The 144,179-nt window shown below is 39.1% G+C and overlaps 11 protein-coding genes across 19 annotated transcripts in view; 7 read left to right on the top strand and 4 right to left on the bottom strand.

Annotated features, from left to right (window-relative positions):
• The first annotated feature begins 2,330 nt into the window (after window positions 1-2,330).
• Window positions 2,331-16,500, top strand: LOC131937522 (uncharacterized). The gene is made up of 6 exons (XM_059295020.1): window positions 2,331-2,449; window positions 8,142-8,231; window positions 9,737-9,780; window positions 12,948-13,137; window positions 14,029-14,191; window positions 15,398-16,500. Exons 2-6 carry the CDS (start codon window positions 8,200-8,202, stop codon window positions 15,971-15,973), a joined length of 1,005 nt encoding a protein of 334 aa, XP_059151003.1. The 5' UTR covers window positions 2,331-2,449; window positions 8,142-8,199; the 3' UTR covers window positions 15,974-16,500.
• Window positions 16,501-21,778: 5,278 nt separating this feature from the next.
• Window positions 21,779-29,273, top strand: LOC131937557 (transmembrane protein 33). Its single transcript, XM_059295092.1, has 8 exons — window positions 21,779-21,893; window positions 24,811-24,923; window positions 25,091-25,185; window positions 25,293-25,477; window positions 25,709-25,776; window positions 26,148-26,281; window positions 26,554-26,637; window positions 26,842-29,273. The coding sequence occupies exons 2-8, from the start codon at window positions 24,822-24,824 to the stop codon at window positions 26,975-26,977; spliced, it is 804 nt and encodes a 267-aa protein (XP_059151075.1). The 5' UTR covers window positions 21,779-21,893; window positions 24,811-24,821; the 3' UTR covers window positions 26,978-29,273.
• A 1,225-nt stretch (window positions 29,274-30,498) lies between these two features.
• Window positions 30,499-51,578, bottom strand: LOC131937212 (cytoplasmic FMR1-interacting protein). Of its 2 annotated transcripts, none has more exons than XM_059294468.1 (30): window positions 51,452-51,578; window positions 49,316-49,566; window positions 49,007-49,084; window positions 48,686-48,787; window positions 47,041-47,222; window positions 45,364-45,490; window positions 45,167-45,265; window positions 44,951-45,058; window positions 42,313-42,516; window positions 42,055-42,171; window positions 41,527-41,604; window positions 41,016-41,230; window positions 40,310-40,457; window positions 39,655-39,808; window positions 39,203-39,285; window positions 38,429-38,502; window positions 38,066-38,162; window positions 37,778-37,854; window positions 37,120-37,228; window positions 36,619-36,738; window positions 35,421-35,620; window positions 35,167-35,254; window positions 34,850-34,993; window positions 34,416-34,506; window positions 34,122-34,252; window positions 33,946-34,024; window positions 33,693-33,799; window positions 33,297-33,535; window positions 31,860-32,007; window positions 30,499-31,722 (listed from the first exon to the last, which is right to left on the bottom strand). In XM_059294468.1, exons 2-30 carry the CDS (start codon window positions 49,526-49,528, stop codon window positions 31,555-31,557), a joined length of 3,780 nt encoding a protein of 1,259 aa, XP_059150451.1. In that variant the 5' UTR covers window positions 49,529-49,566; window positions 51,452-51,578; the 3' UTR covers window positions 30,499-31,554. The 2 variants fall into 2 exon arrangements, with proteins under 2 accessions (XP_059150451.1, XP_059150444.1); XM_059294461.1 differs by lacking the exon at window positions 47,041-47,222 and adding an exon at window positions 47,479-47,660.
• A 3,807-nt stretch (window positions 51,579-55,385) lies between these two features.
• LOC131937505 (uncharacterized) lies at window positions 55,386-60,575 on the bottom strand. 3 transcript variants are annotated; one of them, XM_059295001.1, is made up of 4 exons: window positions 60,189-60,575; window positions 58,752-58,904; window positions 58,085-58,121; window positions 55,386-56,612 (listed from the first exon to the last, which is right to left on the bottom strand). In XM_059295001.1, the coding sequence occupies exons 2-4, from the start codon at window positions 58,863-58,865 to the stop codon at window positions 55,750-55,752; spliced, it is 1,014 nt and encodes a 337-aa protein (XP_059150984.1). In that variant the 5' UTR covers window positions 58,866-58,904; window positions 60,189-60,575; the 3' UTR covers window positions 55,386-55,749. The 3 variants fall into 3 exon arrangements, with proteins under 3 accessions (XP_059150984.1, XP_059150975.1, XP_059150991.1); XM_059294992.1 differs by having other exon boundaries at window positions 60,185-60,575; XM_059295008.1 differs by having other exon boundaries at window positions 60,153-60,575.
• A 270-nt stretch (window positions 60,576-60,845) lies between these two features.
• On the top strand, window positions 60,846-68,209 carry LOC131937639 (cysteine-rich hydrophobic domain-containing protein 2). The gene is made up of 6 exons (XM_059295230.1): window positions 60,846-60,965; window positions 64,666-64,720; window positions 64,931-65,086; window positions 65,190-65,246; window positions 65,420-65,479; window positions 65,922-68,209. Exons 1-6 carry the CDS (start codon window positions 60,850-60,852, stop codon window positions 65,970-65,972), a joined length of 495 nt encoding a protein of 164 aa, XP_059151213.1. The 5' UTR covers window positions 60,846-60,849; the 3' UTR covers window positions 65,973-68,209.
• Window positions 68,210-70,385: 2,176 nt separating this feature from the next.
• On the top strand, window positions 70,386-91,365 carry LOC131937778 (sodium- and chloride-dependent GABA transporter 2). The gene is made up of 15 exons (XM_059295417.1): window positions 70,386-70,606; window positions 71,466-71,850; window positions 74,226-74,357; window positions 76,417-76,639; window positions 78,056-78,188; window positions 79,291-79,425; window positions 79,875-79,978; window positions 80,390-80,514; window positions 81,446-81,558; window positions 82,592-82,732; window positions 83,715-83,814; window positions 85,022-85,134; window positions 85,980-86,159; window positions 87,294-87,491; window positions 90,892-91,365. The coding sequence occupies exons 2-14, from the start codon at window positions 71,508-71,510 to the stop codon at window positions 87,480-87,482; spliced, it is 2,031 nt and encodes a 676-aa protein (XP_059151400.1). The 5' UTR covers window positions 70,386-70,606; window positions 71,466-71,507; the 3' UTR covers window positions 87,483-87,491; window positions 90,892-91,365.
• Window positions 91,366-93,949: 2,584 nt separating this feature from the next.
• LOC131938748 (uncharacterized) lies at window positions 93,950-97,818 on the top strand. The gene is made up of 2 exons (XM_059296894.1): window positions 93,950-94,172; window positions 96,854-97,818. The coding sequence occupies exons 1-2, from the start codon at window positions 93,950-93,952 to the stop codon at window positions 97,816-97,818; spliced, it is 1,188 nt and encodes a 395-aa protein (XP_059152877.1).
• Window positions 97,819-100,678: 2,860 nt separating this feature from the next.
• On the top strand, window positions 100,679-115,775 carry LOC131937418 (sodium- and chloride-dependent taurine transporter). 6 transcript variants are annotated; one of them, XM_059294833.1, is made up of 14 exons: window positions 100,679-100,790; window positions 104,678-104,839; window positions 104,998-105,129; window positions 105,625-105,853; window positions 107,581-107,713; window positions 108,722-108,856; window positions 109,369-109,472; window positions 109,999-110,123; window positions 110,901-111,013; window positions 111,253-111,390; window positions 112,716-112,815; window positions 113,126-113,238; window positions 114,267-114,446; window positions 115,487-115,775. In XM_059294833.1, the coding sequence occupies exons 2-14, from the start codon at window positions 104,686-104,688 to the stop codon at window positions 115,673-115,675; spliced, it is 1,845 nt and encodes a 614-aa protein (XP_059150816.1). In that variant the 5' UTR covers window positions 100,679-100,790; window positions 104,678-104,685; the 3' UTR covers window positions 115,676-115,775. The 6 variants fall into 6 exon arrangements, with proteins under 6 accessions (XP_059150816.1, XP_059150834.1, XP_059150845.1 ...); XM_059294851.1 differs by having other exon boundaries at window positions 100,743-100,774; XM_059294862.1 differs by lacking the exon at window positions 100,679-100,790 and adding an exon at window positions 101,795-101,814.
• A 339-nt stretch (window positions 115,776-116,114) lies between these two features.
• LOC131938755 (uncharacterized) lies at window positions 116,115-117,275 on the bottom strand. Its single transcript, XM_059296906.1, has one exon. It carries the CDS (start codon window positions 117,273-117,275, stop codon window positions 116,115-116,117), a length of 1,161 nt encoding a protein of 386 aa, XP_059152889.1.
• A 9,491-nt stretch (window positions 117,276-126,766) lies between these two features.
• On the top strand, window positions 126,767-140,665 carry LOC131938762 (uncharacterized). Its single transcript, XM_059296920.1, has 13 exons — window positions 126,767-128,713; window positions 128,885-128,958; window positions 129,388-129,523; window positions 129,788-129,954; window positions 131,135-131,208; window positions 132,291-132,367; window positions 133,954-134,183; window positions 135,817-135,941; window positions 136,649-136,858; window positions 137,076-137,158; window positions 137,797-138,063; window positions 139,875-140,018; window positions 140,513-140,665. The coding sequence occupies exons 1-13, from the start codon at window positions 126,767-126,769 to the stop codon at window positions 140,657-140,659; spliced, it is 3,681 nt and encodes a 1,226-aa protein (XP_059152903.1). The 3' UTR covers window positions 140,660-140,665.
• A 3,394-nt stretch (window positions 140,666-144,059) lies between these two features.
• LOC131938770 (transmembrane protein 272-like) overlaps window positions 144,060-144,179 on the bottom strand; it is a 1,058-nt gene continuing 938 nt past the window's right edge. The window contains exon 3 of the mRNA XM_059296933.1: window positions 144,060-144,179. This exon is cut by the window's right edge and continues 139 nt beyond it. Coding sequence (XP_059152916.1) covers window positions 144,060-144,179 — 120 coding nt within the window.

The raw sequence follows: 144,179 nt of genomic DNA on the forward strand, positions 1-144,179 counted from the left end.
AGACACATGCCGGTTTTATGTTAAGTAAAGACACATACACACACACCATCTCTAATGTAATAGACACATGCCGGTTTTATGTTAAGTAAAGACACATACACACACACCATCTCTAATGTAATAGACACATGCCGGTTTTATGTTAAGTAAAGACACATACACACACACCATCTCTAATGTAATAGACACATGCCGGTTTTATGTTAAGTAAAGACACATACACACACACCATCTCTAATGTAATAGACACATGTCGGTTTTATGTTAAGTAAAGACACATACACACACACCATCTCTAATGTAATAGACACCTGCCGGTTTTATGTTAAGTAAAGACACATACACACACACCATCTCTAATGTAATAGACACATGTCGGTTTTATGTTAAGTAAAGACACATACACACACACCATCTCTAATGTAATAGACACCTGCCGGTTTTATGTTAAGTAAAGACACATACACACACACCATCTCTAATGTAATAGACACATGTCGGTTTTATGTTAAGTAAAGACACATACACACACACCATCTCTAATGTAATAGACACATGTCGGTTTTATGTTAAGTAAAGACACATACACACACACCATCTCTAATGTAATAGACACATGTCGGTTTTATGTTAAGTAAAGACACATACACACACACCACCACACTAAAACGTCCCTGAATCCACCCAACTCTGATGAGTACCTAACTCACGTTAGAGAAAGTAAAGGCGGCTGGGCATAGTGCTGATCACACTATCCCTTCATATGTTGAGGTCACAGAAACAGGTGAACTCTACTTCACTTGCCCCATGGACCACCAGGTTTGATGAGGAAACTTTAACTACCACCCACTTAACCTAGAAGCACACTGCATGATACATAATGACACACCGTAACACACATAATACCGTTGGACACACAGACACATAATACAATATAGGCCTACACACTCTATACAACACATCACACACTGCGACATACACACATTCTACAGCACACAAACACACACTACAACACACTACAACACACACTACAACGCACATTACGACATACTGATACAACGATATACACATTCTACGACACACAAACATATTACGACACACCGACACAGCGATATGCACACTCTCTACAATACACAAACACACACAACAACACACTACCACACATTACGACTCACCTATACCCACGACATTGTTTTACGAGTGTCAAGCTCTTGACTACTTCACGGAGTACTCGATGCCAGTAGTTAATCGTTTAATCGATACTCGGGCGGATCGATCTACAGCGAGGAAACATTGCCGAGTACGACAGAAGTATCGAATAAACTCGTCTTGTAAAGCTTTCTGTCTACCATCACTCAAGTCAGTCAGCCAAGTCAGTATGTATTTATTTATTTCATCACTTATTTATTTATGCGTGTATGTGTGTTTTTAAAGCACCATTGTGTATGTGCGCGTATGTGTGATTTCTAAAGCATGCTCGGAAATCGACGAACAACAAACACGAACAGCGAAACAAACAAACAAGCGTCACATTATCTCCCCCTGATTGCACACGTAAAGCAGAAGTTCTAATTTCCCGCGCGTTGACCAGGGGAAGCAACACCTCAACTGTCCTCCCCCCTGCCAGGGGAAGCAACACCTCAACTGTCCTTCCCCCCCCCCCCACCAGGGGAAGCAACACCTCAACTGTCCTCCCCCCCCCCCTCCTGCCAGGGGAAGTAACACCTCAGCTGTCCTTCCCCCCCCCCCCCCCCCCCTCTGCTCAATGTGACCTTTGAGTCTGGAAGTTGTCGATCTGCAGACGACGAAAGTTGGAAGACAACCAAAGAAAAATACAGTATGGTAATCAGCCGTCTTTAAAGACGAATCAGTTGGCTATATCGCCCTCAGACACTCTCTCCTCTCTAGCCCTCTCCTCTCTAGCCCTCTCCTCTCTAGCCCTCTCCTCTAGCACTCTCCTCTCTAGCCCTCTCCTCTAGCACTCTCCTCTGGCACTCTCCTCTAGCACTCTCCTCTCTGCCCCCCCCCCCCCCCCCCCCGGTTCCTCTTCCTTTGAGTGAGTTTTGAAACAAACGCCTTTAAACTAAGCGGCTGTATTTGGACTTACGTCATTACAATTTGGTAATAGTGAGGTGGTTACCTCATGGTGATAGTGAGGTGGTTACCTCATGGTTATAGTGAGGTGGTCACATGGTACAGGTGGTTAGAGTGACCACCACATGCAACCAGTGAGGTACTTGAGCACGCCAGTACCTCCGTGTGCTGTGCATTGATTCCCGCGGCCGTTGAGACAAGCTGCGATCATAAGCTAAGTAAGCGGCGCGCTTTGTGCCGGGATCAATACCCCGAGCTTTCCTCACGTTGTCAACCCCTCGTCAAGCCTCGGCGTCGTACGTCGTGAAAACTTCTCGTCAAAACACAAGTAGGCTATGTGCTGTTTCCTCTCACGGTAAATACTTACATTTTTTTTTCTGCCTCAGTTGAAATTTGATGTAGGCATTTACATATTTAAGACTTCACTTGTTTACGTATAATTTGATTTACGTACAAATACGAAAAGACGATATGTTACAATCGATATATTAAAAAAAAATAGGTAGATTCTATGCCTAGTTATAATTACTGTTATATTATAGCATGTTGTGAACACTTGTATCAATGAAAGCTGTCGATTTCTATAAATAGAAGTAAGGACTGTTACTCTTGTATGTTGTTGTTTTTATAGTTGTTAGAATAAAGGGTTACATTGTTCAACGTATAGAGAGGGAGCGTTTCGTGATTTTTGTGAGGAGGGGGAGGGGGAGGGGGGAACTCAGGTGAGTTGTGTTACCTGTTTGCTGGAGCAAAGGTATGCTCACCTTAACGTGTAGGGCGGCCTGCTTTTAGAGAGATTAGGGGTGGCTGGTATGTGGTGGGAGGACATGTTGATAGGGTGGGATATTTTGTGGGGGGGGGGGGGGAATAGTATGTTGAGGGTGGGGACGTTTGCTGGTAGGTTGGGACACTATGTGGTGAGTTATGATGGTCTATAAAGAGTGTCTCATGTTGTGTGTCGCATAAAGATTGTCTCATGCTGTGTGTCGCATAAAGATTGTCTCATGCTGTGTGTCGCATAAAGATTGTCTCATGCTGTGTGTCGCATAAAGATTGTCTCATGCTGTGTGTCGCATAAAGATTGTCTCATGCTGTGTGTCGCATAAAGATTGTCTCATGCTGTGTGTCGCATAAAGATTGTCTCACGCTGTATGTCGCATGCCAACATCACGTGACAACTAAGCCCCAGTCTGCTCCTGCTATGTTGAAGATCCACTGGCCTAATGTTGCTGTTACAGCACGGAGCTTGGTTGATTTTTCTTGCTACACCAGGCTCCCACAGACACACACAAATAAATAAATAAATATATATATATATATATATATATATATATATATATATATATATATATATATATATATATATATATATATATATATATATATGTATATGTATATATATATATATATATATATATATATATATATATATATATATATATATATATATATATATATATATATATATACATATATATACATATATATATATATATATATATATATATATATATATATATATATATATACATATATATATATATATATATATATATGTATATATATATATATATATATATATATATATATATATATATATATATATATATATATATATATATATATATATATACATACAATCATCTACACACAAATGGCTTCTTTCAGTGCTGCCGTACAATACAATCTCCAGGCTCTTACTTCGCCACAACGCTGTTAAAAACAGAATTGAATGCTTCATTTCTTCGTGGAGATTCCATTCAATGTCTCAGTTTTATACACACATGACGCGACATAAAAATGATAAAAATCGACGCTTCTTAAGGCCTTTTGTTGTGAAGAGTTCAGAGGCTTGAATATATAGGACGTGTTGCTTGATAATGTAACTCAGAATGTTTCAATAGACAAGGTACTCACTGTCTTCATACATGGAGCAAGCCACAGTCCTTCGAGATAGAATTAGTAGGGACTATAGCTCACAAAAACAAACATCAACAAATACGTCACTGCCCACATTAACAAACATAAACTAACAAGTCACTTTCCTGTAAACGGGTGGCGTTGAATAATAAACGATGGACAAACTAATTTAAACGGCCTGATTGTGTAGAAAGAAAAAAATTCGATTAGAAAGACGACGAAATGCTGTGCGGCTGACGTCAGTGGAATTTTAAGACGTTGTTTCTGCGATTAGCTTCTCCTTAATAATTTGTTGTTACTGTGATTAGCCTCTCGTTAATAATTTGTTGTTACTGTGATTAGCCACTGCTCATTTAGTTGTTTCTGTGATTAGCATCTGCTTATTTAGTTGTTGTTTTATGATGGATCATTGTTTACATAAAGTTATCTAGTTCCCACGTGTGTCTACCCCTCGACCAGATTGTTCTGTTAGCCAACACTTCGTGTCCCTATCGTGACAATGTCACTTATAAAAAGTGGCTTGTAGCCCTTGGTCTAAAACAGTTATATTCGACTTGACAAAAACCCAGGCTGATAATCGAAGGAAAACATTGTTTGACTGACCGGAGATTAGAACAATTGTTTGACTGGCCGGAGATTAGAACAATTGTTTGACTGGCCGGACATTGGAACAATTGTTTGACTGCCCGCCGACTGAATTTGTGTCATCGGCTGGTCACTACAGTATTGACCATCTGGCCGTCTATTGGTAACCCACCCAGCACACTAGACATGCTGGCCGTCTATTGGTGACCCCCACCCAGCACATTAGACCTGCTGGCCGTCTATTGGTGACCCCCCCACCCCCAGCACACCAGAACTGCTGGCCGTCTATTGGTAACCCACCCAGCACACTAGACCTGCTGGCCGTCTATTGGTAACCCACCCAGCAGACTAGACCATCTGCCGTCTATTAGTAACCCACCCAGCAGACTAGACCATCTGCCGTCTATTAGTAACCCACCCAGCAAACTAGACCTGCTGGCCGTCTATTGGTAACCCACCCAGCACACTAGACCTGCTGGCCGTCTATTGGTGACCCCCCCTCAGCACACTAGACCATCTGGCCGTCTATTGGTAACCCACCCAGCACACTAGACCGTCTGGCCGTCTACTGCTGACCGTCTATGTCCTTCCCAACAGACTTGACCCACGGGCCGTCTTGTGACGTATGGTAATGGACACCGCTCACATCTGCTAGAGCAGGGGTCTCCAAACTACGGCCCGCGGGCCGTATGCGGCTCGCGAGGTCCTCTTATCCGGCCCGCGGAGATATTTTTGTCCACGGAAAAAAACGTTTGTTGGCGATGGCTGAGGAACTTTGACCAGAAAAATTAAAGACATGCCAGGAAGAAACTGGCCCCCGAACTGAAATTTGCTAGTTAATGCGGCCCTCGGACTGAAAAGTTTGGAGACCCCTGAGCTAGAGTTACAGTGGTCAGATTTAGCGGAGGTTTGGTGTGTAGTTGTGGGTCGATGTGTGGTCTGAGTTGGTGGTCAGTGTGTGGTCAGTGTGTGGTTTTAGCTGGTCAATTTGTGGTTGTAGTCTGTGTGTGGTATAAAGAAAAAAAGTGTATTGTATCTCGTAGTAACCAAAAAAAAAAGGTTCAATTTCAATCAATCTATTTTATTTCTTGGTAATGCTTTTACCAACTCTCTGTCAACATTGTCGCCCTTTTGTTGTGCTTCGAATTTAACGCAAGCAACTTCTACAATTTTTTTTTTTATAAAATGCCACGTAAAATAGGTGAATAAAAGTGCTAATTATACCACTACAATTAGGGTAATCATTATTACACATAAGCACCGTCTCCCCGCCCCACCCACCCCCACCAGCAGTAAAAGTATGTTCCAGACTATTTCGTTAAACGAAAATTTGAACAGAAGTTAAAGAAGAAATGTTACCATTCGCCGTGCTTATGACAAGTCAAATGTCAGAATGCCACTCTAATGCCACTCGTCAAATACCATCCCAATCTAATGCCACTTGTCATATGTCAGACCAGCCTAATGCCATTTGAGATGCAAACAAAAAAATCAATGACGTAAAAGGTGCTAATTGATTCTTTTGTCAACACTTAATTAGCGAACACATCGCCCACTGTTGGGGGTCAACATAAAGGTGGAGATAAAATAAATCAAAACACTGTCACGTGATTCACTGACGTCGTGTGCGTGAGTGGTTTTTAAATGTGTACTCACCCCAACTCTGATGGAATCTTCTGTAGTGAAACAAAGATCAAAGCGTGATGCATTAATTCATTGGTAACGTTGGCGGCGACGGAAATAATGAAGGGAGATTTTCCTCTGAGTGCTGACATTTAGACAATATTTTGAAGCCAGAGTTGAACCCACTTTCTCATTACTCCGGCCTCAGCTCTCTACTCAATGGTGGCACTTCTGTCCGTGGGGGGGGGGGGGGGGGGGGGAATTTGTTTTGTCATGAGTTAGGGTCACTGGCCAGTTGTGTTGTAATAACCACTGTAGGTAAAATTGTCGGCCCAACACCCCCCCCCCCCCCACTTACCCACCCACCCCACCATAAACACACTATCGCAGTGGTTAAGCTTGGTAAGTTTAAGTCTACCTTCAAACAGTTTCTGATTTGATGGACGTTTTTATTCAGCATCTTCCCAACCGTGATGATTGCAATTAATTTACCACATCGGCATTTACCGCCTAATTAAAACAAATGAACTTTCTACTAATTAAAACGTGCAGCTAAATAAACGTGAACCGGTTTTTAATTTTAGCGAGTTAAACATGAACTAATCAAACTTAGACTAATTAAATTTGCACTAATTAACCTGTTTTATACCTGCTTACCTGGGCTGTTTACAAGCGCGGTGAATCGTATAATCAAAACATAGTTTCTGGTTGCCATGGAAACCTTGCATCTAATTAGGAATTATTTGTCTTGTGGTGAGATAGCCCGTACAGTCTGACCAGGTAGGTGTGTGATGGCTAATTACTAACTGAGGTAGAGGAGTTGAAGTGTATTGGGATTTTCCTAGAAAGATTCAAACATTATAATATTATCGAATATGTGCAGGTAGTTAGGTAGAGAGGTAAAGAGGTAGAGAGAGAGGTAGAGATGTAGAGAGGTAGAGAGGTAGAGAGGTAAAGAGGTAGAGAGAGAGTTAAAGAGGTAGAGAGAGAGGTAGAGAGGTAAAGAGGTAGAGAGAGAGGTAGAGAGGTAGAGAGGTAGAGAGATAGAGAGGTAGAGAGGTAGAGAGAGAGGTAAAGAGGTAGAGAGGTAGAGAGAGAGGTAGAGAGAGAGGTAGAGAGGTAGAGAGGTAGAGAGAGAGGTAGAGAGAGAGGTAAAGAGGTAGAGAGAGAGGTAAAGAGGTAGAGAGGTAGAGAGGTAGAGAGGTAGAGAGAGAGAGGTAAAGAGGTAGAGAGGTAGAGAGAGAGGTAGAGAGGTAGAGAGAGAGGTAGAGAGAGAGGTAAAGAGGTAGAGAGGTAGAGAGAGAGGTAGAGAGGTAGAGAGAGAGGTGGAGAGGTAGAGAGGTAGAGAGAGAGAGGTAGAGAGGTAGAGAGGTACAGTTGATGTCAGCTTGATATCCCGTTACCTGATCACACCCCCCCCCCCACCCCAAAAAAAAATGAACCAGGTGAATTGAGCCTGGAAACGACACCGCTTTAGTAAGTCCCGCGCATATGTTAGCTGCAAGAATTAATCCTATTGTATTGTCTGTTGTATTGTCTGATGTATTGTCTGATGTATTGTCTGTTGTATCGTGTGTTGTATCGCAGAGGCGTAGCGAGGGGGGGGGGGGGCGGGGGTGCGGACCGGGTGACGCCATTTAGAAGGGTGACACCAAGGCAAAAAATAGCAAAATATATAGAGAAATATGATAATTCAACTAAATTAAGTGAATAATTCGAGTAATCGAAAATTGAAAGTTTGTCCCCGGGAAGGGTCGCTATGCCTCTATGGGATGACACCATTAAGTGCCGCACCGGGTGGCACCCGACCTCGCTACGCCACTGTTGTATCGTGTGTTGTATCGTGTGTTGTATCGTGTGTTGTATTGTCTGTTGTATGTTGTTTGGCTAGTGATGATGTTATATATGTTTTATTTCAGTGGTTTGTAATCAACGAGTTGACCAATTACATTTTTTACCGACACCATCTTGTCATTGATGGCTCAGTATCAGCAGATTGATGGGGAATGGTGAGTGGCATTTTGTTTTCATGGGGAATGGTGAGTGACATTTTGTTTTCATGGGGAATGGTGAGTGGCATTTTGTTTTCATGGGGAATGGTGAGTGACATTTTGTTTTCGTAGGGAATGGTGACAGACATTTTGTTTTCATGGGGAATGGTGACAGACATTTTGTTTTCATGGGGAATGGTGAGTGACATTTTGATTTTATGGGGAATGGTGAGTGGCATTTTGTTTTACTGGGGAATGGTGAGTGACATTTTGTTTTCATGGGGAATGGTGAGTGACATTTTGTTTTACTGGGGAATGGTGAGTGACATTTTGTTTTCGTAGGGAATGGTGAGTGACATTTTGTTTTCATAGGGAATTGTGAGTGACATTTTGTTTGACTGGGGAATGGTGAGTGACATTTTGTTTGACTGGGGAATGGTGAATGACATTTTGATTTTATGGGGAATGGTGAGTGACATTTTGTTTTCTCAGGGAATGGTGAGTGACATTTTGTTTTCTCAGGGAATGGTGAGTGACATTTTGTTTGACTGGGGAATGTTGAGTGACATTTTGTTTGACTGGGGAATGTTGAGTGACATTTTGTTTGACTGGGGAATGGTGAGTGACATTTTGTTTTACTGGGGAATGGTGAGTGACATTTTGTTGTTTATTTATAATTTCATTTTCTAATTTTAGAACTGCTTATTTATTAAAATATTTTTTAAAATGAAGATAATTCTTTACTATATATCAAATAAGTTTGGTTGAAAGAAAACGATGAATATCTATTATCTGAGATGTTTGCAAATTAGATAATAACTGAAACATCTTCCCAACATGTTTCTCCCCACATCTATACCAACTAAATACTTACATTTTTGTTGTTGTAAATGTTGTCTTTGAATTTGAATTTCAAATGTGATTTAAACTTTAAAAAAAGAAATCGATCTAAGTTTAAAGTGTCGAACGTGAATAGATCGGTCCTTGTGTTCTGATCAGTTCGCTAAACACGGATCTCCTTGAAAGAAACGAAACATTTAAACATGATTAGTCGTGATTTTTTATAGGTTTATAAACAGCTTGCAGTAGTTTTTCTGTGTCAGTCTATTTTGTATGTGTTTTCTTTTATTTCTGATATATTGGGTGTAAAATTATTTCAACATTTTGAGCATAACGTCCGCGAAACGAAATAAATGCGGGGCTTAAGCGCGAATCATGAAGAGCACTCTAACTGCCCCTCTTCAACCTGTGTGACCTTTGACCTTTCATAAATCGATCTGTATTTCGTCATCAGCCTCCGCCCCTCGCTCTGTATTGCGTCATGTGCAATTCTCAAGCTACCCCCCCCCATATTTCTTTAGCTCCCCCCTCCCCATTTCTCAAGCTACCCCACCCATATTTCTTTAGCTCCCCCCACCCCGTTTCTCCAACTCCCCCCCCCACCCCAGTTCTCCAGCTCCCCCCCCCCCCCCCCCCCCCATCAATGGAGTTTTATGACTCACTAGCATTGATTTTATTTTCAGGTCGAATCACGTGACGTCTCCTAGACAAGCACCTTATTATAAAGGTAAACAAATAGTTTACATAACAAAGGTAAACTAATAGTTTATATAACAAAGGTAAACAAATAGTTTACATAACATAGGTAAACAAATTGTGTACAAAAACTAAACAAATGGTGTACACAACACAGGTAATGGTTTCATGTAGCGGTACTAGAAAATAGAAGAAAAGTATCTCACCAAACTTGATGTGGCAGGTGAAGTAGAGCTCATCTGTTTCTTTGACCTCTACATATAAAATGATAGTGTTGTCGGCAATATATCCAGCTGCCTTTTCTTTCCCTAACTATCATAGACGAAGGTCTACTGACACGAACCCGGAATTCGACTTGAGAGTTAGGGGTTCTGACTCATGAATGTAATGATTGTATTTTTCTACAGCATTAGTAAAGTAACGCCATTAATGTAATGATTGTGTAAGTCTACAGCAAACTAAACCTCACGAATGTAATGATTGTGTAAGTCTACAGCAAACTAAACCTCACGAATGTAATGATTGTGTAAGTCTACAGCAAACTAAACCTCACGAATGTAATGATTGTGTAAGTCTACAGCAAACTAAACCTCACGAATGTAATGATTGTGTAAGTCTACAGCAAACTAAACCTCACGAATGTAATGATTGTGTAAGTCTACAGCAAACTAAACCTCACGAATGTAATGATTGTGTAAGTCTACAGCAAACTAAACCTCACGAATGTAATGATTGTGTAAGTCTACAGCAAACTAAACCTCACGAATGTAATGATTGTGTAAGTCTACAGCAAACTAAACCTCACGAATGTAATGATTGTGTAAGTCTACAGCAAACTAAACCTCACGAATGCAATGATTGTGTAAGTCTACAGCAAACTAAACCTCACGAATGTAATGATTGTTAGATCTACATCAAACTAAACCTCAAGAGTGTAATGATTGTGTAATTCCACAGCAAACTAAACCTCACGAATGTAATGATTGTGTAAGTCTACATCAAACTAAACCTCAAGAGTGTAATGATTGTGTAATTCCACAGCAAACTAAACCTCACGAATGTAATGATTGTGTAGGTCTACAGCAAACTAAACCTCAAGAATGTAATGATTGTGTAATTCTACAGCAAACTAAACCTCAAGAATGTAATGATTGTGTAAGTCTACAGCAAACTAAACCTCACGAATGTAATGATTGTGTAAGTCTACAGCAAACTAAACCTCACGAATGTAATGATTGTGTCTCTAGTCCCACATTCTTGGCTCTGACCTTGACATTTACGCCTCAGTCAATCAATCCTGTCTAAATCGGTATCCTGCTGTCGAGCGCTATAGGGTACAGCATGACCCTATAGCGCAATGTATCGAAATCTGCTTTTTAACCTGTCCATGTTTACCACCTGCCCATATTTACCACCTGCCCATATTTACCACCTGCCCATATTTACCACCTGCCCATATTTACCACCTGCCCATGTTTACCACCTGCCCATGTTTACCACCTGCCCATATTTACCACCTGCCCATGTTTACCACCTGCCAACTACCTGCCCATGTTTACCACCTGCCCATGTTTACCACCTGCCCATGTTTACCACCTGCCAACTACCTGCCCATGTTTACCACCTGCCAACCACCTGCCCATGTTTACCACCTGCCCATGTTTACCACCTGCCAACTACCTGCCCATGTTTACCACCTGCCAACCACCTGCCCATGTTTACCACCTGCCCATGTTTACCACCTGCCAACCACCTGCCCATGTTTACCACCTGCCCATATTTACCACCTGCCCATGTTTACCACCTGCCAACCACCTGCCCATGTTTACCACCTGCCCATGTTTACCACCTGCCAACCACCTGCCCATGTTTACCACCTGCCCATGTTTACCACCTGCCCATGTTTACCACCTGCCCATATTTACCACCTGCCCATGTTTACCACCTGCCCATGTTTACCACCTGCCCATGTTTACCACCTGCCCATGTTTACCACCTGCCCATGTTTACCACCTGCCCATGTTTACCACCTGCCCATGTTTACCACCTGCCAACTACCTGCCCATGTTTACCACCTGTCCATATTTACCACCTGCCCATGTTTACCACCAGCCAACTACCTGCCCATGTTTACCACCTGTCCATATTTACCACCTGCCCATGTTTACCACCTGCCAACTACCTGCCCATGTTTACCACCTGTCCATATTTACCACCTGCCCATGTTTACCACCTGCCAACTACCTGCCCATGTTTACCACCTGTCCATATTTACCACCTGCCCATGTTTACCACCTGCCAACTACCTGCCCATGTTTACCACCTGCCCATGTTTACCACCTGCCAACCACCTGCCCATGTTTACCACCTGCCCATGTTTACCACCTGCCCATGTTTACCACCTGCCCATATTTACCACCTGCCCATGTTTACCACCTGCCCATGTTTACCACCTGCCCATGTTTACCACCTGCCCATGTTTACCACCTGCCCATGTTTACCACCTGCCCATGTTTACCACCTGCCCATGTTTACCACCTGCCAACTACCTGCCCATGTTTACCACCTGTCCATATTTACCACCTGCCCATGTTTACCACCAGCCAACTACCTGCCCATGTTTACCACCTGTCCATATTTACCACCTGCCCATGTTTACCACCTGCCAACTACCTGCCCATGTTTACCACCTGTCCATATTTACCACCTGCCCATGTTTACCACCTGCCAACTACCTGCCCATGTTTACCACCTGTCCATATTTACCACCTGCCCATGTTTACCACCTGCCAACTACCTGCCCATGTTTACCACCTGCCCATGTTTACCACCTGCCCATGTTTACCACCTGCCAACTACCTGCCCATGTTTACCACCTGCCCATGTTTTTCACCGGCCCATGTTTACCTAAGTTTACCACCTGCCCATGTTTACCACCTGCCCATGTTTACCACCTGCCCATGTTTACCACCTGCCCATGTTTACCACCTGCCCATGTTTACCACCTGCCCATGTTTACCACCTGCCCATGTTTACCACCTGCCCATGTTTACCACCTGCCAACTACCTGCCCATGTTTACCACCTGTCCATATTTACCACCTGCCCATGTTTACCAAAGTTTACCACCTGCCCATGTTTACCACCTGCCCATGTTTACCACTTGCCCACGTTTACCACTTGCCCACGTTTACCACAGAAGAACACCTTGAGGTGGACCTTTACCAGAGGGACTCAGACCTACGTCACCGGTACCTGACCTGCATGAAGAACCCCGGCCACGAGAAGTTCCTGTCCGTCAAAGAACTGACCATAGACGACCTCCCCCCACCCCTGAAGCACCAGTCAGTGTTTGATTACGTCACAGCTTTCAGCAAGCTAGTGGTCAGGTCAGTGTTTGGTCAGCAGATGGAATCGATGTCTGTGTACAGAGAGTATTGTCACCTTAATTCCAATCATTGCTCTAGCGATAGGCTTGACACTACGTCACCTAAACCACAATCATTGCAACAGACCTGACGCTACGTTACCGCAACCCCAATCATTGCTCTAGCAATAGACCTGACGCTAATCCTTACCATGTCGCAGACCTAAGTCTTGAACATAAAACTAACATAAATCTAAGCCTTGTCCAGCCCCATTGTTATGCTGATAGAAAAAACAACATATACAATGATTAATATACGACGTTGTTCTCTCTCAACGGCTTTGTTAAAAGAAAATTGGACTGTCTAGACACATTTGGTCAACCATCTGTCTTTAGGCCATTGTAAGACGCTTGACCCGACCAGATGTTTTCCAACTATTTACCGAGCATCGCTAAAACCCTGGTGTTTTATTGAAGTTTCCTAATCTAAATTTATCTTCATCACGTGGTTCGGTAAAAATCATTTGCCGCACGCACGCCATCATTACCATAGTAACGCAACTTTACGGAGGATGCCGCGCAACGAACTAACATCACTAGTCTGGAAGTTCAAAGAGCTAATCACAATTAGCCTAGTCAAGTCTACTTTTATTTTGTCGTCGGTTCCATTCTTCTCCAACCCTTTGTGTCATAGAGTTAAGAAAATTTCGTTGAATTTCGTCGTCAAATTTTACTTTCCATCAAAGTATAGGCATTGTCTAGTCCCTATTTAACGGTCTTGTAATAGTGTGTTGTTAAATTAGACTTGTGAATTCCAGATTTGCTGTGACAATGTTTAATGGCATTGTTTTGTTGTTAGGGTACGAACTATTTTCACAATAACGAGAGTAGCTTTCAGTGATTTCGTCTACAGGTTAAAGGTCAAACATACCAGCTCAGCTAGGCACAAAGAGGATCCTTTCAGGAACTTTGTGGGGAAGTGTGTGTGGAGGGGGGCCACGGGGTGTGTGGCGAGAGATGTGGACGTCACTCACGTGAGGGAGGTCACGTGTAGAGATGACAGCTGCATTCTCGCTGTGAGTCAGTGTGTTGTGTGTGTGTTGGTGGGTGTGTGTGTTGGTGTGTTGGCGTGTGTATTGTGTGTGTGTGTTTGTGGGTGTGTTGGTGTGTGTGTTGGTGGGTGTGTTGGTGGGTGTGATGGTGGGTGTGTTGGTCTGTGTTGGTGTGTGTGTTGGTGTGTGTGTGTTGGTGTGTGTGTTGGTGGGTGTGATGGTGGGTGTGATGGTGTGTGTGTTGGTGTGTGTGTTGGTGTGTGTGTGTTGGCGTGTGTGTTGGTGGGTGTGTTGGTGTGTGTGTTGGTGTGTGTGTTGGTGTGTGTGTTGGTGTGTGTGTTGGCGTGTGTGTTGGTGGGTGTGATGGTGGGTGTGATGGTGTGTGTGTTGGTGTGTGTGTTGGTGGGTGTGATGGTGGGTGTGATGGTGTGTGTGTTGGTGTGTGTGTGTGTTGGCGTGTGTGTTGGTGGGTGTGTTGGTGTGTGTGTTGGTGTGTGTGATGGTGGGTGTGTTGGCGTGTATGATGGTGTGTGTGTTGGTGGGTGTGATGGTGGGTGTGTTGGTGTGTGTGTGTGTTGGCGTGTGTGTTGGTGAGTGTGTTGGTGGGTGTGTTGGCGTGTGTGATGGTGGGTGTTTTGGCGTGTGTGTTGGTGTGTGTGTTGGTGGGTGTGTTGGTGAGTGTGTTGGTGTGTGTGATGGTGGGAACAATGGTGGGTGTGATGGTGTGTATGTTGGTGGGTGTGTTGATGGTGGTCTGCGTGTCGGTATGACAGTGGTGCATTTGTTGGTTTGTATGTTGACGTGTGTGTGCGTGAATTGCTGTATCAGGGATGTGTGATACGTTTTTGGATTTGTATCTTGATGCGTGTGTTGGTGTGTGTAGTTGTGCTCATTGGCGTGTGTTGGTGTCTTGGTCAGTAGAGAAGAATTCTCGCCAGGAGTCGAAGTGTATGGTTTAGCGTTTTGGTCTTTGTATGTGTATGTATATACCAGTGTATGAATCTGTTAGTTTGTGTATGATTAAGTTTTTCCACTTTACTACTCTTTGAGAGAGTGTATGTGCGATTTTGTGTGTGTGTGTGTGTGCTTTTATGTCTCTGTAAAACAACATAAAAATAATTTTTATTCTTTTTTAACAAACACAAAAGTGAACTGTGACATGTGAATTTTAAAAAAAAATGCTTACATTGTCTATCCATTGCCCTTTACTCACCCCCCCCCCCCACCCAGGGCTCTAGTCACTCAGTGTACGGCTTCATCAACGTGAGAACCAACCGGCACGTGATCTGTGACGTCACTGAGGCACGGAACACAGAAGTCGAGTTTTTCTTCGACACGCCCGATCGCCTCGGCATCGTCACGCTGACGGGGCATGACGTCATCTCTGACGCCGACAGCGAGCAGTGCGTCACGCTCCAGTGCGTCACCCACGATACAGACTTCATCAGGAAGATCCACCGTCTGGTGGAGGAGGCGAAAATCCTTTGCGCGGCCATTCCCAAATCCGTCAAATACGCCATGACGGACTTTGCCATCGTGGTCTCCCACCCCCACGGTACCGCCAAAGCCCTCTCCGTCGGGGGCTTGCTGGAGTACCAGAAAGTCTCGAACAAATCCAGCGGCTTCAAGTGGCTGACGAAGAAACGTTTCAAGCTGCGCGTGACGACCTACATCACCGCCACGTGCCCCGGATGTACTGGCGCGCCCATCGTCACCGGATATGACGACAGCATTGAGTGGTGGTCCATGGCCCACAGTACCGCAGATTTGGCCTCAGGTATTCAGATGGCCTTCACTGTAAGCTAAATATACAACTGCCTTTGGTGTACATTTGAACACCCTGTGATTGTTGTTCACACACATGGAGTTCAGCCCCTTTGTGAGTGTTGATGGATAGAAGGGAGGTAACCTGTAGGGACTAAGATTTTATTTTGTCGTAAAATTGAACTAAAGAGCAGGATCTATCACACAAATGTCTCAAGCTCTGTTGCTTGGTGTCACACAAATATCTCAAATTTGGTTCTTTGCTCATGTGTTTAAGCCCCCCCCCCCATCCTCCATACAGCTCTAGATTAGACTGTAGAAAAATAGTTCATCCTTAGCAAGAATTGGTAAAAAAAAATACTTCACAAAATGTTTTCGATTCACCAGCTTTAGCTTCGTTTTGGTAGCTGACAACAGCAGAAATCTGTGTTACTTCCAGAAACTCGGGCAGAAATAAACGCCACAGCATGGCAGAGGCGTAGCGACCCTTCCCTGCGCCCGGGGACAAACTTTCAATTTGGCGCCCCCTCGGGAGCAAATTTTCGATTTGCACTCCCCTCAAATTTCTATTTGCACCCCCCCCCCCCTTAAACTTTTTATAATTTGTTTTTCCAACCCATTTTGGCGCCCCCTAAGGTCGGCGCCCGGGGACATATGTCCCCCCCCCCCCGCCCCCTCGCTACGCCTCGGCAGCATGGTTAGTGCTTCAAATGCACTCTACTTGTGTTAGTGCATTTAGAAGTTTCGAATTGTTAGTGGTGTGGGTAGGATTTTGTTATACGGGGTTAGTATTCTTTATCATATATATATATATATATATATATATATATATATATATATATATATATATATATATATATATATATATATATTCCAAAATGTAATTAAGACCGTACAAAGGTGGTTTTGTGACATTTTTGAGACATTAAAAATTTTCAAACTAAAAGCAATTGCTAATAGATGTAGCTTACCTTGTGACTGTTTTTAGACTACGCCACTATTTAGGGGAATTCTAACACTGACAATGCTACTGTTAGGGGAACTCAAGCCCCTCTCTCTACACTGACTACGACACTGAGTACTGTAGACATACACCATTCTTAAAGTCCTAAGTCTCACATTGATACTGTTAAAATTAGCACAACTTGACTAAAACAACACATCACCGTCCTCTAGAAAACTACCCTTGAGCTGTTGTCTTGATAAAGTTGTACCAGCTATTTCAATTGTACCCTTGTCGCTTACATGGTAAAGTTTAGGTTCAAAGGTCCCAAAGTGTTCTTAAAAAATCAAACGGTGAATATTTATCGTTACATTCCAGTGTGTAACACTGTAAAGCTACTTGAAAGCTCTTTAACTAAAACATTAAATACTAAGGCAAATTGTGTTTTGTATATGAATAATATGCATAAATGTATTGTTTATAGGTAACGTTGGTTACTTATAAAAATAGCTTATTATGTACGTTGTTTACCAGATAATGTAATTTATATATGTAAATTAATTGTTCTATTTTTACACTTTGTTATGACAGTACGCATAATTAAACATACAATCTTTATAAAGGTTTTGGGTTGCCGTTCAGAAAGTAAAAAAAATGAATAATCTCCCTTGATCTGAGTGACGCTTTTAAAAAGACAAGGGAAATAACCTCCATTATTTTTCTATATGGTTTGTGCTAATCCCTGGAAGAAGTCAACTGTAAGGTGAGTTTTCTTCTACACAATCTTAATATGCTTTGCTCTGAGTCTAGTACAGGAACAAGTTCTGAGTAGATTTTCTAGAGGTGAACAGACCAATGCGTGAAGTACGTCTATAATTTATATATTTAAATCTATACACTGGTTTATCATATTGCATAAAAAATCATAATATATAACCCACGCATTGTTTTAATACAAATACAACATAAAATATGTGCTTTATAATATTATCACTTGTTTATATTTGTGTATACCTGCTAAAGCACCTCGTTCCCCCCACAAAAACCTGCTCTAGCACCCTTCCAACAGCAACCGGTCAACACCCCCCCCCCCCCCACCCTATCAACGCACCTCCCATCCACCCCACGCACCTCCCATCAGCTCACTACCACCCCAGCCGCCAATTATTCACCCTCCTACCAACCTGCTCACCCCCCTCCCCCCAACACACACACACACGCCGACCTGCTCACCCCCCCTCCCCCCCTCCAACCTGTTCAACCTTGAAACAACATGTGCCAATTTTGTACACACGTGCCTTGACCTACTCACAGCCTTGCTGTCCACCCAGTCCACCCAGAGAATGTTTACATGATATTCTACCATTTTCCACACTGTGTTTTTGTTTTAGTCCACCCAAATAATTTGTACCTCCATGATATTCCACCAGATTTCCTTCTAAGTGGTGTTGTTGTAGTTGATTTAACTGTTCTAAGTCGAACAATCATTTCAAATAAACTCGTGATGGTAATAAAAACTCACTACGCTTGTTATTTTGTTTATATTTATTATATATATATATATATATATATATATATATATATATATATATATATATATATATATATATATATATATATATATATATATAAAGTTTGTGTATACTTTAAACATATTGCACGTTTTATATAGTTTAAATATGCAACTAATGACCAGTTTTTAAAACTGTAATATAACTGTTAATGAAGTAAAATGTGAATAATTTCAATTCAAAAGACTTGAGTGTTGATATTTTAAATGTGTTCAAATTTTTGATAACTTGTCCTTGTTTGTTTAAAGTACTGTCGCTGATAAAAATCAGGATTCTAAATTCATATGTCAAGGGTTTTTTTAATATATGGAGCAGAAACATGGAGATTCTCAAAGACCTGCACACACAAAAGTCTCAGACAAATTCTGAGGAGGCGCTACAAAGTGCCTAACATAGAGCTATGGAGAAGGACAAGGCATGAGCCCATGGCAATACAAATTAGGAGGAAGTGGCGCTGGGTGGCTCAGTTAAAGGCAAACTAAAATGTACACTGAAACGTGACACGCCAGGCGCCTAAGTGGAACCCCCAAGGTAGGCGAAAGAGAAGGCGCCCAAGACAGACCTGGAGGCTGAGTCTTCTTGAAGAACTGGAGACATCAGGGATGTCTAGTGAGACTGCAAAATCAACAGCCGGGGACCGGACAAGATGGAAGGTTGTAGTTGAGGCTCTATGTTTCACATGGAGTAAAGGTGAAAGGTTGTAGTTGAGGCTCTATGTTCCACATGTAGTAAAGATGGAAGGTTGTAGTTGAGGCTCTATGTTCCACATGGAGTAAAGATGGAAGGTTGTAGTTGAGGCTCTATGTTCCACATGTAGTAAAGATGGAAGGTTGTAGTTGAGGCTCTATGTTCCACATGTAGTAAAGATGGAAGGTTGTAGTTGAGGCTCTATGTTCCACATGTAGTAAAGATGGAAGGTTGTAGTTGAGGCTCTATGTTCCACATGTAGTAAAGATGGAAGGTTGTAGTTGAGGCTCTATGTTCCACATGTAGTAAAGATGGAAGGTTGTAGTTGAGGCTCTATGTTCCACATGTAGTAAAGATGGAAGGTTGTAGTTGAGGCTCTATGTTCCACATGTAGTAAAGATGGAAGGTTGTAGTTGAGGCTCTATGTTCCACATGTAGTAAAGATGGAAGGTTGTAGTTGAGGCTCTATGTTCCACATGGAGTAAAGATGGAAGGTTGTAGTTGAGGGTCTATGTTCCACATGGAGTAAAGATGTTTAAGAGGCAACTACACACTGTAAACCTAACTAGCCCACAGCAGAGATAAGCAAGTAACAATATAATATTCCATGGCAACGGCAGCCATCTTAAAAAACACACTTTTCTACCTAATTAAAAATATCAATAATATAAACAAATAATCATATTATTATTACTGTTTATTTTACTAGAACCATTGTAAAGGGGACAAATGTAGTTTTTTTAAATTACAATGTAAAAGGAACATTTTTTTTCTATTTAAAAAAAAATTGTATCATATCAAACAAGGCATATTATAAAATTTCTGAAAAATAAAAACATACACAATGTACATCACTCTCACATAGATAAGTACCACAGAAAATGAATAATGAAAATTTACACCAAGTTCCAAGACATTATATCTGCAAACAGCTAAAATCTTGGATTTACAATAAACTAAAATCTTGTAAAAAAAAAAAAAAAGAGAAAATTAACTTTCAAACGTTAAAAGTTCAATTTAAAAAATCTATCAGCAGTTACGAGAAGAAACTTTTAGTATCAAAAGTACAACATAGGCAGTTGAAAAATAAACCATAGTTTGCACATTCTTCTGAAGTTTTACCACTCATAATTTTATAGTGGTTAAGTGTGCACAATTCCGCAGTTTACTTGCACTAAAAGTTAAACCTTTCTGATCAACTATTGACAAGTGTAGTTACTATTGTCTTTTCCCAGACTTACACAAGCTTGATAGTTTGTTCTTGGATGGACAAAGGCTATGGAAGCAAATCCAAAAAGAAAAGCAGGCTGAAATCGGAGTCAATGGCCTCAATGGCGCATAACCAGTTGACACGTATCCTTAATTGTGAATTGTGATGGAGGCGTGGTCGAGTCAGCAAAAGCTCATGCTTAATATTTTTGAAAAAAGTCTCGAGTTCAAACCCTCTGACAGATAAGGTTCGATCCCTTCTAACAATAAAAATTAAGAACGAAGAAGAAGAAGTACCCCCTCCCCCCCCCCCCGAGAAAAAAGTCTGGAAGAAACACTGGTTGGATGGAAGACATGTCATTTATGTATTAGCTTCTGTACATAATTTCTTTCGATTTTTGAATTTTTAGCGTTTTTACCCGATTCCTTGAAACAAAATAACACTAAATTCAGAATTTGATTTTAATTTTATATCAAAATCATATTCTCTCAAATCCAGTGGCGTAGCGAGGGGGGGGGGGGGCGGTGAGTGCGGACCGCACCGGGCGACACCATTTAGGGAGGTGACACCAAGGCAAAAAATAGCAAAATATATAGAGAAAAATGATAATTCCACTTAATTAAGTAATTAATTAAAAAGTCTTTTAAGAGCAAATTTGAAAAATCCCGACAAGTTTGGAGGGGAGTGTGGGGGGGGGGGGGGGTAAAAATCGATAGTTAGAGGGGGGTGGTGCAAATCGAAAGTTTGAGGGGGGTGCGAATCGAAAGTTTGAGGTGGGGGTGCAAATCGAAAATTGAAAGTTTGTCCCCGGGCGCCGGGAAGGGTCGCTACGCCTCTGGGGGGGTGACACCATTAAGTGCCACACCGGGTGACACCCGACCTCGCTGCGCCACTGCTCAAATCAAAGTATGTATCACCTCTGTGTTATCACGAAAGGCAAGCAGTTAAAGAAAAAAACGAATAATTAATTTCCATGGCCGCTTGCACTAGAAGTGCCCTCCCAACCCTTACTGTTATCTAATAACATGGGAGATAATTTAAAGCAGCTCACTCCTGCTTTTATTTTTGTCGATTTAGATTTATTTTATCAGCCAATGCTGTGCGCCCGCAGCGTCACTAGGTCGTATGACATCGTATTTGTGTATAAAGAAGGGTAGGCCTAGTAGGCATGTTGCCGTTGGCTTGATCTAGGCCTATAGGCTATATCTTATAGATCTATATCTTTGTATAACCTTTCTAAAAAAAAAGCTCCATCTGCCCGTTTTTGTGGTAAACGATAGCTAATAATTATGTTTTTTTTTCTGTGTTTAAAAATTTAAAAATGCAAATAACTTTCTTAGAAACAAAATTTCATCTTATCGTTTATTGAATATTGTTTCTTTTAAGCACCATGTTTTATATGGCCTACCGACAGCTTTTTAATTTCATACAGCTCTAGCTCTTCCGTAAAAAGAATAATGATTGTGCTGCGCAATCTCTTCATTTATGGAAATGACGAGAACAAATATCGTTTAACAGTTAACTTATGCATCACCACTAACTAATCTAAATGTGATTACTGTTTGATCTATTTAGCTTAGTTAATAATTATTAGATTTACGGCCAGTTTTACATTTTTAAAATTAATATTTGCTGTTTAAAATCTTTAGCTAGTCTAGATCTAGTCTATTAATCTAATTTCTGTCATTCAGGTTAGTTCGGTTAGGTTGTAGATTAGGCTTGTCGGTATCGGCCGAGATCGCGGTAAAAACATGACCCGAAATCTCCCATTACTTTCTGATACCGGGCGCACGAGATTTAGTTTTGCATACTAATAAGTTTTTAATTTATGGTAATTAATTAAGTTTAAAAGGTCATTTCCTAATGTTAAATGAAAAGTAGAATGGTTTTCCAGTTGTTTTGATGGCTTAGCGATCTGATTGCATGCTGTCTCTGCTTTGGTCTTACCGCGGTATAAAGGTTAACTTCAAATGCTTTAAAAACGCGATTTTTGAAAAGTTTCCATTTAGATAATGAAAGTTTCCAAAGCAGATACATCCCATTTTTATAGAAATGATATTTATTTTTGGATATTTTGACTTTGACATTAGTAAATACTCATTTGAAAGTAGTCACCGTAAGTAGGTCACGTTGCCCCCATTGACTCCAATGTTATATTTCTTCATCCCGATCTGCCGGCTTTTAGTTTTGATACACTAACAACAGTATTCTTATGTAATGTACAAACAAATCTCCTACTTGTTGTTTTAAACATATTTTAATATAGATCTACCTGTCTTTCATTTTTTCAACTCTGGTTCTAGTTTTGCTTGAAGTAAAATTTTGCTGAGTCAGACATAGGTTACCTGTCTGTTGCTAGAATACACTACACTAGCTATGTGCTAACTGTAATTTTAAGTATTCAAGTTCTACTTACCCTTACTTAGTTATATTTATATGCTGAAAATCAGAATTCATACAAAATACACACATAAAAACATTGATCAGATAACTTCAGTTCACTTTTAACAAAATGGCTTAAAGATAGACTCTACTTCACCTGCCCAAAATAATAAGGCAATTATATGCACATTACAGTGTTCAAGTCATTTACTTTAGATTGCTAACTATGTAGTTCTTTCATTCACTGTATTTATATAAAGCATTGCTTTAGAAACTTTTTCATATTTGCGCAGCACAGTTTTATAACAAAATGTCTTAAAGATGGACTCTACTTCACCTGCCCAAAATAATGGGGCAGTTATATGCAGTTATATGCACATTTCAGTGTTCAAGTCATTTACTTTAGATTGCTAACTTTGTAGTTCTTTCATTCACTGTAAAACATTGCTTTAGAAACATTTTCATATTTGCGCAGCACAGTTTTTTTGGGGTTATGGAAGGAAGCCAACACAAAAATATACTTCTGTATTATTTTTATTTATTTCAACAGCATATACAAGTTCTATATATCATTCTAGCTCAACTCTGCAAATATGAACAAAATACAACTGCAAGTAAAATAACTATGCTCAATTTATTCAGGTATACCATGACTTGTCACAATTGGCCAATGCAAAAGCAAGGGCATTACACCCCTCACAAAAAAATTCGCTAAAAAAAAACTATTTGAGCTAGACAGAAAATCTTTTTTGTTTTGTTTTCATATAGTTGAGCTCTACAAGAATATGTAATTTTTATTTTTATATGATGATTAGTGTTTTTTTACCAAAATCCCTATTGTAGATCTAGCTGTTTTTATTTTTAATGCCAGGCCATTGCGGCCTAGCCTGCTTGAGCAATCTATCACTCTAATAGTCTACTACAAAATCCAGAACTATTAGCCTAATAAAAAAGGCTCTAATTAGTTTTAAAATATTTCTAGTCTAGACTTAGTTGGTTTCATATTTCTATTATATTTCTAGGTTTAGGCCTAGTAAATCTAGAATGTAGATTTTTTTTTATAGAATGCTTAGACTTTACAGTATCTACTTACTAAGATTTCCAGGTCAAAATCTATATCTAGTTACTTTTTTTTATAGGCCTACCTACCAGTGTACGATTATAGAATCTTCGTTAAAAAAAAAAGAGCCGATGCTAGCTGGAAAAAGATACGCATGAACCCTAACACCAACCCTAGCCCTAATTCTAACCCTAGCCATAGGTCACTGCGCATGCGTAGAGCTATCTTTGCCGACTAAGTGGAGACGTTGGGGAGAAAAATCTTCTTCCGAGTAGTCACTTCGGAAAAAAAGAGGTCATCTTGGGTTACTGGTAAACTAAAATACACACTGGGCTGGGCTTGCTAATGTCAATGATAACCCTATTCCTGACCCCAAGCCTAGTCCTACCATACTTTTACATATGCAGCATTTACGTGGATTGTAGGCATTCTTGTTAATATGTTCAATAAGGTTGTTCGCAATTTAAAGAAAGGTACAAGGACTGCCCGATTATTTTTTCTTGTGGTCTTAGCAATTTATTATTGACATAGAGTATCATTTCAGTGCTAAATGTAGGCGCAGTTAAAAAAAAATTGAATCTAGTTTTTTTCTATCTTCTAAATGTTCTTCAAATGTAAATTAAGTTTCTTTACCGCTAATCTCACTAGCTTATTACCAGGCCTATAAATTATTACATTGTTTGCGAGAATAGTTTCATAAACACATCCCTTGGTCATTACTATAACTAAGCTCAGCCCAATAGTTGTATCTAATATAAATCAGGCTTTTTTCAGTTTGGGAAATTAGTATGTAACTTATTATTTTGTGTGCGACCATTATAATCTTTTGGAAGAAACTAATTTGCATCATGCAGATGCAGCCTGATTTTTTATGTTTTAGTTTTACTGTTTTTATCACTTTCTCAATGAATTACTGTCACTCTACCTGCAGCAATTGTTGTATAAGTAGTCTGTAACTATGTTAATTTAGTGGGATAGAAAAGGAGTAAGCCTTAGGTCTAAATGTTAAATTCTGTTTTCTTTTAGTGAAATTGAACATGGCAGACACTCAAGAAAACAGAGATAGTGGTGCCAATGGGCCTTCAAATGATGGCTCAGGTGATGGACCACCAGCCTCAAGTAGGAGAAACCCCGTGCTGGTAAACATTAGTGTATAATCCACTGTAGTTTTGTTGGCATGTTTGTAAAGCGTTTGATTGTATGACACTGGTAAACATTAGTAAATAATCCACTGTACTTTTGTTGACCTGTTTGATTGAGTGACACTGTTCTGTCAGCTTTTGCGACTATATTATTTCCTTTCCAGGCACATATGATGCAAAACAAAATAGAAACCACGCTTTGGTTCACAAGGATATTCACTGTTGTCTGTTCAGTTGTCTTCTTACTTCCAATATTTGGGTATGTAGTACACTTTTTCCTTTTCTAAAAGCTAAATTTAGACCATTTTGATTTTTGTATTCTTGTCCCCACTTTATATTTTATACAGTTTTTATTTAATATTTCAGAGGTAACCCCCACAGTTTTTATCAACGAGCTCTTATAGCAGCAGCTGCAACCAGCGCCCTGCGCTTGCACCAGCGCGTGCCAGTGGTGCAGCTGAACATGGCCTTTCTGAGGGACCTGTTTGCTGAAGATGCCAGTCACTACCTCATGTACTGCATCATCTTCTTGAACACCTACCCATTGACCAGTATCCTTTACATTTTGATATCAACAAAATTAACTACTCAAATTAATATTTGTATTTAATCAAACTATTTCATTATCCCATGCTTATCTATTTATTGGCATAAATTGAAGTATTTGTTAATTACTAACTCAAATTCCATAACAGCTGGTTTTAAACTTATTAGATAATTATTAAACCCATTTGCTGTTAAGGCCATGTTGATTCATTAAAAAAACCTTAACTCTAACCTAGTTTCTCTGATTCCTGTATTCATGTTTGCCTTGTTGCATGCATGCTCATTCACAAAAACTATCCTAAATGTAAGTACAGATCATATTTTATTTATTGGTTAAAAGTCATGGAATTATGCCTTGTATAGATAATAATAGATATTTTGATTAGGTTATTATAGAATAATGTTTTTAAAATGAGAAATTGCAGTTCATGGCAAACTTGTTGAGCAACTCTATTTGTAACATTCAGTGGTAAAAAATAGTAAATCCTGGAGGAAAACATTTGAGAATTGCACCAGATAATATATCCTACCTTTTTCTATCACTGAGTGAAAGTATCATGACACAGGCTCATCAGTGGACAGACTTAGCTCAATTTCAAACAAGATTGGTCTGTTACAATATTGTTAGGTTCCAACTGGCTGAAGATTGTGTTGAATGTGATTGTATAATTCCAGCTGATGGGTCCAGCATCGTTGATGTTTGTACGCAACATGATCACAAAACTGGAAGCTCAACAGGTCAACATTCTGAGGTTCATAGCCAGTACAGAGATATTGCTCATGCCAGTCATTGTCATCCTCATATTCAGGTGAGATACTAAAGTAGCCTGCACAGGTATTGAGTGGAGGGGTGGGTCAGGCATTTACATTTTTTGTCTTTTTTTGGGCATGTCATCCACATTTTCTTATTGCATTCTAGTTTAAATTGTTTTATTCTAAATGGTGTTTGGTTGGTTATTGCTTAGAGTTTTAGGTCCTTTTATCTTTTGATGACAATTTGTTTACAGATACATTTAAGCTACATAGTTTAAAAAAATTTGAACTGTTTATGAAATGGAAGTTTTTACTAAACATTTTTCAGTGGGAAGTGTAGCTTGTTTCTGCCTTTTATATACTACCGCTTTTTAAGCCTGAGATACACCTCACGGAGAAACCCTTACAACAGGTTGGTCTGGTTTTTTTCTTGTAATATTCCTAAGTTTAGCCAGATATTTCTCTCAGTATTGTAAAGAAAGATAAGTATGTCTCATATGAAGCTTTCCTCATAACTGGATTGCTTTCAAACTTATTAATTTCTGCTTTCAATCTTTTCACTTTTCATATATTGCGGTAGATAATTGATGTCATTAAATTTTGTTTTCAATTTCAGGCAGTTGTTCAGTGAGTTTAACCAAACTGCATTGTACTTATGTAACAAGCCTCAGTGCCCTCAGTTCATTCGTACCATCTGCTACAAGGCAATAGGTTTTATTACTAGACTCGCCCCAGTCGTACCAACTTCGTAAAGAGGTTTTTGAATCTACTACATGTGTTTTATTTCTGAAAATTCTAGATATAATTTTGTTTGTGAACTGTACGTGGCCTATGTTAATGAATTTTTTTTTAATTATTTATTTTCAAACGAGGCATCTTGAGAGTTGCTTTTTATCATATAATTGATATATTTTAAGTATGATACACCCTCAAATAGTCCTATGTAAAATTATTATTGAATAACTTAAGCAGTCTTAATATTTTCTGTTTGAAAACTATTATGACATTCAGAAAAACAACAATTTATTCATGAGTGTTCCCAAACTTGTGGGCTAGCATCAGCCTTCTAGGCTGACTGTGCCAAGAAGGATGTGTTTATTTATCTCCCCTAATTTGGTAAATAACTTCTTATTTGAATTCATTATTTCAGTGTTAACATCCATTATGTTTTTTTATTGATGTCTGTGGTAGTAAGCTGTAGCAAAATGTTTTGTTTTCAGGGTCGGTTTTTAGTTTTATTCTAGCATGCTGCTGTGAGGTTTTTGTTGATCCAACAAATAGATTCTTAGGGGATTTTATTTGAGTCAGTTTACTGCCTGCAGTTGTGGGTGGTCATACATTTAGGTTTGATTAGGGTTTACGTCCAGCCAATTTACTGCCTAATTTTTTTTTCCGTTGTTACTATTGTTTGTTTTATTTAGATATTTTAAAATAATATTCCTGTAATCTGTAATAGTTACAGTTTGGGACTTGAAATGGTTGAAAGTCTACTGAGGATAAAAGTTTAGGGATGTCGTGGTTAGTAACAACTAATAAAGTATGTCTTTTACATAGGGGAAATCATTCCATAACATTTTCCAATGTGATTTCATTATCTTCCCAATAAAATTTAAAGAACATAGTTAACTATCTGTGATACCTGGTCGTAAACTTAGCTGAACAAACCTAGGATTTTTAAACCTACCACAGTTTGTAAATGATGTGTGAGGTAATCTTTATATTCAGTAAACCAGCTGAGCTGTTGGCGGTTTTGTTTACAACCACTACAAATATAAGTATCACAGTTGAGTTACTCGTCATTATGATTTGCATTTATGTAGTGTTGTACTATATCTTAAAGCAGATACTAATTGGAATTTCATTTATGTAAATCGGATTAGCTAATTTAATCAGAACAGTTTAGTTTCAAAGTCTGTAAATAAATTTAAAAAATCTGTACAGTAACAAGTACAGTTAATTTGAGCAATAGTTGAGAATTTTCCTAACCACTTGTGTGGTTCATATTAGAAACCTTGTACGAAACTGTAAGGGTGATTCATGAACTCAGCACCCACAAGAGACTGCTCAGTGGTTACATACCTGAAGAATTAGCACTGTTTGAATATTGTGTGCTACCTTTTTTAGATCACTGGATTGTTTTTGCTGATAGTGTGAAGATTATATTAAAATACTAAGTACTAGTACCTTCAAGTCCTAAAGTTTCATGACAAGAATTCCAGCTTTGGTAATCAGCAGCTTTTAAGTTATATTACAGAATTATTTGTACCCTCTTTATTTTTTAATTTAAAAAAAATCACTTTTTGCCTCAATAGTTTTAAATATTATCACTATTAAAACAATCTTGAAAGTTTTAAATGTTTTAATGTACATCTGTAATTTTTCCCACTACGCTATCACATTAAGATTTCATGTTTGTAGTTTTAAATGGTTGATTGACTGTCGTGATAGAGAACAAGAAATCCTGTCTGGTACACGTTTAGCATGGCACGTCTTACCTAGAAATTCTGCTAAGATAAAATTAGTGGCTAGTATGTCTGTCCTTTGCACCAAGATGTGAATGCTAAGTTTTAAAAGACTTGGTGCATTATGCCAGTATTTCAAAACCTTGCTATAATTACACACAAATACTGTGCTGTTTGATACAACTTACACCACATAAAGATTTTCCTTAAGGATATATGACAGAGTACATCAGATTATCAAAATTTTTTTTCCAAATAATGCATGTTTTTAAGATTTTGATTTCCCTCTTTACTCATATTTACAGATTTTCTTTCTAACCTCCATCTGGTAGTTTCTTTTATGTCTTTTAAGCACTGCATTTTGCCCTTCTGTTAATATTAGTTTATACATTAAGTGAATGGAAATTCTAAGCTTCAACTCTCCTGTTGATCTTACTATTTCTAATAGTATAGAATTTTTTATTTAAGCTCACAAATATGATTTGTATTGATGAATCTATTTTGATTTTAATTACTTGAAATAAAAACTGAATAGAAATTGTGAATGTTTTAATTTTCAATATGAAATAAATATTTTTACTTTTGACCTTGTTTAATTGAAGCACACTTTGTTGAATGTAGTACCTCCGTTATGGAATATACTGCTATCTAAAAACGAGTATCTGATTACTACTAACAAATATATTTAAAAGGCTGGCGTTGATATAGATGCCACAAAAAGATACATGGCTGAAAAATTGAATTATTGAAAAATAAAAGCTGCTGGGACAATTTTTCTGTAGGCCTTATTATTCAAATAACCCTCTACAAATTTGATTTTTAAGAAGTTGTAGTCAGCAGTTGATATGCTTCTAAATAGACATTTGAGATGTGTTGTACTTGTCTAAATTAATCCTTAAAATACCCTTTTAATTATCTTAATCTTTATTTTTTTTTTAAATGAAATCACATTTATACACATTAAATTTCAGCATGCATTGTAGAAAAAGAAATGGATAGTTTACATACTGTAGAAAAACATTGGTGTCCTTTTAAAAAAAAACTGACAATAAAAACAGCATTTTCTTACAATAAAAAACTGCTTAAAAACACAGCAGATAACACAATGTTTGGGGTCTGGGGGGAAAAGGAGTACAGGCTTTAGGAACAGCTGAAAAATATCAGCACCTTAACCTCCCTTTGTGGAATATTAGTTGGTTGATTTTTTTCTTTGGGCGTATTTAACAAGCAACAGGCTGCTATCTTTAAACAAACATGTATCTGATGACGACTTACAAGTTACCAAGAAACTACCGGCCCAGTAAAAAGTGGTACGTCTTTGGATAGTTGACTCATTGATTTTTACAATTTAAGACTCACATTGCTGCATGTATGATTGTGAATGGATTACAAACATGTCACCGAGAATGCAAAGAAGTAGCAAGGTAATCAAACAGTTTATAAAACTGCTATGTGAATTACAATCAAATGGATACAGACAGCTAATGAAGTGAATTAAATAAAACTCACATGAACAATTCATACAATTTTTAAAAATCCATCTACTCCTCTAAAAATTCTTTCTAGAGTTGCAGTAATATAAATCTTGCAACTATTTTCTTGCTATTGACAGAAGGTAATTTATATTTTCCTTTTATAGACAAATGTTTTGTGTAAACAAAGATTCAGAAATAGCTCTAGTGAATCTTAAAAACATAGAAGCCAGGACATTCTTCCCTCACAAACCAGCCATTCACACAGCCTCTTCACACATCACTCACCTCACACAAACTACACATTCTTTATAGTGAATGGAACAATAATTTTGTGCTGTGAAATGTAACCAATAATTTTCTTTAAAAGACTATAGACAAGGATATAAATATATTGTACATTACAAAGTAAATGAATTGTAAAATAAACTAGAAAAATGCTGTGTCTAAAATATTTAAGTACAGTAATTCAATGGTGATGAAAGATTTTAAAATAATAAGAAACTGTTATATGTAATGTATACTCCTGTTACACAAATGGCTTCACAATGTTAAGGTTCAAATAGAATAGAGATGAGAGTGGTCAAGTTATGTAACAATTTGGTGCTCTGGCAAAGTCTTCATTGGACTGGCAGTGTCTATGTTGCACTGACCAAAGGAAGGAAACTCAAGCTTATAAAAACCTAAGGAAGACAGGATGCATTGTAAGAAACAGTTTTTTTTAAAATCCAACATACCACACTTCTGACTATAATCAACACACAAGGTGTTTCTAGCTGAGCAAGTAGAAAAGAAGTGTCTGTACTACTTTAGTTATATTTAAACTAATTGTTTCAATCATTTCACCAGACCATGGCTACTGATACATTTGTATGATCATACTAAAGTTACTTAAAATAGTTTTCAAAAATGCAGATTGGCTGAGAGCAACAAAACAATCCATGTGAGAAACATGGCATATGTACATATCTGTTGAAATGACTACAATGACCAAACACAATTTGACACAAAATTCCTGTACAGATTTAAAACTGAGTTTAAAATTTTAGGAATAGACTTTCATTGGGTCTTGTGTGTTCACAAACATTAGGAGTTCCTCAGGTGTATGTTCAGTCTAGTCTGGTTGTTCTGTTGGCTGCATGTGTCCTCTTGGCTATGTGTGTCCTGTTGGCTTTGGTTGTGTGCGTCCTGTTGGCTGTGTCCTTTTTGGCTGTGTGTGTCCTGTTGGCTGTGTGTCCTGTTGGCTGCATGTGTCCTGTTCAGTGTGTCCTGTTGGCTGCGTGTGTCCGTCAGAGTCTGATGGATGTACATGTTAGTCACACCCATGGTATGACATAACCAGCCATACCCATGGTTTCCTTACCCATGGTTTCCTGTGTCTGGACCTGAGCCCCCTCATATGGCAGTGGCCAAAGAAGTGTGGATAGGGGGAGGGAAGCAGCGTACATGTTCTGTTGGCATGCTGTCATTGTCTCCTGTGCGCAGGTATTTGTTGAGTACAGAGAAAATCTGGTTGTTGAGAATCTGGAATTTCCTGATTCTGTCTACCATTTTTTTAAGTTGCTGAAATTTGAAAAAACAATAAGGGTTTCAGTCTTGGCCACATTTTCTAACTTTAAAATTTTAATAAAAACATCAACACAATCAATAGTTTTTAAAATAGTATAAGCATGCGGACAAGTCAATTATGTGTGACTCACGATTCCCTTGATGTTCTCATCCTTCATGTCAACTCTGTTGACTTTCAGCAGGTGGTAACAAAAGTCTAGAGCTTCAAATCTGCGCTGTTGTCCCAACAAAGTGATCAGCACACAACCAGCCCAGTTCAGGCCTTCACCAAACAGTTCTCTGAAAGTTTCAAACACAAATTTTAAAGTTTCTGCTAACAAACAAACTTTTATAACTATAGTTTCAAACACAAATTTTAAAGTTTCCTCTAACACATTGTTATATAGCTATAGTATCAAACACAAATTTTAAAGTTTCCTCTAACACATTGTTATATAGCTATAGTATCAAACACAAATTTTAAAGTTTCCTCTAACACATTGTTATATAGCTATAGTTTCAAACACAAATTTTTAAGTTTCCTCTAACAAAAAAACTTTTATGACAATAGTTTAGAAATTTTGAAGCTTCCTCAAGCATAGTCAACATTAAAAACATATAATTAATTATTTTTTAAACAGTTAATTTAAAATATGTTGTAAACTAAACTTTTACAGTAAACTTCACCCACAAAGTGGTATGTGGTGATCAGAATTAATACGTCTGTGTCATAAAGATGTTTTGTTCATTTTTACTTTCTCGTATATACGAAGTATAGAGAAAGTCTTGTAATCGTGCAAAAAAAAAAAAAATCAAAAATCTCGACGTTTTACACCTCACTGATACGGAAAAACATAATTTTGCAATCTTGTCCGTATGTCTGTGTGTCTGTCTGTCTGTCTGTCCGTGTGTAAACACGATAACTTGAGTACCGTTACAGCTAGGTTGATGAAATTTCATATATAAGTATTTTATCAAAATCGTAGATCCGTTTCAACTTTTGAGCGATTTCCGATAACCGGAAGTGGTACTTTTCCTACTTTGAATTTTTCAAAAGCCTATAACTTGAATACTATTTCAGATAGACAAATGAAATTTCACATGTAAGTATAAGATCTAATTCTCTACCCTCTGTTAAATTTTGTGTAATTTCCGTTGACTGGAAGTAGTACTTTACGCTACTTCAGATTTCTCAAAAAACTAATGTAAATTTTAAAAGTATTAATAATATTGCACACTATTTTGCGCTTTTTTATTTGGCATTCACTTGGTGTGCAATTAATTTGTCTACGAGATTTTATTCTATTTTAAAAACTTTAAGTATTTAAAATGGATTAAAAATCATGTCTATAGCCCGAGTTCCCATCCCCTGTTATTTTATATAAGAATATTCGAGAAAGTTTAGGGGAGATCACTCCCGGTTTATTTATTTTAGCTTCAACAAAAAATAAGTTAAAACAATATGTTAAAATAAAAATTCACATAACTAATTGGGTAGCTAAACCTTTTGATGGAGTATATTTTCTTACATATCAGATACTTGTGTAAGACATGCAATGTACAAAGAAAAGTCAACATTCAAGACTTACTCAACAGTAAATTCATTTTCTCCAATAGGAATGCAGTAGACAAACTGTATGGCCGACCAGAGGCGGTGAAACTCGTTACATTTGTCAACATTCATTACTCCATTAGAGGGGGCCTCTCCATGCCATAGAGGGTTGATAAGAAATGATTCGATTCTCTTGAGCACAACCTCAAAGATGGAGAGGCCACAGCAGAGGCGTTCTCTGGTCAATAGGTCACCATCACTAGCAATCATTGCTTGCTGCAATAGTCAGTATTTTTATTTTATAAAATGGCTGCTAGAATAATTACAATGATGGTAATAAGCCTTAAGCTATGTTGCTATGGATGTGTGTTTTATTTAGTCTACATACATTGTGGATTAAACTAAGAAAAGATACCACAAGATGGTCACTAACTGTTTTGTTGCCCAGTTTTTCTATAACATGGACCACTTTGAGAGCTGCATATTTCTTCTCCAGCTGTTTCATCACAGCTTTGGCCTCAGCCTCTCTGTCTTTTCCTTCTGGATAACAGATGCATTGGTGTAACGGTCAAGGACATGAAATAACTGATTACTTGACTATGGCTACAGAAAATAGATGCTAAGTAAAGCGTGGCCATAACAGAATTAGGGCCACAGGAGAGCTAGAATGTAGGCTGTAAGCTTACCTTTGGGGGGGATGTAGGGCTTAGGTATCATGTTCTGGAAAGGTGCTGCATGCTTCAGGTCGTACACCTCCTCCTGGGTCTAGAGGGCAGGAGAGAAATATTTGTACAACATACAATTTGAATTGATGAAATGTAGTCATTATTGCAGGGAGAAAAATGTCTCCAACATAACGTACCAGGGCCTGCTCAACTAGCAAACAAAACAACACCGCATTCCCAATTTCTCTGAAGCTTTGGAAGACTTCAGTTCTGAGGTCAGGGTATTGAATCAGATCACCAAGCTGAGCTTGATAGTATCCCATCACCCCTGGCGATTACACAAACATTAAGGTTAGTCACAACTATGGGGGTAAAAGTGACAATATTGGCTTTGCTAAAATGGTCTTAAGCTATACACCTCAAAAAAAGAAAGGAAAATATTTTTGCTGTATCAAGCAAGACCTATGTGAGACGCAAGAAAACTTCCCCACCTGGTGAGCCATAATCAAAGCGCAGCAGCTTGCAGTGTTCTGGCATGACCTTCATTAAAGTTGCCACATATTCTATTGTTGTGCCAGTCAACTGAAGCAGAGATTATAGAACAAACAAAAAATTTATTAAACAAGTCAACATTTTATGCAGAAATCAGTCTCAGTCAACGTTTATGTATCAGAACCTGACATTTTAAAATAAAATTATAAATTCTTCTTTGAACATATAAAATTGTGTTTTTAAATCTAAATTAACTACTCGTTTTACTTAAGCTAGCATTAACAGTAATATTTTAAATAATTTTTGTTAAGTTTGTTTCTTATTTTTCTTAAAATTCATTGAATGTCTAGACAACTTGATACATGCTTTATTTGTCCTAACTTATTAGTCGACTGAATGAGTTAGAAAGCAACAGTTGGTAACAGCTACTTACAAAATTCTCCACAGTTTTCAACAACTCTTCAATAACAACAGCTATTCCTTGATAGCCGAGAAGACGACAAATAGCTCTAAAGTGTGGTGCTCCTATAAACCCGGAATAAAGACTGTAGATGGTGCTAAAAGAATGGTTCAGCCGCTGGGAACAAGCAAACACAATATTCTTACACATCATTTAGGGAACATTATTTTTTATTTAAAAGTTATAAAAGTGAGTGCTAAAATTATGCAACAATTTAACATAAATATTTTACAAAAATTGGACTGTGCAAACTAAAAACAAGTAAAACCACTTGAAATAGCCAAACCCACCTTTGTACCCCAGACATAATGGACAGAGGGGTTGGGGGGTTTCTCTCTTTTTGTCTCTTTTTCAAAGGGTAGTCTGGTCTTGACAAACCTAGAATGTTCAAGTCAAATTAGCAACATTTTTCAAAGGGTAGCCTGGTCTTGACAAACCTAGAATGTTCAAGTCAAATTAGCATAGAATAGTAACCAAAAAGGTGTACAGAAACCTCAAGTTATAAGTAATTCATTCAACGACTCAAATATTTGTTGCGACTCACCTATTAGTTGCAGCATTGTAGCAGTAGTTTGGCAGCAGATCAATATTCAGTTCCCAGAAGACATGTAGAGTTATGCGCCCATAGGGGGCACTGACGTTGTGGTTGGCCTCCTTCAGCATGGCATCAAAGTCATTGAGCAGCAGGTACTCCCCCATCAACTTGTGAGCCAGCCTGTTCACCTCTATCAAACCTTCCAGCTCCTGGGGGGTGGGGAGATATAGAGGGGGGAGGATTAGTTCAAAACTTGATGCGTCATTTAACACATGGTGAAAATATCAAGTCAGGGTTTCTTTCAGTTATTAACACGTTTTTATTAACTCAGCTTCGCGTGGATGTGTTTGTTGTTAAAATTGACATCGAAAATTAGCCCACTTCTGATTGCTCTATAGATCTGAAATTTGGCATGCAGGTTACTTTCGCCTAACAATTTCAGATGCAATCATAAAAACTAGCAATTAGAGACCGTAATTAGCTTAATTTAATTACGCCCAAAGGACCATAAAATTGAGGACATGATTTCTAAAGATACCGACAAGACTGGAGGCTTGTTGACACAGTTACTTCGGCCCCAATCGATGTGAGCGCGCTGGCCGTGATCGTATAGTGGTTAGTACTTCGCGTGGTGGCCGCGACAACCCAGGTTCGAATCCTGGTCGCTCAAGATTTTTTTAGTCCGTGTATTTATAAACACTTAGTCAATTCATACTTAATCAAGTCATTAGATAAAGTAGAAAATAAACTATATAAAAAGCTTTTTTAAAAACCACGTTTTTCATGTGTAGCAACGGACTAAAAAGGAGAAAATAAAATACTTAAAAAAAACTTTTTAAAAAACCACGTTTTTCTTGTGGACTAAAAAGTAGAAAATAACTATTTACATACATTTGATGACAAAAAACGTGGGTCGGGCAGATGGGTCGGGAAATTTGATGGTGAACGTACCCACGTTTTTTGTCATCAAATGTATGTAAATAGTTATTTTCTACTTTTTAGTCCACAAGAAAAACGTGGTTTTTTAAAAAGTTTTTTTTAAGTATTTTATTTTTCTCCTGTTAAGGGGGGACGGACAGACACTGGTTAAAGTTATTATTTTTATTTTAATAATAATATTTTCATTCCCTCTGGTGTCACCCTCGAGATATGCCTGAAAGAAACACTTGATATATGTGGGAACAATTTTAAGTATATCATAACTTACTATAATTCCTGTGATATCCCCTCCTTCAAAGCGAGAAATGGCAACATCTAAGGCTTTCTGTAGTGCTGCATTGACTAGTTGGCTAATAAGTTTGTTCAGATCAATGGATCGTCCTAGTAACTACACAGAATACAAAAACTTTTATTGAATGTGACTAACAAACTCAGCAAAGTAGAGGCAACGATTGTACTTCTTTAAACATGGCAACTTTTTCATTACTTTTTAAACAAACATTCAAGTGGGAAAACATTTTAAAACAAGGCTATTCATTTAAAATCATGAAACTGCTAAACATGAAGATATTTCTGATACATAAAAGAGTCTCAACATAAGGACATTTATTACTTAATCTCTATCATGAGACCATTTTTTTCTAGATAAATCTATCAATAACCAAGTAGTAACACACTTGTTACTTTAAGATTAAACTATTCCCAACTGTGAACCCATGATACACTGTCTGATCCAAGATGTAGTGTGTATCAGTGAAAGTTAACTCACTTGTACATGTCTCTGCTTGAGTAGTGTCTGGTATCTGTTGGCTATGGGGTAGTTGATCTTCTCACCATTGTTCATACATTCAGCTCTGAACCTCTTGTCTAACATCACACTGAGAGACATCAAAATATTGAGGTAATGGAAGAATGCCATCATATAGTTTGGTGAAAGTCTAGTTTATATGGTACACTGAGACACCAAGACATTGGGGTAATGGAAGAATACCTTCATATAGTTTGGTGAGAGTGTAGTTTATATGGTAATCACACTTAAAGACACCAAAACATTGAGGTAATGGAAGAATACCTTCATATAGTTTGGTGAGAGTGTAGTTTATATGTTAATCACACCAAGAGACACCCAAGACATTGAGGTAATGGAAGAATGTTATCATACAGTTTGGTGAGAGTCTAGTTTACATGGTAATCACACTGAGAGACATCAAAACATTGAGGTAATGGAAGAATACCTTTGTATATTTTGGTGAGAGTCTAGTTTATATGGTAATCACACTTAAAGACACCAAGACATTAAGGCAATGGAAGAATACCTTCATATAGTTTGGTGAGAGTCTAGTTTATAAAGTCATTTTTTGTGATGCTAATTAAAATTTGTTATGTTAAAAGTTATGTGCAGTATTTAGTGTGAAATAACGACTTACCTCCCTGCTAAATGCTTATAGTAAGCAAAAATTTGATCACTAAGCTTGTAAACAAATTGGTCAAAGCAAAGATTAACCTGAAGAAAGTAAAGTTGTGAATCTTAGCCAAAACACGAGGTAAAAAAATGTATGCCTGCTAGGTCATCTAAGATTCTCAGAATAAAATTTCATCTTAAAACAAAATTATAGTGAAATACTTTAACACAAAACAAAAACAATTTCTCTCTTAAAACAAAATTACATAGAAATGCTTTAACACAAAACAAAAAAGTACAACAGGTTACATACCTCTGCCTCCACTTCATCATAGAGAAACTGTTTTCTAAATCTCATCAGGGCATATTGTGCACTGTCATTGTACAGATCCAATGGATATAAGATATACCTGGACACACAATTTTATTTTACAGAGTTAAAATAGTTAAATACCAATGGATATAAGATATACCTGGACACACAATTTTATTTTAGAGAGTTAAACAGACATATCAATACTCTATAATGTTTACTGTCGCTCAATAAATTGACAAGTTTAGTTACAATATTTTTCTTCTGGTAAAACAAAAGGGAAGGAATTATTAGTTAAACTCACTCCATCATTGATGGCTCCTTGATAAAATAAAAGGGAAGGAATTAATAGTTTAAACTCACTCCATCATTGATGGCTCCTTGGTCTCCAGGATGTGATCTGTTAGGATCCAAGGCATGGACATCTCAATGGGGAACTGGGAAGTAAGGGAAAGTCTTAGTAGGGAAGTGGGGAAGTAAAGTAAAGTCTTAGCAGGGAAGTGGGGAATAAAGGAAAGTCTTAGCAGGGAAGTGGGGAATAAAGGAAAGTCTTAGTAGGGAAGTGGGGAATAAAGGAAAGTCTTAGTAGGGAAGTGGGGAATAAATGAAAGTCTTAGTAGGGAAGTGGGGAATAAAGGAATGTCTTAGTAGGGAAGTGGGGAATAAAGGACAATAAATAAGTCTTAGTAGGGAAGTGGGGAATAAAGGAAAGTCTTAGTAGGGAATTGGGGAATAAAGGACAATAAATAAGTCTTAGCAGGGAAGTGGGGAATAAACTAAAGTCATAGTAGGGAAGTGGGGAATAAAGGAAAGTCTTAGTAGGGAAGTGGGGAATAAAGGAATGTCTTAGTAGGGAAGTGGGGAATAAATGAAAGTCTTAGCAGGGAAGTGGGGAATAAAGGAAAGTCTTAGCAGGGAAGTGGGGAATAAAGGAAAGTCTTAGTAGGGAAGTGGGGAATAAAGGACAATAAACAAGTCTTAGTGGGGAACTAAAAAAAAATGAAAGTCTTAGCAGGGAAGTGGGGAATGAAGGGCAATACATAATAGTCTTTGTGGGGAACTGGGAAATAGAGGGTCAACGTCTCTGTTTACCCCAGTAAAGTTTTACTTAAGAGACAGACAAGCTACTTATTTTACCTGGATACGTTTTCCCATAGTTAACTCGAGGAAAAATTCTCTGTACCAAAGCTGGGACAGGTCACAGCAGTTGAACAAAGATGCTGGAAAATTAATTAAGCTCAATTATCACAATGGCTAATTATAAACAATGACATTATTTTACAAATTCTGAACATATTGTATTAAACTTTGGGAAACAAGAAAAATTTTAAACATAATAAGAAAGTAGGTGTGGTACCATTAAAATTGAGCAGATAGTTCCAAATTTTAAACAAAATATGAAAGTAAGTGTTGTACCATTAAAATTGAGCAGATAGTTCCAAATTTTAAACAAAATATGAAAGTAGGTGTTGTACCATTAAAATTGAGCAGATAGTTCCAAATTTTAAACAAAATATGAAAGTAGGTGTGATATTATCAAATTGAGCAAATAGTTCCAAATTTTCAACATATGAAAGTAGGTGTTGTACCATTAAAATTGAGCAGATAGTTCCAGAAGAAAGACTTCCTGTGGAACTCTTCAATGAATGCCACATGCTGCTCATCCATTTCCTTTCGCATACTTTTTTTACCACCACTCCTCTCATCCACTAGAGACTCCAGCATAGTACGCACCATGTACAGCTGTAAACAAGTTCAAGGGTTAGTGCTTGAATGGGACATGATGTCAAAGGTTAAATGTCATTAATACACATGAATCATCCACTGAGGGGATTTCACGATAGCATTCCAATATCACTGAATATAACAACAGGACAGTATGACCTGCAGAGGTTTTGTGGGGAGATTGGGGACACATAACAGGGTGAAATTGGTCTAAGGGATCTAGTATTTTAAGCCTCACAGGCGTAGTTCATTATATCAGTACTAGAATTTCTGATACAAGCTTAACCAGCCTACCGCCTAATTCTAAAAGACAAATTAAAAATAATAATTAACATAAGTCACTATTTTGTTAATACAAAAAAAATGTATACCAAACAAAACCAATGACGTTGAGGGGCAGACACAAGGGACACGGATCTAAGTCTCTAGCACAAAAACCCACACTAATTAAACAAAAATGTAAATGACAGCACTTGAGACTGATGCGGAGATTTGATATTTTGTTTCAACAATGTCTACCTGAGTAGATGATGGTCCAACATTCCTTCGAGGAACTTTGATAGGAAAGCCATCTGGAGGATCTTTTTTCCCACTGAGGGCTGGGTCATCAGGGGGTTCTGAGCCTCTGTACCAGTCAACACAGGTGTCTCGCACCGACATGATGATACTGATGGAGTAAAGATACATGATGATACTGATGGAGTAAAGATACATGATGATACTGATGGAGTAAAGATACATGATGATACTGAGGGAGTAAAAATACATGATGATACTGATGGAGTAAAAATACATGATGATACTGATGGAGTAAACATACATGATGATACTGATGGATGATGAGTAAAAATACATGATTTTAGCTTAAAATTTTCCTAGTAGAATAAATCTTCAAAAATTAAATTAATACAATGTAAACAAGCAATAAGTAACCATCAAGAAAATGAAAAATTGGTGTTTATAAAAATGTATACAGATATTATCTAACTTTAAAAAAGCGCCAAATTACAAAAAAATATTTTCAATAAGAAATGTTTTAAATTTTTCAGAATTATTTCTCTTTAATAGTGGATTTTAATTATTTGAAGGTGTTCTTGACATGTACCAGTGGTTTAATCCTAACATGTAGAGCTAAATTTAATTCATGAACAGATACACTAATATTTATGATAGGTAGTGTTAAAAAGTGGACATGGATGGGGTTTTTTATTTACAAAAAACCTACACTCGAATGATTTCACTTTTTTTCTTGGTTGCTTTGCGGAGTGGTTCCCTCAAGAAATGCTGCACAAATTCTTGCAGCTCAGCATAAATATGTCTCCTGATAGCATCCATGAAAATAGTTTCCATCCTGGCCATCAAGAGTTGTAGACCTTTGATCATGGCAATGACCTCAATGAGAGCAAACTTTTCATCTCTGCTGTAGTTGTACCGTGTGGCCTACATACAAAAAGTTACCACTATTAACACTAAGTTATTGCACTACTTATATTCTGTAAGAAAATCATTAAAAATATGAACATTGTAACCATCAGCACTGTTCTCAATATAGCTTGTTAAGTCCTTATATCAATAAAGCAAACAGAGTCTTTCTAACACAAGAAAATATTATGAATACCAACCCTTTCATTAAAGCAAACAGAGTCTTTCTAACACAAGAAAATATTATGAATACCAACCCTTTCATTAAAGCAAACAGAGTCTTTCTAACACAAGAAAATATTATGAATACCAACCCTCTCATACTCCTCAGCTGACTCAGGGCAGTCCTTATTAGCATGAGGATCTGTTGGGTTCATCAGCTTCCAAGAGTACTGATGGTACAAAATTGATAATTTTATACTTAGTGACTGAGCTATTGAAAAATGTAGTACTTAAATCTTGGCAAGTAAATTTGTATTATTTTGATGGACGGTTTAATTTTAATGGGCAGTTTTGTTTGTTTGATTAAGTAGTATAAAGCACAGCTAGAGCTTTAGAAAAAAAAAACAATAGGACAATGCTTTAAAATCATTTATTTCTTTGTTCAATAAAACTTGTACCTTCTTCTGAGTGTAATTACCATAATGCTCTTTGAGCGATATATCATTAGCAAATAATTCCAAACATTTTTTAAGATGTAATAAATTTTTAAAATTATGAAAACTCTTACAAACTTTGTGGTTGATCTGCAAAAGTTTAAAATGTTAACAGTACAGCCCCAAGTAACAGCGGTTAGTGCCAGTGTTGCAGGTCTATAACTCACAGATAAACTTCATCCTTACCAGTTCCATAACTTGCTGGGTCCACCTTGACAACAGCGTCAAGCCCCTGAGAGCCAGGTCTGTCAACTCTCTGTTCTCACCGTCACTTCTTGGTGTTTCTCTCATTGTTGTGGTCGCCTTAAAGCACATACATCAAACTGATCAGACATGCCTCAAAACTATTTAGATATAATTTTTAAAGGCAAACATCAATTTCTACATTAGATGTTTTCGATGAAGAAATATAAATAGTGAGCATGAAACTGAGGAAGATGCTACCTCGTTGTTATGTCGAGCAAGCTGACTGATGTAGTGCATGTGTCTGTCTCTGATCATCTCCAGGCTACCCAGCAGGTTGGACTGTGGACTCAGGTGACTGGACTCACAGGCTGGCCACTTGGATGGGTCAAAGTTTGGTCCATTTTTGATATAGTTGTAAGGTGCGATCATCATGTCTCCATACAACGGCACCATCTCCAGTTGCTGGTGGAAACAAGGTTAGATATTTATGTAAACCAGTTGTAGATTTTGGTGCATGTTAAATATGTATGTAAACCAGTTGTAGATTTTGGTGCATGATAGACATTAAGAAACCAGATGTAATGTCGGTTTACATTTGCAGGGGTGCCACTCATTTTTTAAGTGAATCCTGAAAATGAATCCCAAAATTTTACCAATCCTGAAACTAAAATTTGAAATTTTTGAAACCCTGATAGGGGGTCGGCGTGGTCGAGTCGGTAAAAGCTTATGGTTGCTAAACCGAAAAGTCTCGAGTTCGAACCCTCGGGCAGATGAGGCTCGTTAGCTGGGGACAGCCACTCTTCTAGGAGAGACAACTCCAAAATTAAACAACTGCTGCCTTGTAGTTTGTTCTTGGTTGGACAAAGGCTATGGAAGCAAATCCAAATAGAAAAGCAGGCTGAAATCGGAGTCAATGGCCTCATGGGCGCATAACCAGTTGACACGTAACGCTTAATTGTGTTGGAGGCGTGGTCGAGTCGGCAAAAAGCTCATGGTTGATAAATTCGAACAAAGTCTCGAGTTCAAACCCACTGGCAGATAAATCTCGATTTCTTCAACACTAATAATTAAGAACGAAGAAGAAGAAGAAACCCTGAAACTTAATTCCGCGCGGAATTTCAAAATAAAATGCACTGTTATTTCATTATTTTTTGAGACATTCGATTCATATATTATTATGTTCAATTTACATGTCTTTAAAATGGATTTATTTTCTTTGTAACAAGCTTCAAATAAAAATTAATCTTTAAAGGATTGTGCTTACAACAAAATTAGTTTACAATGTTACTCCCATCTCTAGGCCTACCCCATAATGTGCTATTGTAGAACCCCCCCCCCCCCCCCCCCCCCCCAGCTTTTATAACATAACTATTTAATTTTTTAGAACTTCCTAGCTTGAGTTAAAGTGTGTAGTCAGCCAACTGTTAAGTAACAAATATTTTGCTAACCTCTATGTCTTGTTATTGAATAATAAGCCCACTATATGCAGACCCCTAATAAGATTGCCACTGTATTAAAATACAGGGTTGACTTACTGTAGCTATTCAAGGCTTTAATTATTAACAGCCACAACAAAAACCTTAAACCCTGTTTTCCCAATCAACACCAAAAGGGTCATCCATAAATGATGTCACGCTTTTTTGACGATTTTTACCTCCCACCTCACCTCGGTCACATATCGTCACAAAAAGCCAGACCCCGCCCTCTAAAATGACGTCACACCTCAACCTACACCCCCCCCCCCCCTAAAAATTGCAGTCGAATTTTTCTTAAAATACGATATTTTTCCAAAAATCTTGTCTGACCTCTGTCAACATAGAGTATTTTAATCAATTCCTATTACACTTTATTGAAACAATATTCTAAAACGCGAAATAACGGCTAAAATTAGTTTTCTAACATAGCTTTTCGATAATGCAAAAGTGTGATGTCACACCATCTGAACCCCTCCCCCTCATGACAAAATTACGGACCCCCCTCCTCCTACGAGTGTGACGTCATTTATGAACGACCCCAATGCCCCCACCTTTGATATACATGATGACGTGAAGAAATATTGTGGAAGTTTTAAGTTAGTTCATATCGCGGAATAACAAAATTAAGTTAATTTTAAAAATAATTTTAGAAGTAACTACGCTAGTAATACTCATGTCAGAGATGTAGCCGCCCTACTAAGTGAAAAGCTGATTTTTTTTTTACAAGCGGTTGGGAGGGGGCAGTGATAGCGGCTATTTTCAAGGTTGTTTAAACATTTCAATGACGTTTTACCAAAGTAAAAAAAAAAAAAATTAGATGTAGACCCTGCTAGATCGTGTAACTAAATTATAGCAGGCCTACATATTTTTTTTACTGATATAAAACTATGCAGATCTAATTTTTTTTCTTGAATTAAAAATAACCACGTTAAAATTAAACAGCGCTTGTACTTGTAGAACTGCCTTGACCGAGAGACACGACTCAGACTGTGTTTGCGTGGTCTCGTGACGTAGGTCTTACGGTCAGCGCGACCTTGAAGAAGCGGGTAAGACATGGTAAAAAGTGACGGTAAAGTTGAGTGAAAACAGCAGTTCTATTTCATACATAAAATAGTTCTTCAAATAGTTTTTTTCTTTTCTTTTGGTAATACTATTCTATAGTAATTACTATTCATTTTTTTCGGAAAAGGCTATTAGCGGGAGTGTTGATGATAAAAACAATTTTTACAATGCCAAAATTTTCAAGCTTAAAACGATCTAAATTTTTTTTTAAACTGCAAACCCGGAAATTTTCAAACCCAAATCTTGCGAATCCGGAAAGGGAAAAAAATATGATTCTCGAATCCGGAAATCCGGGATATCCCGGAAAAGTGGCACCCCTGCATTTGTTTATGCTGATATTACCAAGACAACTCAGGTACCTTAAGGATTTTGTCAATCTTGGCCAAGTTAATTCTCTTCTTGTCGTTCATACGGTAGATGTTGGGGCCCTTTTCCATGTCCATCATAAAAAGCCCAAATGCCATTACCTGCAGAATTTTCAATAATAAACCGGGTGAACTTTCAGTGTATTAGCAACATGTACAGCAGTAGTGAAGATCTATCAACCATGGCTCTAACACAATATGAGAACTGACCTTAACAAGCATGTGTTTTTCTGTTGGTTCCAGGTACATGTCTTTTTCATACATGGTTAAACAAATGTTGACGACATCAGCCAGAAGCTCATCATAACCCTGGACAAGATATTGGTCAAAAGTAAGCAAACTTCACATCTGAGAACAATTAGAATATAATACTTAACACACAAGCTAGTGAGGAACTTGTATCCAACCTGAATCTCTGCTAAACGTGACTTGAGTGTGTCCCTAATTTTGTTCTGTGTTGCCAGATTCATGGAGAGGTTCTGTGAGTCTTGCATGGCTTGCTGGTCTGCCATCACTTTCAGGAACTGGGCAGCCCTGGGATCAGCAACAAACAAGTCAACCACAGCATTACAGCAAACTACAGAGCTGGTTAAGTTACTGGTTTCAAGTTAAACTAATACATATTAAGGCTGTTACTTTTTAAGGCAATGCTTTGGCAGAATTAAACAATGAAAGCAATAGTACTGGCTGTATCCTGTACAACCAAGTCAGTTTCCATTTTAAATGTTTTAAACAAATTAGAAATAAAACATTATAGAGAGTTTAAAGCCATCTATCTAGCAACAGTGAATATCCATGAGAAAGTTAATAAACACCAAAAGATTAATAGTTAATAATGGAATGGGCTAGTATGCTACAAGTTAGATAAATGCCTTAGTTACATTGTAAATGTCCTTATCATTTTTCAATATTTAAACAAGATACTTTTAATTTAGTTACTTTCTTATAAAAGATATTTTAAATTGATGGAATATATTTTAGATCATTTAATTTAACAAAATGTTTGAATAAAATCACTTAAACAGCCTAATACAACAGACTAAACTGTGTGTACTATCAGAAAAGATTTTTTGATTATTTGAGCAATTCTAACAGGTACACAAAGTTTAAGTGCTGTTTGACTTGATAATATGTTTAATCTTGATAGTAGATTCTATTATAAAATTAACTGTTAGTTCATTAAACAAAATTTACTTTGCAAAAAATAAAAATAGTTTTGATTTTATATTTCCTTTGATTTGAATTTCTACAATAAAACCATAAATGTTCAATACATGCACTAGTAATGTATATACTCCTAGCTGTATACACAGTAGGAAGTAATTTTACATTACAAACTAACATATTAGTTTTTGATACATTTAATATATAAAAAGTCACCTGTAATGTTACCATGGGGTGTTGCATATTAAACAGAAATACTCCAACCATCACTTTAAAATAACATGTCATTCTAACTAAACGACCAGATCAGTAGTATGTGTATGTGAGCTGACTGGTCCAATTAAAATACTCAAATTTTTTCAGGAAATCTGATTATTATTTACTGAACATTTTTGTACATCTCAGCTCTCCACATACTGTAGAATGACTTAAATACTCTGACTCAACATGCACAATTAATGCCCATCACTTCAGAAGACTGGAACTAAACAGAAGAGATTTCCTGAATACATTGTGGCATAAACATTCTGTATGAAAGCCTTGATATGTTAGTGAGGGTAGCTATTGAGGGTATTGCTATGAGATCACTTGATACTTCGAGAGAAAACTTTTAGAAGCTCTACTGCTTTTCATGGGACAGGAAGTATTGTATGCGGACATAATAAAGAAAGAAGTCTAGTAAAAAATATTTTTTTAACAAATTATTAAAAGGCCAACAAAATGAATGCTAATGAACACCACATACTAAGTTACATTCATTAAAGAACATATTGTGTGCATTAAAGCATTGGAATAAGTGAAAGACCAGTTTTCCTATAGCACAATAATATCATAGCAATAATGGTTGAAAGAGGAAGCGTGTATTTGATGGAATGAAAAACAAGAAGCGCCATTGGTCTCCCTTTTAGTATCGCTGTTACCGTTTGTAAACAGAAAAATCATTGTTCACGCTTGGTTTCATGTTGATTAATTCATTTAAGACGGCAAACATGTTGAGCAGTTTGCCTAAAGTTAGAAGGTACGCTTCAGATACAAAGTCATTTCTGGCACCCTTATGACATAGGCGCCTCACTTCCTTGCAGAAACGTTCTATTGCTCTCCCCTGAAAGGAAACCAGGTCAAGAGCAGGCAGGGTTAGGTACAACACAACAAGATGCAAACCGTTAACAAAGATATTACAAAGCTGATCTGGACAGTAAGACAAAAGCTTTTATGCTTAAAAGTTTTTTTTAGTTCATTTTTGTTTTTAAAATACGACATACTTGTAAAAAATACTAAGTAGATAAGATGAAAACTTTTGAAAAACCTAGTCCAGAATAGCTTTGCAATAGTCACAAGCATTGTCAAAAGAAATTTACCGCCTATAAGCTGAGTAGTCATTGCGAACACTGGCTTTCATATTCTTGAGTTCGTCCAGTTCAGCAAACATGTTGATTAACTTCCCCAGGGTTAAGAGGTAAGCCTCGGACACAAAATCCTGGCGTTTCTCCTTGTGACACAGCCTCTTCACCTCGTCACAAAAGAGGTCTATTGCTCTTTTCTGCATTTCAATTTATGACAAAACCATGTGGAAGGTAGAGCATCTTAACTTGGTGCACACACAAGAGGCTTTCACATCATTCATAGAATAACTAGTTACATCCCTAACATACAATGGCATGCAGTTTCAACCTGACCTTCCTCCTTTTGTCTATTTGAGGTGATTATCTACAGCATTATTCAACCTTTGCTATTTTAGAGCAACTTTAATGCCATTGATACAAACACATCACAAATGTGCATCTAGAAAACAATTTTAATTTGATTTTGCTTAAATAATTGTTAATGTTAGTTTTAGATTTATTTAAATTTGAGCTAAATTTTAATTTATTCTAACTGGTAACACTTCTCATAGCATGTCATTTTATAAATTAAATTGCTTGTGTCTTATATAAACAATTGTCTTAAAATGGAAAAGTTTTTGAGTCTAAATCTGATAGTTGTTGAGTCAGTAAAGGGATTATATGACAGTAATAAAGTCCCTAATGTAATCACTATGACAGTATCAAGTCCCCCAATGTAACTAATATGACAATATCAAATCCCCCACTGTAACTACTATGACAGTATCAAGTCCTCCAATGTAACTACTATGACAGTATCAAGTCCCCCAATGTAACTAATATGACAGTATCAAGCCCCCAATGTAACTACTATGACAGTATCAAGCCCCCAATGTAACTACTATGACAGTATAAGTCCCCCAATGTAACTACTATGACAGTATAAGTCCCCCAATGTAACTACTATGACAGTATCAAGTCCCTAATGTAATCACTATGACAGTATCAAGTCCTTAATGTAACCACTATTATAGTATCAAGTCTCCCAATGTAACTAATATGACAGTATCAAGTCCTCCACTGTAACTACTATGACAGTATCAAGTCCTCCACTGTAACTACTATGACAGTATCAAGTCCCCCAATGTAACTACTATGACATTATCAAGTCCTTAATGTAACTACTATGACAGTATCAAGTCCCCCACTGTAACTACTATGACAGTAGAAAAGAAGTACACACCTGAAAGAACATGAACTGCATGAGTTTGTTGACATGAGGCTCTAGGACCTCCACAGTTTTTTGGTAGATCTCAGTTCTGTTCTCTTGTTCATTGCTCTTTACCTGCAATACCCCAGCATTCTGTGTCTTATTTATCCTCAACATTGATTATAAAAACATTTAAATGACATTATAATACAATATCTAGCAAAATACTTAACGGCCTTGAACTTTCTATACGCCCTGAATATAATCAGCATATTAATAGGTGTGACACATTCATTATGAACAATGCCTCCCAGCCCTCACCCCCATCCCAATATAAGAAGTCTTAACACTGACCTGTGGAATTGCCCTGGAACAACACCTCCATGTGTACAGCATCACAGCATATTCTTCTCCTTCTTCAAGTAGAAGGTTCTGAAGTTAAGAAAAATATATATACTTCATTAAAAGGATTTTTTTTTTAAATGATGATTAAAATATTTAAAGTATAACTAGAAATAAAATTACAGCAGTGTAATATTAATCCAAAGGTGCAATTCTTTTATAAACAAGAATGTAAAAATAAACAGCAATTTAATTGGATAATCTGCACTGCAACAGAGATAAAATGCAATTAAGGAACTTATTAAAAGTGAAATAGCATACCAAATCAGCCTGAACAGTTGCTTGTTCTTTATATTTTGCCACACTCTTGACAAAGGCATTTTTATCTTCAAAGTTTGTATCAAAGTTAGCTCTGTAGTGAACAGAGAGGGACAGAGCTTCTATACAGGGCTGCTGGTCAGGCAGGGGCAGATCATCCAGCAGGTCCACATTTTCCAGGGCATTGGTCAGCGTGACTTTACTATCCCCAGACATAATGAATGCGGATTATCTTTCACTGGTGATTTTTAAATCTAAAATATGCAATGGAAAAAATTAGATTGGGAAGATTAGGCTCTAGATAACTTAATGACTAGAATTAGGCCCATAGACTAAAGAGATAAAGTATAGAGTGGATCACAACTAACAACAACTAGATATATCAGTACACTAGTTTTAAAACTATGCTCCTAGTGCAATGCTAAGCTAAGCTAGCTAAACTTTTGTTTAGGCTTCCTTAAGTATGTTTATGTTATTTTTAATGTAGCTTTACATCTATACATTCTAGATCTTCGGTTTCTTTAACAATACTTTGTTTTATATGGACGAGTAGTTAGCCCATTGCACAACCCCCAACCTGGAGGACCAGGGCACAACATTTGGTCTGGCCTCTACCCGCGCAGGTCTGACAGCATGGTTAAACCTGCCCAAAGCACTAGGCTCTCGCTGGCATAGCCCAAGGCACAGCTGGGGCGCAAAAGCCATCTCACCACCACAAGGCGCCACCTGGAGGTGGAGTCTTCTTTAAGAACTGAAGACAAGAGGGATGTCTTGAGAGAGACTGCAAAATTAACAAACAGCCAGGAACCAGGAAATATGGAGGGTATAGTTGAGGTCCTTTTTTTCACATTAAGCCTGCTAGCTTCAGGCGATTTAATGGATTATGGATAACTATTAAGGTTAGGCATTTGGTAGGACTAAGGTAGGCCGATAGGGGTTAGTATTGACATTAGCAAGACGTGTATTTAGTTAACCAATAACATAACAACATCCTTTTTTAAAGAAGATTCTATTACTATTAGATAGACTACTACTATTATTATAATTATTACATAATCACTGAGTCAGTCAATAAGTTAAAGTTAGTATTATTCTCAAATCTGATTATCAATTTCATTGTGTAATACTAATACACAATGTGTATTGATTGAGTGTATTTATTAATGATAATATGATGATTAGATATAGGAAATCACCATTTTTTAAAATGTTTTTTTTTTAAACCAAGCACATTTAGTATGCTAACAATAATAATCGAACCCAATTGGGTAAAATCACGATATAGCGTCGGTTATTATTCCGGAACTGTACAGCAGTAAAAAACAGTAAAACCATGGCGTAGTCTGTCGAGCCGTTCCGGAAACCACCGGAAATACTGTAAACCATCATTTATTTGCCGCCATATTATTTTTAATACATAATGTTTAAAAATGTGCAAGGATTGATTTTAGTTGCATTTTAAATACTGTTTTGCTAATTATTTTATATTTCTAATTATTTTAAGTGTATGGGCTAATTATTGCTTCTACTAAACATTATTCTAGTTATTCTTACTACTTTTAACTTTAGTTAATCTAATCGTCTTATTTACTAACAGAACAAGAGCTAGTTGTCGCAAATCTTCTGCAGGTTTTTTCTGTTTCTTAAAAAAAAAATTAATTACTACACTCGAGTTTATTAATAATATTTAGATTTTCTATCTGTTATTAATTTTCTGTCAATTAAACTGTAAATTAAGTTAAAACATTAATTTAATGCACTTGACATCATTTTTATTTCACCGGTCAAATAAACTATGGTTTACAGTAACGAATGTTACCGAAACTCAACGAACATTACCCAATAATTTCCGACGCTATATCGTGATTTTACCCCCAATTGAACTCGTCAAACTCGGCCGTCTTCATTGTAAGGCAATGTAAGGTGTGTATATTAGTGTATAAGACTATAAGACATAAGAATAACACAACACTGAGTATACAACACTACTGTAGAATTTATAACAAAACTAAAAAAAAAACGAAACAGTTAACAACCATCGATAACAGGTAACATCAACATAAGTTGGGGAAAATAAAGATTAGAATGACTCTAAATACCATGCATTTGTAAAATTCTTTTAATTTAAAACAAATTTACCATAACTATTTCCTATTTTGTTTAAAGCTCGGCAGCGTTTTAAAATACCATTTTTTAAACGTTCAAATAACTAGATTTTCTAGATCTAGATTCTAGTTTACAGTTTACATTATTTATAGAACATTTGCTTCCGCATCGTTTCATTGAGTATCGCGACGTAGCTTATCGAAGCAAATATAGTCTACTAATATTGATCTTTAAAAATAAACACTAAAAAACGAGGCAACCTTTTATATACTTTATTTGATGTTTATTAAAAATATAGAATTGTATACATTTATAATATATAAAAGTAAAAACAAACTGGTTACGGTGCTTTTAAAAAAAATTCGATACTACTAATTCAGAATCGTTGTGGTTTTTTTTTTTTATTTATTACACAAAGCACAAATGAAAACTGCTAGGCCAAACGCCTTCAAATTTTGGAAAATGTAGAAGCCAGTTGAATAGAATCTAAATCAATTTCCAACACTCAGAATTAAATAGCATAATTTTTACAGTATTTTTGCGTTAAAATTATTATTATACTAATTCAGACTTTTTATTTCAGTTTGTCTTGAACGAGCTATAGTACAGTCAATGCAACATGATTATCCATCCAGGGCGTTTCCCTGCAGTTTAAAGTGCTTCATCACTTTGAGTGTCTCATTAATAGTTCTGCTCATCCGTGAGCATTCGGATAAAAATAAACCATCTGTTTACTTTTTCTTGTTACTGGATATGCACGTCAGAAAAGTAAGCGCATTAGGCTCATGGTTTTATAGAGAAGCCCTTATAGTCTGAAAAAAAGTGTTGAAATCAGGTCCCAACCCCTGCTTACTTAGGTGCATCGAAGACTGATTGCGTTTTGTTTTTTTTGGTGACTTTTAAAAATATTTCAGCCGTGGTTTATACAGTCACTAACCCACGCTGGTGTTTCAAACAATTATAAAAATAACCAACACTACAAACAGAGGCGTAGCTAGGGGAGGGCGGGTGGGGCGGCCGCCCCGGGCGCCGACCTTAAGGGGCGCCAAATTGAGTAGAAAAATAAAATAGCATGCTTATTCCGAGCTGCATTACAGTCGAATTTAAGAAAATAGAAAGCTACTTGGTCCTAGTCTACGGACGGCTTTCTACGTTGCTTGTGTGATACGGGAAAAAACTATTAACGGTGATTGATGTGTTTGTGTGATGGGGGGGGGGGGGTGTCCCTTTTCGCTAACGTGAATAAATATATAAATATTTAATATAAATATTGGAGTGGGTGGGGGCGCAAAATTGATAGTTCGCCCCGGGCGCAGGAATGGGTTACTACGCCCCTGACTACAAATACCTCATTATAAAAGTTTGGTAAGCCTTCAGACCAATCCAATGGCTGATTGGGGTCTTCTGTGACAGAATGGAGGTGGGGGGTTGTTAGACGGGAAGACGACAACTTTCATACTTTAGCGAAAATACAGTAGGTCTACCCGTGTTTCCTCATGCATCTTATTAAATACAGTATTTGTCGGATGGGGGGGGGGGGGGTCAGACCTGTATCGAGGGAAGGGGGCACAACTAAACTTTTCCCTATATCATGTTTACAAAATTTTATTTTCATATATCTAAGTTTCATTGTTTCCCTATTCACTAACCCATGCTATTGCTAGTTATTGTCTGTGGACGCAAATACAAAAACTTATCTCGGACCAGCTATCTTCTAATATAAATTTTTTTTTATCTTTGCTTTTTAAAACAAAACAAACTAGCCTCTAGAAAAATTCGAATAAATTACATAAAGTAACAAGCAATTATAATAATAGTCTAATAGTACGCCTAACCAGTAGCGTCACAAAGCCTCGGCTTAAGGGCAGAGGCGTAGCTAGGGGAGGGCGGATGTGGCTCCCGTCCACGGCGTCGATCCTCAGGGGGCACCAACAGAAACAAATTTAAAAAGCACATTTAAACTCAATTATTTAATTATACACAGTTAAAGTTAAGAAAATAAACAGCAGTCTACACTTGGTGACACCATTTATGGGGTGACACCAAATCGAAAAAATCGTAAAATGTAATGTCTAAATAATAAGAGAGTGGGGCAGTGGCGTAGCGAGGTCGGGTGTCACCCGGTGCGGCACTTAATGGTGTCACCCCCAGAGGCGTAGCGACCCTTCCCGTTGACAAACTTTCAAGTTTTCGATTTGCACCCCCCCCCCCCTCAAACTTTTGATTTGCACTCCCCCCCCCCCCCCCCTCAAATTTTCGATTTGCACCCCGCTGCTCAAACTTTCGATTTGCACCGCCTCTCAAGTTTTTCTCTATATATTTTGCTATTTTTTGCCTTGGTGTCACCCCCCTAAACGGTGTCACCCGGTGCGGTCCGCACCCCCCGCCCCCCCCCTGGAGTGGGGGAAGGGGTGACGCAAAACCGAAAATGCAAAATAGCTGAAATTGGGTAGGTTGACACCATCTTTTACCGCAGCGGGCGACAACCGATCTAGAGACGCCATTTGGCCTAATTCATACTTATTTGAATCATTCTGTAACGCTACTAATAGACTACTAATAGAGCAATTTCAACACCACTGATGTCCATCTTACATCGGCGCTTGACAATACGTTGTACGGTCCCTTGTCAAACAGTATCGACATAGCGGATCTTATACAGATAAGCCCCGCCAGAAAGTTAACAACCGCCACCCAGAATGAAATAGAAAGAAATATTTAAATAGAAAATGTGTAGGCTACTTTCACCATTTCTACCCCCCCCCCCCATAACACAATGGCTACAAGAAACCGTGCCGAAGACGTAGTATCGTCATATCGTCACAAGGAGGGAGAGGGTGCGAACTGCACCAGGTAACACCCGACCTAGTGACGCCACTGAGAAGAGAGACGACACCTTGCAGTGTTTTTGTCATCATGAGTTCGAGACTAATAACATACGAAGGCGCTGCCTACAATTTAAGAAATTGTTTCAATGGTAACATTAGGCTTAATTTCAAATTTGGTTGTCAGGCATATATTTATTCTTATATGCGATATTCCCGTACACAAAGGTGTGTCTAACATTCATGATGAAAGTTATAATTTTAAAATTGATCACTGCCAGTAAAGGGCTGTATGCAGCATGGTAGCAGGATATTATCCCACACCAGTCCATTACCCCCCCCCCCCCCCCCCACATGTAGTATGACTTTGCACTCCCTCTCTCGTTGTTTAGAGATAGATAGGGATTAGATATGAATAAGTTACGGATAGAGTTATGATAAGTAATTAGGGTAGGACTAGGGTAGGCATAGCGACAGAAAACATACCTGCACAGAGATCGGTTCGTGGATGCTGCAAATTAATTTAGCAAAAATATTTTAATATTTAAAATCAATTTTTTGTTTACCCCCTTTCAATACTCTTCCTCGCTTTTTCTGAGTTCGGTATTTCATTGGTTGTTCCCCTTTACACGCAAACTCTGCCTCAGGAGTGTTAGATTCAAACGTATAAACAAGTTAGGTTGAAGAGTCATACAATGATATCAGTGTTATGAAACAAGCAATCAAATGATAAACATTTTATGTGTTGTGTGATTGCATCATTTCTTTTGGATGCACACCAAAGCAGTCACATGAGTCATGTTTAATTCAATAGTACAAGGTACTCATTCTATTATAAGGCCTACTCAAAACTACTTTCATCATCTTTTCCCTTTGTGCCTAAAACACATGGGGCAAATGATTTAGAGTTCATCTGTTTCACTGAGCTCGGCATACAGGGGGGATAGCGTGGTCAACATTATGCCCAGCCGTATTTGTTTCCTAGGGTGGACTCAGGGACATCATACAGACTCGATGCCTGGTATCCTAACCATCAGAGACTTTTGGGTTAGCAGTCATGAGCTAAACCATCCCACAAACTAGCTAATTAGTTAATTAAACAAAGTGTGGCATGAATTTAACATTCATCAACCAACAAACCATTTTTGAAATAGTTGTATCAATTTTATTTTCCTGAAATATTAACTGTTTAGTGACAATCAAAGGTTTCAATGTCTTTAGAACACAACAAAAGACAGTTCAGCATCAACAAGATCTCAACATAATTTTAAAATGGCAAGCTGGTACTCCAGTGCAAAAATTGAAAACTATTATATAAAGAATTAATGGTTGTATTTGTAGATAATACATTATTATTTCTTAACATATTTTCAATAATTTATCTATTTTTATCACAAATTATAAATGGCTAGACCAAAAAAAGTTTTTTTTTTAATTGCTATATATATTGCTATATATTTTAAAACAAATTTCAATGAGGTTTAAAGCAGAGCAGGAAATAGCTAATCACCATTTGAGCCATCTTTTCTTGGGCCTTGAGGATAGTAGTGTCAGGTATACAAACACGTAAGAAGCAACAAAGAAGACAACAAATAGAAGGGAAGGCTTGTTTTTGACCAACGGCAGTTCTCGCAACCAGTCAAGTAGCGGGATATTTAATTTTGGGCATTGGAGGTAATGGTACGGCACACTGTAAGTGGCTTCAAACAGAGTGTCCAGGCTAGAGCTAAAACTGGCTAACGGCTTAGGTTGTTCAGTTTCTTGAGCATTAAAAAACTCCCTGCTCAATTCCTGGCCATCTGCTCCCCCCTCGCTGTGGCTTAATGAATTACTGTTCAGGCTGTGAAAGTCTGTTTTTATAGAATGGAGTTCCTTCTCCATATGTTTTATGGAATCTTTCAGGGCCGTGACACTTTTGTTCAATAAAATAAAGTTATCCTCCAATGATCCTGCCAGCTCTCTTAGTTTCTTTTGTAGGTAAGCATTATCCTTTTGAAATATGTTATGTTGACTATTCCTTGCTTCATTTAGCTCATCATCTAACTTTTTTAAAGAATCAAGAATTATTTGCTGTGAGTGTTTTAGAGCATCTATTATCAAATATTTAGAATCATTTTGTGAATCCAACTTTGAGTCTTTCAAAACCTCGATATCATTTTTAATTTCTTCAATACATTTCTGAGAGTTGAGGCTCTGCTCCAGGAACATTTGATCCAGTTCAAGCTTCTGTGATCGTAATATCAACTGGACTGCCTGCTGGTGGTACACATTACTCTGCTCAAGAGCATCCCTGTTTCTCTGTAGCTCACCACTATATTCCTTCACTTGGCTTAGGATCTCATGGAACATATTGATGACGTCAAAAGATGCTGGAAACAAAAAAAGCAATGCTATGTAAACTGATAAGTATTAAAAACTACTTTTCAGTGCATATCAATAAAAAATAATCTGACATACAGTTTTTTTTAAAGGAAAAAGGATTTTGTTATATTCACAAATTACAAAAAGTCACAAATGAAAAAAAAAAAATGTAAATTTAGTTTGCCTACATAACAAATTTTATTTGCAAAAAAATTTACTCATTTTGATAAATTTTCTCCAGATTTGTAACAATTTTTCTTTCTTTCTGCATGTTCTTCATGGTTTAATCTTAGAAAACTATATGATACTATATAACATATGCTGGTGGGACTAAAAATAAAAGCCCGGCAGTCACTTATGGAGAATATATTCCCTTTCAAGGGGAGGTCACTGATAGGTGTATCTATATATATAATTCTCTTCTTGGAGACGATAGAAAACACCAAGCTGTCAGCGCTCCCTACCACCCCCACCCCTACATGGTCTGGTGAGCTGTGGTTCACGCTAAATGTTTACAATTGTAGAGCCGGGTTTAGTGACGGCTATTAGGGGCAGATAATGTAGTTTAAAACATTTTTAAACTTAGGGGAGGTAACTGAAAGGAGTTTGCTTTCAAGGGGGGTGGGTGGGGTAGGGGGAAAGGAGGGGGTTATTGTCCTTAACGACCATCTGATAGTGTTTTTAAAGCAAATATTTTCAGTGGCAGCATTGGTACTGTCGAATTCACAAATTATGAATTACTGAAAAGTAGAAAATAAAACAACTAAATAGCGGCGTATGATATGCCGTGGATCGGCTCGTGTTCTGTAACATAATACCTATGTTCAATTTTCATCATTTTAAAAAAATTTATCGTATCTCTCCTTTTAAACGCTTATTATGGAATTTAGTAACTTTTAGATTAAATTGTCTATCTAATTAGATTAAAAATGAGGTTTTCTTGCATTGTGCCAAATTTCAGCCCAATCAAACAATGGGATTTTGGTTACTTTGGTTCAACAGAATGAAAGCCTTTAATAAAGAGCTACTCTTTTAAACCTGACTATCCGTCAGTAAGATAAATTATGAAAGTTCCTCTGTTTTTTTAACTTAACACATTAAGGAAGAGTTAAGGGTTAGTACTATGGTCAGGCCCCTTCATTTTCCAGGTACCCAATAAAGTGGGGTGGCTCAAGGAAGCCATACAGATTATTCAACCATTTTAATTTATGTAGTATTTATAAAAACACAAGCCAACACTAATATTAGAGAAAATAAGAAAATCTATTTTAGTTGTACACTAGGGCCTCTAATTTATCACATAGGTCACTTTAAGTTATTCATTAAACACTTTTATTACTTTTAATCATTGAAGAATAGTCACGAAAATAACCTTAATGAGCATGCAGCGCAAAAAAGCCACATATTTTCTTTTATTGTTAATCTCCTGACTATTATATGTCTATGTTAATGAAAGCTTTAAAAAAATCACAGCACTCACTGGTTACTGAGTTGTGAGATCCATCTTCAGAAAAGTTCTGAAAAAAAAAAAGAAGAAAAAAGGTGAAGGCTTATGTTCTTTTTCCCTTGACTTTGAAAAAAATAAACTAACAAAAATTATAAAAATAATATAAGTAAACTAAGAATTTTCCTAATTTTAAAATAGAAAAATGATCACTATATGTCTATATCCTTTTAGATGAGCAGAAGAAATAGCTAGTTGTTTTTGTGACTTCAAATCTAGGAATTGTGCTCTCTATAGGCCTACTATCAATGAATCAAGTAATTTACTTGATAGAGCTGAGAGAATCATGGACTCAAGCATGAAAGCAACTTCAAGATCTAAGGACTTAGCTCAGTTACCTTTGGTCTTTGCAGTGTGCTCCCTAAGCAAATAAGAACAACATTTAAAAACAAAATATGAAAAACAAAACAAATTATACTTACTCAATTAGATATTTACAGTAAGGGTCATCCATTTATGACGTCTACAATTTTTTTGGATTTTGGACCCCCCGTCCATGAAAATCCACTTATTTCCACAAAAGTCAATTTTTTTGGACGTCATAAATGGATAAATGGATGACCTCTAATGGCTACTGAGCAGTTTTATAAAAATTTGAAGCATACCTGTTAAACCTATATTTAAAAAGTAAGTCTACATTTACCTGGGCCGTTGCTATTTTCCCGGCCCATTTCAACTCCAGTTCAACCAGGTTGAAGAACTCTTTTTTACTCAAGCCTTTAGCCAAAGCCTCATCCATTTTTTGAAGAAGTTCCATTTTTATTATATTAACTTGTTTGTCTTGACTTAAAATAATCTATTTGAATGAAAAAGAATTACTCTAGGTAAAACAGAATCTGGCCTACCCTATGTAAAAAAACTCATTCCCTTTCTAACTTGATGGTCCATGGATCAAGTGAAGTAGATTTCACCTACTTCTGTGTCTTTAGTATATTAAGAAGTAGTGTGGTCAGCACTCTGCCCAGCCACCTTTACTTTCCCTAACATGTGTTAGATACCCATCAGAGCTGGGTGGACTCAGGGGACATTTTACTGACCTGGACCCGGATTCAAACTCAAGACTTTCATGTTAGCAGCGTAGAGCTTTACCACTTAGGCCACACCGTCCCATAGAAACTAATAGGCCTATAATATAATTATTAATTTTGTATTAATCTAGTATATTCTACTTCTAGATATCTAGCTGCTTGCTAGAATTTATTCGACGATATTGCGGATGTTGTTTAGAATGTAACTAAATGAGTATATTACTAAGTTAGTAACTAACAACTACTTTAAATAATTAAAGTACTATTTTATTTAAATAAATAACACTAACCAAAAATCATAAGACAAATGGTAAAACTCGATTTTAACGTATTTTATTCGCCGCTTCACGTTCACCTCCGGTTGAGCGTATTTTATTATAAACACAACCAAAACACACAAAAATGTTAGGATAACACTACAATTAGAATCAATAGATGATAGATATAGATCTACTTATTTTTTATGAAATCGCTTTAATTAGAAAAGGTAAAAAATACTATAAATCAGCATTACAGTTCCAATTAAATAGCGTGTGATCGTCGGCGTGAGAAAAATCCCTACATGGTCAAGGGTTCACCATGAGTTCACATTGACTTTAATTATCAGTATACGTCATAGCTTAGGGTCATTGTGAGTTCATGTAAGGTAATAATTTATAGAATCATGCCTTGCAATTATGTGTTCATACTTTATACTTTACCCATTGCCATGAAAATCTTAACTGACACGAACATATTTTCAAGAAAGAAAAAAAGTTAAATCTACATCTAAAAAAATAGTACTAGATCTAGATCTAGTACACATTCAATATTCAAATTGAGAATATTCCAAATTTTTGATTTTTCTCAAGTTTTGACAAAATTAATTAAAAAAAAAACTAAACCAAAAATTCATAAAGAAATAGGCCGAGTGATTTCCTAACGATTTTGTGTGTTTTGGTTGTGTTTATAATAAGATACGCTCAACTGGAGGTGAACGTGAAGCGGGGATAAAATACGCTAAAATGGAGTTTTACCCAGACAAATGAAATTAAACTGAAAACTGTACCAACAAGTAGATCTACATCTAGTCCTAGCTTGCTTTGCTGCTTCCTCTACTAGCCACAAACTCAAACCACTGACCAAAGCCACTTGACTTGTCTAAAAATATTGTATACTGAAGAATGTGAGAGTCAGGAAAGTTGAGGAAAGGAACCGTCTAAAAACTTCTCTTGCAATAAACTTTCAAAAGAATATTTGAAGCGGGTACAGCTAATCTAGTCGACTGTATGCTATTTTTAAAATAAAGGACTGTTATTTGACAAAGAATGTTGTTTGCTGTGCCTATTCATCTAGAATATGTAGAAAAATACACCATTTGTTACAAATTAAGTAGTGGTGTTATAATCCTACTATTCAAAAGAAGGCACAGGTTATTTTGGATTTGGAGCTCTCTAGCTCCCGGGGAAAACTTATCCAAAAATTCCAGTCACAAGGCCATAGAAAAAATCGAAGTTCAAGCCAAACATGTTCTTTTAAATTATTTTCTTTGATATAAATATATAAGCACTATTTGAAATGATTAGTGCTTGAATATTATAACATAAATATAGTAATATTTTTTACAAACAATAAATGATTAGAAAAGGCTTATATTCAGTTTTAATTTCTTATATATAAACATACTATAAAGTTGAACCAACGGGCATAAAATTCAGGAAGTTATTGTAAACAATGGCTGACTTTGACACAATTTACGAAGAAAGAGAAGACGAAGAAGAAAATATAGACAACTATACGATATATGTGCCTGATCCTATTATAATAAGGGGTGCAGGAAACGTTACAATGTTAGTATTCAGATAAGCAGCAGTTATAAATATTAAAATACTTCGGTATCGTATTTATTACAAGTTATATTGGAAGGTATTGGGATGTTTTGAAATCACTGAAGAAAATCAAATGTTTTGAGTTTTGGTTTTTCTTTTAGACTTTTTTTTTTGTTAAAAGTTTAATTTTGAACTAGATCTAGACTAGATCTAGAAATAAAACCTAGATTCTTCTTCATCTACTTAGTAATAGTACTAGATCTAGATCTATCTAATTTAAAATTCTAAAACAAAATTTTTCTAGGAAGTTTAATTATTAATTAAATAGAAAAAATTTAGAGAAAACCCTTGATATTTCATAGTATCCGCCGCCAACCAATCAAACGCGTGCTTTCAACGCGTTTTGGTTGGCAGCTGACGTCACGATGACGTCACGCGACCCGTAAACACGGCGTTTTTGGAGCTAAAAAGGGTAGAGAAAGCCATTTTTTCTATGTGTAGGGAGGGGAATTTAACACCAAATAGATTTTTTTTTAGTAGTTAGGTCATCAGTAGTTCACGCATCCTAACAGGGTTGAAAGTGTAACTTTATATTCAACTAGGCAAAAGGTGGAGGGGTGGGGTCATTTAAACGACGGAGCTATATTTCTAGTCGAAGAATACAGGGAAGCCGTCATTTGAAGCTGGCACTTCATTATTGTCATTGCTATTGAGTAACACCCTTTATTCTTGTTTAATGCACTACTAGGCTACTCATTACAAAATCTAAAAAAAATGTCGTTGTGCTACCATGCAAAAGTATCCTAATATTTCTACTGAATGGGGTAGGTATTTGACTTTGTTTATTTAAATGCAGATCCCATTAGCCTAAACATGTTTGGATGCACATTTTAGTTATATCGTAATGATTAATTTTATAATACAATGCATATATTCTGGCAGTCCTTCAAGTATTAGTAGTTATTGCCTATTGGACTATCCATAACTTGTATTTCAAAGATTTATAATGAGCGGGATGCACTCGATGTTTTAAGTGCTACATTCGGTACTGTTACTTTGTGCAAGACAACATCCCAATAGTTCACTGTTAATAATGTAAACTGAGCTTGACGAGATTCCCATCGCCAAGCAATCGTATGATGATAGATCAGCAAGCATCACTCGTTAAATTCGACATCATGGATATACCAGTCCTTGATTTTCATTACTGCCTTGAAACGCCTAGTTCTTGGTTTAAAAAAAAAAACGTCTCCCCCCCCCCCTTTCCCGCTTGCGCAGACAACGTCATCATAGGCAAATACCACGGTGCATTTTTTTTTTCCACGAGTATAACACACACCCCTCTCCCCCTCACAGCAAGTGCCAACAACGGTCACCCAAGGCCCAAGGCCAATAACACGAACCACGGAGGATTTTTTTTTCCAATGAGTATATACCCTACCCACCCGCCGCCTTACAGCATACCGCTAGTCTTTACAAACGGGGTTAAAAGTTTAACTTTGAGCTCAAGAAGGGGAGAGGGTGGTATTGAAACAACGATGTTCTTTAATATAATTAATAGTACAAATACAAAGTAAAAAATTATACTTACCTACTTCTATAGCATCATACATAATTTTATAATTAGCAAATTAATTAATTAATTAATTAAATATATCTAATGATAATGAAGGGAGATAGTTTATTTTGGTTAAGGCACGACACACAACACTGTGCGTGCCTGGTATGTGGCCTGACCGACCTAAAAGGAGATTGTTTATATTATTGTTTTGAGTTTATATTTAACTCAATGCAACGAGCCCGCCGGTTGGTTGAGGCCATGCCGGGGGGACGATCTGTCCGAGAACCAAAGGGTCGATTCTAAATATCATCCATTAATTAAAAATTAGGCCACATTTGCGCGGATAGCTCTACGGTCCGTCAAATCTTCTCTCTAGGTAGCACACAATCTAAAAAATAGATATCAGGACTGCCGACTTTTTTTTGTCTTCTTAGCAATGCAATGTTGACATAAAGTTTAAGTGTTTTATAAAATTTATTCAATACCCAAGGTAGGCGCAGGTTAAAAAAAGAATTTAGATCTAGTTGGTCAGATCATACTCCTAGAGCTATCTAGATCTAGCATGAGTGGTAGTATATCTAAGTCTATAAGCCTATGTGAACTTAAACAAAAATGACCAGAAGTAGGTCTGTTTTTGCTTGAATGGGATTGGGGGGGGGGGGGGGGGGCAGCCAAGAGAAATGAAGACACTGACAATCTCAAAGAGAACTTGTGTTCATTCTATGATGTATCCTATAGGCCTGCTAACTCACAATGACCCCGCTGACCGTGGTGGAATTTTTCGCCAGTGGGATAGAAAATATAGAATCTAGGCCTAAGCAAGCAATCAAACAAGTGACTAAGTTTGGAAATTTTATAAAAATAAAAAAAATTCTAAGAAAAAACATTTACACTTGTCGTTTTCAATTTCAATATGAAAAAATAAATTGTCAAAAGGCGCTGTACGCCAGTCCTGCTAACTCTGGGATCGAACTAGTAGCTCCAGGGCTATGTACTTAACTACCGCGCTATTGACTCTACCACACCAGATGTGCTAACAAATGAAATATTAAGCTTTTTTTATCAGAAGATGACAAATCCCAAAATTTTAGAATGCTCCTACGGAATTAAAAAAATACTTGGAAAGCTCGGCAATCTGTGTAGTCACTTATTAAAAATTAATGAAAAAAAACAGATATCAATATTAATAAAAAGGCTGATTCTAGCCATTATCTAAATGTTAGTTTTTTTCACTCAAGTGAAGTGTTTGGGTGTGTGGGGGGGGGGGGGGGGGGGAGGAGTGGAGGTATTACTCTACGATGCAGCATTAAAACATAATTGAACAGATATACTCATAATCTGGTTAAGTATTCTTTTCACTGTCTGTATTTTAGTATTATGGATAGGCCTAAACAAGAAAGAAATAATGTTTTAAATATTTAAAAATATATAAACTTTTTAAAGATATTCATATTCACGCTTTATTCACTTTTGATTAACCAGTTTAGTTATTTTAGCAATGAAATTTGATAATTTATAAGTGAGTGAAATGTCATTTCAAATAAATCTAACCTTCCTCCCATACCAGGTTTAGGACTGGTGCAATATTCTCAAAGCTTTGTTCATGCAGAGGTTAAAATAGTTTATTAAAATTTATATCTATTTTATTATCTTTTAAAAACTGTCATCACATTAAATTTCAGCGACAGACGACTCGTTCACAGTGTTTTGTCAACCGAATGAGCATGTGCTAGTCGAAATGTTTTTGTTTATGATTGTTCTGCCATCTAGCGTCAGGAGACATTCTAATTAATAATTACATGAAATTATAAACATAAAATAACACCTATTCCTATAACTGTAACTTAAAGTGAGATGACTTTCAGTTTGTGGTTTTAACCCACCTTATGCCAGAGATTTGAACCACTTAAAAGATAACTTAAGTGAGCCTTAAGAACCATTTAATTAAACAAAATCTATTATCTGAGTTATGCTGAATAATGTCAAATTACAATTTTAACTGTAAACTAATAAAACCATTTTTTTTCATTAGATTTGGTTTAAGTAACAAGTTTTTAAACTAATAAAACCATTTTTTTTTCATTAGATTTGGTTTAAGTAACAAGTTTGAAACAGATGACATGTTTAACTGTAAACTAATAAAACCATTTTTTTCATTAGATTTGGTTTAAGTAACAAGTTTGAAACAGATTTCCCTCCAGGTCTTTCAGCAAAGGTATGAAAAATATTTATTGACAGAAACACTGAAAAAAACATGTTCTAAAAGAACTTACAGGAATAACAGTAGTTAGAGAAATGTTTCAATTCAAATGTTTATTATAATGTTAAGGCACCAGTTTTAGTCTTAGATTAAAGGAGAATAATGGCTTTTAGGAAATGTTTTAAAACCACAGCAGAGTTAATAGTTTTAATTTGGCTTTTAAAGGTAGCACCAGAGGAGTTTAAAGCAACCATCACAAGAATCAACAATGTTCTGCGCAAGGCTCTCCCTGTCAATGTCAAGTGGCTGTTCTGTGGGTGCATTTGTTGCTGTTGTACACTGGGCTGTTCCTTATGGCCAGTGGTCTGTTTAAGTAAAAGGGTAGGTTTCAGTTCTAGCTTTTAATAATAATGTGAAAACTTGCAATATTTGACGTCACAATAGTCCTTAAAATCTGTTTAATCTAATATTTTATTACTTACAGACACGCCATTCTCTGGAGAAAGTTTTAGATTGGGAAAACAGTCACTTATATCAAAAAGTAGGTTCTAATTGGATACAACATTTTTGCAGCTTACAAGATAATACATTTACGCAGTTTCCTAGTTATTGAGATACTACATTAAATTAAAGTCGCGTTGTTCCTAGATCCTTAGATAAAAAAATATTCTGCTAAAATAGTTTATGTCAAGTTAAAAATATTAATTTTAACAGTTGGGCCTACATTGGAGATTGAATAAGCAGCGCTGTGATTCCAGTAGTATGATGGAATATGTAAGTATTAGAAGAGTCATCTAGATTTTGGTTGGTAGTAGAATTAGAATATTCAAAAGTTTTGTTGGTGATTGAATATTTAAGTTTTTGAGTTAAAATAAAAAAAAAAATTATCAACATTTTTGAGAGGACGACATGGTAGGGTTAGAGAACGTCTGATTGCTAAGTCCCAAGTTCATATCCTGGGTAGATGAGCTCATAGCTGGGGACTACAACCCATCCAGAAAACTCCAAAAAAAAACATTGCTGCCTTGCGGATTTTTTTTGCGTGGACAAAAGCCATAGAAGTAAACTCAGAAAGAAAAGCAAGCTGTAGTCAGAATCAACAAGCTATATGGCACACAAGATGGTAACATATTGTATTAAATTGTGTTGGAGAAAATCCCCTGTAAAACTACAAAGAAGAAGAATATACATTTTTGTCATATTTTTAAAATTTCAGGTATTGGTTTTGGAATTTATCCCCAAAGTGCCAATTTTTCGACCCGATTAGAGCAAGAGATTGAGTCAAGTCAGCCGGATTACTTGTCCAGATTAAGTGTACATACAATCAAGGCTAGATGATTTACTTTGCATTCCAGTTTCTGTAACATCAAATCACCCATTTCCTTGATCTCCTTTCATCTGAAGACGGTCACAACTTTTCTTTACTCATTCACATAAGACACATTTTTGGAAAACAAATTAATGAATCATCAAGATATATGTTTGTAACATTTCATCAATAACTCATGTATCACTTTAATTATTGTTTCATTATTATTATTGTTATCACCTGTTCAATTTTTCTGGGTTTGAAAAGAGCTGAGCAGAATGTGTTTTACAAAATGTAACCCTATGTTCTTGTTAGTTTATTCTTCTGGTTGTCTTGCTGTGTTGAGGTGTGGTACTGGCTAGATGTAGGACCTATGTTCTTGTTAGTTTATTCTTCTGGTTGTCTTGCTGTGTTGAGGGTGTGGTACTGGCTAGGTGTAGGAGCTGTCTGTTAAAGTGATTAGTTTATTCACAACTTTTCTCTTTACTAGTGCTGTTTCTTCTGTACGCTAGCAATAGAGCTCAAAGATTTAAGTTTTTGTTAAAAGGGGAGTTAAAATATGGGCTCTCTATTGAGACCAATTCAAAATAATATAATTTTTATTCTTCTGTCATTTTTACTCATATTACAAATTCTTCTTCTTTAAAAAATATGCATATTTATTTAAATTTATTATATATTCTTTAACTAGTCATGAAATCTTGAATATTTTTATGTACAATATGTGACTCAGTGAAAAGCAAGCAGAATTCATATTGATCAATATTCTCTGGACTTTCCTCAAAGCTATTGACTGTATATTTTGGTCTGTGAGGTGGGATTGACACAAGCAATGCAAAATATTTGAACCATTGTAACTTATATTTTCAACTGTACAATTCATGTATACATCAGCCATTTATTTTAAAAGGCACAAATCAAACTGAAATCCTTTAAAAATTATATTTGTGTTTATGCCTTTCATGTGCCAAACAACAAAATTTTATTGTATTTAGCAAAAACTCAGATAGTTAAATAGTCAAAATACAGCATTTTGACACCTAGCAATCTCTTCTTGTAAACTGGGGGGTTGTTTTTTTATACCAGGTGTTGTTAATATAGGGTAAGTGTATCTAAAGCTACTTCTTAACTTCTAAAGTTTAGGGGGGTGTTATTTTATATGTCTAGTCCTCTGAAAAAAAATACATGAGATATAAAAACAATGTATTTTTATAGTAAATTTAAATGAAATTTTGTAATTGTTCAAGCAATGAGCATTATTTTGTTTGTACAATTGGAAGCAAAAATGTAATTTGTTTTTTATGAACTCGGTTCACATTTCCTGAATGATGAGCTCTCACATGTAGCTTTTTTAGTTTGTAATTCTTTATGTGATTTTTTTATTCCTGCTAAATCTTGAATTTTTTCTCTGCTGTCAACTAATCAATTCTTGTGCTTTCTTAGAGTCCCTGGATTTAGGCAGCTAATTGTAGTTCTCTTTCAAGGGTTTGTTCAAAGAAATATATGGAAGATGAAGTTGTACATTGAAATAATTTGTTGAATAATTGTGTTATTAATATACACAGAAATTGTCAAAGTGAAATATTTACATTTATATATTTAATGTAAGCTACTCATATCAATATGTCAGAGATAAACACATAAACATTATAAATTTTGCCCCTTCTCCCCTTCCCCCCACAATAATCATTTATGCAACAATGCTTATATCATTTTAATTTCGCCTGCATATAAGCATGTATCATATTAGTTGCAGATATTTTCTTCAGTTTTAATATGCTGAGGTGTGGGTTTCTTTTATATTTTTGTTTGCTTGAAATTAAAAATGCAGAATGCCATGTATTTCACCAATAATTTCTTACTATTGTATAATTAGTTTTTACATATTCTCATGCACATCATAGTGAGGCAACAGAAATCTTGGTTTAAAATGTTCTTGTGATGAATAAATGTTAGAAGGAAACCAACATAAACTTCGTATACTACATTTAAGATAATATTTTTGTTACAACATCTGCTTCATTCAAATCTGAACTTAATTTTTAAATTAATAATCTGATTTGTTTCATGCCTAAACTTGTTTACATTTTTTTATAAATTCTGTTTTTTTTTCTTTCTGTATGTTCATTTTCCAAAGGTGTTCATGTTTCTTTTATTTCTTAAGATTTTTTTCTGGCATTCTTCCTTTAATCTATCTATATATATAATTCTCTTCTTCGAGCCGTAGGGGGGGGGGGGGGGGGGGGAGGGGGGAGGGAAGGAAGGGGGGGGGTTATGGTCCTTAACGAGCTACTTATAGTGTTTTAAAGAAATATTTTCAGTGTCAGCGTTGGTACTGTCGAATTCACAAATTATGAATTATTGAAAATTAGAAACAACTAAATAGCGGCGTATGTTATGCCGCGGGCCGGCTCGTTTGTTTGTATTTCTTTAAGTTTTCAAGGTGAATTTTTGTGTGCAAAAGTTGTTTTTAAAACATGCGTGTATTACACTTTTGTTCTGTGGATTTTTTCTGAGTCCATTTTGTGAGCTTTATTTATTCTCAAATTTTTAAGTCTTTTTTTCTGAGCTGTGTTTTCTGATTTTTTTTTATTTTAGTGGCAATTAAAAAGACACATCACAATAGACCAGCAGATTTTCAGGTAGAAATATAGAAATATTGGAAGAACTGTGTGCATGAGACAACATGATTGGTGTATCTGTGTTCTCTGACAGTATTTTACTCAACAGTTTTGGTTGGTATGGCCACCCTTTACATGTCACTAGACCCTAACTCTATCAATAGACAGAAACCAAAAGCTAGTGAACTTAGTAGAACCTTTTTAGGACACATACCATCACATATTTGCATACATATAAACACACAACATATATATATATATTTAAACAGTTGTAAATACTGTAACCATTCTACAGTTTTGTAGTCTACTATTAGCCTACTATACATATGTGATTGTGGTGATATTGAGTGATATGGTCTATGTATAATAAACCGGACTAGCCAGTGTTCTAAAGGCTAAGATGAAGTAAATTTTTTAAGATATATATCATTGGGTTGGTATGAGGTAGACACTATCTCAGTATTTGGGTATGAGGTAGACACTATCTCAGTGTTTGGGTATGAGATAGACACTTCTAGACAAACCTCAGATATTTTGGCAGTCTTGCGGCTCTATAGGAACTTTTATCATAGAGTGCAACGTGTTTTAAACTTTTTGTTTTTGCACATTTTCAATTTTATTTAGCCTCCACCTCTTCTGTCATAGAAGTATATTTAAATTATGTTAATTAAAGCATTGATTGTACTTTGACTTAATTACTTTTATGTGTTTATATTATGTTGATTCTTTTAATGTTTGATTTGATATTAAGAGTGATGGCATTATATAGGACACTCCCTTTGATGGTATTCTAAAGGGTGTCACTCCCATGTGATTGCACTATAAAAGGGTGTCACCCCTGTGATTGCACTATAAAAGGGTGTCACCCCTGTGATTGCACTATAAAAGGGTGTCACCCCTGTGATTGCACTATAAAAGGGTGTCACCCCTGTGATTACACTATAAAAGGTTGTCACCCTTGTGATTGCACTATAAAAAGGTGTCACCCCTGTGATTGCACTATAAAAGGGTGTCACCCCTGTGATTGCACTATAAAAGGGTGTCACCCCTGTGATTGCACTATAAAAGGGTGTCACCCCTGTGATTGCACTATAAAAGGGTGTCACCCCTGTGATTGCACTATAAAAGGGTGTCACCCCTGTGATTGTACTATAAAAGGGTGTCACCCCTGCGATTACACTATAAAAGGGTGTCACCCCTGTGATTGCACTATAAAAGGGTGTCACCCCTGCGATTACACTATAAAAGGTTGTCACCCCTGTGATTACACTATAAAAGGGTGTCACCCCTGCGATTACACTATAAAAGGTTGTCACCCCTGTGATTGCACTATAAAAGGTTGTCACCCCTGTGATTTCACTATAAAAGGGTGTCACCCCTGTGATTGCACTATAAAAGGGTGTCGCCCCTGTGATTGCACTATAAAAGGGTGTCACCCCATATGATGGCCTTATAAAGGGTAACACCCCCTTGCCCCTCACAATTCACGTGACTCACTGCCACTCATTTTCACCCTCCCCCTACCCTTTCCTAAAATGATCTTTTGAAAACCTGTCTCGTTGTTTTTGTCGTTAAAAAATAAAATATAATATAAGCTACGTTCTTCCACTCTCCTGACACAACACAGACCCACCCTTTCCCCTATAGTCTGACTTAATGCACCAACACTATCTCGCGATGCACATCAAAGCTGTGCAAGTTATCTAGAGGCGCACTGTTCAGCCCTAGTACGAGATGTGGAGTTGCGCAAATTCGTGATTTTAAAATTATAAACAAAGGCATTAGTTTTTATTTCTGGATCTCTAGACCACGAACAACTAGATCTAGTTAATCCTATTAAAAAGTAACAGCCAAAATACATTTTAAGTTGTTTATCGACGATCTAAATGTTTATATAGATCCATGCTACGTTATTTTAAACAACATAATAGCTTGTTGAACCATCAATTTGTACTTGACTTCTATCTTTAGGTGATTGCGTGACTTAGGTTGGTAGCTTTAATACTGGATCTAGAATCTAGACTCTACTTTGTATCATTGATATTTCATTTGCATTAGTTTTTAAATCACGCAAAACACATTTCAGGCACTGTTGTCTAACTATCAAAGACAGCGGTACGTGCATGTCTGGTTATCAAAGACAGCGGTACTTGCATGTCTGGTTATCAAAGACAGCGGTACCTACATGTCGAAATATCTAAGACAGCGGTACCTACATGTCGAAATATCTAAGACAGCGGTACCTACATGTCGAACTATCAATGACAGCGGTACCTGCATGTCTAGTTATTAAAGACAGCGGTACCTAAATGTCTGGTTATCAAAGACAGCGGTACCTACATGTCGAAATATCTAAGACAGCGGTACCTACATGTCGAAATATCTAAGACAGCGGTACCTACATGTCGAACTATCAATGACAGCGGTACCTGCATGTCTGGTTATCAAAGACAGCGGTACCTAAATGTCGAACTGTCAAAGACAGCGGTACCTACATGTCTGGTTATCAAAGACAGCGGTACCTGCATGTCTAAGGATTGAAACATTCCGATGGCATATTTTTAGGAGTGTGGAAAGTGGGGTTGGGTGGGCAGCGGCAGGAATATGTTTTGAGGGGTTGGGTGCAAACGTTCTTCCCACACGCATATTTTTATTTATACCGAGACCGTGAGACAAAGAAAGCGATTCCATAAATAGACCACAGATTTGCGTTTTGTGACATTCATTGTGTCCGTTTATCTTTAGAAGTGTTAAGCCAGTTGGTACATCAGATCATGTTAACATTGTAATATGGAACAAAGTTTTAAGTCAATGAAGAATTTTCTTTCAGCTTGTGTGAGTGTTGGATCAGCATTTCTCAGACGGCCGTAAGATGGCAGACCTAGCAGCACCACGATCATCCCCAGTCTCCATCACTGAGAACGACGCAGTTTCGGGCAGCGAGAATGACGTAGCCGCTGAACATGACGTGGTGGCAGTCACTGAAAATGACGTGGTCAAAGTGACCGAGGGTGACGTCGAGTTGTCCGACTCGGTTGACCCGCCTCCGCCCGATCACGTCAGGCAGTCGGTGCAGGAGGCTGACGTGGAGAAACATTACGCGAAGCGAGAGACTTGGAGCCGCGGCATCGACTTCCTGTTTGCCTGCATCGGGTTCGCTGTCGGCCTGGGCAACGTCTGGAGGTTCCCGTACCTGTGCTACAAGAATGGCGGGGGTAAGACGGAAACTTAGACAAGAATGGCGGGGGTAAGACGGAAACTTAGACAAGAATGGCGGGGGTAAGACGGAAACTTAGACAAGAATGGCGGGGGTAAGACGGAAACTTAGACAAGAATGGCGGGGGTAAGACGGAAACTTAGACAAGAATGGCGGGGGTAAGAGGGAAACTTAGACAAGAATGGCGGGGGTAAGACGGAAACTTAGACAAGAATGGCGGGGGTAAGACGGAAACTTAGACAAGAATGGCGGGGGTAAGACGGAAACTTAGACAAGAATGGCGGGGGTAAGACGGAAACTTAGACAAGAATGGCGGGGGTAAGACGGAAACTTAGACAAGAATGGCGGGGGTAAGACGGAAACTTAGACAAGAATGGCGGGGGTAAGACGGAAACTTAGACAAGAATGGCGGGGGTAAGAGGGAAAGTTAGACAAGAATGGCGGGGGTAAGACGGAAACTTAGACAAGAATGGCGGGGGTAAGAGGGAAACTTAGACAAGAATGGCGGGGGTAAGACGGAAACTTAGACAAGAATGGCGGGGGTAAGACGGAAACTTAGACAAGAATGGCGGGGGTAAGACGGAAACTTAGACAAGAATGGCGGGGGTAAGACGGAAACTTAGACAAGAATGGCGGGGGTAAGACGGAAACTTAGACAAGAATGGCGGGGGTAAGACGGAAACTTAGACAAGAATGGCGGGGGTAAGACGGAAACTTAGACAAGAATGGCGGGGGTAAGAGGGAAAGTTAGACAAGAATGGCGGGGGTAAGACGGAAACTTAGACAAGAATGGCGGGGGTAAGAGGGAAAGTTAGACAAGAATGGCGGGGGTAAGAGGGAAACTTAGACAAGAATGGCGGGGGTAAGACGGAAACTTAGACAAGAATGGCGGGGGTAAGACGGAAACTTAGACAAGAATGGCGGGGGTAAGAGGGAAACTTAGACAAGAATGGCGGGGGTAAGAGGGAAAGTTAGACAAGAATGGCGGGGGTAAGACGGAAACTTAGACAAGAATGGCGGGGGTAAGAGGGAAACTTAGACAAGAATGGCGGGGGTAAGAGGGAAACTTAGACAAGAATGGCGGGGGTAAGACGGAAAGTTAGACAAGAATGGCGGGGGTAAGACGGAAACTTAGACAAGAATGGCGGGGGTAAGAGGGAAACTTAGACAAGAATGGCGGGGGTAAGACGGAAACTTAGACAAGAATGGCGGGGGTAAGACGGAAAGTTAAACAAGAATGGCGGGGGTAAGACGGAAACTTAGACAAGAATGGCGGGGGTAAGACGGAAACTTAGACAAGAATGGCGGGGGTAAGACGGAAAGTTAGACAAGAATGGCGGGGGTAAGACGGAAACTTAGACAAGAATGGCGGGGGTAAGACGGAAACTTAGACAAGAATGGCGGGGGTAAGACGGAAACTTAGACAAGAATGGCGGGGGTAAGACGGAAACTTAGACAAGAATGGCGGGGGTAAGACGGAAACTTAGACAAGAATGGCGGGGGTAAGACGGAAACTTAGACAAGAATGGCGGGGGTAAGACGGAAACTTAGACAAGAATGGCGGGGGTAAGACGGAAACTTAGACAAGAATGGCGGGGGTAAGACGGAAACTTAGACAAGAATGGCGGGGGTAAGACGGAAAGTTAGACAAGAATGGCGGGGGTAAGACGGAAAGTTAGACAAGAATGGCGGGGGTAAGACGGAAACTTAGACAAGAATGGCGGGGGTAAGACGGAAAGTTAGACAAGAATGGCGGGGGTAAGACGGAAACTTAGACAAGAATGGCGGGGGTAAGACGGAAACTTAGACAAGAATGGCGGGGGTAAGACGGAAACTTAGACAAGAATGGCGGGGGTAAGACGGAAACTTAGACAAGAATGGCGGGGGTAAGACGGAAACTTAGACAAAAAAATGGATGAACTAAAATTGAGAATTTAGAATGGGGTGAAATGAAGGAAGATGGCGGGGGTATAACTGGTGGGAACTTGAGACTACTTCACTTATAACACCAGTCGTCTACAACAGCGGTTCCTAATCCGATTTTTCAGGTTTTTGCTCGACCCCCAAACTTCCAATTCCATGAAAAAGAAGTCGATCAAGACAGTATCCGTTTGGTTGTGGACAATATAGTGTCCTTAGTTGAATTCAAACTTTGTCGCTGTTACTAAGTGTTACAAATAATTTGCTAAAATGTTGTGTCACAGATTTTGAAACTGCTGATTTACTTACTTTATACCTGATGACCAGTCTGCAAGTCATATACTGGGAACTGCTGGAATAAAATATCCAAGCTCCTACTCCACGCCCCTATTTATGTAAAGCAAAGTGAAATCTACTTAGTTGTTAATTAATCCGTTCGTCTTCAATCTACAGGGGCGTTTCTCATTCCGTATTTTATTGCTGTATTTTTTGCCGGGTTCCCCATGTTCTATCTGGAGGTGGCGATTGGCCAGTACATGACGAAAGGTGGTCTACAGGCCTGGAACTTGGTGCCCCTGTTTCAAGGTAGGTTGGTGCCAAGGTAGGTTGGTGCCACTGTTTCAAGGTAGGTTGGTGCCACTGTTTCAAGGTAGGTTGGTAACACTGTTTCAAGGTAGGTTGGTACCACTGTTTCATTGGTAGGTTGGTGCCACTGTTTCAAGGTAGGTTGGTGCCAGTGTTTTAAGGTAGGTTGGTGCCACTGTTTCAAGGTAGGGTAGGTTGGTGCCAGTGTTTCAAGGTAGGTTGGTACCACTGTTTCAAGGTAGGTTGGTGCCAGTGTTTCAAGGTAGGTTGGTGCCACTGTTTTAAGGTAGGTTAGTACCACTGTTTCAAGGTAGGTTGGTGCCAAGGTAGGTTGGTGCCACTGTTTCAAGGTAGGTTGGTGCCAGTGTTTTAAGGTAGGTTGGTGCCACTGTTTCAAGGTAGGGTAGGTTGGTGCCAGTGTTTCAAGGTAGGTTGGTACCACTGTTTCAAGGTAGGTTGGTGCCAGTTTTTCAAGGTAGGTTGGTGCCACTGTTTTAAGGTAGGTTAGTACCACTGTTTCAAGGTAGGTAGGTGCCACTGTTTTAAGGTAGGTTGGTGCCACTGTTTCAAGGTAGGGTAGGTTGGTGCCACTGTTTCAAGGTAGGGTAGGTTGGTGCCACTGTTTCAAGGTAGGTTGGTGCCCCTGTTTCAAGGTATTTTGGTGCCACTGATTCAAGGTAGGTTGGTGCAACTGTTTCAAGGTAGGTTGGTGCCAATGTTTCAAGGTAGGTTGGTGCCACTGTTTCAAGGTAGGTTGGTGCCACTGTTTCAAGGTAGGTTGGTGCCACTGTTTCAAGGTAGGTTGGTGCCACTGTTTCAAGGTAGGTTGGTGCCACTGTTTCAAGGTAGGTTGGTGCCACTGTTTCAAGGTAGGGTAGGTTGGTGCCACTGTTTCAAGGTAGGTTGGTGCCACTCTTTCAAGGTAGGTTGGTGCCAAGGTAGGTTGATGCCACTGTTTCAAGGTAGGTTGGTGCCACTGTTTCAATGTAGGTTGATGCCAAGGTAGGTTGGTGCCACTGTTTCAAGGTAGGTTGCTGCCACTGTTTCAAGGTAGGTTGGTGCCACTGTTTCAAGGTAGGGTAGGTTGGTGCCACTGTTTCAAGGTAGGTTGGTGCCAATGTTTCAAGGTAGGTTGGTGCCACTGTTTCAAGGTAGGTTGGTGCCACTGTTTCAAGGTAGGTTGGTGCCACTGTTTCAAGGTAGGTTGGTGCCACTGTTTCAAGGTAGGTTGGTGCCACTGTTTCAAGGTAGGTTGGTGCCACTGTTTCAAGGTAGGGTAGGTTGGTGCCACTGTTTCAAGGTAGGTTGGTGCCACTCTTTCAAGGTAGGTTGGTGCCAAGGTAGGTTGATGCCACTGTTTCAAGGTAGGTTGGTGCCACTGTTTCAATGTAGGTTGATGCCAAGGTAGGTTGGTGCCACTGTTTCAAGGTAGGTTGGTGCCACTGTTTCAAGGTAGGTTGGTGCCAAGCTAGGTTGGTGCCACTGTTTCAAGGTAGGTTGGTGCCACTGTTTCAAGGTAGGTTGGTGCCACTGTTTCAAGGTAGGTTGGTGCCACTGTTTCAAAGTAGGTTGGTGCCACTGTTTCAAGGTAGGTTGGTGCCACTGTTTCAAGGTAGGTTGGTGCCACTGTTTCAAGGTAGGTTGGTGCCACTGTTTCAAGGTAGGGTAGGTTGGTGCCACTGTTTCCAGGTAGGTTGTTGCCATTGTTTCCAGGTAGGTTGGTGCCACTGTTTCAGGGTAGGTTGCTGCCACTATTTACGCTAGCTTCAAGGAAAGTTGTTGATGCCAATCTGGAAGATATTTTCTTACATTTTTAAAGTTGCTTTGGTGCCAGGAGCAAAACACATTCGTCTGAAATACATTGCCATAGAGTATACTGATAATTATTCTTTCAATTTCTAAATACATATTGTTAAAAATAAACTCTATAAAAACGGAAAATAATTTTAAAGTAGTTTGTGTAATTGTGTAGGTTTTACCTTCAATTTTTAGCGACATATTTTACATATAATTATCTCTCCCCCCCCCCCACCACACCCCCGGCCTCCACCCTCCCCAGGCGTTGGTTTGGCGTCGCTGCTGATCATCACGGAGCTAAACTGCTACTACAACGTGATTCTGGCCTGGACATTCTACTACCTCTTCTCCTCCTTCACCTCCGTGCTGCCCTGGTCTCACTGCAACAACGACTGGAACACGGAACACTGCACACACAACTTCTCCATGTCCGTGCACGACGCCAGGTTTCATTTGTTGAGAGATCCGGTGGTGGAATTCTGGGAGTAAGTCTTTGGCAGCTGGGGTTAGGTGTTGGTGGAGTAGGTCATTGACTGCTGGGGTCAGGTGTTGGTGGAGTAGGTCATTGACTGCTGGGGTCAGGTGTTGGTGGAGTAGGTCATTGACTGCTGGGGTCAGGTGTTGGTGGAGTAGGTCATTGACAGCTGGGGTTAGGTGTTGGTGGAGTAGGTCATTGATTGGGTTAGGTGTTGGTGGAGTAGGTCATTGACAGCTGGGGTTAGGTGTTGGTGGAGTAGGTCATTGACAGCTGGGGTTAGGTGTTGGTGGAGTAGGTCATTGACAGCTGGGGTTAGGTGTTGGTGGAGTAGGTCATTGACTGACTGGGTTAGGTGCTGGTGGAGTAGGTCATTGATTGGGTTAGGTGTTGGTGGAGTAGGTCATTGATTGGGTTAGGTGTTGGTGGAGTAGGTCTTTGACAGCTGGGGTTAGGTGTTGGTGGAGTAGGTCATTGACTGGGTTAGGTGTTGGTGGAGTAGGTCATTGATTGGGTTAGGTGTTGGTGGAGTAGGTCTTTGACAGCTGGGGTTAGGTGTTGGTGGAGTAGGTCATTGACTGGGTTAGGTGTTGGTGGAGTAGGTCATTGATTGGGTTAGGTGTTGGTGGAGTAGGTCATTGATTGGGTTAGGTGTTGGTGGAGTAGGTCATTGATTGGGTTAGGTGTTGGTGGAGTAGGTCATTGACAGCTGGGGTTAGGTGTTGGTGGAGTAGGTCATTGACTGGGTTAGGTGTTGGTGGAGTAGGTCATTGATTGGGTTAGGTGTTGGTGGAGTAGGTCATTGATTGGGTTAGGTGTTGGTGGAGTAGGTCATTGATTGGGTTAGGTGTTGGTGGAGTAGGTCATTGATTGGGTTAGGTGTTGGTGGAGTAGGTCATTGATTGGGTTAGGTGTTGGTGGAGTAGGTCATTGATTGGGTTAGGTGTTGGTGGAGTAGGTCATTGATTGGGTTAGGTGTTGGTGGAGTAGGTCATTGATTGGGTTAGGTGTTGGTGGAGTAGGTCATTGATTGGGTTAGGTGTTGGTGGAGTAGGTCTTTGGCAGCTGGGGTCAGGTGTTGATGGAGTAGGTCATTGATTGGGTTAGGTGTTGGTGGAGTAGGTCATTGACTGACTGGGTTAGGTGCTGGTGGAGTAGGTCATTGATTGGGTTAGGTGTTGGTGGAGTAGGTCATTGATTGGGTTAGGTGTTGGTGGAGTAGGTCATTGATTGGGTTAGGTGTTGATGGAGTAGGTCATTGACTGACTGGGTTAGGTGTTGGTGGAGTAGGCCTATGTCGTTGACATATTGGGTCAGGTGTTGGTGTAAGTAGGTCATTGATTGATTGGGCTAGGTGTTAACGGAGTAGGTCATTGACAGCTTGAGTTAGCTGCTTGAGTTAGTTTATCTGATGTTTTACTTTCAGAAACAAAGTCCTCGGTTTAAGCGACGGAATAGACCAGATGGGCTCTTTAAAATGGGATCTGTTTGGTTGTCTGTCGTTGGCGTGGTTCATCGTCTATCTGTGCATACACAAAGGAATCAGGAGTTCAGGGAAGGTCAGTGTCTTGTCAGGGAAGGTCAGTAACTTGTCAGGGAAGGTCAGTGGTTTGTCAGGGAAGGTCAGTGACTTGTCAGGGAAGGTCAGTGACTTGTCAGGGAAGGTCAGTGACTTGTCAGGGAAGGTCAGTGACTTGTCAGGGAAGGTCAGTGTCTTGTCAGGGAAGGTCAGTGACTTGTCAGTGTTGTCAGTGTTGTGTGGTTGATGGTCTGTTGTTGTCGTGGACGAGCAGATTAAAGACCTTATTTTGTTTTGACAGCACAGGCATCATTGTTCCTTGTGGGCCAGTAAACACACTTGTCATGAGAGGCTGTTGTGTTTAGGATGGTCAGTGTTTGGACAGGGAATGTCAGTGTTTGGACAGAGAATGTCAGTGTTTGGACAGGGAATGTCAGTGTTTGGACAGGGAATGTCAGTGTTTGGGCAGGGAATGTCAGTGTTTGGGCAGGGAATGTCAGTGTTTGGGCAGGGAATGTCAGTGTTTGGGCAGGGAATGTCAGTGTTTAGGCAGGGAATGTCAGTGTTTGGACAGGGAATGTCAGTGTTTGGACAGGGAATGTCAGTGTTTGGACAGGGAATGTCAGTGTTTGGGCAGGGAATGTCAGTGTTTGGGCAGGGAATGTCAGTGTTTGGGCAGGGAATGTCAGTGTTTGGGCAGGGAATGTCAGTGTTTGGACAGGGAATGCCAGTGCTTGGGCAGGGAATGTCAGTGTTTTGGCAGGGAATGTCAGTGTTTGGAATGTCAGTGTTTGGGCAGGGAATGTCAGTGTTTGGACCGGGAATGTCAGTGTTTGGGCAGAGAATGTCATTGTTTGGGCAGGGAATGTCATTGTTTGGACAGGGAATGTCAGTGTTTGGGCAGGGAATGTCAGTATTCGGACAGCGAATGTCATTGTTTGGACAGTGAATGTCAGTATTCGGACAGGGAATGTCAGTGTTTGGACAGGGAATGTCAGTGTTTGGACAGGGAATGTCAGTGTTTGGACAGGGAATGTCAGTGTTTGGACAGGGAATGTCAGTGTTTGGACAGGGAATGTCAGTGTTTGGACAGGGAATGTCATACGACTTCCACATGTTTAACCAGCCTTGACCTTCTGCAGGTGATCTACGTGACGTCACTGGCACCGTACGTGTTCCTGTCCATCTTCCTGATCCGCAACATGCTGCTGGACGGTGCCATGGACGGGATCTCGTTCTACATGAAACCCAACATGAGCATGCTCACCAGTAGCAAGGTCAGTGGGGTCAAGGTCACTGGGACAGTCAAATTAGTCGATGGGTTAAGCTAGTCAAGTATTAGATGTACCATGGATGTAAACCTGTGTCACTGAGGTGTGGAGGGGTGGGGAGATGTGAATGGCAGGGAGGTAATGACATGGGGTGTTTTCTCACGGAAGAGGACTGTTCTAGACCTCGTTTCTCTTGACCGTGTCTACACTCCGTCAAACTTTGACCGTGTCTACACTCCGTCAAACTTTGACCGTGTCTACACTCCGTCAAACTTTGACCGTGTCTGCACTCCGTCAAACTTTGACCATGTCTACACTCCGTTAAACTTTGACCGTGTCTACACTCCGTTAAACTTTGAGCGTGTCTACACTCCGTCAAACTTTGACCGTGTCTACAATCCGTCAAACTTTGACCTTGCCACAAACTGATTCTGCCTACATCCCGTCTCATGCAGGTCTGGATAGACGCTGGCACCCAGATTTTTTTCTCCACCTCCGTCGGTCTTGGCACCCTGACGTCCCTCGGCAGTTACAACAAGTTCCACCACAACTCATACAGGTAAGTCACGTAACCTCCACAACTCATACAGGTAAATCACGTGACTACCGCCTCTTACAGGTTAATCACGTGACCACCACAACTGATACAGGTAAGTCACGTGACCACCATAACTCATACAGGTAAATCATGTGATCAGGTAAATGACGTATCCAACTCATACAGGTAAAGGATGGTCACTGGCATACACGAAAGTAAATAATAGGTTGCTTTTTAATTTTTTCTTTTGATTTTGGAATTAATTGCATATTTTGACATGGATATATTATATTTTATTGCTAACATAAATCCTTTATTTTTTTCCGATTTTAGCTGTCTATTGTTTAAGTTTCGAATGAACTTATCCAAAATTTCTTTTTGTCAAAGCTGTCTTGATGTTTCTAAATGTCAACTGGTGTTTTCTTGTTGTAGGGACTCTCTGGTCTACACTCTGGTCAACTCAGGGACTTCCATCCTTGCTGGGTTCGTCGTGTTCAGTGTCCTGGGTTTCATGGCCAAACAGCAAGGCAAAGCTATAGCAGACGTCGTGGGCTCAGGTCAGTTGGCACCAGTGGCGTCAGTAGGTACCAGTGGCGTCAGTAGGTACCAGTGGCGTCAGTAGGTATAGGCTCAGGTCAGTTGGTACCAGTGGCGTCAGTAGGTATAGACTCAGGTCAGTTAGTAACAGTGGCGTCAGTAGGTATAGGCTCAGGTCAGTAGGTACCAGTGGCGTCAGTAGGTATAAGCTCAGGTCAGTTAGTACCAGTGGCGTCAGTATGTGTAGACTCAGGTCAGTTGTTACCAGTGGCGTCAATAGGTCAGCAGGTATAGCCTCAGGTCAGTTGGTACCAGTGGCGTCAGTAGGTATAGGCTCAGGTCATTTAGTACCAGTGGCGTCAGTAGGTATAGGGTCAGGTCAGTTGGTACCAGTGGCGTCAGTAGGTATAAGCTCAGGTCAGTTGGTACCAGTGGCGTCAGTAGGTATAGGCTCAGGTCAGTTGGTACCAGTGGCGTCAGTAGGTATAGGCTCAGGTCAGTTGGTACCAGTGGCGTCAGTAGGTATACAGAGACGACAAGCCCCACTATCGTGCTACTGTTTACTCTCTTGACACTTCCACCAATCTTACTCTACCGACAGCTCCCCCTACAAAATGGTCAGATGGGTGGAGCAAGAGGTCAAGAGGTCATCTGAACTGGGGTGGCTGCAGTGGGGAGGGGCAGTAGCTTACTGTACTAGCAGTGGTGACGCAGGGCAGGGGCGGTGGCGGTCGTTACAGACTGACACCATGTAGAAAAATCATAAAATTTACTGTCAAATCAAGTTTAACAGAAAAACAGAAACAAAATTTTAGAGATATCATACAAAACAATAGTTGGTAGAGATTGGTGACACCAAATCGAAAGTGCTGAAAGAAAGGGAGGGGGGGGTGTGGATAACGTCCACGTGTGACACCCCACCTAGTGACGCCACAAATTTTCTACTTTCAGGTCCTGGTCTGGCATTCATAGCCTACCCTAAAGCTGTCATCCAGATGCCATTTGCCCCGTTCTGGTCGGTCTTATTTTTTCTGATGCTCATCTTCCTCGGGATAGATAGCCAGGCAGGTAGTGTGGGGACCCACACATGTTTTCTTCACAGAATGTTAGGTCATGTTAGGTCGTGGTAGGTCATAGTAGGTCATGGTAGGTCATGGTAAGTCATGCTAGTCTTCACAGAAACTTTGGCCATGTTAGGTGACATATATATATATATATATATATATATATATATATATATATATATATATATATATATATATATATATATATATATATATATATATGTAAGCCCTGCTAGGGGGGGGGGATACCTAAAATCTATACTTCTAGGCTTATCTAACTAACTACTGTCCGGTCAGTGCAAGCCCGGCTAAACCCAGACTGGTTAATAACCTAACCTTAGTCTAAATAAAAAACTACTAAAATAAAACAAAAACAATATAATAAAATTTATTTAACAAAATATGGAACCAAAAGTTATTATAAAAAAACAGAATCTAGATCTAGACAAAACAAAACACTCAAGACATACAAAACAAACAGAACTCAACGAAACAAAACACCCAATTTCGGACCACGGTCACCATATAAATGTGTTACAGGAACACTTCAACACACAGGCCTCGACATTCCCGCTGAATGTCCCTCCCTGTCACGCACAAGGAAATAGTCCCTAATACAACAATAACTTACATTCAGGATATAAAGCAGAGTGGAGCCACACTCCAAAACAAAGTTTGCATAAATAATAACATCAAAATATAAGCAAGACACAATAACCAGGCTATCAATCATTTTAAAATAAAAATCATATCAGCGCCATAATAGCGGACTACTTAACTAAAAACCACAACAATCCTCAAAGGAACACATTCACCTTTTTCAACTTTTTGTAATAAAATAATAATTAAATAACTCCCCAGCCCCTTACATATACATGTACAGAAATATATCTTCAAACATATATCTTTATGTATATGCATAATATACTTATGTTTAGACCGATATTACTATGTATGTAAATGAACATGTGTGTTTGTAATTATATATAATCCGTCAACTCTATTTATTTATTGTACCCCCTCCCCCCCACAGTTTGTTGGTGTAGAAGCCTTCGTGACGACATTCCTGGACCAGTTCCCCAACACACTCAACAGGAGCAAGTACAGCAGAGAGGTGGGCACAGCACTCGCCTGTATCTTCAAGTTTTTGGTCAGCATTTCCATGTGTTTTCAGGTCAGTCTTACCACACAATGTGTTTTCAGGTCAGTTTTACCACACAATGTGTTTTCAGGTACATCTTATCACACAATGTTTCTTCTATTGTCAGGGTGGGATGTACGTCTTCCAATTGTTTGACTTCTATTGTCAGATGTACGTCTTCCAATTGTTTGACTTCTATTGTCAGGGTTGGATGTACGTCTTCTAATTGTTTGACCTCTATTGTCAGATGTACGTCTTCCAATTGTTTGACTTCTATTGTCAGATGTACGTCTTCCAATTGTTTGACTTCTATTGTCAGGGTGGGATGTACGTCTTCTAATTGTTTGACCTCTATTGTCAGATGTACGTCTTCCAATTGTTTGACTTCTATTGTCAGATGTACGTCTTCCAATTGTTTGACTTCTATTGTCAGGGTGGGATGTACGTCTTCTAATTGTTTGAGTTCTATTGTCAGATGTACGTCTTCCAATTGTTTGACTTCTATTGTCAGATGTACGTCTTCCAATTGTTTGACTTCTATTGTCAGGGTGGGATGTACGTCTTCCAATCGTTTGAGTTCTATTGTCAGATGTACGTCTTCCAATTGTTTGACCTCTATTGTCAGATGTACGTCTTCCAATTGTTTGAGTTCTATTGTCAGATGTACGTCTTCCAATTGTTTGACCTCTATTGTCAGATGTACGTCTTCCAATTGTTTGACTTCTATTGTTAGGGTGGGATGTACGTCTTCCAATTGTTTGACTTCTATTGTTAGGGTGGGATGTACGTCTTCCAATTGTTTGACTTCTGTTGTTAGGGTGGGATGTACGTCTTCCAATAGTTTGACTTCTATTGTCAGATGTACGTCTTCCAATTGTTTGACTTCTATTGTTAGGGTGGGATGTACGTCTTCCAATTGTTTGACTTCTATTGTTAGATGTACGTCTTCCAATGGTTTGACTTCTGTTGTTAGGGTGGGATGTACGTCTTCCAATGGTTTGACTTCTGTTGTTAGGGTGGGATGTACGTCTTCCAATTGTTTGACTTCTACGCTGCCAGCCGAATCGTCGTAGTAGTGTGCCTAACAGAGCTCATCGCTGTAGCGTATGTCTATGGTAGGTTGCTGACACATGTAGGTTGGTGGCACTGGTAGGTTGGTGGGGCTGGTAGGTTGGTGGGGCTAGTAGGTTGGTGACACTGGTAGGTTGGTGACATTGGTAGGTTGGTGACACTGGTAGGTTGGTGACAGAGGTAGGTTGGTGACATTGGTAGGTTGGTGACATTGGTAGGTTGGTGACATTGATAGGTTGGTGACACAAGTAGGTTGGTGACATTGGTAGGTTGGTGACATTGGTATGTTGGTGACACTGGTAGGTTGGTGACACTGGTAGGTTGGTGACATTGGTAGGTTGGTGGGGCTGGTAGGTTGGTGACATTGGTAGGTTGGTGACACTGGTAGGTTGGTGACATTGGTAGGTTGGTGACATTGGTAGGTTGGTGACATCGGTAGGTTTGTGGCACTGGTAGGTTGGTGACATTCGTAGGTTGGTGAAATTGGTAGGTTGGTGACATTGATAGGTTGGTAGGTCGGTGACATTGGTATGTTGGTGACACTGGTAGGTTGGTGACATTGGTAGGTTGGTGACACTGGTAGGTTGGTGACATTGGTAGGTTGGTGACATTGGTAGGTTGGTGACGTTGGTAGGTTAGTGACATTGGTAGGTTGGTGACACTGGTAGGTTGGTGACATTGGTAGGTTGGTGACATTGATAGGTTGGTGACACAAGTAGGTTGGTGACATTGGTAGGTTGGTGACACAAGTAGGTTGGTGACATTGGTAGGTTGGTGACACAAGTAGGTTGGTGACATTGGTAGGTTGGTGACACTGGTAGGTTGGTGACATTGGTAGGTTGGTGACATTGGTAGGTTGGTGACGTTGGTAGGTTAGTGACATTGGTAGGTTGGTGACACTGGTAGGTTGGTGACATTGGTAGGTTGGTGACATTGATAGGTTGGTGACACAAGTAGGTTGGTGACATTGGTAGGTTGGTGACACTGGTAGGTTGGTGACATTGGTAGGTTGGTGACATTGGTAGGTTGGTGACAGAGGTAGGTTGGTGACACTGGTAGGTTGGTGACATTGGTAGGTGGTGACATTGATGGATTGGTGACATTTATAATTTTGTAACGGGAATACTAATCATAAAGAGTAAATTAATTACCTATTAAGGTAATTACTTTAATAGTAGGCCTTACCCCTACCAGACTTCCTTGTTTAAAGTGTAAATCTGGTACAATACTCAATCGTCTTGTATTGATCAGGAATTCATCGATTCTATGACAACATTATGATGATGATAGGCTACTCCAGGTTCAGCAAGACGCTCCCCTTCATGCTCGCGTGTTGGACGGTTATAACCCCCATATTTTGTTTGGTAAGCTCAAGCTAACCCTAACCCTAATCCTAACCCCCATATTTTTTTTGGTAAGCTCAAGCTAACCCTAATCCTAACCCCCATATTTTGTTTGGTAAGCTCAAGCTAACCCTAATCCTAACCCCCATATTTTGTTTGGTAAGCTCAAGCTAACCCTAACCCTAATCCCAACTCCCATATTTTGTTTGGTAAGCTCAAGCTAACCCTAATCCTAACCCCCATATTTTGTTTGGTAAGCTCAAGCTAACCCTAATCCTAACCCCCATATTTTGTTTGGTAAGCTCAAGCTAACCCTAATCCTAACACCCATATTTTGTTTGTTAAGCTCAAGATACTCTAGCACATTACTCACACAATCGATGGCATGTTTTATTACACATTCAGGCGTCGGGTAATAATTTACCTCACACTACCTCACCAGGCAATAAAGTACTACCCAATACTTCACCAGTTAATAATTTACACCACCCTACCTCATCAGGTAATAATTAGCCTCACTACCTCACCAGGCAATAATTTACCTCACTACCTCACCAGGCAATAATTTACCTCACTACCTCACCAGGCAATAATTTACCTCACTACCTCACCAGGCAATAATTTACCTCACTACCTCACCAGGCAATAATTTACCTCACTACCTCACCAGGCAATAATTTACCTCACTACCTCACCAGGCAATAATTTACCTCACTATCTCACCAGGCAAAAATTTACCTCACTATCTCACCAGGCAATAATTTACCTCACTACCTCACCAGGCAATAATTTACCTCACTACCTCACCAGGCAATAATTTACCTCACCATCTCATCAGGCAATAATTTACCTCACTACCTCACCAGGCAATAATTTACTTCACACTGACCGACTACGCTGAGATTGAGTACATGCGAGAAAACAAAGAGATCTATAAATACCCGCAGTGGGCGATAGCGATTGGCTGGTGTCTGGCAGGAACCACCGCCATCTGCATCCCTATTGGTGCACTGGTCAACTGGTGTAGATATGGTCTCACTTGGGAGGTAGGTCAACTGGTGTAGATATGATTTTACTTGGGAGGTAGGTCAACTGGTGCAGATATGGTCTCACTTGGGAGGTAGGTCAACTGGTGCAGATATGGTCTCACTTGGGAGGTAGGTCAACTGGTGTAGATATGGTCTCACTTGGGAGGTAGGTCAACTGGTGTAGATATGGTCTCACTTGGGAGGTAGGTCAACTGGTGTAGATATGGTCTTACTTGGTCAACTGGTGCAGATATGGTTTCACTTGGGAGGTAGGCTGTAATTAGCAGGGACAGGTGGGGGTTTAATTATTTCACAATTATAGATGGGGTAAGGTAAGGATTTTAAGAATGTAATATACAGTTGCTGTTGTTTAATCTCTTGAATGATGGTGCTGATATTTGCAGGTGTTTAAACTCATGATGGTGCCAATATTTGCAGGTGTTTAAACTCATGATGGTGCCAATATTTGCAGGTGTTTAAACTCATGATGGTGCCAATATTTGCAGGTGTTTAAACTCATGATGGTGCCAATATTTGCAGGTGTTTAAACTCATGATGGTGCTGATATTTTCAGGTGTTTAAACTCATGATGGTGCCAATATTTGCAGGTGTTTAAACTCATGATGGTGCCAATATTTGCAGGTGTTTAAATCCATGATGGTGCTGATATTTGCAGGTGTTTAAACTGATGATGGTGCTGATATTTGCAGGTGTTTAAGCTTATGATGGTGCCAATATTTGCAGGTGTTTAAACTGATGATGGTGCTGATATTTGCAGGTGTTTAAACTGATGATGGTGCCAATATTTGCAGGTGTTTAAACTGATGATGGTGCTGATATTTGCAGGTGTTTAAGCTGAGGATGGTGCTGATATTTGCAGGTGTTTAAACTGAAGATGGTGCTGATATGTGCAGGTGTTTGAATTAATGATGGTGCTGATATTTGCAGGTGTTTAAGCTGATGATGGTGCTGATATTTGCAGGTGTTTAAACTGATGATGGTGCTGATATTTGCAGGTGTTTAAGCTCATGATGGTGCTGATATTTGCAGGTGTTTAAACTGATGATGGTGCCAATATTTGCAGGTGTTTAAACTGATGATGGTGCCAATATTTGCAGGTGTTTAAACTGATGATGGTGCCGATATTTGCAGGTGTTTAAGCTGATGATGGTGCCGTACCACCTGCACGAGCACCAGATGAGGGAGCAGGACAAGAAGGAGAGGAACCTGCGCGCGTACAGACGTGAACGGAAGGGCGCGAACTCCACACCTGAGGTCTCCTCAAGTTCACCTGAGCCCTCCTTCTACGAAATGGAAAGTCTTCGATCCAGTCCCATCTGACCCATTGAGGTAAACTAAAGTATTCGATCTAGTCCCATCTGACCCCCTGAGGTAAAGTCTTCGATCTAGTCACATCTGACCCCCTGAGGTAAACTAAAATCTTCGATCTAGTTCCATTTGACCCCCTAAGGTAAACTAAAGTCTTCGATCTAGTCCCATCTGACCCCCTGAGGTAAACTAAAGTCTTCGATCTAGTCACATCTGACCCCCTGAGGTAAACTAAAATCTTCGATCTAGTTCCATTTGACCCCCTAAGGTAAACTAAAGTCTTCGATCTAGTCACATCTGACCCCCTGAGGTAAACTAAAATCTTCGATCTAGTTCCATTTGACCCCCTAAGGTAAACTAAAGTCTTCGATCTAGTCCCATCTGACCCCCTGAGGTAAACTAAAGTCTTCGATCTAGCCCCATCTGACCCCCTGAGGTAAACTAAAGTCTTCGATCTAGTCCCATCTGACCCCCTGAGGTAAACTAAAGTCTTCGATCTAGTCCCATCTGACCCCTGAGGTAAACTAAAGTCTTCGATCTAGTCCCATCTGACCCCCTGAGGTAAACTAAAGTCTTCGATCTAGTCCCATCTGACCCCCTGAGGTAAACTAAAGTCTTCGATCTAGTCCATCTGACCCCCTGAGGTAAACTAAAGTCTTCGATCTAGCCCCATCTGACCCCCTGAGGTAAACTAAAGTCTTCGATCCAGTCCCATCTGACCCCTGAGGTAAAGTCTTCGATCTAGTCACATCTGACCCTCTGAGGTAAACTAAAATCTTCGATCTAGTTCCATTTGACCCCCTGAGGTAAACTAAAGTCTTCGATCTAGTCACATCTGACCCCCTGAGGTAAACTAAAATCTTCGATCTAGTTCCATTTGACCCCCTAAGGTAAACTAAAGTCTTCGATCTAGTCACATCTGACCCCCTGAGGTAAACTAAAATCTTCGATCTAGCCCCATCTGACCCCCTGAGGTAAAGTGTTCGATCTAGTCCCATCTGACCCCCTGAGGTAAACTAAAGTCTTCGATCTAGTCCCATCTGACCCCTGAGGTAAACTAAAGTCTTCGATCTAGTCCCATCTGACCCCCTGAGGTAAACTAAAGTCTTCGATCTAGTCCCATGTGACCCCCTGAGGTAAACTAAAGTCTTCGATCTAGTCCCATCTGACCCCCTGAGGTAAACTAAAGTCTTCGATCTAGCCCCATCTGACCCCCTGAGGTAAACTAAAGTCTTCGATCTAGTCCCATCTGACCCCCTGAGGTAAACTAAAGTCTTCGATCTAGTCCCATCTGACCCCTGAGGTAAACTAAAGTCTTCGATCTAGTCCCATCTGACCCCCTGAGGTAAACTAAAGTCTTCGATCTAGTCCCATGTGACCCCCTGAGGTAAACTAAAGTCTTCGATCTAGTCCATCTGACCCCCTGAGGTAAACTAAAGTCTTCGATCTAGCCCCATCTGACCCCCTGAGGTAAACTAAAGTCTTCAATCCATTCCCATCTGACCCCTGAGGTAAACTAAAGTCTTCGATCTAGTCCCATCTGACCCCCTGAGGTAAACTAAAGTCTTCAATCCATTCCCATCTGACCCCTGAGGTAAACTAAAGTCTTCGATCTAGTACCATCTGACCCCCTGAGGTAAACTAAAGTCTTCGATCTAGTCCATCTGACCCCCTGAGGTAAACTAAAGTCTTCGATCTAGTCCATCTGACCCCCTGAGGTAAACTAAAGTCTTCGATCCGGTGGCGGAACTAGAAAAAAAGGGCCACCCCGCAAAATTTTTTTAGGCCCCCCCCATATATATATATATATATATATATATATATATATATATATATATATATATATATATATACAAACACAAAATGCGAAAATAGGATACTCATTGCTGGCCTGTTCGTGTTTTGAAAAATACAAATTTCAATCAAAGCAAATTACAACAGCATGTCATGAGTGTAAATGCATTAGTTTGTTTTATGAAAATCAGTTTTATTTTATCTCTGCTATAGGGCCTAGAAACCTTTATTCGGTCAAAAGAATATAAACCATGAAAGCTTTGTATATAAGTAATGGTGTCTCGTGTTATGTTTATTTTTATGTTTTTTTTTTGTATTTATATTATTAATTTTAAATACATTTCCTTTTTATACAATGTCATTCTTTAGTAAGTACTTTATAAAAAAATAAGAGAAGTAATTTCTTTTTAATTTGTTTAGTACAAATCTATTAAAAGGAGCTTATGGGCACCCTTATTTGACTATTTAAAAAAGGGAAATAAGTCATGGAAGTGGTTTAAACGTTTGCTTATCTTTGATAAGTTTGATTGTAGGATAAAGAGGACTCGGCTTTCACAGTGGTTTAAAAACAATGGGAAAAAGATACAAGAGCGTGGGGTGGTGTCTACAGAATAAAGATAATCCAACCGCAGCTATAGTAATCTTTTTTACAAAACAAGCATCAAGTCAAAAATGCAAGAACATTGAAAAAAAAATGTAACTATAAAAAAATTATTATGGTCGGTCGTGGGCCCCTAAATGGCGTGGCCCCCCCCCCGCATTGCGGGGTCTGGCGGCACTGTAGTTCCGCCCCTGCTTCGATCTAGTCCCATCTGAACACCTGAGGTAAAGTGTTCGATCTAGTCCCATCTGACCCCCTGAGGTAAACTAAAGTGTTCGATCTAGTCCCATTTGAACACCTGAGGTAACTCAACAGTTGACCCCAACGGTAACACTATTCAGTAAACGTTGACTTAACTCTAGCAATCGGTAAACTTTGGTTTAGCTGTAACACTCGGTTAAACAGAGTTTAACAGTAACACTATGTGAAACGTTTATTTTAACACTAGTACTCAGTTAAGCGTTGAGTTTAACTCTAATAAGAACTTTATTAAGTGTGTATAATATTAAGCTTGCTAGTTGACTTGACATTTGGATGGGTGAAGTGTTAACACAAATTTAACTGCTAGTTGACTTGACATTTGGATGGGTGAAGTGTTAACACAAATTTAACTGCTAGTTGACTTGACATTTGGATGGGTGAAGTGTTAACACAAATTTAACTGCTAGTTGACTTGACATTTGTATGGGTGAAGTGTTAACACAAATTTAACTGTTAGTTGACTTGACATTTGGATGGGTGAAGTGTTACCACAAATTTAACTGCTAGTTGACTTGACATTTGGATGGGTGAAGTGTTAACACAAATTTAACTGCTAGTTGACTTGACATTTGGATGGGTGAAGTGTTAACACAAATTTAACTGCTAGTTGACTTGACATTTGGATGGGTGAAGTGTTAACACAAATTTAACTGCTTGTTGACTTGACATTTGTACAACCGCAACACTGACATGAAAGACATACAAATATGCCACGACTATAACCTTAATGATTAAAAAATAATTAATTCTTAAAAATGTCCACAGGTAATTCAACTAAAGAGCGTGTTTAGATACTTCACTACAGCTACCATATCATGTTACCACTTGTATTGTTACCATCCCATGTTACCACTTGTATTGTTACCATCCCATGTTGCCACTTGTATTGTTACCATCCCATGTTGCCACTTGTATTGTTATCATCCCATGTTACCACCTGTATTGCCACCATCCCATGTTATCAGCTGTATTGCTCCCATCCTATATTACCACCTGCATTTCTACCATCCCATGTTACCAACTGTATTGCTACCATCAAACGTTACCACCTGTATAACTACCATCTCATGTTACCACCCATTTTGCTACCATCCCATGTTATCAGCTGTATTGCTCCCATCCTATATTACCACCAATACATATACCATTCCACGAATTACTCTCTTGTACTACCATCACCCATCCTACCGCCTAGCTTGTATGAGAATGTAAAACTAGTATTGAACGTACGTAAAAATAAAAGCTCAAACCTTTTCGTTTGCATTACGTCAAGTTATTTAGTAGTTGCAATGGTTAAACCAAGTTTTTCCTTACACAATTGTTGGTTAAATCCATGTGTACGCAAGCTCTTATGTTGGTTTTCTTCTTCTTCTTCGTTCTTAATTTTTGGTGTTGGAAGGGATTGAGCCGTATCTGCGAGAGGGTTCGAACTCGAGACTTTTTCGAATATATATATATATATATATATATATATATATATATATATATATATATATATATATATATATATATATATATAGTGTGCATTTAGCAGTTTCACCCATACCTGTTAAAAATAAGAAATTTGAAATCACCCCTTGTAGTTCTGTTGTTTATTGTGTTATCAAAGGGCGAGCAACTCCATGTCACAGAGGAGGGAAGTAACCCATGCGGCCCTAAACTTCGAGACAGTAACACATGTGAGCGCGTCTTTTATCGAGTGCGAACGGCCGTCTGACGACCAAGTTAGAACTGGTTTAATTGGGTGGTGACCGCAGGTGGGGGTGTTAGTGAACGGGGTTACTGCCTTGTGAAATCTCTGAGCTTGCACTTTTGTGAAGCTGCAAACATTCATGTCACATGGTAGCGCGTCAAGTCGGCTTTTGGTGACGGCAAGCTTGTCAACATTTATTAGATTAACTTTGATGATGGTGGGAGGAATCACCTTGAGGTGAATGTATCACCCTGACGTCATAGGGACACACACGGTGAGCGGCTAAAGGTGGCTAAAGGTGGCCGTAACACGACAGGTGAACACACAAACATTATTAAATCAAGGTTATTTGTAAAATTTTATAGGAGAAAATTTATGATCGTACAGTTTTAAAACTTGTTTTAACTGCAAGGTGGGTGGGGTGGGGGATGGGGAGAGGTAGGTACAGTCATCACAAGAACCTGCACAGCTCGAGGAAGCACAAAATCTACGAGCAGTCATTGGTAGATCCCCTAGGGTCGGAAGAAAAATTTATTTTCTACTTTTTAGTCCACAAGAAAAACGTGGTTTTTTAATACGTTTTTTTGAAGTATTTTATTTGTGCCTTATACTGGCAGCTTTTTGTGTACGGCAACAATGAGGTAGTCAGTGAGGTAATCAATAAGGAAATCGTTATACGGTAAACACACATTAAATACACGGCGTGTTGGGTAGTTTATCCGCCTCAAAGAGATCAATATTTGTAGCCATATAGAGTTGACTGTCTAGAGAGTAAACTATATGTGCCAACTTTATGCCCATGTGTATGCCCAACCCTATGCCCATTCTATGCCATTACCGGTCTCAGTTTTTGTGCCCTGCATTACTTTCAAGCCAGGTACCCAAAACTGCTGAGAGGACTCAGTGACGTAGAGCTGTATTTGAAAGCTCCACATTTTATTTAGAACTAAACGCCCCCCCCCCCCAAATCTTGATGCTTTGTATTCAATGTTTACCATAATAATTCTACCATCGGATATTAATAGTATAACTATATGGCCTTATTGCATTTCAATTATAATGACGGTTTTAATAACACCACACACTTTTAATTAAAAAACAAAATTAATACAATCACACATGATTCGACACTAAACTAACAATTTTATAACCTAAAAATTATTTTTTTTAGGAAACAAAATAAAGTCCTGGTGTCCTAGATCATGACGCTAGTTTCTCAACCCGCCCCTCCCCCCCCCGTCCACTGATCAATTATGTTAATTACAGTGTCAGTGACATCACTAATTGGTATGGCTTTGTTTGTGTATCGAAATTTTATTTTCCCCCTTTGAAATAATTAAAATTAATTGGACTCTTGCAGTCAGATCTCTTTTAATACGAAGACAAACGCGATGTAATTTCCATAGGGAGAATACATGAACACAGTTCTGCACTTTGTAAACAAAGAATTACAACATTGTCTTCAAAATCTGTGTTGTAATTGGTTGAGAATGAACCAAAGTTTAAAAAAATCGATATAATTAGGTGTAGTGTTCAATATTTGTAGAAATAAAACAATGTTATCGTCATCATTATTAATATAATAACAGTCTTAAGATTTTCTACAGATACCGTTTGTGTACTACCTACAGATACCGTTTGTGTACTACCTACAGATACCGTTTGTGTACTACCGTTTGTGTAGTACCGTTTGTGTACTACCTACAGATACCGTTTGTGTACTACCTACAGATACCGTTTGTGTACTACCTACAGATACTGTTTGTGTACTACCTACAGATACCGTTTGTGTACTACCTACAGATACCGTTTGTGTACTACCTACAGATACCGTTTGTGTACTACCTACAGATACCGTTTGTGTACTACCTACAGATACCGTTTGTGTACTACCTACAGATACCGTTTGTGTACTACCTACAGATACCGTTTGTGTACTACCTACAGATACCGTTTGTGTACTACCTACAGATACCGTTTGTGTACTACCTACAGATACCGTTTGTGTACTACCTACAGATACCGTTTGTGTACTACCTACAGATACCGTTTGTGTACTACCTACAGATACCGTTTGTGTACTACCTACAGATACCGTTTGTGTACTATCTGCGCCCGCTTGCTGACACCATGGATGTGACTGTCACACGTCACGTGTTGAGTGACTTGACCTTTGCCACGTCACCAGGTCAAGGACAGGTCACAGCGACCTCTCCCCCCAGCATGTCAGCTGACCTGAGTGACCAGTTCCAGTTCTGGTTCAACATCTTGGTGCCAGTCTTTCTGTCTGCTGGGGTCAGCGGTCTGGGCATCGTCACAAACGTCATCAATATCATGGTCTTTAAAAGACATGGTAGGTCATTGGTAGATAGGTCATTGGTAGATAGGTCATTGCTAGATAGGACATTGGTAGATAGGTCATTGGTAGATAGGTCATTGGTAGATAGGTCATTGGTAGTTAGGTAGGTCATTGTAGGTCATTGGTAGGTAGGTCATTGGCAGATAGGTCATTGGTAGGTAGGTCATTGGCAGATAGGTCATTGGTAGGTAGGTTATTGGTAGGTAGGTCATTGGCAGATAGGTCATTGGTAGGTACGTCATTGGTAGGTAGGTCATTGGCAGATAGGCCATTGGTAGGTAGGTCATTGGTAGGTAGGTCATTGGCAGATAGGTCATTGGTAGGTAGGTCATTGGTAGGTAGGTCATTGGTAGGTAGGTCATTGGTAGGTTGGTCATTGACATATGTCGTTGACAGGAAGGTCATTATCCAGATAAGTCATTTACAGGTAGATCCAGTTTTTATAATTCTCTACGGCACACGTTCTACAGCTCTGGTCTTTAAAGCCCCCCCCCCTCCCCTTCCCTTTCCCCTTCCCCACCCCAAGAAACTGAACAAGTACCGAGTCGATATTTGGCTGAACACTGTGGGTACAACAGCAGGCTGTTGCTGTGGGACGATGTCTTGAGCTAGAACTTTCTTCAGGCTTGCCAACAAATATTCTCACGTTCATTTTTATATGTTTTTAACCTAGCAGTTTGAACAGAGAATAGACTTTAACTTGCTTAATAAATGCAAATTTATGTATGTCTTGCTAAAGAGTAGACTTCATCTAGAACAATGAATGCAGATTTATATGTTTTGTTAGATAGTAGATTTCATCTAGCTCAATGAATAAAACAATAAGCAGATAAAAGTTTTCCTAAACCAACACAACACAAACAGAATTAAAACACAACACAAACAGAATTAAAACACAAAACAAACAGAATTAAAACACAACACAAACATATTAAAACAAAACACAAACATATTAAAACACAACACAAACAGAATGAAAACACAACACAAACAAATTAAAACACAACACAAACCTATTAAAACACAACACAAACATATTAAAACACAACACAAACAGAATTAAAACTAAACACACACAGAATTAAAACACAACACAAACTTATTAAAACACAACACAAACATATTAAAACAAAACACAAACATATTAAAACACAACACAAACAGAATGAAAACACAACAGAAACATATTAAAACACAAAACAAACAGAATGAAAACACAACACAAACATATTAAAACAAAACACAAACATATTAAAACACAACACAAACAGAATTAAAACAAAACACAAACAGAATTAAACCACAACACAAACATATTAAAACACAACACAAACATATTAAAACAAAACACAAACATATTAAAACACAACACAAACAGAATTAAAACAAAACACAAACAGAATTAAACCACAACACAAACATATTAAAACACAACACAAACATATTAAAACAAAACACAAACATATTAAAACACAACACAAACAGAATGAAAAACCAACAGAAACATATTAAAACACAAAACAAACAGAATGAAAACACAACACAAACATATTAAAACAAAACACAAACATATTAAAACACAACACAAACAGAATTAAACCACAACACAAACATATTAAAACACAACACAAACATATTAAAACAAAACACAAACATATTAAAACACAACACAAACAGAATTAAAACAAAACACAAACAGAATTAAACCACAACACAAACATATTAAAACACAACACAAACATATTAAAACAAAACACAAACAGAATTAATACACAACACAAACAGAATTAAAACGCAACACAAACAGAATTAAAACAAGACACAAACAGAATTAAAACACAACACAAACATATTGAAACACAACACAAACATATTAAAACAAAACACAAACAGAATTAAAACAAAACACAAACAGAATTAAACCACAACACAAACATATTAAAACACAACACAAACATATTAAAACAAAACACAAACAGAATTAAAACACAACACAAACATAATTAAAACGCAACACAAACATATTAAAACACAACACAGACAGAATAAAAAACACAACACAAACAGAATGAAAACACAACACAAACATATTAAAACAAAACACAAACATATTAAAACACAACACAAACAGAATGAAAACACAACACAAACAAATAAAAACAAAACACAAGCAGAATAAAAACACAACACAAACAGAATGAAAACAAAACACAAACAGAATGAAAACACAACACAAACATATTAAAACACAACACAAACAGAATGGAAACACAACACAAACATATTAAAACACAACACAAACAGAATTAAAACAAAACACAAACATATTAAAACACAACACAAACATATTAAAACACAACACAAACAGAATGAAAACACAACACAAACAAATAAAAACAAAACACAAGCAGAATAAAAACACAACACAAACAGAATGAAAACAAAACACAAACAGAATGAAAACACAACACAAACATATTAAAACACAACACAAACAGAATGGAAACAACACAAACAGAATGAAAACACAACACAAAGAAATAAAAACAAAACACAAGCAGAATAAAAACACAACACAAACAGAATGGAAACACAACACAAACAGAATGAAAACACAACACAAACAGAATGAAAACACAACATAAACCAGTTAACACTTCCCATTTTTCCCCCAGGCCTCCAGGACAGCGTGACCATCCTGTTGTTTGGGCTGTCTGTCCTCGACCTAGTCTCTGTCCTCATCACCCTCTGGTCATCCGTCTGTTACGGCCTTGAACTTCTCGACCCCCCATACCTGACCTTCGACCCTTTCAGCCTGTACGTCATGACGGCCGCCTTGCCGCGCGTCGTCGTGTCGCGTCTGACGTGCTGGATGACAGCCATCATCTCTGTCCAGCGCTGTCTGTCTGTCGTGCTACCCTTCAGGTCCAGGCAGATCATCACGGCTAGAAGCTCGGTAGCCACGGTAGCCACAGTGACCCTGGCGGTAGCCTTTAGCTACCTGTGGATGTTTACTGTCCGCGAGATCCAGGTCAAGGTCGACCAGACCACGAACGTGACAAAGTTGTTCTACGTCTACGTGACTAAGGGAAAAATCGACGAAATCGTCAACGTGGCACTCTTTCTTGTTTTACCTTTCGCCAACTTTATTCTCATCCTCATGTGCACGGTCGTCATGATTACGTCATTGAAACGGGCAACAAAATGGCGGTACAAAGTGATCTCAGGATCAGAGATACCCAGCCACGCTGAAGCTAATCTCACGAGACAGGAGAGGAAGACAAAACGAGACTCTACCACTGGCGTCAAGGGTCAAGGTTGTGATGATACCAAAGGTCAAGGGTATTCCAAGGGCGACGTGAAGACGACGAAGGAAACAAAAACCTCCAAACTTATCGTCGTCATCATGACGATATTCATCGCCTGCAACCTGCCAAGCAACGTGGTGGTTGCCGCCAGAAACATCGTCCCTGGCTTCAACGACTTCGGTCGTCTGAAGAATCTCTTCCTGACGTCATACAGCCTGGGGCTCCTGCTGGAGGCGGTTAGCTCCAGCGTCAACATATTCGCCTACTACAGCATGAGCAGTAGGTTCAAATCTACTTTAGACGTCATGAGCAGTAGGTTCAAATCTACTTAAGACATCATGAGCAGTAGGTTCAAATCTACTTAAGACATCATGAGCAGTAGAATCAAGTCTACTTTAGACAGTGTCCTTAACCAGGGGTCGGCAACCTGCGGCTCGCGAGCCGCATGCGGCTCTTTTGATGTCAAGATGCGGCTCTCCAGCTCCTTGCACAAATACTAATAATCTTAATAAAAAAATAAAATACTTGTAATAAAAAAATGTATGTTAGTGGCTCTTTAAAACCAGGGAAATTTTGAAAATTGTAACTTTTGGCTCTTCCGCTTCGAAAGGTTGCCGACCCCTGTCCTAAACCTATGAATTACATCAAGTATTTTGCAAGTGTATGAGTAATTCTAAAACGAAGAAAGATCATAACGCATCACATATATTAAACAAAAAATTTAAAAAAGTCTATCTTATGGAACATTCTAGATCTGCTACTTACATTCTGAAACCCACACTATCTGCTAAATCTGGGAAGTTACCCACGTTTTTACACTACTTCAAGTGCCCAGATTTTTTTCCAGAGAAAATGTTGATGTCAAATCAAAATAGTAAAATGTGTCGATCATTAAGATTGCATGACTTAGGTTGAATGACTTTAAAAATGTCAAAGTCATCCAGACAAGATGGCAGTTACTGACTTCGTGACGTTTTGTTGAAAAACAATCTGACGTCATATTTGGGAAAGCAGTTTACCACACAATCACCATCAAGCAATCACTATACAAACACAATCACGCAATCACCACCATACAATCACGTGTGGCCACCTAAATCGTTCTGGAATCGATTACTAAAATCCTGTGTTGATTAAACCTCGATATCTTAACTCTGTATATAGACATTACAGTTAGTGTTAGACCAAGGATTAGGATTTAGGATTACAGTTAAGCTGTTTGGCTTGTTGCTAGTACAATGTTTATGACTTGTGGTTTGGTTCAGTAGCGTGCTATAGCGATCGACAATGCTAACTCTATTATGATAGATTAAAAAATGTGTAACTAGCCTTCGGGGATCCCCACTGAACACGTACCACACTGATACACAGTATGTTATGTGTGGGGTGTGAGGGTGTGCGGGGAAGGTAATGTGTGTGTGTGTGTGTGTGTGTGTGTGTGAACTACCCGATTCCTTCAATTCGGTAACGTCAGCGGGTAAAACCGAGGCGGATATTTTTAGCAGCTGGTTCAAAAAACCGGGAGTGATCTCCCCTAAACTTTCTCGAATATTCTAATATAAAATTACGAGGGATGGCAACTCAGGACATAGACAATATTTGTTATCCATTTTTACTTTCTCGTATATCGAAGTATAGAGAAAGTATTGTAATCGTGCACAAAAATAACATGAAATTTTGACAGTTGAGAAATCGGAAATAGCGTAAATTAGTACTTCCGTTCAACGGAAATTACTCAAAATTTGAAAGAAGGTAGAGAATTAGATCTTTTACTTACGTGTGAAATTTCATGCATCTATCTAAAATAGTACGCAACTTATATGCCTTTGAAAAATTCAAAGTAGAAAAAGTACCGCTTTCGGTTATCGGGAATCGCTCAAAAGTTTATCAGGATCTACGACTTTGATAAAATACTTATATATGAAATTTCATCAACCTAGCTGTAACGGTACTCAATTTATCGTGTTTACACACAGACAGACACACAGACACACAGACATACGGGCAGAATTGCCAAGTCCAGTTTTTACGACTCGATAACGCATAAAACGCCAAAACGTTTATATATTTGTATTTATAATTTTTACCCAATTAAAATAAGTCCCCTATACTCAGGATGTGATGAAGGACTGAGGAGTAAAACGGTGAAAACTGTCAAAATTTCATGTTATTTTTGTGCACGATTACAATACTTTCTCTATACTTCGTATATACGAGAAAGTAAAAATCACACTAACAATCACGTATCACACGATCAAGAATCAAGCATGAATGTTGGTAGAGGCAGTGGGTAGTGTAATTTACGAACCTAAAACATAGACGAAACAGTTGTCACTCGACTCAAATAGATTAGCTTGAATCTCATATTTTAAAAAATCTAGACTTAATTAGCTGATTAGTAATACAGTTATGGTTAGTGTGTGTGTGTGCTGGGGGAGGAGGGGGGGGGGTGGTCACGAAGTCGTAGGCTGTCATTGTTATGTTAACAAACCTTCTGGAGATGATTGTGCTGATGACGTAACGATACATTTTAATAGTGAACGACAGCTTAACACCATCAAGTTTGTTGGATAAAGGTGTCACTATCAACAGGACCAAGGCTAAGGTGTCACTATCAATAGGGTCAAGGCCATTCCGAAATCATTCTCCTATCGCTGTAAACATTGTTTACCAAACAAAATTTCTATAACTTAAAACCACTTTGTTATTCAAACACAGACCTCTCTTTTATGTAGGCTTATATCTATAAAGTAAAGAATCCTCTTTAGACCATTGGGAAGATGTGGTCAGCACTATGCCCAGCCGCCTTTAATTTCCCTAAAGTGAGCTAGGTACTCATAATAGCTGGGTGGACTCAGGGACGTTTGACTAACTTGAATTCGGATTCGAATTCGCTACTTTTGGGTTAGCAGTCTACCTGTTAGGCGATGTTTACTTGTATACATACATTTATATGTTCTCCCTCTCTCTTTATATATCCTGTACATACATATATATATATATATATATATATATATATATATATATATATATATATATATATATATATATATATATATATATATATATAGAATAGGCCAATTAGAATTCTGCTTGTACGACACTGATCTCACGAAGATAAAAAAATATACTTGAGTTATCTACTGGTTTTATACTGCTTGTACTTTGACATATAAACTACTGTGAAGAGCACGAATTTTTACCTGTTTTACCGCGACAAAATTGTGTGGGCCCTAAATTCAGCACACACCTGCAGACGAGTGTGGTATAGCAGACGACTGACCCACGGTATGTGTGGCCTAAGGTAAGCGTAACTTACAACAATAGATGAAATAAAACACATTCTTTGGTTTTTAAACTGTTAGTCGGGGTAATCTTACGCTGATACAGCCTTTGTTTGTTTTTTTAAGTTTGTATATCCTCATTCGCCAAAACATGCTGTTGTTTGTGGTGCTACTAGCCACTCGTTGTTTTCTTTCAGCTTTTTTTGGTGCGGGTTGTAGTGATGTTTGTGGTGCTGTTTGTGGTGATGTTTGTTGTGATGTTTGTGGTGCTGTTTGTGGTGATGTTTGTGGTGATGTTTGTGGTGATGTTTGTTGTGATGTTTTTGGCGATGTTTGTGGTGATTCTGTGGTGCTTTTGTGGTGATGTTTGTGGTGATGTTTGTGGTGCTGTTTGTGGTGATGTTTGTGGTGATGTTTGTGGTGATGTTTGTGGTGATGTTTGTCGTGCTGTTTGTGGTGATGTTTGTGGTGCTGTTTGTGGTGCTGTTTGTGGTGATTCTGTGGTGCTTTTGTGGTGATGTTTGTGGTGCTGTTTGTGGTGATTCTGTGGTGCTTTTGTTGTGATGTTTGTGGTGATGTTTGTGGTGAGGTTATGGTACTTCAGTTTGTAACGTTGACCTACGATTAACCACCTTTATGAAAAATGGGCTGCTAGACTCTATGACCCCTATATAGAGACCCCTGACCCCTGTTATTCCACACACAGCTTAAAGCCAGTCTCTTGTTTACAGTTTGTTTTCACTGAGGATTCACTTCCTGCTCCCTTTACTGTGTTGTTTTTTCTTTCTTACGCCCAGTTTGTTGTTTGAAATATAAAACTGTATTTGTTGTGTGTTCAATTCGCCGGCAGTTGTAACCAGTCAAGCGTTGAGAGGCAGGTGACTGGACCTATACTACAAGAACTGGACTGTGACAATCATTCAGCAGAGACTTCAACTAATGACAATGAGAAAAAATTCTCAAACGTTCGTTTTTTTTAATTTATTTTTTACAATTAAAGATCAAAGGCCTTTTGAATACTATTACCATGTTTGGCACATGAAAGTAAGTATTAACCCACAAAAAAGGGTTGAAAACAATTTTGGTTGTCATGGAAACCCAAAAAAACCTCCGCCATTTTGAATTTTTTTGGTACTTTTAAAAGTGCGAAGGCTTTTTTATTTATGCACTTATAGCAATCAAATTTAAACTGCTTATATTTCAGTATATTTTAAAACTTTTGTCACGACAACTTTTTGAAATAGCTACTAGTAAGAATTTCACAAGGTGTAAAAAATCGTACCCTTTTTAGTATCCAAAATTTTAAAAAATGTGCGTATTAGTTACCAAATACTTTTTTTTCTATGAAAGCCACCATAATTCCCTCGTAACTAAAGTTGTATTTTTGCATGAAGAACAATTACTGAAAAAATGGTTGGCATTGTTTAATAAATAAAAAAGTAGTAGGCTTTTTAGTGTTAAAAACCTGCGAACTGAGAAAAACAGCAAAAATTAACGAAAAGTAGGTCACGAAAATACCATATCTGTAAAAACTGCAAAGCGGATTGTAAGCTTTGGGTGTTTATGAGAATATAGAAATTAGGATTATAAAACACACAAGAAGTCAAGCTTTCCATTGATACCAAAATCCAATATGATGATTGATATAAAACTTTTATTTGAGAGCTTATTAGATCGGAAAAAATTGATTATTTTTTAATTAATAGTGTCATAAAAATGGTAATTTAAACACATACAATGTTTTTTTCTCATTAAAGTAATTATTTTCTTAATACAAAACTGGACAAAGTACCCAAAAGTGCAAGAAACCCATCATGACGAAAAACAAGAAATTTTGTGATTTTTTTACGTAGCAAATCCCATTAAACCGGTTGACTAGATCTCATGAAACGGGTTGTGCCGTACAACCCACAGATCTTCAGACATTTTTGAGCAACCCTGTTAATGTAAACCTTGAAGTACTATGGACATATTGTGTTGGAACGACCAGAGCTATTTCCCAGCATATTCGATTTGACTGGTATGATTTCCATCAATCTATGAATGATGACCGATGTAACATTATATCTCACAGAGGTTTGAGCATTTCCAGCAAATGTGTAAGTCGTGTGTCACAAACACAAACGTTGTTTAGGGTCAATTATGTGATGCCAAATTATGTATTGTCAAATTATGTGGTCACATTATGTGTTGTCAAATTACGTGTTATCAAATTATGTGTTGTCAAATTATGTGTTTGGGGTCATCCATAAATGACGTCACACTCGTAGGGGGGAGGGGGGTCCATAATTTTGTGACGATGTGTGATGAGGGGGAGGGGGGGGGGGGTCAGATGTTGCGACGTCACATTTTTGAATTATAAAAAAAGCAATGTTAGAAAACGAATTTTAGACGTTATTTTGCGTTTTAGATAACTGTTTTAATAAATTGTAATAGTTTAGACAAGATTTTGGAAAAATATCGATGTTTTTAAAAAATTCAACTGCAATTTTGAGGGGGGTTGTAGGTTAAGGTGTGACGTCATTTTAGGGGGGGGGGGGGTCTGGCTTTTTGTGACGACGTTTGACGGAGGGGAGGGGGGGAGGTAAAAATCGTCAAAAAAAGCGTGACGTCATTTATGGATGACCCCTTTTCAAATTATGTGTTGTCAAATTATGTGTTGTCAAATTGTGTGTTGCCAAATTATGTGTTGTCAAATTATGTGTTGTCAAATATATTTTAAAGAATTTCATTAAAGAAAAACCATCAATAAATGACAAAGGTATTGTGAGTTTGAAACAGAAATATACACTGAATGGGGGAGGAATTGGTTGACGTTATTATATATATATATATATATATATATATATACATACATGTATATATATATATATATATATATATATATATATATATATATATATATATATATATATATATATATATATACATGTATGTATATATATATATATATATATATATATATATATATATATATATATATATATATATATATATATATATATATATATATATATATATATATATATATATATATACATACATGTATATGGCTTAAGTTATCCCTTAGATTATTTGTCACAACAGACATTGAGACATATGTATGGATAATTCCACGCTCGTGTTATTTCCAAATTGTTTAGATTGTCACAGAGGCTAATTGCTTTTCTGCTAATTCGTCTGTCTGGCTTTATTAAGCACAGTTTGGTTTGTAGGAGCTCTAACGAAATGTCTAAGAACGAAATACCCACATGCAGACTTGTATCCAAATATCAGCTTGTTTTTATTTGACTTTTATGTCGTCTCCCAAGTATTTTATTGCCACTGTCCTTCTAGCATGCCACTCCACTGTGCTGACAATGCAGTGAAATAATCAAATGTCATTCAGCAGTTTTTATGTGACTACTTTAAAATAAACCTCTTTAACATTCATGACATGGGAATATAGGAACAATAGGGGAGGCTGGGAGGGGAATCTAGTGGGTGGGTTACAATAATGGTGGGGGTATCAGGTAGGAGGGTAAAAGTGGGTGGGGAAGTTGATTTACCTTTTCTAGTTCTGTTGGACTGAGGTGGGGTTTGTTAAAGTCAGTTGAATACAGATCTTGATCAATCAGCTAGGAGGGTTAGTGAGGAAATAATTTCTGGCACTTCATGTTTCTGTAGACATTAGGCGAGTACATTTTAGAGCTGTCTTTTACTGATAGTCAACGGTACCGTCTGTAGTCTGATTGCTGACTTTCTGTAGCTCATTGCTGACTTTATGTAGCTCATTGTTGACTTTATGTAGCTCATTGTTGACTTTATGTAGCTCATTGTTGACTTTATGTAGCTCATTGTTGACTTTATGTTACTGACTGTTGACTTTACCGTCTGTTGTTCATAGTCATATGACTTTCTCCCGTAGGTGACGTCATGAAAGCTGAAGCAGCAGACGAGGTCAGCAGACGTGGCACTATTCGTGAGACCTGGAGCAAGGCCATCGACTTCCTGTTGGCCTGTATCGGTTTCTCTGTCGGCCTGGGCAACGTCTGGAGGTTCCCGTACCTGTGTTTTAAAAATGGCGGGGGTAGGTCAAGTTACAGGTGTGTGTAATACATACCTGTTTACACACACGTGTTTGTTTACGTCCAATAGATGTAAATACATTTACATAAGATTGTGTTACGACCCTAAATAACCCATAGTATATCATCATAGGCTAAACTAAATACTATTTTGTTTCAGGGGCTTTCCTAATCCCGTATTTCCTGTCTGTGATATTTGGGGGAATCCCCTTGTTCTATCTGGAGGTGGCCATTGGTCAGTTCATGAGCCAGGGAGGTCTACAAGCATGGAAGATAGTGCCACTGTTTCAGGGTAGGTCATTTGGTGCCACTGTTTCAGGGTAGGTCATTTGGTGCCACTGTTTCAGGGTAGGTCATCTGTCTGTCTGTAGCATCCAGTCATGTCTTGATCTGTTTTTGTGCAACTATTTCGAACAAATAACTGAAGGCCTCGTAAAGTCTTAAAACACCTTTAAAACTGTGTAGTAGTTTAGTGTAAGAGGTTTACAGCCGCGTCCTCTAATCCAGGCATCGGGTTGTCCTTAATCCCTCCTCTATTCCAGGCATCGGGTTGTCCTTAATCCCTCCTCTATTCCAGGCATCGGGTTGTCCTTAATCCCTCCTCTATTCCAGGCATCGGGTTGTCCTTAATCCCTCCTGTATTTCAGGAATCGGGTTGTCCTTAATCCCTCCTGTATTCCAGGCATCGGGTTGTCCTTAATCCCTCCTCTATTCCAGTCACCGGGTTGTCCTTAATCCCTCCTGTATTCCAGGAATCGGGTTGTCCTATATCCCTCCTCTATTCCAGGAATCGGGTTGTCCTCCTGTATCATCGTCTTCTTCCTCAACTGCTACTACAACGTCATCCTGGCCTGGGCCTTCTACTACTTCTTCGCGTCCTTCACCTCTGAGCTGCCGTGGCAGGGCTGTAACCACACCTGGAACACGCCCAGCTGCTCGCTCAACTTCAGCCAGACCTCGCTGGAGACTGGACGGCCGCTGGACACGCTGACCGACCCCGTCACGGAGTACTGGGAGTGAGTACACTCATGCAGTGTGTCCATGCACAGCTGGACATTCGTGCACTTACAATGTGTCCGTGGGGGTTAGAATGTTTAGTTTTCACCACAGGAGTATTTACATATTTTACAGGATAATTTTGTTTAGGTTTTTAATGTCCCATAGCCCGTATCTGTTCTCTGTGTATCTCTTTGTGTATTTCTCTGTGTCTGTCTGTCTGTCTGTCTGCCTGTCTGTCTGTCTGTCTGTCTGTGTGTCTGTCTGTCTGTCTGTCTGTCTGTCTGTCTGTCTGTCTGTCTGTCTGTCTGTCTGTCAGTCTGTCTGTCTGTCTGTCTGTCTGTCTGTCTGTCTGTCTGTCTGTCTGTCTGTCTGTCTGTCTGTCTGTCTGTCTGTCTGTCTGTCTCTCTCTCTCTCTCTCTATATATATATATATATATAAATACATATATATATATATATATATATATATATATATATATATATATATATATATATATATATATATATATATATATATATATATATAATGAAGTATTATTTACATTTTAATTGAAAGCTTTAATCCATTAGACGGACTGAAATCAATTGTAATGACAACAAATTTGGGTAAAAATAAAATAATAACACAGGTAAGAAACCATGTTGACATGACCTTTGTTAGGTCAACCCGACTTATCCTGTTCCAGTGGCGTAGCGAGGTCGGGTGTCACCCGGTGCGGCACTTAATGGTGTCACCCCCAGAGGCGTAGCGACCCTTCCCGGGGACAAACTTTCAAGTTTTCGATTTGCACCCCCCTCAAACTTTTGATTTGCACCCCCCTCAAACTTTCGATTTGCACCCCCTCTCAAGTTTTGCTCTATATATTTTGCTATTTTTTGCCTTGGTGTCACCCCCCTAAACGGTGTCACCCGGTGCGGTCCGCCCCCCCGCCCCCCCCCCCTCGCTACGCCCCTGCCCTATTCACCTCTAGACCTCATTTTATGCAGACAGTAAGACAGCTGTATACAAACACTCCAGATGTAAACAAAAGACACTCGTAGTTGTGTGATTGCTGGTCCAATCAATAGGCGTCAATCGTAGATCTAAAATTGCTGAGTCTCGACGAAAGTCTTGTCCTAAAGCCAATATTGGACGAAAGCTGGGAACCATATGACATATGACATAAGGCATATGACTCATAGCAAATGCCCCTGGGATATGACATTTCCTTCTTGCAGAGCTCACGTGGCATTTAGCGCATACATGTTACATACGGCACAATCTATAATCATACAAGTCTCAGAAATCATACAAGTCTCAGAAAGCATACAATTCTCAGAAATCATACAAGTCTCAGAAATCATGCAACTCAGAAATCATGCAAATCTCAGAAATCATACAAGTCTCAAAAATCATGCAACTCAGAAATCATGCAACTCAGAAATCATGCAACTCAGAAATCATGCAACCGACCACTGTGTTAAGACCTCTTCTGTTGGCTGTCTCAGCAAAAGATTGCTACTGTAATAAATTTTTCTTTATTTTCTGCTTTCTAATGATCGGTCACGTGATAGACTAGTAGAGACTGGTGGCCGAGAGACAGACTTTAGTGAAATAAAATCTGACCGAAAGACGATAACTTACACATGTGTTGAGACGTTTTAAAACCCACTTGATGTCCGGCAGAAATAAAGTTCTGACGTTTTAAAACTTGATGTCCGGCAGAAATAAAGTTCTGACGTTTTAAAACTTGATGTCTGACAGAAATAAAGTTCTGGCAATCACAGACGGCATTGATGACGTGGGCATCCTGAAGTGGGACCTGACCCTGTGTCTGCTCCTGGCCTGGGTCGTAGTCTACCTGTGTATCTGTAAGGGGATCAAGTCCTCCGGGAAGGTGGGTCTCACGTTGGTTGAGTTCGTTGTGCGAAGCAGCACGGTTTTAAAGTTGTGTTCGTTATGCGAAACACCGTGTTGTCATCGTTAAGTTTGTTGTGTAAGGAACTTAGTATTACATTTTTATTTGGTTTTCCAGACACATGGTGCATTAAATTGGTTTGTTGTTTGAAACGCCTAAAGTTAAGCTGTTCGTTGAATGAAACACCTAATGTTAACTTTTATTCGTTGTATGAAACACCTAGAGTTAACTTTTGTTCGTTGTATAAAACACCTAAAGTTAACAATTGTTTGTTGTTTGAAGAACTGTGTGAACACCGTTTTGTTCGTTATGTCAGACGTCCTGAGGTAAAGATTTTTTGTTCGTTGTGCGAGACGTCCTGAGGTAACGATTTTTTGTTCGTTCTGTGAGACGTCCTGAGGTAACGATGTTTTGTTCGTTGTGTGAAACGTCCTGAGGTAACGATGTTTTGTTCGTTGTGTGAGACGTCCTGAGGTAATGATGTTTTGTTCGTTGTGTGAGACGTGTAGAGATAACGATGTTTTGTTCGTTGTGTGAAACGTCCTGAGGTAACGATGTTTTGTTCGTTGTGTGAGACGTCCTGAGGTAACGATGTTTTGTTCGTTGTGCGAGACGTCCTGAGGTAACGATGTTTTGTTCGTTGTGTGAGACGTCCTGAGGTAACGATGTTTTGTTCGTTGTGCGAGACGTCCTGAAGTAACGATGTTTCGTTCGTTGTGTGAGACGTCCTGAGGTAATGATGTTTTGTTCGTTGTGTGAGACGTGTATAGATAACGATGTTTTGTTCGTTGTGCGAGACGTCCTGAGGTAACGATGTTTTGTTCGTTGTGCGAGACGTCCTGAGGTAACGATGTTTTGTTCGTTGTGTGAGACGTGTAGAGATAACGATGTTTTGTTCGTTGTGCGAGACGTCCTGAGGTAACGATGTTTTGTTCGTTGTGCGAGACGTATTGACGTAATGATGTTTTGAACTGGACATTTGGCCAGGTGATGTACGTGACGGCTACCTCCCCCTACCTGTTCATGGTCATCTTGTTGGTCAGAAACTCCATGCTGGACGGTGCTGCTGACGGCGTAGAGTTTTATCTCAAGCCTAACCTGACCAAGTTGGGCGAGACTACGGTAAGATGGGTGGGGGTGGTGTGGGTGGGTGGGGGATAGCCTCACAGAGCTGGGCCCATAGGTCTAATGTTACACTCCACCCCACATATCTAATATTAACACTCCCCCACAGGTCTAATGTTAACACTCCACCCCACAGGTCTAATGTTAACACTCCACCCCACAGGTCTAATCTTAACACTCTACCCCACAGGTCTAATGTTAACACTCCACCCCACAGGTCAAATGTTAACACTCCACCCCAGATCAAATGTTAAACTCCACCCCACAGGTCTAATGTTAACACTCCACCCCACAGGTCTAATGTTAACACTCCACCCCACATATCTAATGTTAACACTCCCCCACAGGTCTAATGTTAACACTCCACCCCACAGGTCTAATGTTAACACTCCACCCCACAGGTCTAATGTTAACACTCCACCCCACAGGTCTAATGTTAACACTCCACCCCACAGGTCTAATGTTAACACTCCACCCCACAGGTCTAATGTTAACACTCCACCCCACAGGTCTGGGTCGATGCCGGCACACAGATATTTTTCTCCTCCTCCATAGCGCTCGGCACCCTGACAGCACTCGGCAGTTACAACAAGTTTACCCACAATTCCTACAGGTAGGTCAGGTAGGTTAGGTAGGTAGGTCAGGTGGGTAGGTCAGGTGGGTAGGTCAGGTAGTTATGCCAGGTAGGTCAGGTAGGTCAGGTGGGATCAGGTAGGTCAAGTAGGTGAGGTAGTTAGGTCAGGTAGGTCAGGTAGGTAGGTCAGGTAGGTCAGGTAGGTAGGTCAGGTGGGGTCAGGTAGGTCAAGTAGGTGAGGTAGGTCAGGTAGGTCAGGTAGGTAGGTCAGGTAGGTCAGGTAGGTAGGTCAGGTGGGGTCAGGTAGGTCAAGTAGGTGAGGTAGTTAGGTCAGGTAGGTCAGGTAGGTAGGTCAGGTGGGGTCAGGTAGGTCAGGTAGGTCAAGTAGTTAGGTCAGGTATTTCAGGTAGGTGAGATCATGGTGACACAACGTTTAAATATTAGAACGTGCGAAATAACATTTGTAAAGTATTAAAAGTTATAAAAAAAGTTTGATTCCATAGGCAATTGACGTTAGCTCGATCCCAAATTCAGAGAGGAAACAAATTTTATTTATGTCTTCCAGAGATTCGATCCTGTTCGCCTGCGTCAATTCTGGCACGTCGTTCTTCGCTGGCTTCATCGTCTTCACCATCCTCGGCTTCATGGCCAAACAGCAGGGCAAGTCTATTGGCCAAGTGGCCGAGTCAGGTCAGTAGGGTTTGATGTAGCTTCATGGCCAAACAGCAGGGCAAGTCTATTGGCCAAGTGGCCGAGTCAGGTCAGTAGTGGTTGATGTAGCTTCATGGCCAAACAGCAGGGCAAGTCGATTGGCCAAGTGGCCGAGTCAGGTCAGTAGTGTTTGATGTAGCATCATGGCCAAACAGCAGGGCAAGTCTATTGGCCAAGTGGCCGAGTCAGGTCAGTAGGGGTTGATGTAGCTTCATGGCCAAACAGCAGGGCAAGTCGATTGGCCAAGTGGCCGAGTCAGGTCAGTAGTGTTTGATGTAGCATCATGGCCAAACAGCAGGGCAAGTCTATTGGCCAAGTGGCCGAGTCAGGTCAGTAGGGCTTGATGTAGCATCATGGCCAAACAGCAGGGCAAGTCGATTGGCCAAGTGGCCGAGTCAGGTCAGTAGTGGTTGATGTAGCATCATGGCCAAACAGCAGGGCAAGTCTATTGGCCAAGTGGCCGAGTCAGGTCAGTAGGGTTTGATGTAGCATTAGGTCAGCGGGGTTTGTCAGGTCAGTAGGGTTTGATATAGCATTAGGTCAGTAGGGTTTGATATAGCATTAGGTCAGTAGGGTTTGATATAGCATTAAGATCAGTAGGGTTTGATATTGTGGTGAAATGTTAAAAAAAATATTCCAATGGTTCTCAACCCAAGTTAAACAGCTAAATGTATTACACTTTAATCGACGCCATGGTAAATCATGCCAGATTTAAGCAACACAAATATTAAATACAGCTTGTCAAAAACATTCCAGGACCTGGCCTAGCCTTCATCGCCTACCCTAGTGCCGTGGCCCAGATGCCTCTAGCCCCACTCTGGTCAGTCTTCTTCTTCCTCATGCTCATCTTGCTGGGCCTGGATAGTCAGGTGAGTCACACACGCACACACGCACACACACGCACGTACGCACAAACACGTAAACACTCTCACACAAACATACGCACTCATACACTCATACACACACACATGCACACGTACACATACGCTCTCACGTACATACGCACTCAAACACACAAACACCCACACGCACATACGCATGCACTCTCTCACACACATGTAATGAAATGTTTCAATTGAAGACACCCTCGCTCTACTTGTCTCACCAGTTTGTGGGTGTGGAGGGTGTGGTGACCACAATAGTTGACCAGTACCCTGAGACGTTCAGGAAAGGTTGGCGTAAGGAAATCTTGACAGCAGTTTGTTGTGCCATCATGTTCCTCATCGGTCTCAGTATGGTCAGTGAGGTAATGTCCGGGTTGTACAGTGGTCGGTGAGGTAATGTCCGGGTTGTACAGTGGTCAGTGAGGTAATCTCCGGGTTGTACAGTGGTCAGTGAGGTAATATCCGGGTTGTACAGTGGTCAGTGAGGTAATGTCAATGTTATACAGTGGTCAGTGAGGTAATGTCCGGGTTGTATAGTGGTCAGTGAGGTAATGGCTTGGTTGTTCAGTGGTCAGTAAGGTAATGTCAATGTTATACAGTGGTCAGTGAGGTAATGTCCGGGTTGTACAGTGGTCATTGAGGTAATGTCCGGGTTGTAAAGTGGTCATTGAGGTAATGTCCGGGTTGTACAGTGGTCAGTGAGGTAATGTCCGGGTTGTACAGTGGTCAGTGAGGTAATGTCCGGGTTGTACAGTGGTCAGTGAGGTAATGTCCGGGTTGTACAGTGGTCAGTGAGGTAATGTTCGGGTTGTACAGTGAAGTAATGTCCGGGTTGTACAGTGGTCAGTGAGGTAATGTTCGGGTTGTACAGTGGTCAGTGAGGTAATGTCCGGGTTGTACAGTGAGGTAATATGCGGGTTGTACAGTGGTCAGTAAGGTAATGTCCGGGTTGTACAGTGAGGTAATGTCCGGGTTGTACAGTGAGGTAATGTCCGGGTTGTACAGTGGTCGGTGAGGTAATGTCCGGGTTGTACAGTGGTCGGTGAGGTAACGTCCTGGTTGTACAGTGGTCAGTGAGGTAATGTCCGGGTTGTACAGTGAGGTAATGTCTGGGTTGTACAGTGAGGTAATGTCCGGGTTGTACAGTGGTCAGTGAGGTAATGTCCGGGTTGTACAGTGAGGTAATGTCCGGGTTGTACAGTAAGGTAATGTCCGGGTTGTACAATGAGATAATGTCCGGGTTGTACAGTGGTCAGTGAGGTAATGTCGGGGTTGTATAGTGGTCAGTGAGGTAATGTCCGGGTTGTACAGTGGTCAGTGAGGTAATGTCCGAGTAAAAACCGTGGTCATCGAAGTAATATATGAGTTTAACCGTGGTCAGTGAGATAATGTCAGAGTTTAAATGAGGTCAATGAGGTATTGTCTGATTGCTATATTTTACAAAATATTGGATGTTGATGTAATTTCCGATGGTTGAATTAAAGGTGGCTTGGATGTGTAATGCTTGAAAGCGTATACTTACATGTGGGATGTATGTCTTGTAAGACGTCATGTCTACTTGCAGGGTGGAATGTACGTCTTGTAAGACGTCATGTCTACTTACAGGGTGGGAAGTACGTCTTGTAAGACGTCATGTCTACTTACAGGGTGGGAAGTACGTCTTGTAAGACGTCATGTCTACTTTCAGGGTGGGATGTACGTCTTTCAAGTGTTTGACTACTACACAGGTAGCCGCATCATCATGCTGGTGGCGTTCTTTGAGCTGGTGGCGATCTCCTACGTCTACGGTAAGTGGGGGGGGGGGGGTACGTCATTTTGATGTGACCCAAAGACGGAAGACACGTCATTTTGAACCTGACGACATTAAAATGTTATCGTGGCTTCACCTAAGAGATCACGTAGATATGCATTGTTTATACATTCGTTTAAATATCAAAATATTTTAAAAACTATTTTATATCTTTACCATATAATTCTTTGTAATTCCACTTGCAACTTAAATAATTTGTCTTAATATTTCACATATTGTAAGTAATTATTATATGAGTTTCAATATCTAGTTATACTTTTATTACAAACAATTTCCCGTGGTTTCAGGCATCAGAAGGTTCTACGAGAATGTGGTGATGATGGTTGGACACTCTTGGATGCGTCACACCCTGCCCTATATGTTGATCTGCTGGACTGTGCTGGCACCCATATTTTGTATGGTCAGTGTTTGACCCATATTTTGTATGGTCAGTGTTGGCATCCATATTTTGTATGGTCAGTGTTTGACCCGTATTTTGTATGGTCAGAGTTGGACCCATATTTTGTATGGTCAATGTTTGACCCATATTTTATATGGTCAGTGTTTGACCCATATTCTATATGGTCAGTGTTTGACCCATATTTTGTATGGTCAATGTTTGACCCATATTTTGTATGGTCAGTGTTTGACCCGTATTTTATATGGTCAGTGTTTGACCCATATTTTGTATGGTCAGTGTTAGACCCATATTTTGTATGGTCAATGTTTGACCCATATTTGTATGGTCAGTGTTTGACCCATATTTTGTATGGTCATTGTTTGACCCATATTTTGTATGGTCAGTGTTAGACCCATATTTTGTATGGTCAATGTTTGACCCATATTTGTATGGTCAGTGTTTGACCCATATTTTGTATGGTCATTGTTTGACCCATATTTTGTATGGTAAGTGTTTGACTCATATTTTGTATGGTCAGTGTTTGACCCATATGTTGTATGGTCGGTTTTTGACCCATATTTTGTATGGTCAGTGTTTGACCCGTATTTTGTATGGTCAGTGTTTGACCCATATTTTGTATGGTCAGTGTTAGACCCATATTTTGTATGGTCAATGTTTGACCCATATTTGTATGGTCAGTGTTTGACCCATATTTTGTATGGTCATTGTTTGACCCATATTTTGTATGGTCAGTGTTTGACTCATATTTTGTATGGTCAGTGTTTGACCCATATGTTGTATGGTCGGTTTTTGACCCATATTTTGTATGGTCAGTGTTTGACCCATATTTTGTATGGTCAGTTTTTTATCCATATTTTGTATGGTTAGTGTTGTAACGAATTCGTATATATTCACCGCACTCCTAAGACAACTAACGGTTGCCCCCATTTCCCACCATACTACAATTGTTAACATCCCCCATTCCCTACTATCACCCTGTTAACACTCCTAACCCCCCCCCCCCACCCCCCCCACCCCCCCCCCCCCAGGCCGTGTTTGTTCTCAGTACCATCGACTACTCAGAGCTGACCTACTCACGCCCCGGCCACAGGATGTACGTCTACCCTCCATGGGGTGTGGCCATTGGCTGGACAATGGCTGGGTTCGCCGCCATTTGGATTCCTGTCGTTGGTCTGTATAATTTCTGCAGATACGGCGCAACATGGGAGGTAATTAGCAACTTACCCATCACAAGACTTCACAAACAAACCAAACAAGCCCCCACCCCTTAAACTTATCTAATTCATGGCCTACAATCTAACCTTAATCTAAGCCTCACCACAATCTAACCTTAATCTAAGCCTCACCCCAATCTAACCTTAATCTAAGCCTCACCACAATCTAACCTTAATCTAAGCCTCACCCCCAACCTTCAAACATACATAAAGGTTACAACGAATGACTTGTGTTGTCTATAGCATGGTTAAACAAGTCAATAAACAAGTCAATATTAAGATATATAATTCCTTTTGTTGTGTTACTGAATAATTAGTAATAATCTTATTTCATCTTTTTCTTTACATTAGATACTTTGTACAGTAAAACCTTTTTTAAATATTGAAATTAAAATTTAATTACTTCCCATGCATAAATAAATAAACCAAGGGACACAACAACTTTATAATTTAAAAATCGTAAAAAAAAACATAATGATACAGGGTGATCAATACAAGTATTTTGTTTAATGGAATTAGTATTCTATTATTATTGTCATAAGAAAGCAATATCTATAATTACAGTTTTACATCAAAAATTTATTTTGTAAACTAAATTAGCATAAATGTAGACATTATCTCCTACAAATTGTAAAACCTATAATAAAGTAAGTTTTTAGAAACTATTATTGGCAACTTGTGTAGCGGTTTCTCGGAAAAAAAATATTAATTACTTAGAGCTCCATGCTCTAAATATTTGTTGTCACTTACATTTCGACTTAATTTACGTGGTTTTTAAAATGACTGTTTTCACTTACAATTATTACATTATTATCAGTAAAAAAGTAGCTGCGTTCTAAAAAAAAAATAAACATAAAACAATCAGATTTTTTAAATTATTTTTCACACGCAATTCCTGATTCAAAACAAATTTCCACAGAACAATTGTTTTTCACCGTTATTAAATATGTTAAAACTAAACAAAAAATTTGTTTTAATTATTTTGAATTTGAGATATTTTAATTGTCTCTCCTCGCCCCCCCCCCCCCCCCCAGGTGTTCAAGCTACTGCTTGTGCCCTACAGCCTCGAGAAGCACCAGAAGAGACCAGCAGACGAGAACGAACGGTGCCTGCACCATCTGCTACAGGAGAGACAACTCGCCTCTGCTGGGTCGGTCACGTGTCAAAATGGCGGCTATGTTGCCGATGCAGAGTCGAACGTCTATCAAATATCAAGTTTATAGCTCTCGAAATAAATTGATGTTGAAATTGTTTTATATTCATCTCCTGCCTATAGTTGTATACAATTCTAACTAGTATTTATAATAAAAAACACGAAGATTACATATGAATTGGTCATTTATCTATGCTTCCTCTACTATATAAAAATACACACATTCAAGCAATATTACAGTACGTGACATTGATCAGATTGTCTCCCTTCTCTCCCCGTTATTGTTCTGGATGCTGCATCACCGGTTGAACTCTACTATTCGCACTCCAAAAATAGACGGTCCTCGGCAGCGCGGAGTCAGATAGTGTCTGAATAGGATCTGAAATGTGTCTCTTTTGAGGCTGCACACAGATTTAGAGTATCAATGGCAGCTTAAGGTACGAGAAACAATGTCCTTGAACTTCAATAATAGATGAAGATACTAGAAACAGCGTCCTTGAACTTCAATACTAGGTGAAGATACTAGAAACAACGTCCTTGAACCTGGTGTTGAACCTGTAGTAAATGATGAAGTTGCCACTGGCCCCCGACACCTCGATGACGCGGCGGATCATCTGCAGGGTCAGGTGGATGTTGTGGTACCGCCTGAAAGTGTCCATCTCTGGCACCACGGTCCGGGCGACCGACAGCACGATGCGCGGGAAGTTGCACGTGACGAAGATGGTGGACACGAGCGTCACGGACTTGATAACCTGCAGTTCCTTGGCCGAAATCTTGTTCAGGGCGTCCCGGCTGCTGAACTGGGAGCCGGAGCTGAAGCTTTGAACGGAGGCGGAGTGGCGGAACTGGGACTGCCGGCGTAGACTGTAGATGAGAATAAAAAGGCAAGTGATGACGATAGCCTCACAAGCGTTCTGTAGGATGATGCGGACGATGATGTCGTTGGCGCCGACGATCTCCTCTCTGTTGGCGGCGAACCAGATGGTGTAGATGGAGGAGTTGGTTTTGGAGTTGAATGTCTTCTGCAGGCCCTGAGTCGCTAGAAGCGGCGCGTACGAGGCGATGCAGAAGGCCCAGAAGATTGTGATGATGATTTTCGTTCTGGTTTTTGTGAAGACGGATTTGAAGTGCAGCGGGGAGGTGATGCAGCAGCATTTTTGGACGGCCGTGTAGGTGGTGATGAGCATTGACACATCGTAGACGGCCTGGAAGTACCACACCCCCAGGTACATGAGGGAGAACATGTCCACGGACCACCCCCCGGGCAGGCGGTACAGTGTGTAGCACAGCCAGTTGTAGGCGGCGATGATCAGACAGCCCATGTCCGTCAGGGAGAGGGCGAAGAAGGAGACGGCCACCGTGTCCCCCAGCCCCACCCTCAGGAAGACGTAAATGTTGAGGGCGTTGAGGAAGATCCCCGGGAACAAGATGACGGCTTGGATGACGATGAAGGTGATGAGATTGAGCAGTTCCTGGAGGTCAGTGCTCATGAGTCCGGACAGCTGTGTGCTGGTGGGCGTGCTCACGTGAACGCCCTGGGGTGTACTCACCCCCGCGTCCATGGGGTCGGCTGCTGGGTTTGTCGTGTTCAGTGACATCAATGACATGACATTTATAGGACTGACATCTTGGTTATCCGCTTGAAGCAACGTCTGGATTGTATTTAACATGTCTTGTGTTGTAGAAATGTGCATTTGTTTTTTCAATCAACTATTATACACTTGTTTCATGGATTCAGTCTGTTAAATCAATTGATCATAATATGTTCGTTTTTCTTAAAAAATGTAAACTGTTATTGACCTTTATGTTATACTAGTCGTCCCGGCCAGGCCCTGCTCTGGCTTCTGTGAAAAACCTATCTGTTAAAGACCATTACCTGTGTGTTTAGTAATCATCATAAACCCGGCATTGCCCACCCAAACCACAACCAACCAAAACAACAAAACGCAAACATAACGCTAACACAATTACAAATACAAACGAAAACAAAAACCTAACAACAAACCCAACCACAACCACAAACACCAATACAAACACAAAGAAAAAACAAACAAAAAAGCAAACGAAAACAAAAACCTAACAACAAACCCAACCACAACCACAAACACCAATACCAACCAATAACAACGCACAAAAAAACGAAAAAGCAAACGAAAACAAACCAAATCCAAACGCAAAACCAACCAAAAACATAAATACAAACCCAAAGAAAAAAACACAAACAAAAACGAAAAAAGAAAGAACAAAAACGAACCAAATCAAACCGCAACCACTAACGCAAACCCAACGGAATCGCCTGTTTTAGCTTAATAAACGACTATAGTACCCCAACTTATTCATAGTCTTTTGCACTCACTTAAACGAACGCGCCTGTTTCAATTTAATGAACAATTTTAATACTCCAAGCTTATCCGTAAAATACCTACAACATTTGCACTTGATCAATCCCCGCTAATTATGTAATTATTTTTTTTTCCCAACACCAAAACAAAGTAATTAAAAAGTAAATTATTTTCCACAAAATGCAATGGTTTAATAAAGGGAAGTAATTTTGTTTTCCTAATTTATCAAAGGGAAGTAAGTGCTATAGGACTAAATAAAGACATAATTAGACTTTTTGTAAAAGATGATATTTTTTAAAAACTTGTGTTTATTGAACATGCCGACAATTATTACTATAATTTGAAAAATGAAAATTATTTCCCAACACTTTCAATAGTAATTTTTTAGCTCATAAATTTAGACAAATGCGCACGATAATTTTCTAACACTTAAATTCATCCAAGACCAACGACAAACATGCATTACATACAGAACTGAGCTTTATATATTAGATTTGTACTTGTTAAGTTAAATTAAAAAAAGCAACTGTTTTACAACCGTTAATTTTGATAACTTGAATTTATGTCATTTTAGCCGCGCCAAGATACATTTTTAAAAATTAAATTTTAATTAAATCTAGTACTAGTAGATGTTAATTTTAATGACGCTCTTTGTATTGTGTTTATCCATCGCAATAATGTAGCACTCAATAAACATGAAACAAAAACAGTGGGGGCAGTGGATAGAGAACTCTACCAGTCCTATAAACCATACTCAGGGGAGATCACAAAATTAATTTTACAACAAGAGTCACAGAGTATTCGTGTTATAGAGAATAGAAGTGACAATTGTGTGCTGTTGCAGTTTGTGCCAAAAGGTTTTGAGTTTGTTTTTTCCTATTGGCTGTTGTGTACGTTTGGCGGGTTAACCCGAGTTATTCAGACATTAGGTAGCACGCGAATTAAACAAAATGGCCGGCCTATTGAAGGAATTCGTGAGGTCTATACCAGGGGAAGCAAGCCGTATTTTGTACACACAAGATGTATGTCGGGGGTATCGGCGTCAAATAACAGAGTTAATTCCCTTCAGAGGTTCGCTTAAAATTCATTAAAATTACTAGTTTAGAAAATATTAGCAGTCTTATTTTTAAAAAATTGATGCTAATTTTAAACATTGATCTTTAGTCGTCTTTGTGAAAGCCCAATACATTTTACTGCTTCATATACTTTATTTTTACTGCAGAGAATAGGCTAATTATAAATAATCCATGATCTAGTGATGGTCAAATGGTGTAAGCAATTTATTATGCTGGGCTTGTTAATGAGTCTTGTTTCCTTGATGAGAGCAATCGTGACAGTCCAAACTGCCGAAAAACTTGAGGTGATATTTAATCCATTCAACAAGACAAAAGATGCGATAGTTCATCCTTTATTTGAACTTTTATTATTCAATACAGTACCGTGTCATTTTTTTTCCAGTCGGTATCGTTCTTAGAGGAAGGGTCAGGTTTAGAGTAAGGATTTTGTTGAAGAGAGTAGGGTGAGGTTGATACAGTCGTGTCAAAAAAGGGGAAGTGGATATCCAACTCTATCCAAGTATCAATAATGTGTAGCGTGGTTGGACGAAAATATTTATTTAAATGAAATGAGATGGGTATTTAGACTTTACCTCGAAACTAACATTTTTTTGTATTGCAATTTAATTTAGGGGAACTGTTTTAACTTTTTAAATGAAAAAGTACTTTTAAAAAAATGTATGTATTTGTGTGTTTATCCGTGTTGAAACATGTATGTGTCTGCGTTTGTTTATATATGTTTGTCTGAGTATATTTGCATGTATATATGTATGCAGGTGAGATGCGTGTAGATACTCTCGGATGTTTTTTTTTCTACAGCCAATTAGAGAGAGGACCTTGAACACGGAGCTATAATTAGAGAGGACCTTGACGGAGCTATAAAAATCAAATCCAGATGACGTCATAGCTAGTTATCTTCTCCTGTTTCGGTCCCTAAATTACAAAGTGATTAGCTAATGAAGAAGAAATAAAAAATTCTTTAATTAAGCACCGATTAAAAAAAAAATTCTAATCTATCAAAATTTTAAATTATCGATGGCCAATTTTTTTTTCTGTACAAAATGCAAGTCAATCATTCCTGTTAGAACTTCATCAGATTTTAAAATTAACCTTTAAAAAGATTTGCTCACTACCGAGCAGTTTTAGTAATTTAACCATCCATGTAACTGCCCTCACACTAGCTTATCGCGATGGATTGCCTAGTTACACTAGAGCTTTATCGCGATGGATTGACTAGTTACACTAGAGCTTTATCGCGATGGATAGAACCTTTTGTTTTATCCATCTTTTGTGACGTGTCGTAACGACTAGAACTGGAACATCTAATTCCCCTGGTCACTTCCTGTCACAGACTCCTGGGAGTCTGGGTCACGTGCCATGACGTCATCAACATGTCTTTCATCTGGCACCGCTACAAACACAGCGGGAAAGTTTTTTGTCTTGTGGGGAAGAAAATGGGAGATTTTTGTCTTGGGTCATAAAGCAGTTTATTTCGGTCACAACTCGGCAGGATGTTGTCTGTGAATACGATGGGGGGGGGGGGGGGGGAAGGGGGAGAGTGAGTGGAGGAGTAGACTAGTACAGGGACGAGGATGGTTGAAAATATGCAATATTTAAAAAAAAAATTTTTTTTAAAATTGACGACTTGATTTCCAATGTGGAGAGAATCAGATCAGGCAAAAGTTCAGCGATCGGCCACGAAATCGTGGGGTTGGAAAAAGACCACATCAAGTACTGAATACCTACATGGTATCCGAATACACATTGCTTTTATTGTAACGACGCAGTGTCTAAACCCTTCTATAAAAATTTGTTTCAGAAATTTGACATAATGTTAAAAAAGAAATAGTGTCAAAAGTTTACATCATCGGAGTGAGGAACATTTTCAAACATTCAGATGTTTTACTGATGTCAACACGAGCAACTACAATCGGAATTTTAGATATTTTCTGTAAATCAATTACATCTTTACTGATGTAAACATTAGCAACTACAATCGGAATTTTAGATTTTTTCTGTAAATCAATTACATCTCTACTGATGTAAACATTAGCAACTACAATCGGAATTTTAGATTTTTTCTGTAAATCAATTACATCTCTACTGATGTAAACATTAGCAACTACAATCGGAATTTTAGATTTTTTCTGTAAATCAATTACATCTCTACTGATGTAAACATTAGCAACTACAATCGGAATTTAGAATTTTTCTGTAAATCAATTACATCTTTACTGATGTAAACATTAGCAACTACAATCGGAATTTTATAATTTTTCTGTAAATCAATTACATCTTTACTGATGTAAACTTTAGCAACTACAATCGGAATTTAGAATTTTTCTGTAAATCAATTAAGTTTTCACCGATGTAAAGTGCAAGAATTAACGACTCATTAAAATAAAATTATTACCTGGAAAACATCACAAGATGTATCAGATTAGGTTTTAAACGTGTTAAAAATCTGTCCAATGACATCTCAACACTTTTCTGGCACACATTAAAATACCCGCGAAAAGTTCACACTTCTGATGTCCTTGTTGGTGTCGGGGGAGGGGGAGAGGGGGGGGGGGGGGTGATGGCGGAAGTCATTTAACCTTTGATGAGGCTTTAAAGTCCGGGTAAAGTGGTGATACCGTTTTAATGAGGGCCATTTCTGGTGGTTACGATTTGAAGGATTTAACACAGCACTTTGTTCGTGAGTAGGTTGGGTAGGTTGGGTAGGTTGGGTAGGTTGGCGGCGTGTCCAGGATAGAGAAATCAAGACACGTAGGCTATGTGGTGGGAAGGGGTGGGTGATTTTATTTCTAAGTCCAGGAATCTTTAGGTGAGTTGCGGAATTTTTTCAACAGTTGCAGAACTTGGAGTTTGGTGGGGTGACCTATTAACCCTTACTGACAACCCCTAACCACCTTTAACAAACCCTAACCCCTGGTTATGACCCTCATCTTTCTGGTCAGGAGACCTAACCAGACGGTTATCACAGATAACCACCTGGTTATACTCAACACATTGAATCACTAACATATGACATGTGACATTTGAATGCAGACGTAGATTGACAGTGAAGACATACGTCTCATATGAGGTGGGGTAGGGTGGAGGCGTTTGGTTGTTTTAAAACGTTTGCTATCACTCTCTTAAACCACATGGCAGAAGCCCCTGACATTTGAGACCAACTGACAACCACATAACATAAGCCCTACATTGAGCCCCCAACTGACAATCACATAACAAAAGCCCCTGACATTAAACCCAACTGACAACCATATGACAAAAGCCCCTGACAGTAAGCCCAACTGACAACCATATGACAAAAGCCCCTGACAGTAAGCCCAACTGACAACCATATGACAAAAGCCCCTGACAGTAAGCCCAACTGACTGCAACCCTACAACACATTCCTCTACCTGATTTCTATCGAACGTCCACAATCACCAATGCTAGATCTATAGGCCGATCTGTACTAATACTATCTAACTGGTGGAGAAATTGACTTTCAAAATCTACAAGCCGATTTCGTTATATAAATCTTAAGGAATGTTTCACATAAAGATTGAAAAATCGATTTCATACGAACAAAACGATCGAATTTTTTTTGACAAGTTTGTCGCTCTTAATACCGGCACAAAATTTCGTGGACACCGTTCAAGTTTTATTAACGAATCTCTTCGTCTTGCCGCTAATTAGCATAATAAAAACCGTTAGATAGGACGTAGATCAGCTTTTATGTCCTGCTCGACTTGGCGGACCCAGGTCGACCCGACGGACCCAGGACGACCCGGCTCTCTACACAACAGTCGACACTGTTGGGACATGGAGTGTTCTAGAACTGCTCTGGTTCTAGTCCACTGAACCTCACTTGTTTCTCAAGTTGTGAAACATATATTCTGTTTTTTATGCTCTCGAGATCGAATAGTTAACTTCTGGTGGGGAGGTAATCAGCAAAGGCATTGCGTACTTATCGCACCCAGAAGCAGGGGAAGGGAGGTAACACCGGGGGGAAGGGGGATAGATCTACGTCATTGGCCGGTAAAAGACATTTGCCGTGACAGATGTAAATGGACTGGAAACGTCTGGTCGGTGCAGCCAGGTCATGTGACAGTTATCGTTTGTCACGTCATGTGATAGTCACGTCTCCTAGGTTACCGAGAGGATGGCTGTGTGCTGTGGGGGTTGGCCTGATACGTGGAGGTTTGGGGGGGGGGGAGAGGTCTCATCAGAGCCACAAAGTCATCCCTCATCCCACTCGGAGGGGGGTAGACATTCATGAGCACACATTTTATGAACACATTTTATATTATAATATAGAACACAACTGATATAAAACATAAAAGGGTGCGGTACAGATTGAGGGTAGTGCACCCTAGGGTGGGGATAATGCAGCCTAGGGTGGGGACTGGGGATAGTGCAGCCTAGGGTGGGGATAATGCAGCCTAGGGTGGGGATAGTGTACCCTAGGGTGGGGATAGTGCACCCTAGGGTGGGGATAGTGCACCCTAGGGTGGGGATAGTGCACCTTTTATGTTTGTGCGAAAGCGTCACAGCAATTTTTGTTTACAGTTTATAAATGTGCTATTATTTTAAAAGAATATCTAATTAACATCATCGTAATTATTTCCCTTTATTAACACGTTAAAAACATTTCCCAGATCTATCAGCGAAAGTCATTACAAATTAGTTTTATCTCTTAAATAAGGTTTGTATTACTTGAACATGAACCAAACTTTAATCTGGACTAAAACTCAAACCTGAACCCTTAAGCTTTACCAAAACTCTCTTTCTCTTGACTTAAACCCGCGGTCAGTTTGATTACATTTGTTGACACAAGTTAAAGTTGAAATAAATACAACAAAACATAAAAAATAAAAACAGACGGAAAACATTGTAATGAAAATTAAAAATTGCAAAGATTTAAAATTTAAGTAATTTAAAATACATTTAGAAAGAAAACAATATGTGTTATAATTATTTTTTACGAAAATGTAATCACTTCCACACAAACAGGCAAGTGTCAAAATATCTGATCGCGGAGATTGATCGCAAGTATTGATCAGGTTATTGATTTGGATATCGGAGGTTTTTATTCGCACCGTATCGGAACAATTAAGTCAAGTGTTTGCCCCGTATTGGAACAATTAGCCGGAGTGTTTACCAACGGACAACCTTTTCACGTTGACTGTCAATCTCATTGACACCGTGTCTACGTTTTTGACTGTCTCTGTTATAGACATCGCTAATACCCAGTTGAAGCCTCAAGTTAAACATACCATTATCACTGCTAATCCTCTCATGTGTTGTTGGTTTTATTCGCTTTCAAAAGGGGAGGTAAAAATAAAACATTTTCCTTAAAGTGGTCTCCCCTTTTGGTTCCCCATAAATAGGGGGCGAACTATTGACATAGTGTAATAGATAAAGTTATTGAACTGTCTATAGAGGGGGTTAAACACTTAGCGAGTATTCCCACACAAACAGAGCTAGTATTCCCCACACAAACACAGAGCTAGCATTCCCCACACACAGCTGTGCTACAGTAGGTAGCTGGGACGAGTGAAATGTGAATAACACAAACAAGATTCGTTAAAAAGTTGGTTCACCACTGTAGGATTACAAAAAAAAAAAACACAGTGATTCTGCTGGAAGTATACTGGAACTTAGTTTAAGATGTCGTCTACCTAATGAGGTAAGTACATCTAACTGTGTTACAAATAATAGTAGCGTGTCTATGATGGACATTACTTTTTTTTTAGGGGCTAATATGAATAACCGAATAACAACGTCAAAAGTTATTCTAATTATCTTCATAATTATTTAACATTTACCGAAATTGTCATTAGGCATATTAATAATACACACCAAATTATATATATATATATATATATATATATATATATATATATATATATATATATATGTATATATATATATATATATATATATATATATATATATATATATATATATATATATATATATATATATATATAAAGACAAATAAACAAACAAATCAATACATAAATAAATAAATAAATAAACAAATAAATAAATAAATACATAAATTCATAAATACGTATATATATATATATATATATATATATATATATATATATATATATATATATATATATATATATATATATATATATGAAATAAACGTTTGACTTATTTACCTGAGATGGCCGGCAGGTGTAAGAAAATTCGCAGACGACAACTGCTGACCGGCTATTTATAGCTCACCGGCACCGGCCTGTCTCATTGCACGAGCTCGCATCTCCTGGCCGGATGGAACTGTAGGCGTTGGGGTTTGGGTTTGGGGTTTCGTTAGAGCAGTACGTGTTAGGGTTTTGTTGATGTCTATGTTGACGTGTGTTGATGTCTATGTTGACGTGTGTTGATGTGTTGATGTGTATAGGACGTGTACTGTAGCATGTGTTGACGTATATAACGCAATGTGTGTGTGGTCAGTTATCTGAAGGTAATCTATAAGTGGGGTATCCTTGGTTATCTGTGATTTATCTGTTTGGGGCATCTATATGTGGAGTATCTATGTATGGGGTATCTATGTTTGGGGTATCTATATGTGGGGTATCTATGTATGGGGTATCTATGTTTGGGGCATCTATATGTGGAGTATCTATGTTTGGGGCATCTATATGTGGAGTATCTATGTATGGGGTATCTATTTGTGGTGTATCTGTGGTATATCTGTGGGTTATCTTTAAGTGGGGTATCATTGTGTATCTGTTGGGTATCTATATATAGGGTATCTATGTGGTATCTATACATGTGGTATCTTATGTGGGGTATCCTTGAGGTATTTATGATGTATCTATCTTTGTATTATATGTATCTGTTGGGAACCCAATATCTTACAGCGCCAGTTTAAAGTCCAGTGCACCACTATCAATATCTGTTTCCAGTCAATTTAATTTGAGCAACTAAATTTGGTATATCTCTTTAAAAAAAGTTAAATTACTTAATTTATATTGATTGCAATAAAACTTAAATCGTTTTGTGAAGATCTCTTCCAATTAAATACATTCTTTACTTTTTGCGAGTCTTACTTTTCAGAAAAAAATTCAATGAAAAAAAAAAGCTTCGATTCACAAGAGCGGTAACTCATCATTGTAGTGGTACTAGTTGTCTACCATATTTTAACAAGCGCTCAATAGAATGTCGAGTCCACAGTACATTAAGTTAAATCAATACGATAATTAGAACATTCTTTAACTTCTGATTCTGGGATAGCCTTTAATGATAATTACATCTTGCTTCACCCACTTAATTATCAATTTAAATTTAAAATGTCCTGATATAGGTTAAGTTTATTTAATTAAAGATTTCAGATTTAAAGTTCGAGCACTTGAGTAGTGTAAGATCATTAAAGAAAGAGATATTTTAAGTCTGCTAATGTAGACAGGACCCCACGTTTTAGTTTAGCTGATTCTCACTTAATCCCAAAAATTTAGTAATCCCCCGGTAAGATGTAAAAAAATAACGGAAACGCTGACCACAATTTGATCAATCCATTTCCACCAACTGTGGTGGTAGTAGCTGTTGTTGCAGTCGACCGGCAGTGTGCTGTTGGTGTCTGTGTCAGACATCCTCAAAGAAAGTAATCTCAAACATCAACACTTTCAGGTAATAAATAGAACATTGTATTTTTGGCATTTTTTGCTTGAAGGGTAATTTATAAACTAACTAAAACATTTCAGAAAAAACTAGAGCCGCCTCCTTAAAGTATTGGACACCCGGAACATAGACATGGACCAGGACACGGGGGAGAGGCTGAACACACCAACTTTACAAGCTGATGGTCAAGGTCCTTTAGACACACACAGGGACGGTCTCATCGACGATAAACCGGATGTCCAAAGTGGGGATATTGGTCGTCAAACTGAGGCCCAAAGTGGGGACATTGGTCATCAAACTGAGGTACAAAGTGGGGACATTGGCCATCAAACTGAGGCCCAAAGTGGGGACATTGGCCATCAAACTGAGGCCCAAAGTGGGGACATTGGTCATCAAACTGAGGTACAAAGTGGGGACATTGGCCATCAAACTGAGGCCCAAAGTGGGGACATTGGCCATCAAACTGAGGTACAAAGTGGGGACATTGGCCATCAAACTGAGGCCCAAAGTGGGAACATTGGTCATCAAACTGAGGCCCAAAGTGGGAACATTGGTCATCAAACTGAGGCCCAAAGTGGGGACATTGGTCATCAAACTGAGGTACAAAGTGGGGACATTGGCCATCAAACTGAGGCCCAAAGTGGGGACATTGGTCATCAAACTGAGGTACAAAGTGGGGACATTGGCCATCAAACTGAGGCCCAAAGTGGGGACATTGGCCATCAAACTGAGGCCCAAAGTGGGGACATTGGCCATCAAACTGAGGACATTGGCCATCAAACTGAGACCCCCAGTGCAAGAGATGAGGACAGTACAGCAGACGAGGGGAGCTATGACGACACAGATTCAGATGACGAGGAAAGTGACGAAAGTGATGAGAGTGAAGACGAGGGCAGCGGCGACAGTCAAGAGGTGGATGATGATAATACAATGCCCGGCGATGAAGATGACCATCACGACGACGGCGACACAACCGACGAGACGTTCGAGACGGACCAGGACGCGATGGACGACGAGGAGTTAGAGAGGGCCTACAGGAAACAGCTGATCGCCGTGCAGATCGTCACGGACGACCCGCAGGAGACCTCCCTCGACCACATCACCATCGCCAACAGGATCCTCGACCTCAGCAAATCCCTGTCCGACTACGACCCCAACAACTACGACTACGTCAACGGCGTTGTGGTGCCGGATGTCGAGTCAGACATTGGCGACGCTGACTCCTGGGACTGGACATTTCCTGACTCCAACGTAAACGAGCTTGACATTCCGCCGGAGAGGAGGAACAAAATCAGGCCAAGGAAATCCAAGAGGACGACCACAGCGGCAGGTAACTCATCCCAGGAGAAGACAACCCATGCAGGAAATACCGACGAACTGAAGTTGACGCCGGCGGAAGACGAAATGGGTTTGAACCCAACAACCTTACAAGACAGAACCAGTTACTACGACACAATTTATCAGCAGCTTTTGGCAGCATTTCTCTTGGAGCAAGAGCGCATGAAATTAAGCCGCGAATCTTCCGCGGAGAACATTGTGTATTTCGAAGATCCGGATTCTTCCAAACTTCAGAGAAAAAAATTAAAATTTCTAAACCCAAACTCTAGCGTCGCTTCCAAAACAAAGGTCTTAACCCGAGACACGAGAGAAGACGGATACAGAAAACAGGAAGTGGCGAAACAAAAACATTCCCCAGAGGCCGTGAAGCATTTCGAGCAGAGAAACGTCAAACGAATCCTTTCTAAACTGTCCAAGATTGAAGCTCACTTCATTGGCTCTCCCAAACAACGCGACGCGGCCGTCAAGGCAACAGACAAACCTACAGACACAGTAACCGAGTCTTCTGAGGTCATGTCGAAACCTGAAGGTATGCTGAACTCGAGCTTAAAGCTCAACTCTGTGGCGGAGCGGAGAGCTTCTCTCGGAGATACCCTGACGGAGCGACTGATGCAGTGGCGGTGGGCCCGGGGACGGGCGTCCTCTAGGCCGGATGTGTTGGGGAAAAGCAAGACCAAGGAGGAGCTTCAAGATGAGGTCAACGCCTACCTGGCCAGCACACAACAACAGTTTGAAGAAAAGGTGAGACACGCCCAATCTTTATTTAGTATCGGCGAGTATCACGACCTCAAACATTTAGAACACAATTTCCATTATTCATTAAGTTTTACTTTTGAAATGTCTTTAAGTATGCGCCACATTACATTTTGGGGTGATATATCTTTATTGCTTTAGTGTTTCCTTTTCCCTCAGAAAGATTTTCTGGCCATTTTCCGTCACGCCGCTCGCCTGACGATAATCTTGTTGAGAGCTGTTGGAATAAAGCCGTAAGTAGACGTCTGATTGGTTGAAATATTTAAAGTCGTGAGTAGACTTCTGATTGGTTGAAATATTTAAAGCCGTGAGTAGACTTCTGATTGGTTGACTTCTGATTGGTTGAAAAACACTTTGTGTGTGCTAGTATCCATTTCAACTGAACACAAATTTAAAAAAAAAACGATGTCAGTACACTAACTAAATCATTTTGCTTACATTTTTGACAGCTTTAGTAAAATACACTTTTGTATTAGAGTCCCAAACCTCACTAGAATCTTTAGCAAACTATAGTCGCACCAACCTCAGCTGTAGTCGAATAACGACCTTCTGTAGAGCCCCAGCAAACTCAGCTGTAGTCGAATAACTACCTAGTGTAGAGTCCCACCAAACACAGGTGTAGTCAAATAACGACCTACTGTATCAACTAAAACTCTAACCAGGCAAAAACCGGAAGTGGACAGCTACAACTTCCTGTCCTGGACAGTGGTCTATGACGAGGTTCTGGGCATTTCTCGTCTTAATTACGACAGTGGTGCCTTGACCTTCGACCCACAAGTCTTCAAAGCGAAAAACGAAGTAGGTTACACACATGTGATTATTATTAACATAATATAAAAATATATATACATATATATATATTTATATATATATATATATATATATATATATATATATATATATATATATATATATATATATATATATATACACACACACACACACACACACACATATATATATATATATATATATATATATATATATATATATATATATATATATATATATATATATATATATATATTCTTATTACATCGTGATTATCGTCTGCTCCTGCAGTCCACCATCACAGAGGAAACAAAGGAGATTCTCCGGTTGCCGGCAAGTCAAAGAACGGACGGTCACATCCATACAGCCAGGATATGTTTCAAGCAGGTGGCGCCCTCGTTTTCAGAGTTTCCCATCCGTATACAGGAGTCAATGATACGAGTCTGTACCTACGAGAGGTAAGTTGTGGTCAATGTGGTCAATGTGGTCAATGTGGTCAATGTGGTCAATGTGGTCAATGTGGTCAATGTGGTCAATGTGGTCAATGTGGTCAATGTGGTCAATGTGGTCAATGTAGTCAATGTGGTCAATGTGGTCAATGATCCGAGGTCTGCACCTACGAGAAGTAAGTTGTTGGAATCTTAGTCCTGGTCGTCTGAATATCTCAGTTGATGTATTTTCCTTTTAGTTCTTTGAAAAACTTGCTTTAAAGGACAATTATCTGCCCCTTCTAACCGTGCACGATCGGCTTCTATGTGTAAAACCATCCGTCAACAAAACTCATCTGACTGATTGAGTCAAGTTGATTACACACCCACCCACAGAAAGATACATAGACACAGATAAAGTGACCAAAGTAAATGGTTGTATATAGCTCTTAGGATTAAAAAGTCGTATTATGTGGAGTTGAATAACGAATGTCTGAAGTTAATTGCCCTTTCAGAATGTTGATAAACAAAATTTATCACCAATGGCTTGATTTTTATATGATTATCGATCAGAATGAGATGTTTAGAAAAAGTTATTTTGCTATTAAAATTTATTAAATATTCATTATTTAGTAAATAATTATTTAGTAAATATTTTGGTTTTTAACTAATATTTTGATACCATTCGATTTTAAAAATAAACTTACAAAAAAAATCTATTTAAATATTGTGAACTAGAAAAAAAACTATTTTTTTATTAAAACATTGTAAAATAGACTTTAGAGCGAGGCTGGAAATCGATAAATACCGGCTTCCTGAACAGGAAACTAATAGAAAGGCTTCAACTCCCGTTTGATTATTAATTTAACAGTTTTTATATATGGATTAATTATTTCTTGATTCGATGATTGTGGACAGTCGGTTCGCTTCTTAATTAACTAATGAGGTTTTGGCATAATTAATCTAGAGATATGTGTCGGGGATAATGCCTTTCTCAAAGCTCTTCCACTGGTCAGGGTAGATTAAACGACTGCTGGATGTGTGTGTGTGTGTGGGGGGGGGGGGGGGGGGTGGGGGAAGAGTGAGGGTGGAGTGCAAGCGGGGGTGGGGGTGGGGTTAAGTAATGTTTGTTACACTTGTTAAACCTAAACCTAACCGCCATCTGTTACACCTGTTAAACCTAAACCTTATCGCCACCTGTTGTCCCTAGGTTTGAACCTGGTCGTGTCATCATTAGACAAGGTCACAGAGCTGAGAACTTCTACTTCATCATCTCTGGCTGTGGTGAGTGTGGTCATGTGACTCGTGGGGGTACGGTCACGTGATTTATATAGATACGGTCACGTGGTTTGTGTTGGTACGGTCACGTGATCTGTATAGGTATGGTCACGTGATTTGATTAGGTACGGTCACGTGATCTGTATAGGTATGGTCTATATTCTATAAGCTGATACCATTTCCTTTGATAGATAAACTTTCTGATATATTGACTTACAAGAAACTTTCAATATATTTTCTAACATGAATAAAACATGTAACGCCGATGTACGTTTGATTACGAGAGTGCAACAGACCAGTAAATAGCCTGTGTTTTTATCGTGTCTATACCGCTGAGAGTAATTTCCCTTTTGTTGTGTACACTGACAACTTGGCTAAACATTTCATCTTGTATCAGGGGAGGTAACTCGGCAATCCGCGAAGCTTTGAACGTCGTTTCAGCATTTCGTTTCATGTTCAATTCTTTACACTTCTCAGGTTAACTGGTATGGCAATGTTGGGGATAGTTTGATGGAGAAAGTTCAGTGTCATGATTAGTTTATAAATCATTTAGCAAGTCCTGTTTTATAAATAGTGTATACATTATTTAGTAAATTTGGTTTATGTATACTTTATAAACCTTAACGCACATTTACGAATAGCTTATACATCCAAAATTAATGGGACCCATCTTTCCTAAAAGTTGACTGAGACACTCGTATATTTTGTTTGTTGACTGAGACACTCGTATGTTTCGTTTGTTGACTGAGACACTCGTATGTCTTGTTTGTTGACTGAGACACTCGTATGTTTCGTTTGTTGACTGAGACACTCGTATGTTTTGTTTGTTGACTGAGACACTCGTATGTTTTGTTTGTTGACTGAGACACTCGTATGTTTTGTTTGTTGACTGAGACACTCGTATGTCTTGATTGTTGACTGAGACACTCGTATGTCTTGATTGTTGACTGAGACACTCGTATGTCTTGTTTGTTGACTGAGACACACGTATGTTTTGTTTGTTGACTGAGACACTCGTATGTCTTGATTGTTGACTGAGACACTCGTATGTCTTGATTGTTGACTGAGACACTCGTATATTTTATCAGCTGTCGTGACTGAGATGGATCTCAATGCTAACCACGTACTAACCACCAATGTTTTGGGAAAAGGAAACAGCTTTGGGGTAAGTTTTTATTAAGTCGTAAGTCATTAGTCATAAGTTACTAGTCGTTAGTCATAAGTCATTTATCTTAAGTCATAAGTCGTAAATCATACGTCGATAAGAGAGGGAAAGCACCGAACCAAGCCTAATTAACTTCTAATCTTCAAATGTTTTAAATTATCAAAACACTTAGGTAAACAATGGCTATACTAATTCAACATTTTGTGATCAGTAAAATTACCTGCCATTAGAAACAAATCTTTTATTTCGATACATCTTGCATTCAGTAAACACGTCACTCAACGTCACTTTCGCGACAAGTTCTTTGTCATTCATCGGTTTACTAATGCTGACTTCTTTGCCATTCATCAGTTTACTAATGCTGACTTTTTTGTCATTCATCAGTTTACTAATGCTGACTTTTTTGTCATTCATCAGTTTACTAATGCTGACTTCTTTGCCATTCATCAGTTTGCTAATGCTGACTTTTTTGTCATTCATCAGTTTACTAATGCTGACTTTTGTCATTCATCAGTTTACTAATGCTGACTTCTTTGTCATTCATCAGTTTACTAAATGCTGACATCTTTGTCATTCATCAGTTTACTAAATGCTGACTTCTTTGTCATTTATGAGTTTACTAAATGCTGACTTCTTTGTCATTCATCAGTTTACTAAATGCTGACTTCTTTGTCATTCATGAGTTTACTAAATGCTGACTTCTTTGTCATTCATCAGTTTACTAATGCTGACTTTTTTGTCATTCATCAGTTTACTAATGCTGACTTTTGTCATTCATCAGTTTACTAATGCTGACTTCTTTGTCATTCATCAGTTTACTAAATGCTGACATCTTTGTCATTCATCAGTTTACTAAATGCTGACTTCTTTGTCATTCATGAGTTTACTAAATGCTGACTTCTTTGTCATTCATCAGTTTACTAAATGCTGACTTCTTTGTCATTCATGAGTTTACTAAATGCTGACTTCTTTGTCATTCATCAGTTTACTAATGCTGACTTAACTTCGTTGTTATCAAGTCATTTTAAATGTCTCTTTCATACAGTTCAGTTTATGCACGATTGGAGTTATACCATTTTTGAGATGATATTATTAAACGAATACTGTTAAAATACGTCAATTATAAACAAACAATTAATTTTATTTCTGGCATCAATTGTAAAATTTGATGGACTATTTTAGCCACGGAGTAAACAGTTTAATGTTTTCATTGTTTGTGTTTTAAAGTAATCAAAAGACGTTAGTGCTAAAGTCGTTGTCACTGGCCGATTGGCTTTATTGTACGTCTTAATGGAACCCCTAATTGCTGTGACGTATTGTACGTCTTAATGGAACCCCTAATTGCTGTGACGTATTGTACGTCTTAATGGAACCCCTAATTGCTGTGACGTATTGTACGTCTTAATGGAACCCCTAATTGCTGTGACGTATTGTACGTCTTAATGGAACCCCTAATTGCTGTGACGTATTGTACGTCTTAATGGAACCCTTAATTGCTGTGACGTATTGTTGACGTAAGTTTCTCTGAATGGTTTCTTTAATTCCTGACGTCTGCCCTCCCCCCCACCCCCCCCCCCCCCCCCCAGGAGCTGGCGATTCTGAACATGGCCTTGAGATCAGCCACCGTGACGTGTCGGGAGGAAGTTGAGTTGATCTGGATTGAACGTGAGGACTTCATCGACATCTTCATGCGCGGGGTCAAAGGTCGGGAGGCGGAGCACATCGCCTTCCTCAAGGGCGTTGACCTGCTGCAGGGTTGGCCTGTCAACCAGCTGCCTCAGGACAACCCCAAGATCTGCGCCTTCACCTACGTCAGGTGTGTAGCTTTGTGTAGCACGTGTGTCGGTGTCAAAGGTTAACACACACCACTACAGCAACATAAACAATGACATTCGAGTGTACATCATCGACATACACCACTACTGTGTACAGGAACATAACAAATGACATCCGAGTGTACATCATCGACATACACCACTACTGTGTACAGGAACATAACCAATGACATTCGAGTGTACGACGACAACTACAACACAATATTTACATATATTCGACCACAACAACCACACAACGTACAGACAAATAATACCACAACAACACTTACACCTATCTCGACTACACCTATCACAACTACCACACAACGTATATAGACAAATAATACCCCAACAACAACACTTACACCCCATCTCGACTACACCTACCATCAACAAATGACTTCCCAAAATAAAACGACCTTCACCGATGCTGTTGTTCCGCAACGATCAGATTAATGGCTCCACCTGATTGGATATTTGCTCACGTGTTTTGTTGTGAGTATCCAATCAGCGACTGAGCCGTGAAATCACTTAACACGACCCCAACAATCCCGTTACGGCATCATTAACCGCGTTCTGGAACCAGGTCAACCACTTAACGGATGCCGGTTGGGTGAGTGTGCATAGAACATCCGGTCAAAAGTTGTTGATTTGCTGCACTGGCTCAAGACAAAAGTGTAGCGACTGGCTGCACCGAACTAGAAAATGTTAAGTGTAGAAAACATTTCACGTCCTTACCGAAATTTGCTCCGTCAAAGAAAAGTTTTCGCATTGTCCTATCTCCTTCCTTTGCTTCAAAATGTCTTTGTATTTTTCCACCGACCAAATCTGCTGTTATTGCTAATTGTTCTTTCAATTTCAAATTTATACAAACCTCTTCTAATGCTTTTGGTTTTGTTATCAAAATCATTCTAATGGACGAAAGTTAGTTTAAGCTAAATTAAATTTACACAGAAAAACGGAGCATTTTAAAAGATAAGTTATCAAAAGAAATACTAGAACGAGCGCACTAAAATTTACCGATAAGCAACTTGTTTAAATATCTTTAGCAACTGTTTTAAATATCTTTAGCAACTGTTTTAAACATCTTTAGCAACTGTTTTAAATATCTTTAGCAACTGTTTTAAATATCTTTATCAAAACACACATCATGATTTTCTCAAACTTAACGTAACCTACCTCACAAGATATAACAAAATGGTTCACATGATATTGTGAGGTACCCCACAAGAAAAAAAAAAGCTGGCGCATATGATATAGTGCCTCCAGTTTTTTAACCCAATCTAACACATCTTTAAACAGTGCGTCTTCAAACCATGACAAAACCCAAACCTTGATAAAACCCAAACCATGACAAAACCCAAACCATGACCAAAAATCAACCAACAATTATGGTCCCTCTGACAAATGGAAATTCTGACAGTGACAAATGGAAATGCAGACACTATTGGTGGCCATTTAACACTGCCAGATGTGATTAAACTAACACATATGTAATGACACTGACACATAAGTGATGACACTGACATATAAACATGACGACACTGAATTAAACATGATGGCACTGACATATAAACATGATGACACTGAGATAAACATGATGACACTGACATAAACATGATGACACTATTTCAGACGAGGTGTGACACTCTGCCGTGACAGCTGTAAGAGTGACTGGATCTTTGTGATCGTCTCAGGCTCCTGCAAGATCCTCAAGGCTCTTTACAATCAGCCGGACAAGACGGTGGAGACTCCTCAATGTAAGCTGCCCACATTGGTTACATTAAAACTGCTTTTCTAGATCGTTATGCGACACATTAAAAACACTTTTCTAGATAATAATCTGACACATAAAAAACACTTTTCTAGAGCATCATTCGATACACCAAAATCACTTCTTTTAGCGCATCATTCGACACACCGAATCTCCTTTACTACCAACATCATTAAGCTCATATAATTCACTTTACAAATCATTCGGTACGTCAACGACCAGTTTTCCACAAAGTCGCCCAGTACATTACTTAAAATTTCTACAAAATCATTTAAATACCTGTCATTTAATGTAGCTGGATTCAAATTGGGTTCATTTAATTTTTTTCACTCTAAAAAACTGTCCATTAAACTTAAACAAACAAATGTTCAATCAATTCGTCTTAGAAATCCACATTTACTTCACTCACAAGAAAGTTTTTTGGTGCTAATTATAAAAGCATCAATTTAACAATTATTCGTTATAAACGTTAGCCAATAATTGTGGTTTATGAAGGCTATTTTAAGAAACTGTCCTAAATGAAATAATTGATGAGCTTTAAATTGCGTCATTGTTTTATAAATAGACATTGCTTAATGAGGCACACCCGGCTGATTTAATTAGACAGTTGTTGATGGAACTAAAATAATGTAATTAATGATTTTTAACCCTCCTCCCACCCCACCCCCCTCCCACCACACCCCCACCCATCAGCCGTCAGTCTGGCTCCACTGGCTTCTGGTTTCTCGACCATCTACACCAAGGGCGGCAACCGTGCAACTAACATCAAGGGAAGTAACCCATCACTTAGTCACACTGCTACAGGAAGAACCACAACTCGTGTCAGACGACAAGGAATTGTCCAGAGACCACGTGACCTTGTGGCCACGATACATCTGCTCTCAGATAGGACGGAAGAGAAAGGTGAGTAGACGGCCACATAACAGGGTGAGTAGACGGCCCTATGCCAGGCAGATAACTATGACACCAGGGTAGTCATACCTTTAAGTGAGATACCACGTGAGGTAAACTTTTGGTCGTGAGGTGCCAATTACCATTTAAAAAAGAAACCATCGGAGGTAGATCTATGTCGTTATTTGAAAACGTTGACAACATTCTTAATAGCATGTGCTTATTTCAGTCTCTATGTCAAGGTCACAGCATCAATTGGAGATTGAAGAGCTTTATTTCAGACGTCACGTTCTGCCGTCCATACACACCAAGGTGGGTCACCTGAAGTGCAATTGTAGCACACCTGTAATACACATGTATCATACCTGTAATACACCTATAGCACAACTGTAACACACCTGCAGCACACCTGTAGCACACTTGTAACATATTTATAACACACCTGTAGCATACCTGCAGCACACTACTTATGTAGTTAAAATACATACGCAGAAAATGTGTAGGTAGAAGATTTACGAGCATCACCAATGTCTGGGCTTACAACTAAAATATATCTGCCTTAGACCTTTCAATCGAAGCATGTTCGTTCTACACCTTTTTACGGTAGCATATCAGCATATATAGGACGGCATGATCGAAAGGTGGAGCATACTTCTGCTAACCCAAAAATCTTGAGTTCGAATCCGGAATTAAGTCCATAAGACTTTCATGAGTCCGCCTACCTCTAATGGGCACCTTGCTAGGGCATGTTGCTGACCACAGTATCCCTTTATATGCCCAGGTCACAAAAAGGTGAACTCTGCTTTACCTGCCGCATTGACCGTCAGGTTTGAAAGGGAACTTAAACTTGACCTAAAGTCAACAGCTAGTTTTATATTTATGATAGAATTTAATATCTGAGATTCTGACTATAAAAAATAATCCTCTTTAAAAATTTCGTTTGTTTTCAGCCGAGCAGAGAGATGCACGGAGACATCAGGTCAACATCCCGGGTGTCCCCACAGGTAGAGGCGCGACCCCCAGGCACGCCGTCTGGAACCTCCCCCACCAGCCTCCAGCTGCCCCCCATCTCCCCCCTCTACAAGCCCAAACGCCAGTCCTACGGCCTCCACCCCCCGGCACTGCCACAGCTGGGGGTGGGGACGCAGAGTCAGCGTCAGAGAAAATCCAGGAAGGTTTTCATAGAAGTGGCGAGACTTGAGTCTGGTGCCACCTTTGTAAGTTAACTTTTTAGAATCAACTTTTGTGAATTAACTTTATAAAATCAACCTCTGTAAATCAACATTTTAAAAATCAACTTTTGTAAGTCAACTTTTAAAATCAATTTCTGTAAATCAACTATTGCAACTTTTATTAATCAGCTTCTGTGAACTGACTCTTATAAATCACTTTTGTGATCACTTCTGTAGACAGTGGCGTAGCCAGGATCGTCTCAAGGGGGGAGGGGGTTCCAATTTTTACCCGGGGACAAACTTTCGATTTGCACCCCCCCCTCAGACTTTTGATTTGCACCCCCCCCCCCTCAAATTTTCGATTTGCACCCCCGCTCATACTTTATATATATATCGAGGGGTCTATGGGGGGAGGGGGTTATGACCCCCCTAACCCCCCTGCCTACGCCACTGTCTGTAGATCAACTATTATCAGCCTCTATAGACTATTCTAACTACACGAGAAAAATGGCCCGTTGAGGAAGGATACACCGGGCGCTAGGCTGATAGTGCTGTCTCTTTTCTCTAAACTAAAACCACCCCCCCACACACCCCCACCCACCCCACACCCCCACACACACCACCCCTCACCCACACACACACCACCCCCACCCCCCCCCCCACACCACCCCCCACACCCCAAAAAACATGTATACCGTCCCATTCAACGAAATATAATTATATACTTTTTCCAGTGTCCGCCCCCTCCCCGAAAATTCTACCCCCGCCCCCAAAAATTTCAAGTACCCCCACCCCTCTCCGGGGAGGAAAAAGTCTAAACTAAAACCACCCCACCCCCCACCCCCCACCCCCCCCAAAAAAAAACATGTCTACCGTCCCATTCACCCCCCACCCCCCCCAAAAAAAAACATGTCTACCGTCCCATTCAACGAAATATAATTATATACTTTTTCCAGTGTCCGCCCCCTCCCCGAAAATTCTACCCCCGCCACCGAAAATTTCAAGTACCCCCACCCCTCTCCGGGGAGGAAAAAGTCTAAATTAAAACCACCCCACCCCCCCCCCCCCCCACACACCCCACCCCCCCCCCCCCCCCACCCCCCTAAAAAACATGTCTACCGTCCCATTCAACGAAATATAATTATATACTTTTTCCATTGTCCGCCCCCTCCCCGAGGGGGGGGGGGGGGCTCAGACGTTCTTACGCGGGGTGGGGCTTCGCCCCTACCCGAAGAATTGTATGAAAGAAACTCTTCACGCAAACCACTTAGATTAGACAAAATTGCCTTTGTTTACTCGATAATCAATGACGTCATATTAATGTGTGCACTATCCGGCTTGAGATTATTTTCTACTCTGTGCTAAATGTGTCGACGTCATATTTCGTTTTCGTTTCACTGTGCATGTTTTTAAATTGCTTGTGTTTTCTCTAGAGCGTTCTTGTCAGACAGATAGATAGATAGATAGATAGATAGATAGATAGATAGATAGATAGATAGATAGATAGATAGATAGATAGATAGACAGACAGCGAAACTATTATTATAGACTTGGTAGATTCATTATTAAGTGCTGTAAGATTATACTACCATCAAATATAGATCAACAAGCACGAGCAGATTTAAGGGTAGCCTTGACGTGGTAAGAAGAGACTTATTAATGCGTTATGACACATCAGGATGATTAGATATTCTGTCTCCCGTGTCAACATACAGGTACGACACATTGCTGGCTAATCCAGGTGTCAGTTCTTACCTGTCTGTCTACAATGTTCTAGACCAGGTGCTGGCATGAGAAAGTTTACCTGTCTGTTCTTACCTGTCAGTTCTCACCTCTCTGTCTACGTCTGTCCCCAGGGTCTGGATCAGGTGGTGCTGGCTGGCATGAGAAAGTTGACCTCTTGTAGTCTGGTGTCGGATGGTGCTGAAGTGGTGCTGATCAACAAAAAATTCTTCAAGAAATATCTGACGGAGGAAACTCTCAAAACTATTCGAGAAAAGGTGAGCTGTTGAGGAATGCGTTACCATTGATTAACGTATTAATTACCAAAAATTTTACTTATCGCCGTGAGAACCGCTGACTGAAGTTATAATATCTCTAAGAGGGTCTTTGATATAACTACGAGAACCATTGTCAACTAATTATTGACCAATAGTCTCCTGAGTTGTTTCCTCTGTAGGTCTTTCCGCTAATTTGTCTCCCATATAGATTGTCAATTAATTTGTTCATTAATTTACCCCCCCCCCCACAGGTTGTTCATTAATTTATCTCCCCTACCAAATTGCTCATTAATTTACCTCCGGTATTTATTATGCACTAATTTACCTCCACTACAGATGGTTTATTAATTTACCTCCTCTACCAAATTGTTCATAAATTACCTCCCTATATATTGTTCATAAATTTACATCCCCTAAAGATTGTTTATTAATTACCTCCCCTACCAAATTCTTCACATCTTCTACAGATGTTTCATTAATTATCTCCCCAACAGATTGTTCCACTGCCGAGCGAGAAGGTTCTCAAGCAAGACCTAGAGACGGTTAAAACCTGGCAAACCTTCAAGGCCCAGACGTTAGCAGAGTTTCACCGCTGGAGGAATCAAAGAGCCACTGTGTCAAACGTATTGAGGCAACACTAGCCAGTGATGACGTAGGTCAGGACCAGTCAAGACATAGGACAATGAAGACGTAGGACAGGAACAGTCAAGCTAAACATCTACTACTCAGCTGGACTTCGTTCCCAGCATGAATTAGCATAAGCTAAACATCTACTACTCAGCTGGACTTCGTTCCCAGCATGAATTAGCATCTAACACAACTAGTCCGCAATGAAATCAACTGAATCATGATGCCACCAACTCCACTAATCCAAGATGCCAAGAGACCGCAGGGATAATCTTTAATCCACTAATTCACATCAGATGTACAGTGTGGGGCTGTTGACACCGAATATAAATATCTTCCAAAATGATTACAACTGACTGTCCTCATTCTAATAACCAACATGTTTCACATTTAAAGACCTCACAGTCATGACTTTTTGTCACAAATCAGACCCTACCTCACTTACATGGCGGAAAATAAAATTATAAATTTTATTTTTTAATAATAATTATATATTTTAAAAAAACCCTCTTGTTATTTATGTGGCGTCAAACCTCAACTTTTATAAACTTCTAACCAAACACACAGTGTCTATATTAACAGTCATTTATTGCTGGCCAAATTTGGCAACTCAGTAAAAACAAAAATGTAACTAAATATTTCGCTCTTCACAGATAGTTCACATAGCTAGTGACCTAAACTGTGTACAAATGATCCCAACTGTATTAGTGAAATTGTTTATTATTGACATTAGTCATTATGGAAAAACAGACCAAGGGACACAACTTTGTATTTAATTTGACGAGTTCAGAAATGAAATTACAGGACCGTAGAAATATGCAACATACGCATCATGTGATTTTTAAAAATATGCTCTTTAAAATTGACAGTAGAAGCCACACACATATATACGTATATACGTATACGAATACATATATACGTATACGTATATATGTATACGTATATATATATATATATATATATATATATATATATATGTGTGTGTGTGTGTGTGTGTGTGTGTGTGTAAGAATAGTAAACACATCAAAGTGTCAGTGTAATCCAGCAACCAAAAACAAAGTGCTAGGGTTTGGAAATAACATTAGAATATTATTCTATTTAAGTTAAAAAAAAACATTTGTATAATCTCAAACTTTTGCCTTCTAGTTGTGTACATTCATCAAAAGACTAAAGATCAGTGTATATTTACATTATTTTATTCACAGTAATTTACAATTAGTGGTTAACGATTGTTATAAATCACGCTTCAAGTAATTAAAACATAGCAGGAAAGACAGTCGATATCAATAGAACAATTGCAAGTATTAATTATTTAAAAATGTGGAATGTGCTGGTACCGTTGCACGGCGTCACAGCAAACATTCAAGTTGTATTAAAATCAATCAATCTTACTTCAACACAAACCTTGACAGCTTTACTATTGTTTAGGAGCCAGTACAACGTATTTTATAAACTTATTGCATTCGTGTGAAATATATCACATTCTAGGCTTACAGCAGAAACATGTGATATAGAAGGCTTGGTATAATGCTGACCACACTATCCCTTCACATGCCGAGGTCACAGATACAGATGAACTCTACTTCACCTGTCTCATGGTCTGCAAGGACGAATGCTTTTTATGTCATACAGATCACACTTTTCTTAAGCATATACCACACTTTTGTCATATATTATGTATCACATTGTTGTCATATAAATTACAATTTTGTCATAAATATTACCCTCTTCATAATATATCACATTTTAAAAACACATATCACATTTTAAAATCCTGACCATACTATTTACACACACATACACACTTACAGCCATAGAGTTGTCGGTCCTGGCCTCACTATTTACACATACTCATTCACACACACACACACACACACACACACACACACACACACACACACACACACACACACACACACACACACACACACACACACACACACACACACACACACACACACACACACACACACACACACACACACACACACACACACACACACACACACACACACACACACACACACACACACACACACACACACACACACACACACACACACACACACACACACACACACACACACACACACACACACACACACACACACACACACACACACACACACACACACACACACACACACACACACACACACACACACACACACACACACACACACACACACACACACACACACACACACACACACACACACACACACACACACACACACACACACACACACACACACACACACACACACACACACACACACACACACACACACACACACACACACACACACACACACACACACACACACACACACACACACACACACACACACACACACACACACACACACACACACACACACACACACACACACACACACACACACACACACACACACACACACACACACACACACACACACACACACACACACACACACACACACACACACACACACACACACACACACACACACACACACACACACACACACACACACACACACACACACACACACACACACACACACACACACACACACACACACACACACACACACACACACACACACACACACACACACACACACACACACACACACACACACACACACACACACACACACACACACACACACACACACACACACACACACACACACACACACACACACACACACACACACACACACACACACACACACACACACACACACACACACACACACACACACACACACACACACACACACACACACACACACACACACACACACACACACACACACACACACACACACACACACACACACACACACACACACACACACACACACACACACACACACACACACACACACACACACACACACACACACACACACACACACACACACACACACACACACACACACACACACACACACACACACACACACACACACACACACACACACACACACACACACACACACACACACACACACACACACACACACACACACACACACACACACACACACACACACACACACACACACACACACACACACACACACACACACACACACACACACACACACACACACACACACACACACACACACACACACACACACACACACACACACACACACACACACACACACACACACAGAGCCATAGAGTTGTCGGTCCTGGCTATACTATATTTTACAAACACACACACACACACGCACACACACACACACACACACGGCCATACAGTTGTCGGTCCTGCCCTCACTATTTACACACACACCCACACACACCCACACCACACCCCCCCACACACACACACGGCCATAGAGTTGACGGTCCTGCCCTCACTCTTTACTCTCTCACACAAACACACACCTAGAGTTGTCGATCCTGGCCTCACGATTCAAACACCCCTGTACAATTGTAGCAGAAGGCTAGCCCCAGGTGTATGAGCGCCTTGCAGACGATGAGCGAGCAGCCGACGACCACGTGAATGACGGCGCATGTGTAACACGT

Source organism: Physella acuta, unplaced genomic scaffold (genome assembly GCF_028476545.2).
Source record: "Physella acuta isolate Inbredline_101_S28 unplaced genomic scaffold, ASM2847654v3 ptg000017l, whole genome shotgun sequence".
NCBI classification, from domain to species: Eukaryota; Metazoa; Mollusca; class Gastropoda; family Physidae; genus Physella; species Physella acuta.

Excerpts from the sequence above, each read along its gene's own strand:
- LOC131937505 (XM_059295001.1), bottom strand. The coding sequence starts at position 58,865 with ATGGAACTTCTTCAAAAAATGGATGAGGCTTTGGCTAAAGGCTTGAGT. Across the intron at positions 58,122-58,751 it reads GGAAAATAGCAACGGCCCAG|AACTTTTCTGAAGATGGATC; the intron begins GTAAATGTAGAC and ends TTTTTTTTTCAG. Across the intron at positions 56,613-58,084 it reads ATCTCACAACTCAGTAACCA|CATCTTTTGACGTCATCAAT; the intron begins GTGAGTGCTGTG and ends TTTTGTTTCCAG.
- LOC131937212 (XM_059294468.1), bottom strand. The coding sequence starts at position 49,528 with ATGTCTGGGGATAGTAAAGTCACGCTGACCAATGCCCTGGAAAATGTG. Across the intron at positions 45,266-45,363 it reads CACGTTTAGCAGAGATTCAG|GGTTATGATGAGCTTCTGGC; the intron begins GTTGGATACAAG and ends TATCTTGTCCAG. Across the intron at positions 38,503-39,202 it reads CTATGGGAAAACGTATCCAG|TTCCCCATTGAGATGTCCAT; the intron begins GTAAAATAAGTA and ends CTTACTTCCCAG.
- LOC131937522 (XM_059295020.1), top strand. The coding sequence starts at position 8,200 with ATGGCTCAGTATCAGCAGATTGATGGGGAATG. Across the intron at positions 9,781-12,947 it reads ACAAGCACCTTATTATAAAG|AAGAACACCTTGAGGTGGAC; the intron begins GTAAACAAATAG and ends CGTTTACCACAG. Across the intron at positions 14,192-15,397 it reads ATGACAGCTGCATTCTCGCT|GGCTCTAGTCACTCAGTGTA; the intron begins GTGAGTCAGTGT and ends CCCCCCACCCAG.
- LOC131938748 (XM_059296894.1), top strand. The coding sequence starts at position 93,950 with ATGGATGTGACTGTCACACGTCACGTGTTGAGTGACTTGACCTTTGCC. Across the intron at positions 94,173-96,853 it reads CATGGTCTTTAAAAGACATG|GCCTCCAGGACAGCGTGACC; the intron begins GTAGGTCATTGG and ends TTTTTCCCCCAG.
- LOC131937639 (XM_059295230.1), top strand. The coding sequence starts at position 60,850 with ATGGCTGACTTTGACACAATTTACGAAGAAAGAGAAGACGAAGAAGAA. Across the intron at positions 64,721-64,930 it reads CTCCAGGTCTTTCAGCAAAG|GTAGCACCAGAGGAGTTTAA; the intron begins GTATGAAAAATA and ends TGGCTTTTAAAG. Across the intron at positions 65,087-65,189 it reads TGGTCTGTTTAAGTAAAAGG|ACACGCCATTCTCTGGAGAA; the intron begins GTAGGTTTCAGT and ends TATTACTTACAG.
- LOC131937778 (XM_059295417.1), top strand. The coding sequence starts at position 71,508 with ATGGCAGACCTAGCAGCACCACGATCATCCCCAGTCTCCATCACTGAG. Across the intron at positions 76,640-78,055 it reads CCGGTGGTGGAATTCTGGGA|AAACAAAGTCCTCGGTTTAA; the intron begins GTAAGTCTTTGG and ends TTTTACTTTCAG. Across the intron at positions 81,559-82,591 it reads TCCTCGGGATAGATAGCCAG|TTTGTTGGTGTAGAAGCCTT; the intron begins GCAGGTAGTGTG and ends TCCCCCCCACAG.
- LOC131938762 (XM_059296920.1), top strand. The coding sequence starts at position 126,767 with ATGGACCAGGACACGGGGGAGAGGCTGAACACACCAACTTTACAAGCT. Across the intron at positions 135,942-136,648 it reads GACGGTGGAGACTCCTCAAT|CCGTCAGTCTGGCTCCACTG; the intron begins GTAAGCTGCCCA and ends CCCACCCATCAG. Across the intron at positions 137,159-137,796 it reads TGCCGTCCATACACACCAAG|CCGAGCAGAGAGATGCACGG; the intron begins GTGGGTCACCTG and ends GTTTGTTTTCAG.
- LOC131937557 (XM_059295092.1), top strand. The coding sequence starts at position 24,822 with ATGGCAGACACTCAAGAAAACAGAGATAGTGGTGCCAATGGGCCTTCA. Across the intron at positions 25,478-25,708 it reads GAACACCTACCCATTGACCA|TTTCTCTGATTCCTGTATTC; the intron begins GTATCCTTTACA and ends ACTCTAACCTAG. Across the intron at positions 25,777-26,147 it reads TCACAAAAACTATCCTAAAT|CTGATGGGTCCAGCATCGTT; the intron begins GTAAGTACAGAT and ends GTATAATTCCAG.
- LOC131937418 (XM_059294824.1), top strand. Across the intron at positions 105,854-107,580 it reads CCCGTCACGGAGTACTGGGA|AAATAAAGTTCTGGCAATCA; the intron begins GTGAGTACACTC and ends GATGTCTGACAG. Across the intron at positions 112,816-113,125 it reads GGCGATCTCCTACGTCTACG|GCATCAGAAGGTTCTACGAG; the intron begins GTAAGTGGGGGG and ends CCGTGGTTTCAG.
- LOC131938755 (XM_059296906.1), bottom strand. The coding sequence starts at position 117,275 with ATGTTAAATACAATCCAGACGTTGCTTCAAGCGGATAACCAAGATGTC.